Source organism: Pezoporus wallicus, unplaced genomic scaffold, assembly GCF_028554395.1.
Source record: "Pezoporus wallicus isolate ANWC-B61680 ecotype Strahan unplaced genomic scaffold, APGP_CSIRO_Pwel_v1 scaffold_2146, whole genome shotgun sequence".
Taxonomy (NCBI): domain Eukaryota; kingdom Metazoa; phylum Chordata; class Aves; order Psittaciformes; family Psittacidae; genus Pezoporus; species Pezoporus wallicus.
Window position 1 is genome coordinate 4533180 of NW_026639769.1, and position 144179 is coordinate 4677358.

A 144179-nucleotide genomic window follows, 5' to 3' on the forward strand; every position below is an offset into this window, starting at 1 on the left:
GCAAATAATGATTTGGGGAATCTAAGCCCACAGCCAAAAGTCAGGCTAAATGCATTTCCAGGGAATGTGCTGTTAGTACCTCGGCCATGATAAGATTACAGTGAGCATTTTCGACTATTGCTAACTATAAACAGAAATTTGAGCTGTGTGGGTCAATGTGGTGACTCAGCAATCAAAGTTACTTCATCCTGCTGCAGTCAGAGGACTGCAGTTTGGTTTCCAGCACCACGTTTAGGGTTTTCAGGGGGAACAGGAGATGAGTCAGGGAATTAGAGCAACCTTGCATTACTTAACTGGTGCTTGTGCCTTGATCAATGGCCATGGGAAGGCTCTGCTGTAGGGAACCCCTGCAACAGTGTCGCAGTGTCCTCCCTGTTCCAGAGCGCTGTGGAGGCTGCCAGTGCTGTCAGATGGGGGGGGGTGGGGTGGGGTGAGGGGGGGTGTGGAATAGGAGAAAGAAGGAAAAAAATATGAGAATTTACTGCAGCATCACATGGCAGATAATATTTACCTTATTGTGCATGAAGTGATGCATACTGTGTCCTAGCTGTGATGCAGGTAAACACAAAACTTTATACCCCATGGCTCAAAACCACTGCTGTTTTCAGTCACTGGTAAACTAGCATGCACACAAACCCCATGACATTCCTAGAGCTGGAGTGTGTCTTTACCAGTGTGCTGCAACATCAGGCAGGTAATTAACAAATGCCTGGATAAAATGAGCAAGGTCTTGTTTATCAATCAAGGTACCATTAATTAGCTCACATGTCAATTTTAATTGGAGTTATTTGTATTAATAGTGGTAATCGGTGTAAGTTCTATGGCACACCTGCAGGGATCTGTGCTTGCTCCTGGGCTTAACTTTTGGCAAATATACTAACCTAGAAAATATCTTCACAATTTCAAAGTACAATTTTTTCGAGTGATAACTAGCTGTGTAACTGATGGCTATTTCCTAATAGAACCTATACATGGAAAAACATCATCTAACAACTGCACCTGAAATAAAAACAGAGTAACAGTGTTACGTTAGAAACTGTCTAGCTGAAGCTGTCATAAAAAAGCTCCAATGACACATATAAGGGGCTAACATTATTTGCAAATTATAATAATAGCTTTCCACATCTGTTCTCATGAAGAGGGAAAGCTGTGTGGCTGCTGGTATTTTATTTAAGGTTTGAATACATCCATATTGCTTTACATTTTGAAAAAAAAAAAAAAAATCCATGACTCTCTTCATTATACCTTTTCTTGCTTTGTTAAAGGCAATGCTGTAGCTCAGGTTACTCTGGGGTTGCCATCATCCCAGGATCAGCTTGGGTCTCTTCTGGAACTGAATCGTCTCAGGTGTGCCTTCAATTTAAAAATGTCTCTATGAGGACAAATATTAAGGCAACCACAGCTGCTTCTGTGCTACTGAACACGCTTGTTATTTTATAGGATTGCCAGAGCTCCCTGGTGCTGTGCGGTGTCCTGGCACCTCACAAGAGGCAACATCTGCCCCAAGGAACCTATAATCAAAAAACAGAGGAGGGGGTGGGGGAAGGGAATTAATCAATGATTGACTTTCTCTGTGTCAAATAAAGGAGTGCCTGAGGTATGGAGATTCAGCGATTTGGCTAGGTTATTCAGAGTCTATAAAAGAACTCGGAATTGAAAGTAGCCCTCTTCCATCTAAATTCAGCCATGTTGAGTCATCAGTCAATAACAAGACTGATTTCCATGGCAGTAACGTTTGGAGGCTTTAATCAGGTTTCATGTCCTATTATACTGGGTACTGTGTAAATATAGAATAACAGATACTCTCTGCAGGCATGTCCTTAAACAGATCCCCGCTGATTTCAGTGGAACATTACACATCCAGAAGGATATCCTGGGGTAGATCTGATTTTCTAAATAGGGATGAGCTGCAGTAGCAGGGAGTAAAACCTGCAGGATTTATGGCGAACAGATTATAGGTAATGGGATCACAGGGGTGCCAGTGTAAGGCATACGGTATAGCAACTCTGTTGATCATTTGTTTTATTTTGGAAGAGGGTAAGTGAACAAGGAAAAATAAAATTTTTCAGCGGGAGTCTGGTACCTATATGCTTTGTATCTGAGTACTGGTGTTTTACTGAATTGCAAAGTTTTCCTGCCCAAGGATAAATAAAAAACACTTAACTGCAGCAAAGCTCTTCCATTCTTTTCACATGAATAGTCTTTAGCAAAGAGTTATCCTTTTGCTAACTTAAAAGGTGGGACAGTGAAAGGTAATTGGAAAACAAAGATGCTATAATGGGAAGAACCGTGAGCACATTTGGAGGACATCTGCTGAGATGTTATCTGTGGCAAAGAAGCCCTGCCCATTCAGTGACATCATTTTCTACACAACGGCCAGCCTGTCCTGGCAGGCTCAGGGGCTGCAGTGGGACACTGTGTGAGAGCCAGGCTGGATGCGGCAGAAAAATACAGTGAGACTGATTCCCTCCATGCTGGCAACAAGTATCTGGCCGAGGAGCAGCCACTTCTCTTTAGCCAAATGGAGATGATGAGGCTGAGGACAATGGAGACTGCAAGGCAGGTCAACAGGTTGATTTCTTTCACAGTTGCCTTCATTATTTTAATACTTAGCGTGTATCTTAGATAAGCACCAAGAAGCTCCTGCAGAGACTGTGCTTGGCACTGGACACGGACATGCTGATAGGTAGATCCTGTTCCACACAGACCCAAAGGGATGGTTATACCAGCTCTTGGTGAACCCAGCTTAATGCATAAGCCATTCTGTTCAAGGCTGGGATAGCAAGTTCAACAGACAGGAAATGCTTGATGACTCGAGGTCCAAGAAAACCAACATTATGTGCTGAGTACAGTGAGGGACAGGGTAGGGAGGGCAACTAAATAGGTACTTGATATATCAGCACGCATGTAGGGTTTTTTAGCCTGAATTTTGCAGTGTCTGTGGAAATGCCTGATTTGTATTCCTAACATCTTCTTAAACTTCTCCTAATACCTTCTTAACTTCTGGATACCATCAGTTTATGTGGCAGCAATGTTTTCAATACCTGAATCTACATTAGCATGTTTGAATCAGGAGTGTGCTTTTGAAGCAAATCTGATCATACCAATTTACTGTGCTTTGGTTTGTATCATGGGCCAGTCTGGGAGTACATAAACTGGGCTCCCTTCCAGTGAACCTAAAGCAGTGAGATCCTCCAGACAAGTTCACATGAACTCTGGCCACCACTCAGCATGAAGTCATGGGACCCCATTACAAGCTAGCCCAAATCAGCCTCACTTCACTGAAACAACTTTGGTGTGGAGGCAGGGTCTCAAACACCCCAGAAAACCAGTCCTCCGGGGCCACTACTGCTCACGAAGCCTGAGCACGTCTCAGCTTGTTGTCCACAGGAAACTTCAGGCTGGTGGGAGAGAAAGAGGGTTTGGGCTTGGAGAGGAGCCCTGCCCCTCAAAGCAGGATGGACATAACTCACTCAGGCCAGAGAGTGCAGTCACAGTTCTATCTGTAGGCACAGCTAACAAAACCAGCGTAGATGTAGCCAAAGGCTAGAAAAAGCACCTGACAGTTTTGTGCAATAAGAAATCAGGCAGAAAATAAGACCTCAGTGACTTCACTGAGTACAAGTGGTAGCATGAGCTCAAAACTGGTTAGACATTGAAGAATCACAGGAGAGAGATGCTCAAACAGTTACACACCCTACTTCCCCCCACCCCCTGCAATATATATTATATATATAAAAATATTTATATTGTATATAAATTATTACCAGGATTCTTCTTTCATAGGACTGTTTCTTATACTATAAATAAAGCAAAAACTCCTCCCTCTTATTGCTTCATAAGCCATTGCTTTTTGGTTGATGTCTGATTGGCATGACTGCAGAAATGAGGACACAGCAGGGCTGTGAAGTAAAGAGAACACTAAAGATACTAATTTATCTTTCCTCTCTTCTCCTGCTTTTATTCATGGTAGTGTCATCTCTTTTACCTATGAGGTGTGAATACAGATGAAGGCATCACTAAGTGCAATTTTATGGCTGCAATAGCCAGAGGGTCAGACCAGAATGATGCTGAAATGGTCACTTCTGCCCTCAAAAGTTCCCAGACTGTACATTTTTGAGGAGGTGATTCAAAGTTTCCTCCCACAGGTCATTGGAATTTCAGCATTTTCAGGTATCTTTCCAGAACTAAGAACTCATGACATGCTACTTTATAAGCAAGGGGGAAAAGTAGCAGACTTCAGTTCCTTCAGATCAAAGACTGTGCCTTCTGATGTGTCTCTACAGCACCTAACAGCTCCTGGTCCAGATTGGGATTTGTGGTTATTACTGTAACAACAAAAGCAGCTGCGGTGGTGTATGGGACAGAACTGACATATTTGCTATTTTTGTATGTTCTGTGTCTAACTAGCACATTTTCTATGCAAACCAATTTGGTTCCTGTTTATATACCAAATTCCCCATAGCACGTTTGCTGCCTCTTGTCATGGCTATCATTATTCCTGGTGAGGAGCACTGTATTGATCCCACTTCAGTGTTTGTCAACAGCATTCGTGACCAAGCCAGAGAAGCTCTTTGCAGACTGTGAAATGTGCCTTCTTCCTCCAGCTGGAGAAAGCACAAGCATGCTGCCATCCCAGAGCTGTCCAGCTTTAGCACCCTGGAGACCAGGAACAGAAGCTGGAAACCAAACGTAAGCCCCCTGTCTGACCTCTCCCAGGGCTTTTAGCCAGCTAGTGGGAAGAGCTCCCAAAAATGCTTCAGCAAACAGACATCTTTCAGTTTGTGACTCTTCATGTTACCAGATTAGTTAACACCTAGTCTTGTACGAAATTCATTGGAGAAGTACAAACAAAATCATACATTTATATATTCACAAGATGAATTCCTAAAAAGAAAAATGAAAATTTTCAATATGATGCATTTATTGTTTTTTTCCAGATAGCCTGCTACTGTTTTGCTATTGAGAAGTACACCTTCAAACACTGGGGTTGTTTAATTTCAGAAGCATGGCTATGCTTATTATATTTGCTGCTGTGAAACACACTTTTAATTTGTATTTTTATTGAGCTAGATTTTTGACTGAGACCAAACCTGTTTCTTTAAAAGCTGTTAGTGCCTAGACTGAGATACTAGCTCTGTAATTCCAACACAATGTCATACAGACTCTTCCTTTGAGTACAGCCCACCTTTTAAAAACAGAGGAACAAATCCACTGTTGGACCATGAAGGTGTTGTCATTACTTGCAGTCATGGATCAGAACTTAAGTCTACTGGGGGTTACCTCAATAATTCCACTTCATCTTACCATACTAGAGCTTCTTCTTATGCCTGACTGGCTAAAACCTATTTATATCCAAAGTTGCATAATTTCAGTGTTTTAAAGTAACTTTTAAAAGTTACATTGAATTATATGTTACCTATGTAAGTGTTAAAAATGGATAAGAATAGGAGTACCTGCTCTTCTGGCGTGGTATCGATACACTGGCAATCGATTCTTTGCCACTAACCATCACATTCATTATGTTCGGATAACATAATATGAAGTTTAAGTTGATACACCTTATCTTGAAGCACTTAATAAACTAGAGTCGACAGCTGTGAAATTTGAGGAAGCACTCAGGGAAACCTAGGGACTTCCCTAAAAATTACAGTTTAGAGACTATAATCCCATTGATGATAACTGAGTAACAAAACCAACATTGTCTGCATTCATAACAATTCTTGAGTAATTTCATTGTTCTCAAAGGAAAAAAAAAAAAAAAAAAGAAGCTGCTTTTGTTCATTGTTGATACAAAGTCACTTTGTTGTTGCAGACCAGGCACTTCCTACTTCACCTGGGTATTTTTATCCACAGTACTTTGCTGTGTTTGAGAGATAAGTCCTTACTCCAGACTGTGAATCACACTTCCCCCTCAAATTCAGAGAATGTCAGATCCAGATTGGGATCCAAACTTTCTAGTTTGGGCCTGTTTTTCATCATGGTAAATCAGCAGTCAGAAATTTAAACAATCTGTTCATGTTGAATTTTTTTTTTTTTTAATTGCACTTCCTTTCTAGCAAACAACAGAGGTTTATTTTCTTCTCTTCAGGACAGAAAACTGTTTACTCGATGACCTTATTTTTTAAACTGCTGCTTCATTTGTAGGGGGAAGTCCTAACGACCTTGCTCACCATGCAGCCTGGGAGCTTATCAATCAGGACAGGGATTGGCAGGAAAACAAGAAAGCTTTCCTGCAATCAGATCTATTATCAGAGATCCCCCTGCCTGGGCAAAAGTGTCTTAAACCAGCGAACATGCTCTATATTGCTACACGGAACTGCAGTCTGAAGACTCAAAATTAGTTAATAAATGAATTTTCTTCTTGTTTTTGTTAAGTTCCATACACATCCTCTGAACTGCCTACAGGCTGTGCACACTGGTGATTAATTTAAATCGTATCTGTAATGCCTGCCTACATTTTAATTTATACTAAATATTCTGTACATAATGCACGGTAGGTTGAAATGTAATTACAAACCCAGATTTTTCCTTTCCATTACCTTTGTGTCTTACAGGGTTCTCACAGCCAGTTCATTCTGCCCCAATATCAACAGAAATCTTTCCACTGACTGCAGCAGATGAAGATCTGCCCCTAAACTAGGTAACTGGGCCTGTACCACAGGGTCTGCTTATTCCACCAAGTTGCCCAAATGGTACATTTTTAAAACCGTGCTGAAATATGTCCTAATAAACCTTAAAGAGAGATACAAAAAATACCACACTGGTGTGTCCCAGCTCTGCCAGGAGGAACTGGTCTGTTCCTTGGTGGGAAAAGAGGCCTTGCTGTTTATTTCTTTGCCATGAAGAAAAGTGAAGCTGTTCCGCCTCTGAGTCATCACTGACTCCTCTAGCACACTGGCATATCCAGTGATCCATTTGATGCTCAGGAACCCTCTTGACATATATTATTAGACAGATGGAGTTGACCAAAACAGAAAAAGAAAGTGAATTTCACTAAATGTGTACAATCATTCAAATTATGTAGTAGAAAAGCCTCTTATTAGATCAAATAAGTTTGCTACTAGTGCAAAGCAGGGTCATATTCCCTAGCTTTACTGCTATAAATGCATTCTATGTACCTTTGTGCTGTTAACAGTGCGAAGCTGTGGGAAGATGTGCTGTTGTCTAAATTCCAGATAGCTTGTGATTGCAGAAATGCGATCACTAGTGATCATATGTTTCCGAAGAAATCCAATTAATTCTTATAACCCAGTTAGTGTTTATGGCACCGTCAGTTAGAAAATAAAATCCCTTACTGACCAAAGAGGGCAAATTTTGATACTGGAACTGTGGAGATATAATAAATCTGACAACACCGTTTTTCAGAGCTCTTTAAAATCTTACAATATATTGCCATGCTGTAAGCAACAGTTCAAGTAATTTGTGATTTTGAGACATTCCTGCTGCAAGAGCTGGATGGCCTCAATCACAGCAAGGCAGTGGGAAGCGCACCATCCAGACTTGCCACTCGGGCCCCTCTGCCACCAAGTCCTTGGAGAATTGCTTAACCTTTCCACACCACGCAGCCCGCCTGCTGTGGAAAAGGATATTGAAATATCCTCCAAGGTACAGTGATACCCGATTATTTATTCAATTGGTATTTCGTGGGTGCAAGAGAAAGCTCTGAGGACAAGGTAAGCGGACTGGCACCCCATGCTTTCAAGGAAGCTTGCTGGTAGCATCCCGAGATTCACAGGCTCTGGCCCTTCCCAGAGGCTGAAGAGCCAGGGACTGCCCTGGCCTCTCCTCTGCGCAGGGGTCGGTCCCCTACTTTTTGGGGTAAACTGTCCACGTTCTGGGTACCAAGCTCCTAATGCCGGCGGTTCCCGCAAAGCCAGGTTAGGAGGGGCCGTCACACCGCGCGGGGCACGGCGTCCCAAACGCCCAGGTCAAGGGCCGGGCCGGGCCCCAGGGGGTGACCCTGCCGTCGGGCCGCCCGGAGCCAGGACGCGCCAGGGACCCGGAAACACCGCCCTCAGGGCCTGGGCCCGGCCTGGTGGGTGGGCGGATGGGGGCGGCGAGAGGGCCGAGCCGCCGGGCGCTGCCCCGCAGCGCTGAGGGGAGCTCCGAGGGCGGCGAAGAGGGGCTGGTCGACGAGGCCCCGGCGGCGGCGGCGGCGGATACCCCCCTCCCCGGGGAGCGGCGCGGAGCGGGACAGCCCCTCGGCACGGTGGGGCGGGCGGGCAGAGGCGCGGCGGCGGTAGGACCCGGCGGCCGCTCCCCGGAGGATGTGAGCGAACGCTGCGGAGACGCGTGTGGGACGAGCCCGGCCTCGGCTGCGGGAGCTCGGCCCGGTGGTGGTGGGGAGGCGGCAGCAGCGGGGCTGCTGAGCGAGACGAGGGGCGGCCTCCCCCTCCCGGCCGGAGGCAGGGCAGTGGCGGAGGCGAGGCGGAGCGGCGGGGGAGGCAAGCCGGCAGCCGGAGCGGGCGTGTGAGCCCCATGGGCCGAGCGCCTGCGAGAGGGGGAGGAGGAGCCGCCCCGCCGCCCGCCGCCCGGGGATGGTGAGGAGGCGGCTGCTGCCGGGAGCCCATTGAGGCCTTCGCTCCGCACCCGCCGGAGAGCCCGCCTCGCCAGCCTTCCCCTTCCCCCCGCTTGCTCGCTGGCTCGCTCCCCCCTTCCCTCCCATTCCCCTGCCTCCTTCCCCGGCTCCCTTCCCCTGCCGCCGCCACCCTCCCATCACCTCCTCCCAGGCTCCAGCCATGTAAGTGACCCGCTCCTCCGCCTGGGAAGGGCTGGGGAAAGGAAGCGGCGGGCCGGGGCCTGATCCGTTCGGCCGCGCTGTGCCAGCCGCATTGTGCGGGGCCGGGAGGGGAAGGGAAGGGGGCGGCCGTCCTCCGCCTCTCCCGGGCGGTGGTTGCAGACCCGCCTAGGCCGCGACGGCGGGTGAGGAGCTACCCCGCCGCTCCACCTGGGCACCGCGGGGCTGCGGCTCTCCGGGGTGGCCGGCGGGGTGGAGGGGTGAGGGGACCCGGGCTGCGGGCGTCCCCGGCCGGCGTCCTGCCGGAGGCGCCCCGGGCGGGCAGGAAGCTGTTGGCTTCCCAGGATGCGGTGGATGAGAGGGCGGGGGATACCCGCGGCGGCCCTCGGGCCTGTCCCGGTCCCTTCGGAGCCACGGCTCTACCGTGCCGGCCGGGGCTGGGGTCGCCGGGGACCTGCCCGAACATCCCACGGGAAAGAGGGGGTGGTGGTGGGACATTTCGTATATTGTGGGAAATAAAGTAGCCAAGTGTCCCCTCCCTCCCTCCTATTTCTACCCCTTCCCACGCCCCCATTTTTTCCCCTTGTCTTCTGTAGGCGCGTTGTTCAGCCTAGCTCCGCTTTGCGGACCACTAAGTGTTTGCCGACGGGGGTGTGATTATCTCCGTGGGCATTTGGCGTGGGTAGGTGGCTGTGCGGCGTTTGTGGACTTGATACTGGTTTTTTTTGTAGTCGTGTTTTGCAGAACTGTAGGAGCTGTGTGCAGCTTCCCCCCCTGCCCCTCCAGGTGGAATTCTGCATTTGCCTAAATGTTATTTGAGAGTTGTAGGACTTTTGCTTCTGTTCCTCTGTAAAACGCATGATTATAATAAAGTATATGAACGTGCTGGGGCTTACATATTTTACTGACAGTACGCTACTGATGTTAATGTAGCTTGCACCTTATAAATATTCCCACCACTGCCCGTCCCCCGGGGGGGGGGGGGGGGAGTATTTAACTGTTTTTGCTTTGTTTTCCTACCACCTCTAACACATAAGGAGCAAATCTCTGATTTGCTCGTTTGTTTTATTTATGCCACGGAGGGATGTACATTTCAAAATACAGTTATAAAGGGGAGTTCCTAACACTTAATTCAGAAGAATATTTGTTTACAGGTAAATAACATTGACATACTGCATGACTCGTAATTACTTTTATGTAATAGTTAATTTCCTGATGACAGCCACAACATTTGTCTGAGTTAACAGATTTAAAGACACTGAAACTACTTTTGATTTTTTAAATAGGAGGGTTTGTATTGTATGCAAGGTTTATAGAACTGTTTTTTAGTGTGCAGCAGTGGTAAATTTAAGAATTGATGCAGTCTCAGGTAACTTGTAGCTCCAACATTCACTTGTTGTCTTATAAAAACGTTCTGTAAGTGATTAAGAATTAAACAGGTTCAGGACTGGCTTGATTTGTTTGGGGACAGAACAAAACTTCTCTTACAAAAACTTTAAAATGGAATTTGATTAAATGCATCTCATATTGGTACAGGCGTTCTTAGCAGCATGGTTCTTAAATTGCATAAGTGTAAACTATAAAAGGACTTGTTCTTGTTTGGGAACATAAAGAGGATTTTGTCTGGGCTCTGTCTTTGACAGAGAGGATATGAAGAAGTCTCTTACCTGGCATCACTCAGTTTTGAAATAGGCAGTTTAGTTTGTCCTCTTAAACTGTAGCTGTGGTTGTAGCTTTGACAGCTGCATATGGTTAACTCTGGTCCATCACCTGAACAATATTAACCTCCTATGTGACAAGCTGTACTTGCTTCTGTGAAATACCAGTTTAGACGTGGTGTCATTTGTTATAAAATATCTAGTAGCAAATACAGGTGGCCACACCTAACTTGGGGCCCACAGTGCATTTTTGTAAAGCAAACTAAAATGGTGGAACAACCTGGTCCTTCTAAGCTTTCTTGAAAAGCTATCTGCTCAGATTTGGTAACTTTGTCATGGTGCAAAGCTACTGGGGCTTAGAGGGCCTTGAACGTGCTGAAGCCACTGCTGCTCCTGCAAAACACCCTGTGCAGCATGGGAGATATACTTTACTGGTTGAGGCCTGGTAGGGACACCTATCTGTACTCAGCTTGAAATGTTGGCTGGAGCCCAACACTGTTGTGTCTGTGATGTTCAGCTGCAGTTGACTGTCAGCTGTGAGTTTACCCTGGGATCTGGGGTCAGCTGTGGTAGGAGAGCTTGGGTTGCTCATGATATCCCATGTAATGGGCCTGAATACACGCCCCATTCTCCAGTTCTTATGTTTCTCATGACAGTGTCATGTGGCCAAGGTAGGCACACACGGGCAGCTGGATCCTTTTTTGCCTGGTCCTCCTGCTGTGTGTTGTAAGAACATGTAAGGATGCACGTTAGGGCTTGGGGTGTCCTGGGAGCATCAGGATTGTGCCAAACCAGGGTGGTGGGCATTGGTAACTGATAGTGTGATGGGCCAAGTATTAATCCAGGAGCATGCTTTGCTGTAGCCTACTTTCTGATCTGGGCTAACTAGTACAGCCTGGATAGTCTAACATGCCAGGTGAGGCAGGGGCAGGGCTGAGGTTGGTGGGTCTCATCCTCCTTCAGTCTCTTGCTTCCTCTCCTTCATGAAGATGAGGTGATTATCATGGAGGTTCCTGCATCCTGTAAGGTTCGGTTTCTGCTTCAACATTATGGAAGAATTACTTTTCTTCCCACCCTGCTTCAGGATGTGAGTAGAAATTAATATAAATTTCATCTTGGATAGAGGGCAGGGAGGACAGATTCATGTCTTGATTTTTGTAGAGACAAAAGAAGGCGAGCATAATAAACAAGAGAACAAGAGAAGGAACCTTAATGCAACTCTCCCAAATACGGAAAAGATGATTCTGCTCCACCTTCTGTTGGGTGGTTGGTTTGACTGATTCCTTAAAGCAGGTTTTGCTGCTGCAGTGTGTAGGGAAGTGAGTTGTTATTTATGAAAAAGTTAATAACCACTAAGGAATTAATATATGCATAAAACCAGCAGCACTGTGATAGGATGCTGATGTCATGCCATTCATGACTTACTCCACTTCAGCTCTGTGAGGATACTTTGGTGTTGAAATAGGTATTACAGAAACGCATATTGAAAAGCAAGCAAACAGAAGACTAAGAGAAAGAAAGAGTTATTTAGCTTTTGACAGTATTCAGTCCTGTGCAGACACAGGCTGAAGCAGCCAGGTCATACTTACCTCAGATGCCCTCTGTTCACTGGGAACCATTCCTAGATGGCCATACATGAGGACTGTTAATCATTCCTCTCTTTTTTTTTTTTTTTCTTCCCCTCTAAGGATTTTATGGAAAAGGAACTTTCTCTGGTTTACACATCTTCAGTAGTACGTTGACCTGGAGTTAACTTGCTCTTCTATTCGGAGAAATTACTCTTACTTGTTGCCACTGTCTTGAATAGAGTCTTTTACTAAAACAGATATATTAGGCACAGCTTGAATGTGTGTTTTGAAATATACCAGGTACAGCAGGTTTGCTGCTGTTGGAGCTGTGTCTATGAACATCTTGTTAGACAATGAGAAGGGATCCTCTGTTCTTCACAGTGTGAATTAAAAATAGCTTAAGTTCCCCCTTATAAAATAAGTGCTCTGGCATAGCTGATTGAAGGACCCAGGTGGAGCTCATGCTGCAGGTTAGTGCTGGATGACGTTTAATGTTTTCCTGCTTCCTTGTGCTGTGGTACCAAACCTTCTGTGCATGGCTCCTTTATAATACCCCTTTACCACCTCTCTTCCTTTGAAGGAGACAGGCAGATAAAGACACAACCCTGATAGCAGGGCTGCAGTAGCAAGCGGGGAGTGGTTTTTGGGTAGATATTGTAGGGAAAAGGCATTCCAAACTTCCTTGACACAGAGAATAGAAAAAGTAGTTCCTCTGGACTTTGGATTTTTTTGTTGATGTGCTTTTTTTGGGCTTTATCGTCATTCAAATTCAGATTACCAGATGACCGTTTAGCCCATAGAGCAGGAGGCTGCCAAGTGGCAATCTTGGCAAGCATTAACGCAGAAACACCTGGAGTAAGTTAGCTGCAGATTGCAGAATTTTGTGCCTTTGTGCTTTTTTCTGGTTTTAATAATAGGATTGTCCTTTCTACAGACTAGTTTGGCTTGTAGCTTCTTTTTTTACTTGTGGTTATTGGAAAGGATATTGATTTTTTTAGAATTTTTTTTTTTTTAATCCCCCCAATGCACCTAGATTGCTGAATTCAAGATGCAGAGGTAGGTTGCATGGTCCCTGCATTCTGTTACAGCACAAGGTTAGAAGTGTTAACTTTCACACTTAAGTGTTGTGTTTCCAGACATTCAATCTTAGCAGTTTTGTTCAACAGTTTGCAAATTGCTCAGTGCTTAAACCAAGCCTCCAAACAAGGTCTAGTCTCCTTTTGACATTAACAAGTAAGTCTAGCTCACATGACTACTGTGCATGCAGTTTTGAAGGGAGAATGAAAGCCTTGAATGTTCACCAGGTTCTATCCTAATTACTCTGGAACTAAAGGAGTTTGTTCCAAGTAACTCTGGTAGCTGTGGGTTATTGAGCTTTATTCTGCAGGCTATGGTGTTCTCATATTTATTAATGAAATTAAGGAATCCTTACATATCTCTTGTGCCAGCATCAGTTTTCATGCATTTCCCCTCTCTAGGCAAGCATCTATTTCTTGGAGTTGATAATTATAACCGGTGAGATATATCAGCTTTGTAATTAAAAAAACCCAAACACTGAACACCTTGTTTCTGGGGGGAAAAACAGAAAATAAAGTGTTACTGGAAAAGCCTGAGGAATACTGATAAACAATAAAATTTCATGGGCTAAGTATGAGGGGAATGACCTCCCTTCTCCTAGTCCATTTCTGCTGGCAGTGATGGAATTTGTTCAGACTTCACTGCTTTGCTTTGAAGGCTGCCTGTTTCAGAGCACTGATGATGTATGGTACAGAGCCCTCAGTTCGTGCTGTGGTTTCAGTTCTAGGTTGGATTCATTTTGACCACCTGTTTCTTCCATCCAGGGTTGTGGCTTAGTGAGTTACGGGGAATTAGTTGCTTTTTAATCTAGTATCTGATGGATGGCTATCATCTGCAAGCTCAGAGATAATCGATGCATGCGTGCCAGGTGCATACAGAGACTGTATATATTTGTTAGGTGGGAACGTGATGTCTTTCTGGTTGGAGAGAGACTCCGGTAAAAGTCGGGTCTTCGGTGGTGGGTTACAGATGCTTCTGGATATTGTTTTATTAAACTTCTTGGTTATTGCTGGGAACTTGTCACCAATTACAGTTTTTGATCACCCAAGTAATACCAAATTGAATTGCAGTATGGACACTTTGGAGAGCACAGATGTCATTAAAGAAAAACAAACCTAAAATTTGTACTGCAAGAAGAAAAATAATCAGATCCAATTTAGAAAATAATAAAAGCTAATGCATTTGGGAAGAGATTACTTTCAGTGAGGGAGAGGAGCGCGAATAACGTTTCTGTGGTAGTCAGCCATGAGCTAGACATGTTTTCAATAAGATATGGCAATTTTGAGCTATTTAGATAAAAATTGCCTCTCATAAACCAGAGGGCTAAAAATCCTAAATTGTGTTTAGGTGTCTTTCATTGCAAGAAGACAACAGCAAGCTGCAGGCATGTTTGGGGAAACGCAATAGGAGAGGTAGGAATTACAAATGTGAGAGAAGACACTTTTTGAGGAGTTTTGGAGATCTGAGGGGGATTAACAGGATGATGCCAAAGGTAGAAAAATCTGTAGCAGAGTCTTGGGAATATTTACTGTCAGAGTTTATCCCCAAGATGCACTGTGTGCTAGTTGATAGACTGCTACGCATCAGACTGTAGAGCAACCTTCCAGAAGAGGTTCTGGAAATTGTCTTTCTGGGAAATACTTGAAACTGGACTTTCTGAAATCTCGGAACTTTTGTTGTTGTGAAGAGTGAGGTACTGTTAGGAAGGTGGAGGTCTGCTGGGCAAGGTCTTATGTCCACCTCTGATCCAGATAGTGTGTGGTGATGATGAGAGTCTGACCGCGACTAGCCTGCTCAGTGAAGGAGCAGGACTTTAGCAAGTACATATTTTGGTACCTCCGTCTGCCAAGATATAAAAATCTTTGTGAAGAGCTACAGCCCTTATTTAAGATTTGTAATAATAGTAATAATAACGCCCCACACACACCTCCCTAAACCAGCAGCCCAGCAATGAAGGCTACTCCCTGTTGTATCCCTTACTGTACATATGTGACATACTTAAAAATGATGGCACACTCTTCTTTTGATCTTTTTAGAAATAGCTGAGGAGGAGAAAAACAGAAAAGACACTTCCGTCCCTTTTGTGGAGCCTCCTGCGGAAGTTCAGGAATTTCAACAGAGTGATCTTTGGGCATAAACTGGTTTTTCAAGAGACATTCCTGCCATTATGAATGAAGTAGCAATAGTGAAGGAAGGGTGGCTTCACAAACGAGGTAAGTGTCTCTTCGCTTTAGGACAGCAGACTTTCTCTTGTGCAGCCATCTGTCTTTTAGCAGCGTATCTTGAAATAGTCTGTTATTTTCCTCTTCACCCTAATAGGAAATGGCATATAAGGAGCCTGTGTGAGTTGCTCTCGAATTTGAGAAGACGCACATACAAGGGGTTTTCTTTGGGTGTGTTCATGTCTGTGTTAACTGCTTTGAAAATGGTGATAAAGATAACAACTGAAGGAGATGGTACTTAGAGTGTTAAGGGTTAAACTGTAGCAAATTATTTTGGTCTATATGTAGGTCTGTAGCTTTTCTTTCTGTGTTAGAAGGTAGAATTGTCTTGAGGTGAATCTTCATTTGAACAGTGAAAAATACACCTGTGTTTTGTGAGCAGTGCTGTGTTCTTGCAGAGACTTGCTAGGAAATGTGCTATTTTGTTCGTATTTGAACCGCTCTTGGTACCAGTGTCCTAGATCAGAAGAATAGCCATGAAATTATGCATGCTGTACATTTCTGTTGCGCCACTAACGGCATTTGATTTTTATGAAAAGTCTTAGTTTTTAGCTGGGTGGCAAAACTGAAGTAGTGTAGTCACAAGGTACCGTTATGCTTTTTGTATTCTTAAATGTTTTATTCCCCAGACGGTGGGTTTGTTCTTTTTCTGGGGATAGAGGGGTGCTTGTTTCTGAGTACTACAGCATCACTTCTATAAGCTACTTACCCGTTTCTTTGTATTCTGTGATAGTTACTTGGAAAGGAGAGAGCAGTGTTAGGTACTTTCCATAATATCTTATTTTTGGACCAAGAATAGAATCTGTGTGCTCCAGCAGTAGGAAAGCTTGCATGGTTTTGCAGACTCAGGATTTTTCTAGAGGGTTTGCAGCAACTTGCCTGAAGGTGCAAAGGTGTATAATTTTTCTGGAAGAAAAGGGAAATAAGTTATCATAACCTTGATAAAGGCTGATGGTTCTTCTGCAATCGTAAGAAATTTCTAAGAATTTAGAAAATGTTGATAATCTGTGTTTTAAAAGGTGAAAACATTTCTAACAGCTGGATATACAGCTTAGTTTAGCAAACTCAAGTCAGCTGATGCTTGATGTAAAAATGTTTTGATAAAGTTGTTTCTGTTGAGTGTTTGGGGTTTGTTTTGTGTGTGTTTGGGGTTTGCTTTTTTGTTTTGTTTTTGTTCTGGTTTATTTCAGTTAAAAATGCCTTTTCACTCATTATTTAAATAACTCATTTGATAATTCTGTTGTACGAAGTCTACCTTGTTCTGATAACATTTGAGAATTATGCTGTGTTTGAATAAAGCAGGAGAAAGAAATACTGAATTATGCTTCTCATTCTCATTTATGAATCTAGAAACTCTTCAAATGGGAGATGTTTTTATTTATAAATGACGTTTTAGGCTGAGTTTTCTTTAACTGCCCATTGTTACAATTTTTCTGCACTTACCTGTAACTTTAAAAATAACTATTTTGTTATTTTCAGGAGCACTGTACAAACATTTGGGGAAGAAACATCTCTTTTGGAAAGTATGAAAATGGAATTGTATTTTTAGGGTGATTCAGAAGCAGAAGTGTCTGAAACTTTAAAACAGTCATGTTGTATTTCAGACTTGTCTGTATTTACATTTGAGAGTTGAATTTTCTTTCTTTCGAAGTTTGCAATAAAGCTACTTTCAAGTAAGACCTCTGGAAGAGGTCTTAGTAAAAGATGCCCTGGTTTTGAATGGTAGGTTTCCTAATCTTTTTAACCTGCTTCCTAGTGCCTTTTTGCTTTCCTGGTATGTGTGGTGATGCCTATTTCATTCCACTTCATTGACCTTGCAACTATTAATTTGGCATTGTCCATACAAAGAGTGTTTTAGAAAGCGGTGCTATCTCTCCTCCTTGGCTTGCCAGTGTGAGCTCTATTACTCTCTCGGTGAGCTCTGTTACTGTCTTGGCTTTTGTAGCTGTTTTGGGATCAGTGGACAAATTCATTTTTTTTGGCTGGGGGTGGCTGTGGGGGAAACTGATCCACTTTGTGCGTGTGTTTTGTAAAGAATTTTTTTTGTTTTTTTTTAATCACCTACATTTATTGCCAGACCCTATCAGTCTGCTGGCTCTGCAAGATCAAGTGCTTCAACCACAGGATGTTTCCAAAACTGATGTCTGATATTGTGAGCTTCTGAAGTTAAGGCATAAACAGTAATTACTGCAGGGAGGGACTGCTAAAGGAGGCGTTTAGATACAGGAAATGTATATTGCTTGTCTTTTGGATCATTTATAAAACTGAAGGTTGTACTGCATGTGTTCTTTAAAGATCCTAGGGCTTTCCACATGCAAATACAAGTAGTGACTGGCCAAAATCCAGACTGGGCAATGATCTTCTCTTTACCTAACCTTCCCCCATAGCTTTAGTTGGATATGGTGGCTCTCAGTTCATATCATGAGCAGTTGAACAGAATGGCTGTGTGCAGTTAAACAGTTGATACATATCACCCCAGCAGTGGCTTAATTTTGGTGGTTTTAATGATTTGTGTATGTATAAATCAGGCTGCAAAGTGCTCTGGAGCCCTTCTGGATGGCAGGTGTATATAAGCATAAAGCCATCATTAGCAGAAGCAGGTGTTTTGGCCTGGCAGGGAACTAGCAGGGCTTTGTAGAATTGTGGGGTTGTTTTCTTCTGTCAGCATGCTTTAAATTTCTGTTTTTGTTTCCAAGATTAAAAACACGAATGGAGAAATGAAATTAAACATTGGTGCCTGGCCGAGAGCTCTTGGCAGTTCTGTAAGTCAGTCACTTAAAGGAAGCTTGACTTCCAGTAGCGCAGATGTTTGTGCAGGGGCCAGAGTCATCTCTGTGGCATGTCTAACCTCAACCAGGCAGAAATAGAAGAATTAATGAATGAACTTTTTTTTTTTTTTCCTTTTTTTTCTCACTGGCAGTGCTCGGTGCTGTTACTGTAGTCACAGTGAGGTGATAGATTCTTGTGTGAAGACAGAAACATTAGTTAAAATACTATCCACTCTGCATAACTGCATGGCTGAAGAGTTCAACACACATGTAGAAAATGTGAAGAAACTCAGATTTGGTGTATTGTGTGTAGTCTCTGGTTGTGTTACATTGAAGGTTTGTTAAGTGGGAAAGGAGGGGGGAAATGGGTTGATGCAGAGGTGCTATAATTATGATTGAATATGAGGGGAGAAGGAGAAAATGATCTGACCAAATTGCTGCTTGCTGAGTCCTGAGATTATAGCTTTTCTGGATGTATGTTATGAGTATCCTTAAATTTGATTGTGTATGGTGGAACTTTTTGGATAAAAGAGGTATGCCTGAGTGTATTTTGTTTGCTTTACTGATCCATTTTAAAGATCTCATTGTATTTCTTGCATCTTTCTGCTCTGGTCCCTGGTTATAAAGGTCCTTCTATTGTCTTCAGCCTTCATCCTGTTTTTTCTTTTTTTTTTTTCTTCAAAGTCTCTCTGCAAGGCTAACAAAGAGAGGGATTATGCGTTTTGATACTCTGTCATCTCTGTCTTCCCTAGTATGTCCGGTTTTCTTACTAGGGCATAAACTTGTATGGAAAAAGGAGTCTTTTGGAGGCAGGGAAGGAGGGGGAGGGAAAATGTATACTGACATTTAGAAAAGGAAATAGAAATCTCAATTTCTCACTCTGAGAACTCTGAAACAATTATAAGCAGTGGGAGAGACCCGTGTATTCATGCATTAATATTTAGCAGCAAATGTGAAGCTACTTCTTGCTTTTGTTTTTAAATTGTGTATAAATGCCGCACAGTAATTTTAACCCTGCAAACCAGCGTCAGTTTGTGTGGACTTCAGGTCACTATTTGACTGGTTGAGAGTCGGGCTTCCAAGCTGATTGAAATTAGTAGAGGTCCTTAAATAAGAAATTACACAAAAGATACTTATTCCACTTACGAAGATATTACTTTTGTTGTCGAAGAATTATTTCTGTATTGAAATGGAGTGACACAGACATCCTCATAAATAACTGTTATAATAATATGAGGATAAATAATCCTCATAAATAACCGTCCATTGTGATTTGTCTTCTTACGGCTTCATTGCGTAAAATTAATGCAGGATCTGTACATAAAATAGAACCCAGGAATTAAATGCCGATTGTTGCCCTTTTAATTTACTCTAGCAGAATAGCATAGACAGTGAACTTCAGCTTTGCTATTTTGAGGTTCATACTTTAAGTATTCTGTTAGTATGAGTCAAAACAGGATCTTACGAGGTATGACCAGTAGTTAACTCTTTTAAGCCAGTAGGTGTCTTGTGTTGCTGTGTTTCTTCACCTCTCCTTTCTTTTCTGTTATCACCATGTTCCGACCTCTTTTTGTGTGTGTGTTTTATTTTGGGGTGGGTTTTTTTTTCTCCCTTTGGTTTCTGTCTGTCTCTGGGACATAGCAGTGCACTTTCTTGATGACCTTTGTAGGCAGAACCTCCAAGGTTTGGTTTAGTCTGGCTTTCATGATACCACAGGGGAGTAGCTGTGGCACTTGATACAGAGGTTCCTAAGACACTTTGAAGATGCCGGCTATAGAGGGCATGGCTGTTCTAGAGGAAGAACTGGGGAGAAGAGGACAGGGTAAGAAGCAAAATAGGGGCTGAACAAAGAATGGAGTGGGAAAATTTTTAACAGAGGGAAAGAGGCTGATGCTACTTCTAGAGCTGAAGGGTTGGGTTTATAGGGAAATCTGCTGCTACTCTTATTGGAAACAAAAGATAAGCTGTGTCAGTTTGTGGTTTTTCTTGTGTCTTTTTTTCAACACAAGGGGCAATAATTTTGCAATGCTAGCTCGCAGTTGCTTTCATTTTGCTTGCCCTGTTCTGGGAAAAGGAGACTGGGGAGGAACCAGGAAATAGTCGACCAATAAATTTGACCTTGGTGGTAGGCAAGATGCTAGAGACATTAAGAAAGGATGAGATCACAAAACAGCTGGAGAAATACGAGCTGATAATGGCTAGTCAGCTTGACTTTTCGAAGGTAAATCTCATCTGATGCAATTATTTGTGGAGAGATCATGGGGGGGAGGAGGGGCGCGGATCCGCAAGGTGTGATGTCACCGTCAGCCGCGGTGACGTCACGCCGCCCCTGTGATGTCATGGCAGAGTGGAGGCGCAGGGAGGCAATCATGGCCACCACTTGGCTCACACAGGCGCTGGTGGATCACCTCAACGTGGGCGTGGCACAGGCCTATGTGAAGCAGCGGAAGCTGGACCACGAGGTGAAGACACTGCAGGTCCAGGAAGTACAGTTTGCCAAGCAGATGGGGCAATGGATCACCATGGTGGAGAATTTCAACCAGGCCCTCAAGGAGATCGGTGACATGGAGAACTGGGCGCGCAGCATCGAGATGGACATGAGGACCATTGCCACCGCGCTGGAGTACGTGTACAAGGGACAGCTCCAGCCACCCTGCTCCTGACACCCCCGGGTCCCGCCTCCCACCCCCCCCGCAATAAAGGCTGCTTGTGCCATGGCCCCCTCAATTTATTTTTTTTTTCAAATTTTTTTTTTTTTTTTTTTTTTTGGTGGGATTGAGTGTGCCCTGCAGCAAGTTTGCCGATGACACCAAGCTGCGTGGTTTGGTTGATACGCTGGAGGGAAGGAATGCCATCCAGAGGGACCTTGACACACTTCTGAGGTGGGCTGATGCCAACCTCATGAGGTTTAACCATGCCAAGTGCAAGGTCCTACACCTGGGTCAGAGCAATCCCAGGCACAGCTACAGGTTGGGCAGAGAAGAGATTCAGAGCAGCCCTGCGGAGAAGGACTTGGGGGTGTTGGTGGATGAGAAAAGGAACATGAGCCGGCTTCAGTGTGTGCTTGCAGCCCAGAAAGCCAACTGTATCCTGGGCTGCATCAAAAGGAGCGTGACCAGCAGGTCGAAGAAGGTGATCCTGCCCCTCTCCTCTGCTCTTGTGAGACCTCACCTGGAGTATTGTGTGCAGTTCTGGTGTCCTCAACATATAAAGGACATGGAACTTTTGGAACAAGTCCAGAGAAGGGCCACAGGGATGATCAGGGGACTGGAGCACCTCCTGTATGAAGACAGGCTGAGGAAGTTGGGGCTGTTCAGGCTGGAGAAGAGAAGGCTGCGTGGAGACCTGTATCTGAAGGGGGCCTATAGGGCCTATAGGGATGCTGTAGAGGGACTCTTCATTAGGGACTGTAGTGACAGGACAAGGGGTAATGGGTTAAAACTTAAACAGGGGAAGTTTACAGTTGATACAAGAAGGAAATTCTTTCCTGTTAGGGTGGTGAGGCACTGGAATAGGTTGCCCAGGGAGGTTGTGAATGCTCCATCCCTGGCAGTGTTCAAGACCAGGTTGGACGAGGCCTTGGGTGATATGAGTTAGTGTAAGGTGTCCCTGCCCATGGCAGGGGGGTTGGAACTAGATGATCTTAAGGCCCTTTCCAACCCTAATTATTCTATGATTCTATGAAACAGGCTGGCTCTAGTGTACTTTAAAAAGTCTGCTTTGGATGACAGAGAAGTCAGATGCTGAGTATTACCTAGTACACTGTAACTATAGTGTACTACATCTTTGAAAGGGATGGCATAGCCTAAAGATTGCTCATCTTCCTTCCACTGAGCAGGCTACTTAAGTCTTTGACCATCTTTGTTCCTTTCCAGTGTCCTTTTAGAAAAGTCTTTATTCCAGAATACTTTTTTTGTGTAGGAAAACCCATTCTTTAAGCCATTTTTTGAAGGGTGAAATCTAAATATTTGTCTTTTTTTTTTTTTCCATAAAAATGTCTCCCTAAAAATCATTCCAATGATTTCTCCACCTTTTTTTGCAAAATACATTCAGTTCTTTAGAGAAGTTGAGCTGTGTTAGATGTTTTTCGCTGTGTGTGTAAACTGACTGTTTGGAGTGACACCAAGCACACTCTCGCTTTCAGTGGCAAAGAGGAAGAGCTCAGATGTTGTTGCCCACATTATTTATGTCAGTCCTGGAAGTTTACTTTCATATTCTGTTTTGTTGTACATCAGAAGAGAAACAAACAAAGTCTCAATTTTATCTCTAAAAGTGGGGTAGAGTAAAAAATTACTGTTACTTCTTTGTTAAAAGAGATCTGAGATTGAGAGATCTAGGACGTTGCAAGCCCTGTTAAAGTGAGCCTGGGAATGTGTGATGCAGTGGATCATGCAGAAACTGCCTGCATTGTCTTTTCATCATCTTTTTCATAGTTCCTTCATTTTCAAGAAAGCAAAGGTAGGCCTCTGCAAAAAGTTGTCCACATACGGGTTTTCTGTTCTTTCAGTAGGCAAACTGAGAAGCCATAAGGTTTGGATTTAGGAAGAAAGAAGTACTAAATGAGTATGATGGTTTGAGGTAAAGAGAGAGCAAGAGAGTAAGGCTAGCTTGTTGCTCTTGCAGGAGTGGTTTATAGCAAGGTGCTGTGCCATGCATTTTAAATTTGGCGCCTTGAAAATGTCTTCCCCTGTAGCCCCTGTGTGGATGCCAGCAGCTTCCTTCCCTTGCAGCATTCCCTGCTGGTGCACCCCCTGCTTAAGCACCATCATCTGCACCCCTTGCATGTGGCTGCTGCTTCCCCTGCCTGAACTTGGTCTGTGTTAGCACTCTTAGCCCTAGACTTTACCGTCTGAAAAAACTGGTGAGGACTTCGATCCTCTGAGAGCAGTACATGGTGACATGTAGTGTATTTCCTTTTATCCACTTTTTATGTTTATATTACTAATGATTCCCTTAAAAATTACAGTGGTGATTGGTCTCAGTCTTATTCAGGAACAAACCTTACTGTGTATAGGAAAGAGGGATTTGCTTAACATTTGACCATTTAGTTTGAATGTGTTTTAAAAGACACAGCATTGTAAAAAAACAACTGTTAGCCTTGTGTTTTTCCCTGTTTTACCTATTGAAGTAACTGATTTGCTAAGAAAAAAGATTGAGTTAAATCTTCTTTCAAAAGCCATCTCTCATGGGGGGAAGACAGAGGGGGGATTATTATTTTCAGACATATTATGTCGCAGGTACAATGTGCCTTTTATAGGGGGGAACAAAAACCAGGAAACTGTGAGGAAAGAGGAAGAAAAAGAATGGAGAAAGAATAGCACCATATTAGGTGTGAAGTAGTGTGCTGCTGGTAGAAATATTTACTGCAGCTGAAAGAGGGGAATAATGAAGACCAACAGGGAGTGCAGTTAGAACACATGTTATGGAACTCTGGGATTATCCTCTCACCTCTTCAAGTTGAGCCAAAAATGTGAAAAGGATAGCTGGTCAAACAGTATTGTGAAATTTGTCAATTTATTCGAAAGTGCATGGTCATATTTGAGTACAGCAGAGGTAAACAATCATCACAGAGGGTGTCAGTTACTGTTTTCCTGAGTCTCCTGGGTGAGTCAGGAGAGTGTGTTTTGCAGTCCAAAGCCCAGGCCATTGGTGAACTGCGTGTAGAAAACCACTGAAATCGGTGGTTCTGTGCGTGACTACAGTGGTATTTCAAGCCAATATTGAGATGGAGTGCAGCATCTGAATCATTTACGGGGCTGTCAAATCAGTCTCCTCTGCTTATTGTTTATTATTGTGTGCAGTTCTGGTGTCTTCAACATAAAAGGGACATGGAACTGTTGGAACAAGTCCAGAGAAGGGCCGCGACGATGATCAGGGGGCTGGAGCACGTCCCGTATGAAGACTGTCTGAGAAAGTTGGGGCTGTTCAGCCTGGAGAAGAGAAAGCTGCGTGGAGACCTCATAGCAGCCTTCCAGTATCTGAAGGGGGGTTATAAGGATGCTGGGAAGGGACTCTTCATTAGGGACTGTAGTGACAGGACAAGGGGTAACGGGTTAAAACTTAAACAGGGGAACTTTAGATTGGATATAAGGAAGAAGTTCTTTACTGTGAGGGTGGTGAGTCACTGGAATGGGTTGCCCAGGGAAGTTGTGAATGCTCCATCCCTGGCAGTGTTCAAGGCCAGGTTGGACAGAGCCTTAGGTGACATGGTTTAGTGTGAGGCATTGTTGCCTATGGCAGGGAGGTTGGAACTGGATGGTCTTAAGGTCCTTTCCAACCCTAACTGTTCTATGATTCTGTGATTCTATTAACATACTCTTAATGAAGACCACAGAACATGCATGTCAGAGAAATGGGTTTTCTGATGGTTGTGAGCCCCAGCCTTTGTAGGAGATAACTTGTTCTGGGAGGAAGCTCTAGTCTTAGAATAGTTCAAGTTGGAAGGGATCTTTAAAAATCATCTAGTCAGCCCCCTTGCCCTGAGCAGGGATATCTTTCAGTAGACCAAGTTGCTCAAAGCACCGTCCAACCTAGCCTTGAGCCCTTCCAGGGGTGGGGCAGCCACAGCTGCTCTGGGCTACATCTCACGGTGTTTCACCACCCTTATAGTAAAGAATTTTGTCCTTATATATGCGCATTGTAAATTCACTTCTTGCAGTTTAAAACCATTACCCCTTGTTTTGTCACTGTAGGCTCTGTTAAAAGGCCTCTCAGTCTTTCTTATAAGCCCCTGTTATACGTTCAAAGGCTACAATAAAATCTCTCAGCCTGTCTTCCTAGGACAGGTCTTCAAGATACGTGTTACTGAGCTGGTACAAGAGTCAAACTCATGACATTGACACTGGTGTTACTTGGGTGGACTTCAGATGCTGATGGAGGTCAGGGCTGCTTAGGGCAATCACTGCTAATTCTCAAATTTTAAGTGCAGCCTTTATGATGTTTATGATGGCTTTATAAATCAGTTTTCACCTGTAGAAGTCACAAGATTTTTAAAGTTTTGTCCTTTTTTCTTTGTGAAACAGGAGCTTGCTAGTCTTAATGACATAGAGAAAAACTGGAAAGCATCACCCGTGTGCCTTCTTCGCTGTTTAGACTAAGGAAAAGGAAAAGGGCCATTTAATTGCTTCTTATGAAGAATCTCAAAAATTAGAGGATTTAAAATAATTCTCTGAAGTCTTAGCCTTAGCAGTATACCGTGCTATATCTGCAGTTGCATCAAAGGATCTGCCGATCAAGAAGTGTGTCCTGATTACGCTGCAGAAAGCAGTGATAGGAAAGGATAACTTGCATTTTCTGTGAGAAGCTTGATGGGTCTAATGGCTAATAGAAACATACAAACAAAACTATAATTGAACTGCTTCTTTATCCAGCAAACTCGAGTTAAACTAGATCTCAAGATTTAAGAGAAAAAATATTTAATTTTTTTTTTTGCCGTGTGTTTCCACAGGAGACTTTGTACATGCTGTATTAAGGCTGCCATTGTAATGCTGTCTTGTTCAGAATGATGTAATTACACTGGTGTGGGAAATATTTGCACTAAGTAGGGTTTATGCACTGAAATACAGGGGTACACACTATTTTGTATATTCTTGCCATTATGCCTAAGTTGGTGGTTCACAGTTGGGAGTGTCAGTAACAAGTTACACCTTTGAACACACTTGATAAGCAGTTCAAAATCCACTGTCAGTCATCTTCATAGTTGCAAAGTGTGAATACCACCGTTTATTTGCTGTTGCTTTTCAGGGCTTCCAGGCATGGATTGCCTGGACTGGTGTGTTTTAGTGTGTCATACATATCCTTGCCCTTGTCTGTGGTCTGTAAAAACCTTCTATAAATAGCAGTCAGTTAACTAAATGAAAGTGTTTTCTTTGTAATGCAGATTTTTTGGGGGTTTTGTTGTTTGAATTTTTAACTTTTGATCAGGCAGTCTGCTTTCCCTCCTGTCCTCTTTAAGTAGAAATGAAATCTGAGAACACCAAGAGAAAAGGTGGCATTTATTTCTTAATTCAAGACTTGACTTAAATGTGTAGTTGCGTAGGTTTAACTATATTGTATGTTTATTATTCCACTGCAGGTTTATGCATGGAGCAGACTGGAATCCAGTTGTGATAATCTATGGTGGTAATGCTGGTTTTGGGGCTTGGAAGGAGTTTTATAGGTGGAAATTGATTTCTTGACATAGGGTATGAATCTTTTGCCACTATAAATTCAGTAATCAAGTCATTCTGTTGTAAGTATTCTTTGTGCTGGTCTGGCAGCATCTTGAGAAAACGATGCTTTAGACTGAGAGGTTAAAAGCCACTAATCATGGCTTTTTCTTCAGTGATTATTAAAAAAAAAGAAATCACACAGTATCACAGTATGTTAGAGATTGGAAGGGACCTCGAAAGATCCTGCCTTTTTACATGGTTTTAATAGAAAAATGGTTTTGCTGCTTTAATACTGCTTCTGGTGATGTGTTTCAAGCAGTGAAGGACTAGGATAGTGGTTTTTCAACTTAAAATTTTCTTTGCATTGGAGATTATTGTAGTTCTAGGTCTTCTTTTCTAGCCTAGGCAGAAATGTTAGAAGGTATTTAACTGCTGTATCTCCTAGGGTGGAAGTCAAAGTTGACTTGTTACTTGGATTATAGGAAAAGTACTTATTCTAAATAAGAATTAGAGAAGAATTACTTTCATGTGCAGAAAATCCCTATAAACTTGTCAGCAATAGCCTTTAGCTGGCTTGCAGAGATACTGCCTGTTGAACTCTATTGTGGCAGCTTGTTTCTGACATTTTGCTGAAGTTTAGCCTGTAAAGTCAAGATATCTTGATCTGAGAAACGGGGAGATGGTTAAATTACATCATCATGGAAGAATACCAGCATACTTAGCTTTAAAGCCATTCAAGACTACATTGGCACCCCTTTGTTATACAGTGTAGCTGAAAAAGAACTGCAGCAATAATGAACCAATCCATCTAAATCACAGCAGCTGAACAACTGACTGTTCTATCTCAAAATGCAAATGCCTTGTGTAGAATGGATTTAATTGTAAATGTTTGCTTAGTAGGGAATATGAGCCTTTTAGTTTGGAACAATAATTGTGAATACAAAGACCCACAGAATTTTAGGGTTTACATAGCTTGTCCCTGTTCTCATAACAATATTTCAAAGTCAGTTTTTAAAATGTACCATTTGGCTTTTTTCTAGCCAGTGAATAGAACTCTAAATGCCCAATCTCTAGGCGGCATTTCGAAAACTGAAAGATAAATTTAGCTCTATGTATTTAGATCAGGCAGGATTTTCTGTTATATTTCTTTCAAATCTATGCTAGGGCTTTTATATAGCTTCAGATAATAAAAGGAAAAAGTGCTGACTTTCAGAGCTTGGATTTGGTTTTGCAGTGCAGAAATGCTAAGTGTAACTTAGAATATTAGCATTTTCTCTGCGGTTCTAGTAAGGTGCCTCTTAAATGATTAAAAGGCTACTGTTAGGAATTTCTTTTCTAGCCAAACATTCTCCTCCCCTACACCCCCCACACCCTCCCAATATTAAAATCTTCATTCTTTGTTAAATTCTTGAAACGTAGCTGCTGAATGAAAGTCATGAGGATGAATTTCTGTCACTGATTTGGATGAATTAAAATAAAGTAGTTTTTCTGTTTTGGGGGGAAAGGGGAAAGCTAACTGAGCTTCACTAATAGAGAGAGAAAGAAGAACTACCTCAGCCTCCAGGCTGTTCCTAGGTATCTTTCTGTGTAAAGAAAGATAAAACTTTGAAAAAACACACACTCACGGAAAAAGTGTGCATGTTTATGCTTCTGTTGGCATTTTGTGTGTACTGTAATAGCATTCACATGTGGATTAGTCCTGAAGAAAAGGCAGCTAAGCCCCCTGAAGAATAGGCCTTTGTGATGCTGGAGAAGTTTACTGCGCCAAAGTTATGGTAAGAATTTGTAAATTTTGGCTGCTGAACTACTTCCTTCCTCTGCTATGTTTTTAATGTTACAAACTTGTGAGAGTGCAGTAGAGGGTGTTTTTTGGTTTATTTGCTGTTGTGTTTTTTTTGGTTTTTGTGTTTTTTTTTTTTTTTTCCCTAAATGACAGTGCGAACATTCATTTCTCAAACTAAACCACCCGTTCACATGAGGCTGCTGGTTGTATCTAAACACCCTGTTGATCTTGTTCTGCAGAAGTCTTCATTGGGCTTCCTGAGTCATACAGAAATGCTCTAGTGCTCTTATTGGGGCTGTGCTGGGGATTTAGGCTGTATCTGCTCAGATTTAGTTTGCCAAATTGATGTTCCTGAAATAAATGTTTTTACTTGGAAAAAGTAAAAACAGCTCAAAGCTGGGATGTTTTTCTATGTCTCTTTTTCTAGCTGTGTTTAAAGTAGTTCATTCTGCTGTCATGGGAGTGGGGTTTGTTTTGCCTTTATTCGTCAGATAAAGCTGAACCTGTTGGAGAGATGGTTAGTATTTCTTAGTTGCAAAATTGTTTTCCTCTTACGTATGGCGTTCTTTCTTTACACATATCTCATGTTAAAAGTCTTAGTTTGTGGGTAGGCAAATCAGCTTGGGATGAGGCCCTGCAGATCGCAGAGGGCCTAGAGATCCTGGTAGCTACACTGCCAGGTGAACTTTCCCAGCAGCCCAGGACATGGCTTCAAGCTGTACAGCACATTTGACTTCTTGGGGGTTTTCTGGAGTAACCAAGGACAGAATTTGAGTCCAAGGCTAGACTGTCATGGTGACAAAATATTTAGAAAACATTTTCTTGCTTGAAACAAAAGCTTGGATTATGCAACACCAAGTAGCGTCCCAGTGCAATAAATGATGCTGTGTATTTTTAAAGAGTTCTGTGTGTTCCCTGACCATCAGCTCTTGCCAGATTTAGCATGTTCAGGTAAAATGAGGAATTTTTCCTCTGGACTGTTCCCTTCACAACCAAAGAGGGTTAATTCTCCCCCTTTACACACTGGCATTGCAACAATGGAGCAACCAGATCTGGCCTCAGATTTTGAACACAATGAAAAGCCCTGTTGAAGACAAGCAGTGGAGCAGCTTCTTCTCTTCAGCCATGGTGGCTCAGCTGCATTAAGAGCAGTTGCTTAAAACTTACACTTTGTCTTTGGCGTAGGCTGATCTGATCCTGAGTGAGCTCTAGTCCTAGACTTGATGATTGCTTTTATTGGGTTGGAATGTGCTGTTCTTGCTGCAGTAGAAGTCTTCTATATTGTAGGTGTTTAATCCTTCATAATAACTGCTATAACTTTTTTTTTTAATGCTTCATGTTTTGAGATGTCCCAGCATTACTGATATCTACCCTCTGACTTGAAAGGAAGCCAGAGGTCTAAAGTGGTTGTAGCAGATCATTCTTTGGGAATAATATAAAATGATTTCAAGGTGAGTAAACCTTGAAATGGTGGCAGCTGAGTGAAGACTACTTCAGTTCAGTTCAGCATAACTGCACCATTTGGTTAATGCATTTTTTTCTTCCCCAGTCTAGTCTGTGTTTCCTGGGTAATATCAGTTGTAATTTCAGAGAAAAGCATGATTTTGCATGTATACCTCCTTCTCTGCTTGGAGCAGGAGGTGGCCAGATTTCTGTCTGAATAGTGACTTGTCTTGGCTCTACAACAACTATAACCAGATCATCTGTAGAGACTTTTTTTGATCTTCAAGGAAGTTGATGTTTTCAAAGTTGCTGTAGTTGCTGGAGTATACTGTTATTCATGGAAATGGAAAACCAAAGCAAAGTATGGAGGAGGGGGAATATTCTTTTCTAAGGTTTGCATCATCTTGCATCTTTGTATGCTTGGCATGTAACAGTGTCCCATTCAGAGTGCTGCTCTGAACAGGGCAGAGCTCCTTCTTTCCTGCTGCTTTGTTGTTTCTCTAGTTGTATTGAGCTGCAAAACCAGCTGCTTTTGCTTTTCATACCTATTTTTACCATCTCTAATTTGCTATTAAGATGTTAACTTCTGCCTCCAGTTAGCCTAGCATGTTTCTATACTGCAGCTACAACGTGGGGGCAAGCAGACACTTCTCTGCTTTCTCTTGTGCTACCCTTTCACACTTGGGAAATGGTCCCCCATAAACAGCTGCAGTACTGCTTTATTATCCTCTTTAAAAGCTCTCACTCCTTGTGTTCTTTATAAAAGGAACTTGCAATGCATGTGTACTGAGAGCGCTGTTCACTGCAGTGCCCAGTATTGGTCCTCCCTTTTTTGTGTATCTGGCCTTCTGTTATCCTCTTTCTTGTGACAGTAAACTCTGCAGAACAGGGACTGTTTCACTGTTTTATTTGTACAGAAGGTGGCTTAGCTGCAGGTATGTATCTGAAGCTGCAGTGTACTGCAGTAATACAAATCATTATATTATAGAAAGCTGTATTTAGTATAAGGAAAGAAAAAAAAGATCAGATTTACTGTGGTGAGTTTTACACTTTTTTAAGGGTTGTTTTTTGGTGTATTTTCTGTGGTGATTTTTGGTTTTTTTTTGTTTGGTTGGTTTTTTTTTTGTGTTAATCCTCTGACAGGTTACTGGCAGGAATGTGCAAAGATCAGTATATATATATGTATATATATGTGTATATATATATGTGTGTATATATATGTATATATGTGTGTATATATATGTATATATGTGTGTATATATATGTATATATATGTGTATATATATGTGTATATATATGTGTGTATATATATATATATGAAGTTTTCTTGCCGTTTTGAGGAATCCTCCTCCCAATGGCCAGAGGAAAGCTTTCTTAGCAGCTACTCCAGGCTACTAGGAATGGGCTATTTCACGGCAGCTCTTGGTGTCTTGGAGAGGTTTGCTTACTCCTGCAACTAGACTGAGTGTGCTCATGGCAGAACCTTGTGTTTCTGGAGACTTTTCTGTTTTCAAGGCACCATTTTAGAAGTGGAATGACACACAATAGGATGTGTGGTTGTCGATACATGTTCACACTTAAGAGGCTGTGCATAGCTTTTTGACCATGTACAATCCTTTGCTATTTGTCTCATCATTCGTGTGGTGAAATAAAGGATGGAGGAACACAGAATTCATTTTTCCTTTTTATGCCAAGTACACACACAGAATGTTTATTGATATTCATCTTTCTGCTAACTCTCACAATCCTCAAACTAGTTTCTGGAGGCAAGGAGATTAAAATGAGGGCGCATGGCCAAGCAGACTTGAGGTTTTGTTCCTCAAATTTGATTTGAAAATTGCAGTTTGATAAAGTTGCATTCTTTCTGGGTTTTTGCCATGGAATTTTTATAATTCTCTTGAATTACCTACATGTGCTGTTAGTGTCAGGATTTGTATGTAGAGTTTTGAATGGCCCTTCTTTGAGTGGATGATTAGACCACATTGTCTCTAATGGCTCCTTTCAACATAAAGTATTCTCTGATTCTTGACCAGTTTGATATTGGGAGTCTCATGTAAAGCCCAGCCTGATTCTGAAGGAGAATAACCACCCCATTTGTAGAGGTGTTACTGTGGGTGTTTTGTTTTAGTTTTGGTATTCCTTGCAATGGCTGTCAAACAGAAAATAAATACCAGTTCTGTGTTACCAACAGGCCTTTTCACTTTTCAGTGTTCACTGATCTATTCAAATACAGAAGTTGGGTTTTTTCAAGGGAAAGGTTCAAAACATGGAATAATAAATTGCTAATTTATAACTTGTTAGCATTCTGGGTCTGTGCTTTGGAACCAAAAGTTGCTTTTTTGCTTTAATTACTAGAATGTCTGGTTTACTAAGATTGCTATATAGCTGTGATGCTGATGGGAATTTTGCTTTCTTTTGGTTGGTTGATTGGTTGTTATTGCTGTAAAGCTCGCTATCAGAAAGTAGAAATGTTCCTAACGTCATCCCAGCCTTTCACTCTTTTGTAGTCTTGGTGTAAAAGAAGGGGGAGGAATCAGGGTAACAGGATGCATGATGGGGCTAGCTCTGTTCTTTCCCATCGTCTCCAGGCAAGGCTTCAGTTATGTCACTGATGGAAGTTGAATTAGATGCTTTGATAGTCACCTTCAGCAATAGCTGGTTGGCTGCAGTTCTTTGGGACTCTGATCATGGCAGAGGAGGTGGGCTTTAGGTTCACATTGTGTTGCTGGTGGCTAAAGTTTACAGCGTCAGCCTTATAAAGGTAGAGACCTGGGCCATAAGGTCCAGCTATCATCAGTGGTGGATGGCATAGCCTACTGATAGCTGAGGTGACCTGGAAGCTGAGTGTGAGCTGAGCTGATGCCCTCTGCTAGCACCAACTTGCAAATTTCTTCCTTTGTCCCAGTCAGTATAGTGACTGTGTCCTTCATCAAGGCCTGTTTGTTATGGTTTAATAGTGGGCTGTCATCCTTTGGCTGTTGAGCAGCCACTTTCTGGAGTCAGACTCAATAAAGCAGATGATCCGTAAGGTAATGGAGCTCTGCTGTTTGTTGCAGGGTAATAGTCACCTCAAATGGTTGACATTAAATGCTGCTTTATGAATGCTCTTAAGTTGTAGGAGCTTATTTTGCAACTGGTGCTCTGGATGGCTGCAACTGGAGTCCCAAAGGACACAGTAAATTTTGGACCTAATTTGCCATTTCACTTAGAAAAGAGAGCCTTTGAGTGCAGGGTTGAAGTTTGGCTCAGCCAGAAGTGGGAAACTTGAGCAATCTCCAGCCTCTGGAATTTGTTTTATCTGAGACAAGATTGTTGTGTGAAGTCTGAAGCCAAGGTCTCCAAATGAAACTACATCAAACCTGTGTTTGAAATGGGAGAGCTGTAGTTCACAGAATCACAGAAGAGTTGCAGTTGAAAGTGACCCCTGCAGATCATCTAGTCCCCCTGCTACAGCAATTCCAAAGGTTGGGATTTTTTTATTTCTTACTGTTTTATAACCTAGAATCTCTAGAACAGGGAGGTTCTAGAAGGATGCATGTTTAATACCAGCTTCCTATTAAAACTTTCACTCATTATTTTAAAATTGTACTTATGACCTGACATGGATTTTTTTGTTTTTTTTTTTTTTTTTTTTTACTTCAAAAACTTGATCTGTCTTCCTTCTTTTTCCCACAATACCAGGAAAGTGCTAACTATTTTGGATATTGTTTTCTTTGTTCAGATTTGGACTTCTGAATGCAAACAACACTTGAATCTGATATCCTTTCCCATTTTTGCTAAGCTGGAAATGCTGTTAATAAAAGGCATAAGCATTCCCCATTCCTTGTTGCTGAGGGCATCAAACTGAAGGCAGAGCATCTAGGAGCTGAAAAAGTGGCTGGTGTATCAGAGAACCAGCCTGGAACTGAGAATCGAAGCCAGTCCTCCCCTGCTCTGACACAAACTTCCTACTATATGATCACCTCGGATAAGGTTATTTTTATCTCTCTATGCCCCAGTTCCCTATCTGTAAAACAGTGATAACGGCACTTCCCTACTTCACAGGGATGTTGTGAGGACAAATGCAGCTAAGGCTGAGAGGCTTTTGGAAACTTTGGTAACTGGGAGCACAGATGGAAGAAGGGAAATGTTCCGCATAAAAGCTTTCTGTTCTTCAAGCCCAGTGGTAGGTTACAGTGCTTATGTGAGCATGACTTCCACTGAAGTCATGGCTTGACTGGTGCTGTCTTTTCTCTGACTGTTTCCTTGCTCACTACTATGTGCATACCAGCAAAGCACTTAACGTCCTTGCTAAACACTATTGTTTGCATCCTTGGCTGCAGGCTCTGAGAGCCCAAGAGCCTGGGTGAGACTTGCTGCTTGTGTGTTTGCCAGTGTGGGCTGCTCACAGTGACTGAATGGAGTATGTGCTTCTGGCAGCAGCCACCCAGTGCATTTCACAGCTTGCTCAGGCACTGGAAGGAGTTAAAAATATGTATGAATGGATTTTCACTTGCGAAATTCAAACTACTTAGCAGTTACTCTGAGGAAGCTTTGGACTGCAGTCTGACCAGAAGCAAGCAATTGTCCTTGATATAAATGGTTAAATTTCATAGAAACCACATCCTTTGTGATACTCCTGACAGCGTAACATTCCTTAACATTTGATTTCAAGTGGTGCTTTATTATCCAGCTGTACATGCAAACATACTTTCTTTGGAAGAATTTCTGTCCAGAGACACCACAGAAAAGTGCAAACCTCTTTCCTTTTTGATGTGGACTTCATAGTACTTGTTTATATATAGTACAAGCAGGTAAGAGACAGGAAACCCTATCTCCTTAACATTTACATTGTCACATGTCCAAAGGCAGGGATGTGGTGAGTTGAATATTTGTTCAATCAAATCTCGCTCATGCAAATTGAAGTATGTTTTGGGGAAACTTTCAGGCCAGGAGGTAGGAGTGTACTTTGCTTATTGCTTGCTCCTTGAAACATATGGCTCATGTCATCTTCCTTCTTCACCTGCTTTGATAAATTCTATATTTAGTTGACTCAGCCCATCCACTTGAAGAGGACAAAAATAACATCAGTGTAATCCATCCTCTCTGTCCTTTCCTCTCCACCCCTTCCCTCCCCTTTCCTTTCCTGCTGCTGAGTTTAGGGCATTCAGTTGTTTGGGAAGAGATGGATTTTTTTATTTGCTTTGCTTTGTTTCCGCACAAGTGGGGTTGGGGCAGAAGAGAACATTTATACCCTGCAATAAAATTGTTGTGAAGAGTATGCAAACTGTCAGAAACACTTCCTCATCTCTTACAACATTTGCTGAGGGGTAAGAGTGTGCGCAGAGTGCATGGAGGGAGGTGGAGCGGAGGGGTTGGGAAATGACTTGCATGTGGCATACATCTGTCTGACAAAAAGCCAACCGTGCCAGGGGATAAATGGACAAACAAATAGTGTTTCTGTTCTGAACTCGAAGGTTGAACCTGAAGTTTGCACAGGAGCAGCTCTTCAGATAAGTTTCCAATGGACCTTGACTCCTGTTGTGCAAACATGTAGAAGCTATCACAGAGGAGACTGTTCTCTAAATCCCTGCTCTGGAGAGGATCTGCATTATAGGCTCTGCTTTATATGGCTTCTCCTGTGTCCAGCAGTGGACATCTAGCTGTCTGTCTATATCTACCTAATCTGTCTGTCTATCTCAATTACAGAATCATAGAATGGTTTGGTTTGGAAATGACCTTAAAGATCATGTAGTTCCAGTGCCCCTGCCACTGGAAGGGACACCTTCCACTAAGCCAGGCTGCTCAAAGTCCCGACCAACCTGGTCTTGATACACTGTCTCACAAATCAACACTGACCAAAACCCCCAGGAGTATTTAAGTAACCTTGTATTTAAGTATTTAACCCCCTGACTTTAGCATGAATTAAAGACAAAATCAGTTCAGCACTTAATGCTAATCTAGCTGTGGATGCTGACTGTTTTTTATCTGCAAATTGGATAAAGAATGTCCACTGAACATAACCAAAATATTTGCTGCCTGTGTTATCTGAAATATTACTGTCTTCCACTATTGAGTTGATAGGGATTTGAGGGAAATTATTGTTTTGGTGAAACTGCTTTGAAATACAGCTTGGCAAATTCTTGTATCTTGAGCTGAGTGCTGGGTATGTTGTTGTTCCTGACAGACACATTGTCTGGGGATGTAGAGGTAGTAATTGTTCCCGCAAAAAATTGCCACTTTTTGTAACTTCAGCAATTTTTAGGTTGTGTTAAAGGTGGTGATGAAGAGCAGAAAGATTGAGGGGAAAAACCTTCAGTTGGTGCCTAACAGAACTCAAGTTGGTTTTCATGATTTTTTTCATTCAATGTCTACGTTTCAAATGAAAGTAAGATTATTTTTTTTTTTGCTTAGTTTTGAGTTCATGGAATTACTGTAGGACAGGATGAAGAAAGAATTGGTTTAGAAAATTAGTCACTAATTTAAAGACTAAAATTCTCCTTCCTTCCTCTTGCCTGTGTGCCATGAAAGCCTGAGCCCCATGGCAGTATCAGTGGTAGTGCTGCCCCATTTTGACTTGCAGCACCCTAAGTGACACAGGTCTGAAGGACAACTAATTGGATCATGTAGGGACTTTGACATGAAGTGTGTTGGGCAGTACAGTGGAGCCACTAACTAAACCTAGCTTTCAGTTAGGAGCCTAAATCCCAGTTTGAGCCCCCAGGCCATAAATTTGTAACAGGACTCACTACTGGAGCCTGCCTTGCCACCTCACCTCTGTGAGGTGGCATCCGGTTGCCTTGGCTCCTGTGCTCTATCCTGCTGTTAAAGCAAAAGACACTTTAGTTTTTAGGCATGTTAATTCCTTACTTTGCAAGCACAAATACGTGCTCTAGGTTATTGAAAAGGAGCAGGTCCCAAATTGAGAGTGCACTTCTTATGGTTCCAGGCATAGTCTGAGTTGCATGATGGTACTGGGCAGGCCAGCCTGCCTAGCAGGCATCTGCTTCTCTGCCTGTTAAGTCAAGTCAATATTCTCCAAACTGTAATTTGCACTGTAATGATGGATTACACTTGTCACAGTTTACAGCATTTTGTCTTGTGAGTTTAATAAAATAAAACAGATTCTAATGCTTATTATTTCTGAAGTCCAATACATCTGAACTAAAGCTCAGCATATGCAAGACAAACTATGCTTTAATTTTACAATTGTCTGATGGGACTTTGCGATTTATTTGTTGTTACTTCCTTAATGATGTTGCAGTCAGAGGCACTGTTTTGCTAAATGTTGTGTAAAAAGTAAATTGTAGCACAGCAGATGTTGGTATTTGGATGGATGTCGGTGCAGTGGGGGGACAGCAACAGTCATCTCTGTCAGCTGTCTTCAGGCTCGGCAGGCCTGCTGTGTGGTTACTTTGGTGTGTAAAAACAGCTCGTTTTGCAACTGGGAAGTTTGGCATTACATTTGGCACTGAGCCATGTAACTGGGTTAACACAAGTGTTTATCCATGGATTTTCTCAAAATTGGTAACTTGGAGGAAATTTTTATTAAACTTAAGTACAAAGGAAGGGGGAAATATGACTGGATCCCTTTTTTTTAAAAAGCATTAATGTTTGTAATGCTAAACCCCATTTTTTTAATTCTTTTTATTTCCCCCACCCTGTCTGTCTTTTGCTGTTTCATCATCAGCATTTTTGCAGCTTACTGTTTACAGTTTCCTTTTTTAAAGATTAAACCAGGGAAGCATACCTGATGAAATGCAAAGTATATACAGTTCCATAACCATCTTTCTCTCCATCCTGTGTGCTGTCATGAAGTCGGTGCAAAGAACTGAGTACTGCAAATGAAGCTATTTAACTGCCTCCACCCCCTGTTCAGTAGAGATTCTAACTGCAGCATGGAACAGGAGCCCTGATCTGCAGAGCGTTTGATTTTTGTATGATAAATTCCTGTAAATTTTATTTTTGGGTTAAGTACAAGAATCCTTGCAGGCCATTAAGAATTTTTCGTAGATCTCCTGTCAATATTGGACATACATCTTTATGGAAAAAGCCATTTGGACTGCATTTTCAGTAAGGTGGGGCAGGAGAAAGCAGTGGTTTTGCAAATCAACAGCAGCAATTTCAATTGGATTTTGTACCTGAAATTTGGAACCTGTTGATTAAAGGTTCATTGAGAAACTTCATCATAATGGAGAAATTTTGGATTTATTTTTCTAGTCTATTCTAATCTTGTACTGCCACTATGATGTCTTCGTTGCTTGAAAAGGCTCCCATTTCTCTTGGAAAAGGGAAGGTGATTAAACTAAGAAATTTGGATTCTCTGGTGAGGGGAAGAAAAGTATGTAGATGAACATATTCTAAAACCAGTGATAGCGACCTGGTAGCGGACTTGTGCTTAGCTAATTTTGTAGTCAAACTGCAGTTTTATCATGAAGTACAGTATCAGGATGGTAATTTTCATGTGGGTCCTTTTTCTCTCTGCCTCGCTCAGCAGAGGGTATTGCCTGTACCTCCTGATTTCTGTACCCAAATGTGGGTTCATTTAGAAAACAGTAATTTGCAGGAAGGTCTGCCCACAACAAAGATTAATTTAGTTTGTTGTGGATAAATGATACTGCTTTTTGGAAACATTTTTGTCTCTTACCTTGGTACTGAAGCTGATGTTAAAATAGTTTTCACCCACTGTGGAAGGAGAGGAGGAAATAAATGCATGAAAGAGTTAATTTGGGAATAAACTAAAGTTTATAGCTTCCAGTGACCAGAGGATGGCTTGAGTTTTGGAAGATTTCCCTGTGGGCACTGGCTCTGCCTGTGAAAGCAGCAGGGTCAGTGCAGCGATGTGTGCTCATGGCCAGGCTCTGTGCTGGCTCTGTTTAACATACGTACGTGTGTGTGTGTGTATTTACACGATGTAGCTTTGCTATTTAAACTTGCTTTGATTGGCTGTGTTTCAAGAGGTCCTGAATGGGGAGCAATATTCACCGCATGGGCTGGGCACATCCTGCCCTTCCAGCTGCTCATGTTTCTGCTGGGATGGGACCTGGACCAGGACTGGTGATGGCTACAGCTGGTGTGGCCTAGGGTGGGAGTCAGACTTCCACTTCTCCCTGCCCTGCCTGTTCTCTCAGCAGCCCAGTACCTTCCTCCCTGCTCAGCAGAGATCCAGCTCCAGGGGCACCCCTTTGTCAACACCCTCCTTTCTGATGCAGCCAGAGTGCATCATCTCCAGCCAGAATGGGTTCATCTTGGCTCATGTCTGCCACACTGTTTGCCCTGTGCAAGGTGCCTCTATGCTCCCCCTTTCTCCTGCTGCTTCCCTCCTGCCTTGTTGGCAGCAGCAGCAGGGTTTTCAGGGTGGTTTTGCTTGGCTTGACCCATGGGGCAGTAGAGGAGCCCCTAGCAGCTACTGCCTGAGCTGATAGCATCAGATCAGGGACCAGTGGAAGAAAATGCTGTAGCCAGAGTGCGCACTAAGCATAGAACGACAAAGCAGGGTGTCCATGCAGAGTTTTCTGTACATGTGCATCTACCTTCCCTTGCAGAAGTCCCTGAGGCATGACATAGCCCTAGATGACCTTCCTCAGGAACGTTACCCCAGGTGACCTGTAGTTTGGTTTCTCCGTCTCTCTCTCTCTCTTTCTGCCTTTCTCTATCAACAAGGCAAACCAAAAAACCTCATATATGTGAGTTTGAAGCTTTATTTACAGCTTTCTGGTGTTCTTATTCTTAAAGTGTGGGAGCATAACTCTCGTGGACAGCTGCTGAAGTTGTTGGAAGTTCTTCTACAAACCCAAAACATAGCTGTAACCTGGCTAGGCAAATGATGTGTTTTGGTGTTTGTTTTGCTTCTGTTCTTTGGGGACATGCAAGTCAAGATGAGCTACAGAGAGCAGAGTGTGCTCAGTTGTGGGACGGGACTTTTGGGATTCAGGTGGTAGAGGGGATGTGCATGGTGAGGAGCAGTCGTATGGTGTGCTGTGCTTGAAAAATCAGGTGCAGAGGAAAGCTGCGACCCTGACCTCTAAAAATGCAGTGGGGCAAGTGCCAGGTTTGCACATGGGAACTGGTGTGAGTTTAGGGATGGCTGGGGGTGCAGAGCTGTCTTTGGTTTTCCCTTGGGAATGGGAGAAGTTGCAAAAGAGGACATTGGAATTTTTGCCCTGTCTTCCCAAAACAACAGTTCAGGTCACTGCAGGCTGGAAAGCATTATTCAAGCTCGTGTCTTCCTGTGCCCATCTGTTTTTTGCTTCTGTGTGGTATATACTTCTAATTTTTGATGCCTTTAAAAAAAATAGAAAAAGAAAATTGTCTTTAACATACTGAGATGCTGTTGCAACATTAAAATTAATTCATGGTAACAGTGTCAAGGTAGGTCAGTCTTTATTCAGGTGGATCTTTATTTCATTCCTGCTTGTGAAAGGAACAGCTTTCCATGTTACTGTCTAGAATGCATTTCTCCTGGAGCTTTGAGCAGCTTTGAGAGGTACAGCTTACTAGAATAGATGACTTTGGGGCTCAAAAATAATAGTCACAATTATAGGTATGTGTTTTTAGTAGTGCATACATATGTTCCAATATTACAGGGCTAAACTGTGGTACCACTGAAATCCAGCCTGATTATACTGAGACTAAAGATTTTTGCTGGTTCTTGTAAAAATAAATGAATTTTAGTAGTGTTTAAAGTGACAGAGGTGTGTCCAGCTGAGTCTGTGTCCCTGTTGAGGCAGCATTGTGGATTGTGCTTGGCTTTACAGTGATGAGACACCTAAGTCCAAGGCACAAAAATTCTTCGCAAAGTTTCTTACACCTGCGTTGCTTGGCTGAGCTTAGCACCAGAGCTGCAGCGGCTTTGTGCTCTTATGTTACCCAGTGGTGAAGTTGCTGTAATAAATTCTCAGTATGCAATTAAATTATTTTGCAAAATTCCTCTGAACTGAGGCAGGCACTCCTGTTATCTGGAGGCGACTTTCCTTTCTGAGTTTGGGGTAGTGACTCAGTGAAAGTTATCTCTGGAATACTAAATTTGGAGGAGTAACCAGGAGGTTGCCATGATAACAAATATTAGAACTTGCTTTCTGGGAAGTGCTTGTAATTTTTCCATTGATTGCCATTAAATGGCTCAAGATAAATTAAACTTATTAGAACTAACATGGTCTTCATGTACTTCTCCAGGGTTTTGCAGACTTGGTAGTGATAAAATGAAGAAGGGAAGTCCAAAGTAGCCTCAGACATATAAATAGCACACCCTTTTTTATGTTGCTTCTTATTTTTGCCCTTGAAATATTTGTTTAACTTGGCTTTTATGCATGTTTCTATAAAATATTTACCCAGTAACTGTCTGTATAAACATGTTTAAAATTCTGCATTGATTTTTTTTTTTCCTTGGCACTCTTAAAAAAATTTCCTGATGCACAGCATGATCACACAATTACTGCTAGAGCTTTTATTGTAAGTGGCCTAAAACAACTCTGTATTTATGTTGAAAATTAGGACTCAGACCCAGAAGCTGAAGGTTGGCAATACAATGTGCTAATTTCTCACCCTCCATAAATTGTTCTGCAGCTTAGTTTTCACAAATAGAGCTTTTTTTTCTGTTTCAAACTGCTTCTGAAGTTGGTCCATATCGTCTGTTTTGGAAAAGCTTCTGTTCCCATAAATCTCACCTGATGTCCTTTAGCCCTTTTTTCACCATTTCTTTACCATTCCCTGAGTTTTTGATTTGCTTTGTGAATGACCCAATGATCTAGTAATGGGAGCCTAGAACAGCGAGCCAGGGGCTCACTGCGAATGTTTTCTGCGTGGTTGCATCCTGTGTTTTCCCTCCTCTGCTCTTGCTTTCCCATGTGCATCCACCCCCAAGTTACCAGCTCACCTCTCAGCTTCACCAGCTTTGGGATTTTAATGGGGAGCCTCTGCTGTGTAATTTCCAGATTTAATGTTCGCAAAGCAAATAAATGCGTCATGAAAACCACTCTTGCCTGAGTGTTTGGCTCTCCTAATCTTTTTTTTAATGGGGCAGAGTGGGGGAAAGAATTAAAATCAATTTTTAATCAATTAATGATGCTTTTCCTGAATATCCTCTATGTGTTGGCAGCCCTAGGAATACAAGCTAAAACTGTGCTTTCAGACTGACTTTGTTTAATCTCTGGAAGAGCTTTAGTTTGTGTGTGTTTCATTGCTTTGTCCCCTATTACACTATCTGTCAGTCCCTAGACAGTATTTACTGAAGAACAGAACTGGGTATATCATATTCAAATAAGGCATGTGTTCAGATAAACTCAAGAGTCACAACTAAGGATGCTTATGCTAAGAGTTAAAGTAATTATATCAGCTTTTAGATAATGTCTAGAAAAGCCCTTCATTGTTCTAATAAACCAGGGTGTGGTATGTTTGGTGTTTTTGGTTTGGGTTGTTGTTTTTTTTTTTTCTCTGTATTTTTAGTAGAGATCATAAAATCTTTGGAGGATTAAGTCACACCTTTTATATAAATGCATGGAATGTATTTAAGAGCTGGATTTGCAAAAATACTGATTGTATTAACTTCAGTATGAGCTCGAGGAATAGTTGTGGGTGCCTCTCTCCTCTAACGGAAGATATTTAGAAAGTTGGAGAGGCTTACTAGTTTCGGTGCCTTGTTAGCTGCTTGTGCTGTTTACCATCATAGGTAAAAATTACCAGGGGAGAAATAATTGTTCCAAGCATGCTTAATTCAGTTCAGTGAATCTGACACCTCCTCTGTCATTTTTGTGTATTTATAAATATTAGAGAGTTGGGCATCTGTCAAAAGCAGAAGATATGTGATGACACTTTCTGTTACAGGAACTTACTTTGTTAAAATGCTGTAGCTGCTTGCGAGTATACTACAGAAAAGATTTCCCTAATTGTGTTGGATGCCTCATAGCATCATAGAATAGCCAGGGCTGGAAAGGACCTTAAGATCATCAAGTTCCAACCCCCTCTGCCATGGGCAGGGACACTTCACACTAAACCATGCCACCCAAGGCTTTGGCCAACCTGGCCTTGAACACCACCAGGGATGGAGCATTCACAGCCTCCCTGGGCAGCCCATCCCAGTGCCTCACCACCCTAACAGTAAAGAATTTCCTCCTTATGTCCAATGTAAACTTCCCCTGTTTAAGTTTTAACCCGTTACCCCTTGTCCTATCACTACAGTCCCTAATGAAGAGTCCCTTCCCAGCATCCTTATAACCCCCCTTCAGATACTGGAAGGCTGCTATGAGGTCTCCACGCAGCCTTCTCTTCTCCAGGCTGAACAGCCCCAACTTTCTCAGCCTGTCTTCATACGGGAGGTGCTCCAGTCCCCTGAGCATCCTCGTGGCCCTTCTCTGGACTTGTTCCAACAGTTCCATGTCCTTTTTATGTTGAGGACACCAGAACTGCACACAATACTCCAGGTGAGGTCTCACAAGAGCAAAGGGGCAGGAACACCTCCTTCGACCTGCTAGTCACGCTCCTTTTGATGCAGCCCAGGATACGGTTGGCTTTCTGGGCTGCGAGTGCACACTGCTGGCCCATGTTCATTTTCTCATCAACCAGCACCCCCAAGTCCTTCTCCGCAGGGCTGCTCTGAATCTCTTCTCTGCCCAACCTGTAGCTGTGCGTGGGATTGCTCCAACCCAGGTGTAGAACCTTGCGCTTGGCATGGTTAAACCTCATGAGGTTGGCATCAGCCCACCTCACAAGCATGTTGAGGTCCCTCTGGATGGCATTCCTTCCCTCCAGCGTATCAACCGAACCACACAGCTTGGTGTCATCGGCAAACTTGCTGAGGGTGCACTCAATCCCACTGTCCATGTCAGCGACAAAGATGTTAAACAAGACCGGTCCCAACACCGATCCCTGAGGGACACCACTCGTTACTGGTCTCCAGCCGGACATTGAGCCATTGACCACAACTCTTTGTGTGCGGCCATCCAGCCAGTTTTTTATCCACCCAGTGGTCCACCTATCAAATTGATGTCTCTCCAATTTAGAGACAAGGATGTCATGTGGGACAGTGTCAAACGCTTTACACAAGTCCAGGTAGATGACATCAACTGCTCTACCCCTGTCCATCAGTTCCGTAGCCCGATCATAGAAGGCCACCAAATTCGTCAGGCAGGATTTCCCCTTAGTGAAGCCATGCTGGCTGTCACCAAGCACCTTGTTGTTTTTTATGTGCCTTAGCCTGCCTTACAGGAGAATCTGCTCCAAGATTTTGCCAGGCACAGGGGTGAGACTGACTGGTCTGTAATTCCCCGGGTCATCCATTTTCCTCTTCTTGAAAATGGGGGTTATATTTCCCTTTTTCCAGTCATTGGGAACTTCACCTGACTGCCATGATTTCTCAAATATAATGGCCAGTGGCTTAGCAACTTCATTCACCAGCTCCTTCAGGACCCGCAGATGGATTTCATCAGGTCCCATGGTAATTTTAAGTCCTTTTGCTCCCACCGTGAGGTAGTGGAGATGCAATTCACTCTGAAATTGTTTTCAGTGTAGCCAAAGAAGTCACTTCATACTTCCCTGTAATTTATGTAGCTATCCTTAAAACTGCTGTTTTTTTAATGAAACTTCATTTACATCTTCTCCCACTGGAGACAGCTGTAGGTTAGTACTAGCCTGACTAAGCTGTGCCAAAGGTAGGAGTAAGGAGTTTTTTACATGCTGATTAATTCTCTTTTGCTCCTTTGGGAATATCTGGTATTGCTTAAATTGATTGCTGTAAGCAATATGGCAACATTTTTGACCTTCTAAAGCTGAAATTCAGCAAAAAAAAAAGGGGGGGGGGACACGACACAGAAAAAGAGGAAACTCTGAGTTTTACATAACCATACAGTTGAAAAACAGTGATTAAAAAATACAGAGGTGTCATCTTCTGTAATGGTGGTGTTGGCAGTGATCTCAAACCTTTTGACAGAGATGGAACTGAAGAACGCATTAGTTGTCCATCTCCTGCGTGGAGAACATACTGGGTGAGAATTTGTTTTTCTTTCTCCGTAATCTGCCTTTTCATCTCTCCCGTGGCCTAGCTTTGTGAATCAGAGCACCCATTCCTTGCCTTTGTTAGGTGTTCCCCATCTGCACTGTTGTGTAATTAAAGACAGAGGTAGCTTCCAATACAATTATTTTTCTACGCAGTGCACCCATAGAGCTTTGTGGGAAGCAACAAGCCAAGGCTGTTGCTTTCTGAAGTTAATTTAGAGATGTGGGGTGCCAGGTGACCAGGAGTAGTCCTCATGGGGCTCCCTTTGTTGCTTGAAGGCCAGGCCGCTCAGCCATCCCCCTTCGTTCCCCTCTTCCCTCCCCTCCCATATTCCCCCAAGATATGATAATGAAGCAGGTGCCCTGTATGGCAGCTTTCTGTGAGCGTGAGAAACGACAGTAGGTTTAGAAAAGGCAGAGCCGAGCCGGAGGAGGAGGAGGCATTTCTTCTTAACCTGTTGGCAGTCACATCACTCACAGCCATGTGGGCTGCCGGCATACTCCACAACCTTCCAGCTGCCTGAGGGAGAATAAAGTGGGGAGTGGATTTGCTGTGCCCCAGATTATCCCATTGCAGCCACGGGACCCCACATTAGAGGAGCCAGCCTGCGAGCTGCGGAGCCCTGGCCTGGTGCAGGCGGGCAATGGGCTGACCTGCTGCCCTGCCAGGGAGCGTGCCAGCAGCAGCCCTGGCTGCCTCATTGACATTCAGGGCACAAGCGGTGCCTCCGCAGCTGTACGCTGGAGGTGGCGGCTGAGGAGGCATCCAGAGAGGGGCCCAAAAACATCATCAAAGAAACTGCCCCCCTTTGCTGTGCCTCTCAATAGGCAGACAAACCAGAGATCCTCTCACTGAGCGTGTTGGGAAGGACATTAACATAACCTCCTTTCCCCCCCCCCCCTTCTTTCTTTTTCTTTTCCCCAGAACCTGGCACTGTACTTAAATATCTTGTTTCGACAGTTTGTTGAGGAAAGGGAAGAGTGGTGCACCAGCCTGGTGGGTGTCTGTGCAGCTATTTTTAAAAAACAACATATTTGAACTGAGAGTTTTCATTCGGGTCACCCTAGACTTAATTTTTTGGTGTCAAGTCGTTAAGATCCAGAATTAGCTTGCTGTGTTTGGAAAGGGCTTCCTTCCGAGTGCTTTAGAAATGCAAAGGCAAGTTTTCAAGCCCTGCTTTCTGTTTCCAAATCTGTTTTGATTTCAGCAGGTTTTGAAATGAGCGGACGCTTACCCTATTTACTCAAGCAGCACAAACTAACTGTAAATCTGTCCCGCTCTTCAGCACACATGAGATGGCAGGTTCGAAAGCTTCATATCTTTAAGGAAGCTGGCATCTGGTTCACCAAAGCCTTATTAGGCTGACAGGATGCAGACCACTTCTCATAGACATTGAAGGCTCAGAAATGAGTCACTCTGCCATTGACCAGTGGCACGTTAACACTGCGATTGGCGTAACTTTCGTGTTTCCCTCGTGCAGATCAGGGCAGTATAATCAAGGAATGTCATACATCTTTGGAGTGTGTGGGAATGTAGGGAAAGCTTGCATAACTCAAAGCTCTAATATTTTGAGCGTTACACTTAATTGTAATTCATGGTGATAGTTCGGATGCTCAGAGCAGAAAGTTTAATGCATTATTTATCCATGGATTTGTGGTGGTCACTTGAGTGCATGTCGTATAACTGAGTCGTTGTTTTCAGTTGGTTCTCCTGGGCTTATTCGGGTTACTTTGGAGCATAAGAAAGTTAATAGTTGGTCCAATGCTTGTGGAAATATCAAGGGTATCACTGAACGCTGACTTAGTTAACCTAATGACTTTTTATTTTCAAACCATTGGTATGTATAAGTTGATTTAAAAAAAAAAGCAGAGGCTTCTTAAGTATAGTCTGTTCTGAATTAAAGGGTGTGGTGTTGGCTTTGAATGAGCTTGATGCAGCAACAAGCATGCAGCAGTTGGTAAATAAAGATGGATTTTCTTTTGTTCTGCTGGTGCTTGCTGCTCATTATTCTCCACTTACCCTGTGAGCTTCCCAGGGAGTGGCAGCTGTTTCTGATGTTAGACACTCTATCAGTGGTAGACAGCTCCAGATTCGGTGAGGAGAGGAAAATAACCTAACCCTGCATTATTGTAAATCCTCAGTAGAATTAACTTTTCATGAACCAGAAGAGTTTTGTGTTTAACTTTTTCTGAAATATTCAGTCGTAAGCATGCTTTGCTGTATGTGTTACTGTGAAAAAGCTTTTCTGGCATGAGATGGATTTACATTCTAAGTGTGTGTTAAGTGTTATAATGTGCAGTGTGTGGGCGCAGACACAAGGCAATAAAGGGAAATTGGTCTATAACAATCTTCATGTATATTTCCAGATATATACAGTTTGGGAATCTTTGCAGTTTGGAAATTGCTTGGAGTAAACAGAATGGTGCATAAAGATTTTAAATAATAAAGCTAGCAAGCTACAGAGGAGTCTGTTTGGTTCCAGGATTTTATATGTAGGATTTATAACCCATGCTTTTGCTTTCCTGTCTCTGCAGTGTTAGCATTCTGTTACTGAAAACAAAGAAGGCTTTGCCAGGGCATTACACAAGCAATGAATCAGAGAGGAAAAAATGTTTTGCTTTGTAAATTGTTCATTTTTCCATGGTGGATCATTATTATTATTTTTTTCAGTGTTGTCTGATAGCATTTGCTACACATGCTTGCCTTTACTGTATTCGGTACAGTTCTGGTGTGACTGCATAACTATGAGTATTGGTGACTTCAAGTAGCTTCTTGTGATTCTTAAAAACAAAAACGCAACAGGAGCAAAAAAACACAGGACAAAAATTGAAACAGCTCAGTTCACTCTTCAGGCATGACATCTTAGTGTATGTATCAGAGGAAGGAAAAGGTGTTAATGTTTTTCAGTCAGCTTTGTCCAGGTGGTTCCACAGGATTGTTTTTTTCTGTATTGACCAACCCCTTTTCTGCCTAAAATACTCAGACTTGCTGTCATGATTAATGTGGTCCTTCTCACATGTTGCAGGAATTTTGTGGTGTTTTTGGCTAATCGTAAAAATGTAAGTTTGTTTCTCAAGAATACATACTTTGTACATTTTCTTGATGACTGTGTTGTTCAATTCATGTTTCAGAACTTCTGTAGAGGAAGGACAGTTTGCTCTGGCTTTAGTGTAAAATTATGCTTACAGATGATCTGATTGGGAAGTCATGCACCAGGCAATGTCTTACCAGTGTGCTGGAAGATACAGAAGTATAACCTTAGTGTGTTATACAATAAAATTTATACCTCTGATACTTCAATGTGCCTCATGCTGCCCTTGGCAAGGGCAGTAATCACTAGTATGTGTTCTTGCCATATTACAGGTTTCATTAAGCTCCAGATATGTGGAAAAAGAAGTTTAAAATCACGTTACTTTTTTGCAAATTGAAAGGTGGATCAGGTCCCAGAACCAGCTAAAGCAATAGCTAAGGGAAGGTCCAAGTAGAATGGGCTTTGCAAAATGCCTGGCAATAATGAAATCCTTGAATTTTCACAGAGAAAGAGTGAAGGAAGAGTGAATGTGGAGGAGGATGCTATGTATGTATGTATGGAATACACCATTTTAAAGACTGTGTGATTAATTCTGTTAGATGATATGTTTCTAACAGAAAAACAGATTGGTGGAATAAAGCTGTAAGAGAGTATAAGAGCCAAACATAAGCATCTAATCTAAGAGGAAGAGTCTCTTGTGACATTACAGTGTAATTTTGTGCAAAGTTATGCATACTTAGTGAAAATAACCAGATAATAATTTCAGAATCTGCAAAAAAATATATGTCTTTATAAATAGGAGGAAGATGCATAGTGTAGATTAGGAAGTAAGAGAAATGGAAACTGTCTTGCCCCTCTTATTTTTCATCACATCCAATTTGGATTTAGTCCTAAATGCAGGTATGATAAGGGGTATGTGATGGTGCCTAGGTCTTCTGGGTCTGCCTTAAGCAAGAGAGGAGAGTACTGACAAGTCAAGTATGTCAGTGTGTTCCAAAATCATGACAGTCTTGGCAGCTGTCTCCTTACCTGCAAAACCTCTTCTCAAGAGCTATGCTGAGTATGCTGTGCATCTTCTTGTCCCTGTAGTCACATCACTGGTGTAATAGTGAGGTTGGAGTAATCTCACTGACCTGGGCTGAGGTGGACTGATAATTTAAGTGTGAAAGGCTTCATAATCTCCTACTGATCCCAGAAAGTTTTCAGCTTTTAATTAAGGTCAGAATTAAAAAGATGTTGAAAACAAAACCTTTTACGCTTACTGCCTAGCTTATAAATGTTAAACCATGACAGCTATAGGTGAGGAGTTCTGAAATTCATAAAGCAATGATGACATTCTTGTAAACCCCTTATAGGTTAGTATAATGCAGCTGTAACAGATGTCTCAAAGAAAGACTGAGGTTTGTGCTCAGAGATTCCTTTTTCTCTTTTCCTTGCCCTGCACCCTGTTTCATCAGTGCAAATAGATGTTTTCTGCAGACATGGCAGCTGGAAGGGTGGCTCTGTGTGACTCTCCACCAATTCAGTAACTCTGTTTTTTGCTTTAGATGAGAATATTCAAAGCCTAACAAGGGCTGAATAGGTGAAAGCAGCAGCTAGGGGTGCATGTGCCCCTGGCCATGTGGTGTTGGTGTTGGGATTGCTTGTGCTTCTGTATGCAGAAGAAGAAATGGTACAGCTGGTGCCCAAAGCAGGTTGAAACTGCACCACAGAAGGAGAGGAGGTCTGTGAGGAGAGGAAGGAGGCAAAGCAGCTGCAGGGGAGTTGCTGGGGCAGGGTATACATTGCTGGGAGAGAAATTACTGGCGAAAGAGAGCTAAGCAGCAGGGAAACAAGTGTGAGCACAGCCTGGGAGAACAGAAGAGCAGCAGAAGGTTGCTGGAGCCAGTAAATCTGGGGAACCTTTTCTTCTTGCTACTCCTGGTAGTTGTTTGAAGAGCTCACTAGCAGAAGAAATTGTGGGAACTGGGTACCAGCCACTACAAGGGCAGCATCACAGGGTGTGCAAGTCTGCTCCTGCTGCAGCAGACCAGAAGGAAGCTTTTCTCCTAGTGTGCTCCCTCATCCTCTCCCTGGTGTTGAACAGACAAGTGAGAAAAGATATAGAGGGAGGAGGGTATAGGGGCTGACCAGATGTGGGGGCTTTGTAGTGACTGCTTCTTTATTTAGTATTTTAAAATCAGTTATTGTTGGGGTGAGCAGTGTTGGAAATGTGTGGCTGGTATCCTGGTTTGAATAGCACCTCAGGTGGGACTTCTGCGATTCACCTGAGTAGAATCATTACTGCAAGACCTTGTAGGACCTAGAGAGCCAGCTTGACAGCATGTAAAGCTGTTTGAGGTTCTGGAGAGACTGCCGCAGAAAGTGACAACAAGGGCAGTGAGCAAGGGGGAAACTGAGGTATGCTGACAAAGTCCCCCAGAAGAGCCACAGGTGGAACCCCTGTCTTCCTTTCCTAAAGCCCAGCTGAGTAAATCAGTAAATAATTGAGGGTTTGATCAACTGTTGGTTTTACTCTGCTGCTGGACATTTTGAATGTGGCTCTGTCACAGTCATGTGACTGTCACCTGTGCAGGTTACTCAGATGAACAGTAGAATGGTGAGAGCAAGGGATGTTTTTTTCTGTCAGAGAAAGGTGGAATATCTTTCACAATAGATGCTTGTTTTCTTCACTGTGGTAGCTATACATCATCCAGTGTTTTCCCCTTCATATTGTGATATATCATCTCATGTTTCATGCTTGAGATGTCATAAGAGGAGTGAGTGATGTTATGTAACATAAGCAGAGAATTATCTTTTTGTGGTCTAAAAGTGACTGTTGGTTTGGTAAAGCAGTTGACTAATTAGTAAATTACCCATTGTTGTTTAAAATACTTGCGCTGCTAAATGTAAGTGAAAAAAATTTCTCCGCTTGTCAGTATGAAAAATGACAATAGCAAAAATAATACATAGGACATCTGCTCTGATTTTTTTTTAAATTTAAAATGCATTTAAGGCAGATGTTGCAGAATTTGAATGGAAATCGGAGTTGATGGAAGAACAAAACATAGCTGTTTACCTTTTATGATTAACATCTGATAATCATCTGATAACCATTTTATGGTTAACATCTGACTCAGTGCCTGTATTTTTCCGCTGTTTGTATCAGAATGAACTGAGTGTTCTTAAAACTGTTGCTATGTCAGGGTGACATATAGTTTCAATATTAACAAAAACCTAAGTATTGGCAAGCCAGTTTGGGGTGCAGATTATGGGGTGTTTTTCTGATCTTCTCTCCCTTTTCCCATCCTTTCTTTCCAGGAGAATACATAAAAACATGGAGGCCGCGGTACTTTCTTCTAAAGAATGATGGTACATTCATTGGCTACAAGGAACGACCGCAGGATGTTGACCAGCGGGAATCGCCTTTAAATAACTTCTCAGTCGCTCGTAAGTGTTTTTACCTGCTCTCTCATCCAGTCTGGGGGATGATGTCTTCTTTTAGTCATAGCACTGGTAAGCTGGGTCAGAATCTGCCTACTCAATGTGTTTATTTGAAATGATAACCCCTTCATGTGTTTTTCAGAATGACTGTGGTGTGAAGTTTTTTCTACTAATTTACTATTTCTGGGTATAGAATAAAATGGGTTTATTTGTTAATATTTTGTATGTCTGTTATTCAGCAAGTTGCTTTAAGGTGAAAGTTCACCCAGGTGCATGTCTTGATACTTGGCAGGTAGGCACAGCTGAAGTGTTTCAGCCTCTGTTCTGCCACCAGTCTGGATTCTACTGGCATTGACATAGGTCGAAGTTATTTGATTGGTAGCATAAGAGAATGCAGAGCAAGTGCTGTTTTTAATGAAATGCACTCCATTTTTCTGAATTTTGAACACAAACTAGTATTTCTTCTATTAGAGCCAACGAAATGGTTTGGAAATAATGACATCTCCTAACCTCTGCACTCTGTCCCATGCAAACATTTCCGACTTTGCTCAGGTGCTGCAGTACAGGATGTGACAGAAGACTCTGAAGAGAATTTCCTTTTCTTGCTCGTGTTTTTAACCTTTCGCTGTATACTTCCAGCTTTTATTTTTCTCCTGTTCTTAATCTTTCCTGTCTCATGATTTCCCTGTGTCTTGTTCTACCACTTAAAAATAGATCATTGTGTTACCTGTTATTAACAACAGTCTGTTCTGTGTTCCTGGTGACTAGTGGGAGTGAACCTCTGCAGAGAGAAAGGGTAGGGACTTTCCCTCTCCATTACAGGGTAACTTGAAATATGTGGGGTTCATCTTTGTAGTTGAACTTTAAGCAGACAGAATTATTTTGGAGCACCCTGGGTCTGGAAGAGGGCTGGGCAGAACTAGGAATTAATGCAGATATTCATTTTTTTCCACTGGTAGCAATGTATACCAGTTCTGACTGATGATGGGAATAAATAATGGATGTGCTGTTGCCTGGTTCCTCTGTGCAGGATGCCAAGAGTGCTTTGGCGTTTTTGTCTCATTTTATAGAGGGAATTGTTGTAGTGGTTTTGTTTCAGTAATGACACAGTGCTTTCTTCTTTAGACTGGTATCTCCTTATGGATCAAGAATGTAAAGAAAGGCAGCAGAAAGCCATTAATTCATAAATTAATTCAGTACTTGGTCTGTAGCCAGAAGCTTTTAACAAATACACTTTTTGCAGGACACTTCTATACTGTTGCAGCCAACTGCATTACTTAAAATAATTAGTTACTGCAGCTCTGTCCTTAGGAGTAAAAAAGAAAAGATGCATCTTTTGCCTTTGTCCAAGTTGCCTTCAGAATGGGTTAACTTAAGTCGGTTTTTACAACAGGAATATGGTGTGCTTTGTTTTGGCAGATTGAGCCCAAGTTTGTTACCATGGTGTCAGAGCGTTGTCGAAAAAGACTCAACACATGCTTTTAGAATAAGATGTAGCCGCCGTAAGAGGGATGGCGGGGAGGGTGCTGAGTGGAAGGATGTTCCTACCAGTGGGTCTTGCCTGGTGAACCAGTGACAGGTCAGGAAGCTGGGGGGAGCTCCTTGCTAGAAGTCATTATTGCGGTTTTGGGCTCATAGAAGCAGCTGTTGCCCCACCAGGATTTAATTTCTCATGTAGGCACAGGCATGCAATGCTGCCAGCATCTGATGTGCCGTTCCCTTCTGGGTACCCTTCACACTTGAATCATTTGGATGTGTTTTGCACCACGAGTTTTCCCTTTGAACCTTCTTGCCTGGTACTTTCATTTAGGTTAACTTGTCGAGTTAGCATGAGTGAACTCAAGCTACCTCGAGGAAGACTCAGGGCAGAATGCAGCCCTGTGCTGCAGAGGCAGCCTGTAGAAGCCTCCTGCCAGTGAAAGGTGGGGAGAATTCAGATTAAATGTTTTGTAAAAATGAATCTTTTTTTTTTTTCCCAAGAGCTTTTGTTAAAAAAAAACCCTGGCTTTTTTGTTAATTAGTGAACTAGATATTTTTTATTTTTTTCCTCTCTTTTTTTAATGAGATGGCAGGCTGTCTCTGTCAGTCTGTTCTTTGGAAGTGCTCCCATGTTTTTGATTAAAATCTTTACCCTCTTCTGTTATAAACTAATGTAGGCTTTTTCATCTGTGAATGTAGAAGTGTTTTTTTTCATAACTAGGGGACTCTTCTTACTTGTAGTGTAAAACTCATACTAAGTGATTTTTGTCAACCCATGAGAAAGAAATAGTCCGTTCAGGCAAAAGCAGTGCAGAAGAAAACATCTAATTATCATCTGTCTTTTCCTGTAACAGGCATGAAAACACTATTGGTAGTAGGTAGAGTGTGTGTTCCATGTGCTTCCTGGTCTCTTCTTTCTTCTGCATTAGACTTCTCCTTTCAGTCAGTGAAGGTTTTGATGATACATCTTTGAGAACTTGTGTGTAGGCACCCCACGGGTAAAGAAAGGCTTAGGGTTTTTTTTAAGTACCTTTTTCTCCACGTAATTTTCAATTTAAAGTAGCTATATTTCTGTGTTTGTAATGTAATGATACGTTTATTTTCCCCAGAGGTTACCTATTGGTGATTTATTAAAAAAAAACCCAACCAAACAACAAGAAAACAAAGCAAATAAAACAAACAAACAAACCCAAACAAAACCCAGCCAACCCAAACAAAACTCCCACCAAAGCAAAATTTAGGAAAGGTTGTGCCTGAGCATTTAACTGTGATTTCCAAATCATATTTGTGTTCATATTCTGTACTTCACCACTAGTAAGGTAGAAGGAATAAAAAAGCCTGTAACTAAACAGTTTGCTTCAGAGACCCTGTAGATAAACAACCAGTAGAGCCTGTGTTGTAAATCTATGAGATAAATAGCCTTCATACTGATTTTAATCTCAGATTATCATGTATGTCTGCCTGTTAGGTTATAAGCCTTTAAAACCATAGCTGAGAAGAGCAGTATATTGTGAAAAACCACATGGAGGGCGAGGCTATTCCCGTTAGAAAGAAGGGATTATTTCTCCTGACTGTCAAAAAGGATGGTGAACTGTGGTGGTTTTGTTGTACAGCTGAAAACATAATTGCTCAACAATATGAGTGCTCCTTCTGGGACAGGACTGCATGTCTGCAGTCAAGCATTTATCAGGGGGCACGGGGTGGCCAGATCAGCAGACAGATTTTTTTGTCTGCTGTTACGAGGGGCCATTTTAGTCCAGGTCTGTAACTCAGGGCTCCCAGCTCCTTCCTTTTACCAAGTTTGGGAGTGAGTCTGTATGGCAGTGCCAGCAGAACAAGAGCACTTCAACATAATATTCCTGTTTGCCTTTCCAAAGTTTTATTTATTCATCATTCCTCTTGCCTGATTTACCTTCTTCCCCCATCCCCATCACCTTCCATAAGGAAGTCAAAGCAGAAATGGGAAGCATTCTTCCTTGACATTATTGTTTTAAGTGTGATGTCATTATAGAGGAAGCAGAGTTTGACACTTCCATCGAAAGTAATCTGACTCTTAGCTTAAGTGCTGGGGAAGCAAATATTGTGACATTTTAGAAAGTCACTGGGATAATACTAAGTGTCTTTCAAATACAAAATGGTAATTTACATCTGAATGCCTTGGTCTCTATTCCTGTTAGGAACAATTTCTCTGTCCTACTTACTTTAAAAGACCAAATGCCAGGGAAGAATCAAGAGGTTCTTTAGAGCAATTTAAATAATTTTTAACAGGCTGCTGTACTTACTTTGTTTCAAATGTGAAATACTTATGTTGGCCTGTTTGACAGGAAAAACTGTCTTCAGTGTGGATAGTCGACCGTATTTGAAATGTGAATATTTTTATAGGAGAACCCCCAAACATGCCACAAATTAGACGTAACATTATACAGCGTTTGTATCTATGCTGTAGTGGCGCATGCTGAGGTACATGATATAAGGCAAGTTTGGTGCTTCTCTAGCTTGCCAACTACAGTAAAGAGCACAGAGTTGTTTTTAAAAGTAAGAAAAATTTATGGCTTCATTTTTTCATTGGTAAAATCTATGTGATTATCGTACATGGGGAGAGCGAACTGGTAGCTTCAAACTTCGTGAAGCCTATGTTTTGCAGCACTTTGGTAAAGCAATTTAAAAATAAAGCCGTCTGTATTTCTTGATATGTGCTGTTATGATTGAGCAGGGTAATTAGACAGCATATTGTTCACTAAACAAAACGCTTCTATGTGACATTCTTGAATTATAGTGGTTATTAACTGACAAATCTCTATTATTCATCTTGCTGTATGCCTTAAAGATTGCTGGATCAGCAAACTTAACAAATATCAGTGGACAGTGCTGATTTAGGGGAAAAGTGGTGATGTTTAATTGGTCCCCTTCTATGACAGAAAATGCCTTTTGTGGTTTATTGTGCTGAAATTAAATGGTTAAAGTTTAGAGTTTATGGATAGTTTAAATATCTGTACTGCTACCTAATCTGGAGCACTGAGTCTGAATCTAAAGTCTTAAAAAGGTAAGCAAAACCTCTCAGTTTTTTTCTTCTTAATGTTGCATTTGTGGGTAAGTACAAACAACTTTGGATTAGCATGAGGTCAGAAATAGGCTGATTTTCTTCTTCAATTCTTCAGCCAAATTCAGTATCTGTTAGGGCTGCATTATGCAGGGTCATAGGTAACAACCCCAGCCTTAATCTAATCATGTTAAACAGACAAAAACGGGAGACATAACAAAGAAATAACAAAACCAGAAGAGCAGCTAAGCTAAGGTGGGTGATCTGGGAGCATGAATGAGATCTTTTGAGCTGAATTTATTTATCAGTACTGGGCTGCACCACCTCTAATACATTTGTGGTTGGTTTTCATTGCCATTCTGAGAAAGAGGGTGGAGGTGGCTGGAAGGCTAAATAAGGCACTCACTGTGCAGCCACGGCTGTGTCGCTGTGTGGAAGTTCTTTAATCTCGGGGAATAAAGGAATACCGTTCATCACACTAAAACCTTTTCATGACTCATTAATAAACTTTCTCTTATCTAATTGCACTGTTTTAGTAGGATGCAGTATAACCTCAGTGTGCTATTAAAGAAAAATTAGATTTTGTTGTCATGAAAAATGCGAAGTTACTCATTGAAAACCTTATAATTCCAGTAGCACATGAGGCATGAAATATATTGCCAAAAATACGGTGCCCAAAACCACTGTCAGTAAATATTTTATTTTGGTGCAAATTAAGAGCTTGAATTTAAAACTGAGCTTTCTAAATGTCCACAGTAATAAAATTAACGATACCAGTGTAGCCTTAGTAACATGCACTGTTACCCTGGCCAGATTCTGTCCTCAGCTTGCACATTGCTGATGGTGGAAGATGTTCACAGCTCTAGCAGTGCGCAGAAATTTCTTGTGTTCATAGTGCCTTTTTACTTACTTGGAAGTTGATACAGAACATGAATACCAAATAATAGCAAGCTTGTGGTTTCATTAACTGCAAGAAATGCTTAATGTAAGAGGAAAAACAACCCAGTCTCTTCTTTGGCCCCGCTCACTTGGTTTCTTAATTTGACTTCACTTTAACAGGGGCTGTTTAATTAGCATTAGATTTTTCTATTAATATAAAGCTGAAAAATGTGGAGTTTTGGCTTCTGTTATTATTTCATTAATTATTTTTTTTTCTGATACTCTCCTTTAATTTAGCTAGTGGACCCTTAATCAGGTGCATTTTCAGGCCAAAATTTGAAGGATAAACACTCATAACACCCAATGAAGCTTAAAATAGTAGGTGTGATTAAAAACCAAGCAAACAAAAAATGCTCAGCGCTCGAGACAGCATTTTTATGAAGGAAGTGGTGGTTTTGCATGTAACCTTACTCCTGTAGCCTTTTTAGGTTGAGCTTAAATACTGGCAATGATGGAAGCTGTTAGCTGCGTGTCCATACAGCATCGCAGCTGTCCCAACAACAGTGATTTGAACAGGGTCTTTTCAGGGGGTGCCTATGCAGTTTGATGTTCCCTCTAGTGTTTGAGGACTGGAAATGCTAAGGCTTAATTTTCATCAGGTTGCTACAAAATAACTGAACACCCTGCTAGCAACTCTTTGAAAGCCAAGGGCCCGTTTATGCTGGGGAAGTCAAAGGGAGGCAGTGTGCAGGCTTGGCTTTGGTTTCAGTGTATGTAACTCCTGTGTTACAGCATGACTTTGAACATGCGCTCTGCTCTGAATGACCTTCAGCGCGCAGGGTCTGAGTCGGACCAGCTTCTGTGTCATCCCGTAACTTTTGTACTTACTTCTATGAATAGACCGAATGCAGAGCCTTTCTAAGCAGAATTTGATTTCAGTGCTGCTTAGATGACTACCTCCCAAGCTATTTATTGGTTTCATCAACACGGTAAATTGTCTCAAGTCTCCTAAAGAAGTACTTACAGAGATTTTTATGGCTGATTAATTGCAACAGTTTGCTAGATAGGAATAAAGACAAAGGATTATTTAAACCTGTTTATGTACCATGACTTTCTTCCTTGATTGTGGTAGAGTGCCAGCTGATGAAGACAGAACGACCTAAACCAAACACATTTATCATTAGATGCCTCCAGTGGACCACAGTAATTGAAAGAACATTTCATGTGGAGACTCCAGAGGAGCGGTATGTTTCATTCATATTTAATACATAAACTATTTGCAAAAGCAGATGCAAGTGTTCAGCATTAATAGCAAGTCCTTTGCTGAAGCTCTTATTTATCAGATGATGTACGTCTAGACTGAAACTCGACAAATAATTTCTGAGTGTCTCTGTTTTAGTGTGTTCCAGTATAAAAGATACCTCAAAGGGGATTTCATAGAGTGGATTTTGAGTAGTATCTGTAAATGAAGTGCTGCTAGGTTGGGTATCCAAAATGGACGGGTGCAGCTGTGTACCAGCACATAGGTAGTTATTTCTGGAAACCTAAGGCTCAATTCTCACTTTAAATGTTGTGGTATGTGAAATGCAGGGTTTCTTACCTGAAAGTTTCTGGAAGGATGAGCACAAGTGAAATAGAGATTTGGGCAAAGTTGTGTTGTATGAAAATACTGACCTTTTAAAGTCTTTAGCACACTTTTTAAAGGAAAAAAGTTAGTTGTGTCACTGCTGATTTCTAATGTTTCATGCAAATTCGATAATAAAGGTGATAGTTATCTGCTGCAGATGCAAATTTCTGTTTCAGCTGTTAGGAAACAAAGCTGAGAGCATACATCCTGTGCTCTCATCATTGGAGAATTGATCTCTTACCTCCTGAGAGAACAGTTTTCCAGCACAGCTATTCTACAACTACAGAGTACTTAAATATTTACTTGCTCTTCAGGAACTGAACTTAAATTATTCCAGTACTATTGCCCTAGGGAAAGAGGTATTTTAAAACCCTTGTCCTCCCTAGATATGACACTGGCACATGTTTATTTTTAAGATCAGAAAATTCTACCTAATCTTTGCTTTTTTTTTTACTTTTGTAGCCTTTGCATGCACCAATTTAAATAAGGTTCCTGTTTATTGCTGTTGATTCTATTACAATGATCAGAAGAAGGTAAAATCAAATTAAAAACAAAGAAGAAGAGACTGGTCCTTGTTTCTTTTAATAGCTTTGTGGTCAGTGACCCTAAAGGGAGTGAATAAGAGTTTCCACTTGGGGGAAGATTGTATTTCAGTCTTGTTTTGTTCCCTCCTAACCAATTAAGTCAGCTTTGTGACACTTCAGGGCTCGGAGTGTTAGTCACCTCTGTGTGTATGCCTGAGACATAAAAGCTGAGGGTGAAATTCTGGTCTCCCAGAAATCAAAGATAACTTACTTCAAGAAGGCCGAGATCTTAACAAGTCAATAACAGATCTTAAAAGAGATGTGAAGGTAGATATTCCTTTAGCTTTCTCTGTGCCTTGAAAACCATTCTTTGTTTTTTGAGAGAGATGGAGAGATAAAAATACAGCAGAAAAAGGTTTTTGTAATCTGAATATGACAAATGACTAGTAAATAAAGGAATGTGTTTGTGATGGTGAATGAAGTAGTCTGTGGTGGGAGGATAGGGAGAATGTTCAGAATGTTTAGCATTACCTTGCTGCCCCAGATAGGGCTGGATAGTGCATGTTCAGACAAAATCCAAAATAAAAAATGTACAGGGCAGGAAAAACCTAATGTGTATTTGGTATAGTTTTGATTAGAATCTTGTGTTGGGTACTATTTCCCATGGACTTTGCTTTCTCTGGGGAATGATCTCCCTGTTCTGTTCATCAGAAAGTGAAATTCGCATGTTCAGATAAGATTTTTTTAAATTATTTTCTATTTTTTTTTTATTTCCAATAATTTTATGGACTCAGTGAAAAATTTTACATTGATAGAAGGATAGTGTGACTTCATTACACACAGTGCATAGAGTTGCTTAACGTCGGCTACTCCTGTTCCTGCTGTAGTAGGAACATGTTTTACCTAGGGTGTCCCTGGGAGAAGAGTTTAGCCACTGTCCAGAAGATATCAACTAAACCATTATTCTATACAGAAACAAAAGGTAGTAAAATGCAGTAAATTCACACAGTCCACTGAACATGTCTTCAGACCAAGTATGCCTTAAAGCCTGTCCCAAAACCCTGTGAGTCCTTATGAGCTGTATGCTTTATGTTCAATAAATTTGCAGTGAGATGAAGTGAAGGCCAAGAACTTTCACTTCAGTAGTTTCCAAAGGTGTGAGATTTCCCAAAGGACACTGGAGTGGAAGTGGTCTCCATGGGAGTTGAAGGGGTCAGTATCAGAGCACCTATTGCTGAAACAGCTGTGGAAATTTTCTCATAACCAAGACTTGTGCTGAAGATAAAATGTTGCTGCTCTGGCTAACATTCTGCTAAAACAAACACGGGAATTGCTGTACTTCTGTCATCATCTTTACAACACAGGAATAACCTAAGTATCCTGGGCTTTCATGCCGTCTTCTAGAACACTCTTTGCCATTAAAATTCAAGATATGTGTTACAAAGAGAAGGCATAGTGCCCCCAGCAGTTTGATATATGTGTTTCAGTGCACCATAGGAATGGCAAAGCTGTGTTGAATTGTTTTGTGCTGCATGAGAGCCTTTTTCTTTTTGGTTTTGGCAAGTCTGGTTTTGTTATGTAAATCTCTGTATCACCAGGTCATATCTTGAGCTGACTGAATGCCTATTAGAAATTCTGTTGTCTGAAAAGCCTTATATTGTATCCAGACTATGAGGACTTCAGTTGTCTCTTGTTTCTGGTATGATTAATAAAGATGTATGTTAAAAGTGCTTTTAAAAATGCATTTTTACAGTGCTTGAAAATGCACATAATTCATTGTATGTTGCATTGATTCATCAGAAAGCATTAGTTGCTCTGTATTCCTTGGTGGCTTTGCCGTGGCAGACAGTAATCTGAAGTCACGAGTAATGGATGTCTTTGCTTATATTTTGCCAGGGAAGAATGGACAAAAGCCATCCAAACAGTAGCAGACAGCCTCAAGAAACAAGAGGAAGAGATGATGGATTTTAGATCTGGCTCTCCTAGTGATAATTCAGGTGCTGAAGAAATGGAAGTTTCTATGACAAAGCCAAAACACAAAGTGGTAAGTCAGTGTAACTATTTTTTAGGTCTTCTGAAATGTAGGCAAGAAATAGCCGTTGAGACACCCATAAAAATAACACGGTTGTAAATGCAGCTTCTGGAGGAAACAGTTGTCTGAGCTGAGCAGGTACCAGACAAAGCCTGTCTGGGTCCCCCAGTGTTCCGAGTTCAGATGTCCTTGCTGGATGGCTTTCAAGGCCAGCACAGGTCTAAATCTGATTTGCCTGTTTTCCTGTGGTACAGAGCCTGAATTCATAGCTCCTGTTGGACAGTGTGACTGTGAAAACTCTTTGCAGGCTGGTGTAAAGATATTCCAGTGGATTTACAGGACTCAGGGTGATCTAGTGGATTTAATTGCTCTGGGTTAAGGGTTTAGGCTAACTCCCAGACAGCTGCTGCATCATCTCTACATGGTGGTCCTAGAGCTCAGGTCTTTGCATCAGGCTCAGCATTGTCTGAATGCACAGGGCCATCTCAACAATGGCCTCCCATGAAAGAAGTATCTGCCAGAGGAGAGCTTTACCTGTGGGAACCCTTTTAGGTATCTGTCTTCTAGAATTATGGAATGGTTAGGGTTGGAAAGGACCTGAAGATCATCTAGTTCCAACCACCCTGCCATGAGCAGGGATGCCTTACACGAGACCATGTTGTCTGATGCTCTGTCCAGCCTGTCCTTAAACACTGCCAGGAATGGAGCATTTATCATTTCTTTGGGCAACCTGTTCCATTGCCTCACCACTCTCACAGTAAAGAATTTCTTCCTCATATCTGACCCAAAGTTCCCCTGTTCAAATTAAAACACATTACCCCTTGTCCTATTACTACAGTCCCTGATGAAGAGTCCTCTGGCATCCAAGACCAAGGAATGTCTTCAACCTGCCTTCATTTCTTTCTACTTCTCTGTGGTCTCCCATTTGGGTTTCCATTTTCTGAGTGTTCCCACCTGTAAGAGAGAATCCCCAGACATAACAAATGCTGCCTGTGTCATCACTAATTATGTGTGTCACCCTTTTGTCATGTCAGGGGTTTTAGACTTATGTGGGTGGCTACTTACATGTCACTCTGAATTGCAATTGCCATGGGCCTTCCGTGACCTTGAGTGAACAGACACAGCTCTTGCTGAGCAGCTCTTCATAGAAATGCAAGAGCCACCCTGTTGGTCACATGCATGCATTCTTCTGAGACAGTGACTCTCTCTAGGCACGATAGTGAGGATAACCAAAATTATTACTGGGGTCCTGGCATCAACTAGGCAGTGATTAGCAGAAAGTTTCCTAAGCCAGTTCTCGGGAGGGATATGGAAGAAGTTTGCCATGTAGAGCAGCTTAAAATCTTTCCCCAGCTGAGGCTGCAGTAGCCTTTGGCTGTATGTCTTACTGTTGCCATGTTGGCAGTGGTCATCGATATGACAATAGAGAGACTGTTCTTGGCCTGCAACAGATCTTGATTTTCTCCAACATCTTTCCTATGAATAAAAGTAAGTGGCTAATTTGTGAGGTAGTTCTTTTTTCTGTGAGTTTTGGTGCTGCTTAATGAAGCACAAGAAAGCTGGTCACCTAGAGAGGTGGGGAACATGAGAAAAAAAAGGTATGGGTTTAATCCCTGGAATTAGAGTAATATGTGTTTTTTAGTGAATGTCTGCACTGACAAAGTGATCAAAATGCCAATGGAGTAATAATAATATGTTGTGTGGTATTTACACAGTTGAGTGTTGAGTCGTGAAAGTGTTCTGTTAATTGAAAACTTACAGCCGAAACAGCCTGGTAGATTATCTTTACGAGTGCACTAGTATTCATTTGTATGGAAGAAGCATTTCTGCTCCTGAATTCTGCTAAGCAAAAGGATTAAAAAACCCCACATATGCAACATATACAGTGCATTCTCACGTGAATGAGAAATTCTAGTCTGAGAATAATATACTTATTAGCTTCTGTAATTCAGTTTTTGTTTTATCTGTACCATTAACAGACCATGAATGAGTTTGAATACCTTAAACTACTGGGAAAAGGCACTTTTGGAAAAGTCATTTTAGTTAAAGAAAAAGCAACCGGACGGTATTATGCTATGAAAATTCTGAAGAAGGAAGTTATTGTAGCAAAGGTGAGTAGATGGGAAACTTGGGAATGTTGGTACAACCTTTGGGAAATTCATACCAATGATTCTCTGAGTGCATGTAAATAATTGCTCTGTTAGTATTTGAAATGGATCTGTGGTCTCGGGAATCACTTTGCTGATTTCCTTCTGCTTGTGTTTCAGGATGAAGTAGCACACACACTGACAGAAAACCGTGTCTTACAGAACTCGCGGCATCCATTCTTAACAGTAAGCATTTCTCCCTCTGCAGAGTGTAACTTGACATCATGACAGCCAAGACTTCTCTTACTTTTTGTTACTTATGCAATACTTCCAAGATCTGTGTTTTCAGAGTAGCTTTGTATTTTTGTACCCTTCCATTTTTGGGAGGCAGAGATTAAAATGCTTTTTTAGGTCTTCTGATTCTTGCAGAGCAGGTCCTCAGTACCTCTTGAAGACAGTGTTTTGGGGTGTGGTTTGACTTTATGGCTCACCCACTTAATGGCTTGCTATTTCTGAGAGAAGTATCTGCTTCCCTTGTCCTCCAAATGTTTGGTCTTCTCCTTGTAGCAGAGATCAGGGTGACCCTGATCTTGTGACAGACAAGTTCAGGAAGATATACTTGGGGGAAAACCCTTTAATTTTGCCTGCATTTGTTTTTTTTTAAGCTCTCAGAAGCAGCTCACTGTGGAATCAGAGCACTGGTAATGCCAGCTAAATGATAGTGGTGGGAGCATGTGGTGTGGGACAGGAAAGAGCAGGACTATGCTTTATCTGCTTTTCTTTTGGATTGGCTATGCTGTAAAATCAAACCATACTCTCAGTTTAAACCTTTAATGCCAGCAGTCTCTCTGGTTTGGGTTCAGATACATAAGTTCCACCTCAACATTTTGTTTCCAGTATTTATTGCAAGTTGGCTGTGAGTTGTTTCCAACTGCTTAAGCCCTGTAAGAGACTTCTGTGGGATCCTGGTTGTTTCCTTTGTCCAGGTACACAAAGGCCCAGCTGGGATTCAGACCTGTTAAGCGTGGCCTCTGGAAGTAAATATTGGCTGTATTGGGTATAATCAGTAAATGTTTGTTGACATGTCTAAAGCCAGGTCCTCCCTTTCTCTGTGCAAATATGACTGGTTTAAAAATGCCACACTTAGTAATGAAGACAACGACATCATATGTGGTATTTTCTTTTTAATGCTTTCATAAACCCAAATATCCAAATCAAGAGCTGTCTTGAGAAGTCGGCCGCAAGACTGGGTTTATGACCAGAAAACTTAAGACTCTGTGAAACAAGCTGATGTTCCTCTAACCACAGGAATACACGTGACAAGACTCTACAAAGGCACCTTGTGATGCTTCATCACACCCTTCATCTAGTCTGGTTTTGTAAATTGTTCACAAACTGATATTGACAGCATTGCTCAATCCTTTGGCAGGCTGTCAACTGGGAGCAGTTTCAGGCAGCAGGGCAGAGACCAGGGGGCTGATGTGTATAAATACATCTGTGTTTCCTGTCAGAGAGCTTGTAGCCAGTGCAGTAAAACCTTGGGGTTTGGTTATGGCCTCTTATCTGTGAGATGAAACTGTGGGAGCTTATGGCCTGGGAAGGAAACTTCAGAGCCACTATTGGTACTTCTATGTCACTGTTAATGGGCCAAGACTTAGTTTCACAGGATTATAGGTGTTACTGATAGTTTCTGCCAGGGATTGTTTTAATGTTTGATTAAATTTATTTAATTAAATAAGTTAGCAGTGTATCAGTCTTCAGCTACAACAAGGAAATGTAAATATTATATAAGATTCAAGGACAAAAAAAAAAAAATCCACTAGAATAGGAATTTTATGTTTCTGAAAATCTATTTAAAATGCTCTTATAACTGTTAGTGTGATCTAAGTTTTGATTTAAATCTGTTTTAGGCTTTAAAGTATTCCTTCCAGACACATGATCGCTTGTGTTTTGTCATGGAGTATGCTAATGGAGGGGAGGTAAGGGAAATGTAATAATGTTTAATACTTTAGGACTTTCCTGTATTACTACTAATTCTGCTTGATGTTATTTAGCTAAGGTCCATGTTTGCAATTCTAGTTAGCCCAAGCTGTCCCAGTTAAACAGAGCTGTTTGCAGGTTTAACTAATATTAAGACTCTTAATTTTCTTAACTCATTTTCAGAGAATAAAAGTTTTGGGTGTAGCTTCAGAGTTTGCATGATGGCAGCATATTGTAATCTGACACATAGTAATTCAAGAATACAAGGTTGTTTTCTGGTTGCTCTTCAGACAAGTATTAACACTTTTTAATGAATATTGTGAGTATGTGTTACTTTGGAGGGAAAACTAGGAAAAAAACAAGCTACTGTTAGTCAAGAAGAAAAGGCTGGAATATTAACATGTGAGTGAATCATGTATTGAGCTGTAGCTTTAGTATGTAATTGTACCTCAATCAAAATGGGGTTTTACAATTTTCTGTACATGCGAGAGTGTGGAGCACACAAACTGGTTATCAGTGTGCAGCTGTGAATGTGAGATACAATTGTCTAATCATTTAGTTTGATGCTTTTTAACACATTTGGGCACACAGCTGGGTGCTGGGTGAAGATGGGAAGAGGTTTTCTCTTTGGTAATATCACATTCCAAGCAGGGTGGCCTGCAAAATGTGAGACATAATTCAGAAACGTGCAATCTAACAGTAACAGATTACTGTTCTTGTAGTTATTTTTCCATCTGTCAAGAGAGCGTGTCTTTTCTGAAGACCGGGCTCGGTTTTATGGAGCTGAGATTGTTTCAGCACTGGATTACCTGCATTCAGAGAAGAATGTGGTTTATAGAGATTTGAAGGTATGTAGAAAAACAATACTGTAGGCTTTTTGAATTTGGGCTTTTTGTTCATTAGTCCAAAAGCAAATAAGCCTGAACTATAAGAAAGCCTTTCGCTATTGAACTTTAACATAACAGTTATTGCAGCTGTTGGACTTGACTTTACAGGATGCCTAAACACTTCTATATTAGGTTGTATAATGCATTTATGAGGACCCTGGCAATGTTTCAGAGAATATGAAGGGGTAGTGAGCTGCTTGAGTTGCATTTACGCTTGCCTGCTTATGTTCGAAGAGAAACCCTGCTGGCTCTTCTGCATGGTGGAACATAATCCTGGGCTTTTCATGCCAGGTCTTACCAGATAGATGCAAATTTATAGTACGTGTATGTTGCACTTCCTTGCGCTGTGCTGCGCAGCACTACCTTCGTAGTACGTGCTTGCAGTTAGAAAAAATTGGATAAGCCTCAAGTTGCTTATTTGTTTGGTGAGCACAGAAGGAAGAAAAATAAGCAACGCTTCTAAAACCTAACCAAACAAGAAATCTCAGGGCAGGCAAACTTGGGAAACTGAGGAAAATTAAACAATAGCTTGGTTACTAGGTTTTTGTTGGTTTTTTGTTTTCTGAGAAGTGTTTCCAGGTGAGGTTGAGGGGATACTGGTAGTTCATTTAGGAGCAATCTGCAGTGAAGCTTGCTGTGGAATGTTTTCAGGTTATGTCATTTTGGGATTCCTGCTGGGATTTTATCTCCCGTATCACCATGACTCCTTTGAAGGTGTGTTTTACTTCATACACAGTGGAAACTTTATTCTGAAATCTAGATGGCATTTTAAAAAAATTAGTGGTGCAGGCTAGGATAAATACCACAACCACATGCTGGGTAAGTCTGTATTCTCGTGTAAAGGGTCTCCTTGGAGGTTGTTCCTTAGCCTTGCATTTGATTTTTGTTTCATTTGCTGTCCTTTACTGGTACAGTGTATTTCCTAAAATCGCTTAGAGTAAAAGCAGGGATGAAGTTCTGTGAGGCACAATACTTAATGTATGTTTAAAAGAAGCTGTGTTCTGTTGGCGATAATACTATAGAAGCGTTAATATAATGTCTACATTCTGTATTCTCTGTGTATATATAATCAGTTACCAGAGACTGCAAATTGGTGACCTAACGTTTCATAAAGAACTAACGAAAGTGATAGAAATGCATATTTACATCATATGTGCTTTGGCAGCTACTGAGGTTCTGACCCCAGTGAGAAAGAGGTTGAAAACTGATCTGTGGAAATTAATTTCCTTCATGGACTTGCTGAGGAGCAGTGCATGTTCTGTGTAATGATGTCTTTCATTTGGATTGTCTTCCCAGTTGGAAAATCTTATGCTGGACAAAGATGGACACATAAAAATAACAGACTTTGGACTATGTAAAGAAGGCATCAAGGATGGAGCAACAATGAAGACTTTCTGTGGCACTCCAGAGTATCTTGCACCAGAGGTAGGTTTACGTTGGCTGTTGTACTAAATTATTTTCTTAAATGCCATCCATGATAGCAGTAGCGGTACAGAATAATTTCTGTACCATAATGTGTTCATACAGTAACTACTGTTACATAACAACGCATACTGAGAATCTTTTCATTCATCATGTTCTGGGACATATCTTTAGCATAACGATATGTGGCAGTTTTCAGGCACAGTAGTACCTTCCTTCCGCTTTAGAGAGTATTTCCATTTTACTGGAACAGTGCTTGCTCCTTGTGTCAGAAATATAACAACAAAAAAAAGCCCAAATCCTTTTAAATCACTTCTAATTCTACATCTTTGCTTAAGAAGTGAAAGTATTCTCCAGTTCTTTTACTCTTTGAGGACAGCATAAGGCAACATGTTTTAAGAACAGAACAGACCAAGTTTTTTCACAGCATATAGTATGGTACGCAGTAGAAGCATGGACTGTTTTGTGACTGTTAAGAGCCTGAGGTATTTCTCAGTCTTAATTTAAACTTTTTGGTTTCAGAGGAAATATATCCAAGCAGAGGATCTCAGTTCCCAAACCTGATGTTTTGGGGATTTTTTGTACAATTTTTTTTTTGTAAGTGTAAAACACAAACATGTGTTTTCAACTTTCATTCTGGAAATACTCTTCCTGAGAGCTGTGCAACACAGGTGGTGTTATAGCTGTGAGTTAGTTACAAGAAGATCAAAAGGGAAGTTGTGTGATAGAGGATATATGTATATGTGGTATTTTTCAGGCAGACTCTTGTTTTCTCTGCCCACGCTCTGAGCTGTCTGGAAGCAGACTCACTGCATTAGCAGGGCATGGAACCTGAGCTAACCTCATGTGCCTCACAAGAAGGGCTGGTTGCCTCGAAGGGGTGCATTGCTGCCCATGGCGTTAAGACTTCCATCCAGCTTGGAGCACAGGCAGAAGCAAGTCTTGGGGTGCTGGCAGATTATATATTGTTGGCACAGCCAGGATGTAGCCTTTCTTTGAGGCGGGAGACTTGGGCATTGCAAACCTTTCTTCAGTGAACTGTGCAGAAGTACAAAGTATGGAAAGTTAAAGTGGATGAGGAGGAGGAGCATTTCCACTGAAAGCTGGTGCCTTTGCTGATCAGCCTTTGCTGATCTCTGCTTGAAAGCAATGGCAGCATGCTCTTGTTTTTTGTTTGGTTTTGTTTGTTCTTTTTTTCTTAACTGCCAGCTGCTTTCAAGGGCTTCCAGTCTCTGTAATAATGAAGAACGTGGGCACCTGTCAGAGTAGCTTGCATCAAGGAGGTGGAGCCAGTCTCATGATAGCTGCCAGCTCTCCATGGATCACCAGAAGTCTTCAGTGAATCTAAATTGGGGTCCATGCACCACAATTTGAGATTTACTGATGCAGGGAGTAATTAGCAGCATGACAGAGTGTTTATTATTCATAAATAGGGCTTTTCTTTTAGCTTCTTTCTTAAAAGCAGTTGCTGAACTTCAGTTTTTCGTCAAGGATTTTATGAGGAGACTAAAACTATTTATTGTTTTGGTTTTGTTTCTTTCTAACTAAACTCTGGAGGCTTTTGTCATCTGGTTGATAGCATGCAAAAAATCTGGAAATTGTGTGTGAGTGATATTCCATGCATTTAGGGTCACACATCCTTAAAGCAGGGTCTCAATCTTCTTGTCTGCATTTGTAACTTGACTCTGGCATAGCAGCGTGTCTGTACAGTTGTTACATCGTTGGTTTTAGGTTCATACTGGAATCTCGTGCATGGATGACAGTGACTGAACCATGTCAACTTTGATGTGTCAGATGCATCAATGGCTGTGATGTTTACAGCTGTTCTTCCTTCTCTTTCAAATTCCATCTCGCAGCAGTGTAGAGCTGCTCGTTAGGAAATGGTGATCCTATAATGTAAGTGAAATGACCTTGTTACTTTACTGCCCCCCAGCTATTCTGCGTGTGGTAGTAAATCATGAATGAGTGCAATACCTGTTTTGTTACGGTGTATTTTTCATACTAAAACCATTGCTGTGTTTTGTGCAACATGTGTAAAACTCACTAACATGAGTATATGCTGGTTGTGATAAAGAGATTTGAAGAAATACACGTTTTACATCCAGTTTAGGATTAACAGAGGTGAAGGCAAAAGTTGTAGTTAGTAATCTAGATTATAATTCAAAGTATTAATGCGCTTTCTGGAGTGAGTTTCAAAGTATTTGCTGTATTTCAGAAGCAACTGTAGCATTTATTACACACACAGCATAGGCCTTTGTGTTTTCTCTTTCAATCTCTCCTATTGCATCTCTTGCAGCAGTTTAAAAAATAAAAACAAAAATTGGAGGCCTGTGACTGTTTTATTTTCAGAATCCCAAGTGTAGGGTAGTGTGAACAGGAAGTGCTCATTGAACGGGGTAACTCAGAGAGCTGTAACTGCATTGTCACACAATATCTCCTGCGAGCTGCAGGGCTGCGATGCCTCGGGAAGGACAGGGCTGGCTCCTGGAATCCTGTCCGGCTGGCAGCTGTGTCAGCCATATACGTATATGGGGCAGCTGCACAGCCAGCTGTCATTTAGTGTGAATCATACAGCAGGGGATGCTGTAAATAGACCAATGTGGGGTAATCTAATACCTGGCAGCCTTTTGATTTTACTGCAGGCCCTTTCCCTCTTTCAGATAATTAAGGGGAATAATTAGTGAATAGAGAGAAGCAGAGTGCAAACAGTTGTTACATGGAGTGTCTCGATGCCTCTTTTTTGTGTGCAAAACACCTTTAGCAAGGTTTTGAAGAAGTTCTAATCCTGCTTTTATTAAACTTGCCTCAACTTAATTTGGCTCTTTCACCCTTTTAATTTTGAGCGTACAGTATTCTGAATTGTAGCAGTGTAAAGTTTATGCTGACACCATGCAACAAGAAGACCAGATGGTGGTGCAGTCATTATTTGTGCTCTTTACAAAAGTAAGCAGCTCACTGCAAACCCATGAAAAGAGTAAAGATGACAACTAAAACCTGAGGACAGGGGAAAAGAGTAAAGATGACAACTAAAACCTGAGGACAGGGTCTGGAATATGAGACGCTTGGTGTCAGCTACAGACAACTGCACAGGAGACACAAAGTCTACAGAAGTCCTCTAACATCCACTCCATAAGCCACAAAACATTCCCTTCAGCAACCTGCAGTGTGGAAGATCAGAAATGCACTGTGACAGGGCTTCTCCCAAGCAAGCAGGAGAGATGGAGGGCACTGCTGGGGTCTCGAGTCCCTGCACCAGCCGTGGCTTTGTTAGGTTAAAGTATCAAGGGAAAACTGAACTGGGTTGGACTTCTGCTGTGAACCCTGGAGAAGTCCACCCAAGTGACAGATCTTGGGTTTGCAGCTCTCTAAGCAGAGGCAGGAGTGTTAGAGCTAGCAAGTAAGTACCTTTGGAAGGGGGGGGGGTAAAGGGAAGGAGGAGAAACATTTCCAGACAATTTGACTGCTGTTTTATGGCCTTACAGCCGGTCAAATGTAAGGACTGGTGTTCTAGCTCTTAGTGTTTAATGTCGACTAGTCATTTAGTATTTGTGGGTGGTCTTTCAGGATGTGCAGAGCCACCATTTGGGGGGTGTAGGTTGATATGAAGATGATGGGAATGTTTGGCTTGTTGCTTGTGAAGTAACAGGTTGACGGTCTTCTCCCTGCACTGGCTTCATGGTAGGTTGGGGTTTTTCTAGAATACTGGATCCCATTTGGAACAGGTTGTGATGAATAAGTGAGAATTTAACAGCTGGCTCTGTAAGGTGAGAACAGTTCTTAGCCTTTGGGGCTTTTGAAAGTTGTACTTATCACGACCATAATGTGAGGGAGGGTGGGAGGGAGAAGAGAAGGAAGCTGCCATAATGTACCCGCTGCTGCCTTTTTCCCTTCTGCTCACCTAGTGCAGTGAACATGGATGCCAGTTCTTTTCAAATGGATCTTCTGCAAATACTCTGCTGGTAGATTTAGCTGTGACATGAAGAGATGAATTTAGTGGAGTAAATTTTCCCTCTCAAGTTCTGTGTTCATGCCTGATTTGAGAATGTCTTCTAAAGCCTTTTCCTTACATTTCTGCAGGTGCTGGAAGACAATGACTATGGTCGTGCAGTGGACTGGTGGGGTTTAGGAGTTGTGATGTATGAAATGATGTGTGGCCGGCTCCCTTTCTACAATCAGGACCACGAAAAGCTCTTTGAACTCATCCTTATGGAGGAGATTAGATTTCCACGCACTTTGTCACCTGAAGCAAAATCTCTCTTGTCAGGTTTGCTGAAGAAAGATCCTAAGCAAAGGTGAGACTGTCGCAACTTTTAAGCATTCATGGCCTCAGAAATACAAAAAAAAAAAAGGGCAAAAAATTTTCTTTTAAAGGGTTCACAGAGAAGTTAATGATTGTGCTTTGCAGAGGCGTGTCTGTGAAAGGGAACTGTTCAAGACAGGTGACTTAAAAGTGACTGTTTTTGTGCCACCATATGAAGTGCCCATATCATCATCATTGAAAAACAGCTGCAAATGGTACTGCACAAAGGGCTGTTGCATGCACACATGTGCTAGCTTTGGTTTCTTTAAAATTGAAGAAGGTATTTCTACAAAAATTGTAGTTTTGTTTCTAATCCATTCAAAGCGATCATCTACCAAGATGCAGCAAGTGGACCTCTTTGTGGTTTAACTTCTGACATGAGCTGACGACAGAAATAGTGACATGGAGCAGCTTTGATCAGAAGGGTGAACTTCAAAATGTGGTGGCTGCCGTTAGCTCAAACTATAGCCTGGGACTAAGCAAATTAACCTTGCCTCTGGTTATAATGAATCCAATGGCTCTTGTGGATCATAAGCTGCTCTCCACTCTCCCTGTTATTTTTTTTGTTTGTTGTGGAGCGGGTTTCCTGCTATGCTGTATTATTTAAAAAGTAACCTTCGATCTAAAAACATGAAAAAACCCCAACAAAACAACAACCAAGAACTCCAAGCCTGTAATGGCTAAATAAAACAAGATCCAAAAAGGATGTTGACCTTCACACAAAGATAAACATCAGTTTTAAAACCTGCCATCCTGTCAATCCAGACTTTTTTAAAACAAATAATGTGACACTGCCTATGATCCCTTGCCCTGAAACTTCCCACTGTAGATGGGCCCCATATAGGAAATCTTTCATGTGAGGTGTAAGCAGAGTATTCCAGTTTGCTTTCTGATGTTTGTTTAGTCTGTATATGTGCGTGTGTGCACATAGCAGGAAAATGTTTTTTTCCGTATATACTTGTAGCAGGGATTTGTCATCACTGTAGGCTATTTCCATCACTGTTTTTGATGGAAAACCCTGTGGAGATGTCTTGTAATGCAAATCTACAATTTGTACTACCAGAGGGCTCAACTTGGTGATGACATAGGGAACCAGGAACAGCTGTAGTCAGGAACGTGGCCAGCCTTGTACTAGGTGGCAACAGCTGCACACCCCTCCTGAACCCAGTGCCTGCAAGGGGACCTCCAGGAGAAGGTGGTGTAATTGATTAGCAGCCTCCCAGTTTGTTGCTCTGCGAACAAATGTGGCTGCAGCCCCTGCCAAGAGGATTCCAGTCCAGGAAAGCACTGGTTTAAGTACAGTTGTGACCCTTCTGTAGCTTATTCAGGTGGGACCTTTCAATCACTAGAAACACAAGCGGCACCTCTTGTAACTTGTTCTTAAAGGAGCATCTCTGATGACCAAAAATGCAGTTTGTTTACAAAGAATGCCCACTTGTTTCTAGTTACAAGGTTTTCCCAATGCAAATAATTACTCCACAATGTGATCGCTTTATATAGCCACTTCTTCATGTGTATCTTCTGCAGGCTTGGAACCTCCGATGCTCTTGATCTTTTGGACAGATGATTTTTCATGCTGCTGATAGAAATAACTATAGACTACAGACAAGCCTGCACACATGCCTGGAGCTTGCTAGTTACACTGATGCTTCCCAAGCTTTTTGGATCATGGACCATTCTTAAATACTGTTTTTTCACCAAGCACTCTTCACCCAACTGTTTAAAAGAAGCTACAGTTGCACAAATCCCCTACACTTCATGGTGTTTCAGGCAGTACAGAGAACTGAGCTGGGAGCCCAAGGTGTAGAAGTCCTGAGTCCTGGCCTTGTACTTTCATGTTCTTTTTGCGGTGTGATCTGTGTGCTGGGGTGGTGTCCTGGGTTCAGCTGTAAATGTTGTTTTTCTCCTTCTTAGTAGCTGGTGCAGTGCTATGTTTTTGACTTTAGCCTGAGAACAATGTTGATAACACACTGTTGTTTTTAGTTGTTGCTAAGTAATGCTTACACTGATCAAGGACTTTTCAGTCTCTAATGCTCTGCCAGTGAGGAGGGGCACAAGAAGCCGGGAGGAAGCAGAGACAGGACACCTGACCTAAACTAGCCAAATGGGTATTCCATACAGAGCATGTCATGCCCAGTATGTATACTGGGGGGAGTTACCCAGAAGGCCCAGATCACTGCTCAGATCGGGCTGGGTATCGGTCGGCAGGTGGTGAGCAATTACACTGTGCATCACTTGTGTTTGCTTTCTTTCCCTTTTCCCCTTTTAGTTTTATATTCTTTCCCCTTGTTATTTCCCTTGTCATTATTATTATTGGTGGTGGTAGTAGTAGTAGTTTTATATTATACCTTAGTTAGTGGACTGTTCTTATCTCAACCCTTGATTCTCCTCCCCATCCCTCCTGGGGTGGGGGAAGAAGGTGGGGAGTGAGCGAGCGGTTACGTGGTTCTGAGTTACCAGCTGGGCTTAAACCACAACAGGTGGGTGCCTGGCATACTTGGTAGTTGACTCATAGGGAGTTCATGAAGCCATACTGAAAAAACCCCAGCCAGATAGCTACAAAAATCCATTGAGTGAAAAGTTAAATAATGTGCAATAGTCTGGTTGACATTAGCCTGCTGATGATGCTTTGGGGAGCCACTGTGTAATTCAACAGAAATTCTCTCTTCCACAAAGCCCAGTGGTGGACAGAAGTTGGTGTCATCGTAACGCTGTCTGTGTCAGAATTGACAGCATTTAGTAACTGCTGATGAACTTCAGAGTGGGACAGAGGAAACGGTGAGAACCAAGAAAAAAAAATGAAAATGGGAGATGTCCTTTCCTGTAAAATCCTCAAAAAAAAAACCCCACCAACAACAAAAGGTTGATATAATGCAGTTCAGTGATGTGGATATTTTAAGTTAAATGTCAAGGAGCTAGGAAACTGTGACCTGCATCAGTGAATTAATTACCTATTGTAACTGAGCTGGTTATATAGAAGCAGTCTTAGCATCTGCCTTCAGCAATGCCAGTTCAGTCTCAGACTCACAGGCATATGGGGAAAATGTGGAGAACAGTGAATTGCGTTCTGCTTTTAATCATGGTGTTTCCTAAATTTGGTCATATAAAATCCATTTTGTAAGAGAAAAGGAATTTTGAAGTTTCTTTTGGGATTGCTAGAAGTTTGTTAATCTTGTAATGTGAGCCCTAATTTCCCTAAGAAGGAAAAAAAATCTATTCTGTAAATATTTCCTGTTCTTGTGACCTAAAATTCTCCTTTGTTGCTTTGTGCCATGTATCACATGGAAGGAGGCAGTCAATATTTTTTCACACAAAAACCAGCATATCTTTTAACTTTTCTTATTCTTTTGGCTGCAGATGCTCAGCAGTATCAGGGTCAATCAAGCTTTTACCTGTATGAAAACCAAACTCCTTGTCTTTTTAAGTTGTGAAAGGAGGTGATTTGTAGTTACAGCATATGTCTGCTTGTGGTGCTCTGCTATGGGAAGGGTAGATGGCTTGAGCAAACCTCTTGGGTGAGAACAGTACACGTGTGAATTTGTAAACAACAGAAATCTGTCACCTAAAAGTGTGACAGTGTCTTCAGATTTGGCCCCCAGTCAGCGTCTGTATTGTGGCTCCTAATATGGTGAAGCACAACCTTATGAATAGGATTATTTGGCAGGGCAGAGAGAAAGTGGTGCTGCCCACTCTCCTCCACTGGGGCTGCCCTTGCTGTAGAAGCTTTTTAACTGTAAAACTAGGAGCTTGTAGGTTTCTTCTTAAAGAGCTGGGAACGGACTTGGGTGCTGAGCACTGTTTACTTTTATGTGGAGAAGCAGAAAAACAATATTTTTCCTGTGATCCACTAACTGCAATCTTCTGGCCTATGATAGCAATACTTCCACTGCTGAATGTGTGTTTAGATGCTATATTTATATTTTTATATATATATAAAAATACAGTACATAAATTTTTAAAGATATTTGCACATGATCTCTCTGTGGATTCATAGCTGATTGCCCTTAGTTTGTGGAGTCCTGTTTATACTATTTTTGGTTCTCCCTGTAGACTTAAATGCACAGAATTTAACCTGATTTTACAAGAATCTTTTCAAGAACTGTTACTCCTGATGTATTTTTTTTCAGTATGTCCTTAGGAAGGCAGAGCTGCTGCTCGTTCAGCTCTTGGTGCTTAACTGCAATTTTTGCATTAGGTGCTGATTTAATTTTGTTCTCTTTGAGAGGATCCTTTCATAATTCTGAAAGGAAAGAGTGTATGTTGGAATAAGTCCATATCCAAAATATGAGGTTTCTATCATTCCCCTGCTCATTTTGAATGGATTTGTTTAATAGTACAGATTTTTAAAAGGTAAGTAAAACATCTGGAGTTTTTCTTGGCATTTCCCTGAGTATGTGTTTGCCCTTCATGGAACGAGGGCTCACATTAGCTAACATATCCTCCAAAACACTCATACGTGGCTGCAGGCAGCCAGCCTTCCTGGTTGCTTCTGCAAAACACAATTCAGGTTCTTTTTAGCTTGTAGTCACTCCCGAATTTCTGTGCAGAAGGGCAGTGTGTTGGTATCTGTGGATAAAGAGGATCAACTCCTTCCTCTTCTTCACTGGCCTTCCTCTTCTTGCACTGGGGAAGCAACAGGGAGCCTGCTAGAGGTTTGGCAAAGCCTCTAGGTCTGTGTGGAACCACCCGAGAGATGATTACTCACAGAGTTTGTCTCTGTTCCCAGGCTGCCCTGGAGTTTGTTTCTGTTCCAGGCTGCTCTGCAGCTGTATAATGTGCTGCCAGGCAGATGGGAGAGCCATCATCTGGCTTGGTTTGGCCTGTGGGGCTCTAGGGTCAATTTAGGCTTGTGGGGCTCTAGGGTCAATTTAGGCTTGTGGGGCTCTAGGGTCAATTTAGGCTTGGTCTTACAGCTTACCTGAGGAAGGAGAGCATCACCCTACACTTTGCTACTGTAAGACTGGGGTACACGTTCCCTCTACTACTGCGCATTTCATGAAGGAATGTGAAGAAGCAGACCCCTTAAGTTACTGTGCAATCATGGGTTCTGAACTGCCAGGCACCTCTGCTGCTTGGTCTCTCTGGTATAGCTGTGGCCTCTTTCAGCTTGCATTCTCTGAAGATGCTGTTTGGGCACAGCTGAGAGGGTTGAGTGCACCAGGATCCATTCCCAGACAGCAGTTTGGACGAGGTGTCACTGAATTTGACTCCTCTGCACTAAATGATTATCCAACATTTTCTCAGTAGGGTTGTCCCTTCAGTGCAGTCTCAGGCTGTAAAAATACCACTTCAGTGGGCTTTAGCACAGCCATCACGTTATCTTTGATATTTTGAACCAACATCCTCCCCTCTGTTCCCAAATAATTATGTGTTAGGGCAGCAGGGTTACCACATGTGGCCTGGAGGAGAGTCAGAGCCAGCTGTTGTGCAGCACGGATGAGGTCTGACCAGGCAGCTTAGCTTCAGGTTCAAAGAACTGTCCTTGGCCCTCTTTCTGTAGCAGTATAGCTCTTGCCTTGGTCACAGAAAGCCATTGTTCCAAGCTCTTAAAATAGGGATAATATCTCAGTTTGCCAGTGGCACCAAGAAGCAGGGAACAGGCAGATCCTAGAGGTCAGCCTGGATGAACATGGTGGCACCTCTTACACTTAAAATCCTGAGCGTCTGCTTAACCTTGTTACCTGAAGTAAGTCTCCTGCTGATTATTTAGTATGTGTGTTGTTTTATCAGTGCATGCCTTTGCTTGCAGATGTGGTTCAGTCTTCTGGAGAACATTTTAACCTCCACAGCAAAATTTAAGTATCTGTTAGCTCAAGACTGCAACTAAACTGATTGCATCTATAAGCTGTGTGGACAGTTTTATTTTGGAATGAAAGTGCTTTATCCTGATAAACCTTAAGTCAATAAAACACCGTTTGTGCTTTTGTGAAGCCAGGGAGGAGGAAAGATTTGCATACAACACGATACTATCACTGCAGTTGTCAACTGTTTAATGGAAATTTAAATCAGGTTGCATAAATCAGTTTGTCTTAAAAATCCTTGCCTCTCTTACACTTCAAAATCAAATTCAGTTTTACTGCTGGCATCTCTCTGCTCTAGAAAATTGTGAGAGGTTGTCACTTGTTAATTTAGAGAGAAGAGTCTGTGGCTCAGACCTTTTATTTGCAGCATCTGCTGTGCTCCCTAGGACAACATCATTCCTGAAGGGCAGGTCTTTGGAATTGTGATTTTATATTTTTTTCCCTTTGTTTAAGAGAGACCTTTATTCTGTGTGTTAGCATGTTTTCAGATCTTTGAGTGGAACTTTGTCGAAGCCTAAAATAGACTCTCCTGCAGCCCTTGCACACGAATATGAAGCAAAGGCTTCCAAATCTATTATATAAACTCAGAATTTCTTTGCCTACTGTTCAGTAAAAATTGTATGAGGAAAAATAACTGTACTCAAACATCTAATTACTTATTTTGCCCCAAACAGGTTAGGTGGCGGTCCGGATGATGCCAAGGAGATTATGCAGCACAAATTCTTTGCTGGCATTGTTTGGCAAGATGTATATGAGAAAAAGGTACTTTTACAACTGCTCTCCTACAGTGCATTGTAGCTGTGGATACACTGAATGTTTCACATCTTGTTGTCCTCTCTTAAGATACAGAAGCCCTCCATGGAAGAGGTTTACAGTTGTTTTTAGGAAGGCTAAATTGTTTCATGTTTCTTAAAATACTGTAGTTGGGTTGCTTTTGAACCAAAGCTGCTTTTCCACAGTGTAGCTCAATGAGATCCTCATTTCTGTGACTAAAGAATTGCTTCCAATCAAAATTGCTTAGAAACTTAGGCAGTATATAAGCTTTTAAAATGGCTTTTCATGTGAATTCTTCTTGTCATTCCTTGCCATCAACTGATGTATCCCTTGTGAGCCCAGGAGCTAATTGTTGGTTCCTAAGAACCTGAAGGGAAACTTAGAAGCAGTAGTGAGAGATGGGCTGTTTGTTCTCCTTTGCATTTTTCCAGTCGTCAGTGATAAAATCAGACTGCATAAGCAAGTGCAGAGCAATGAGGGCTCTTACGTAAACCCGGGGGTAATTTTTTTCCCAACACCCCAGCCAGGACCAGGGTCACCTCACATTAGACCAGGTCCAGCCTGGCCTTGAACACTTCCAGGACTTGAACAGCCACAGCTTCTCTGGGCAACCTGTTCCAGTGTCTCAGCACCCTCACAATAAAGAACCTCTTCCCAATATGTGATCTGTATCTATCCTCTTTCAGTAAAGCAGTTTCCCCTTGTCCTGTTCCTACATGCCTTCGTAAAAAGCCTCTCTCCAGCTTTCTTGTTGGCCCCCTTAGGTATGGAAAGGCTGTTACAAAGTCTCCCCAAAAGCCTTCTCTTCTTCAGGCTGAACAACCCCAGCTCTCTCAGCCTGTCTCCATAGGAGAGGTGCTCCAGCCCTCTAATCATCTTCATGGCCCTTCTCTGGACTCACTCCAACTATTGTCCTCTCAAATTTGATTCTCAGCAGCCACATTTTCCATAACATTATTCAAAATGGAGTGAAGTATAATGTGGGTCTGGTGATTAAAGTCTCCCATCTACTGGTGCTACATGATCTCACTCAATCCCAGCCTTTCCTGATTTCATTCCTTCCTCCTGCAGCCCCTTGTGATACCAGATCCCATTTGATCTCTAAATACAGTTTGGTTCTCCCTCCAGTCAGTTAAAGCAGGTAAAAAACTTAGCAGAAACAGAATTTTAATTCTTTGGATTACTAATACAGTGATCTATTAGCAATGTTTGTATTCTTAAGAAAATAGAGTGTAACACCGCTGGTTCCTGTACAGTAGTGGGAGACCTGTCCAGCGCCTGTATGCAATTATAAGGAGTGTTCTGTTTCTTTCTCTGCTTTCACTTCCTCACAGGTTTGTGTGACTAAAAGGAACCGAAAAATCATAAAGTAAGTTTTTGTGCCTTGAAAGTGTAGATGGAGTTTAGACCTTCAAAGCACCCCTCGAGAGAGAGCTGCGTGCAGTCATGAGGGCAGGAGGGATTTGCAAGGACTTTATTCAGTGTAACCTAAAAAGTAAATCCAAATTACTTTTCTAAATAGGAAAGTATCTCCATTTTCACCCAGCTCAATACTTGAGGATTTGCTGCTTTTTTGCAGTTTTAGGTAAAAAGTTGATAATGGCTCAAATGTCTTAAGTGAAATTACTTGCTCTTTGATGGTAGTGCTGGTTACCTGAATGGAGGAGAAATCACATAGGCTGGAAGCAATTCATTTAGTCATAGAACTGAGAAAGCCTTCATACATTGTCCTGCAATAGCACCGACTCAGTTTGTTGCGGAAACTACCAGGAAACTCCAAATGTTACGTATTTTTGGAGAAAGCAGTGTGCTGAGACTTATTCTCACCTTGGCATATCCAGGGAGGCCAGATTCTGGGTTTGCTTCTATCCCATTAGTTTGTACATCTGAAATAGGTATGCTGTGCAAATGAAGAGATTCCAAAAAGCCTGTGAGTAATTGCTGCCTATTCTCTGGGTGGTCCAAAGAGGATCTTACAGCATTTACCTGAAGTGCAGTCTCACAGATAAAGGCTGAATTTTGTCAGCTGCCTAGAGGTGTTTGTGTGCTAAGCTTGGTTACCCACTGTTTCCAGATAATGTTGAATACATTTATGAACGTAGGCTTGGGGTAATGGGGAGAATGCTTACTTTGTAATTAAGCTTTTTGGAAACATAACTTTGCTTTGAATTATGAGTTTTGAATAACTGGGGTTGTCCCAGGAATTTAAAATATTCATTAGACTCTCCTGGAAGAGGGTTATTTGTCTCTGGTGCAAAGAAAGGTGCATTTTAATTTACAGTATTTTGCCCACCCACAAGCAAAACTTACACAATGAGATTTTAATCACGTCTCTTTTTCTGGCTTTTTTTGTCTCTTAAACCAACATAAGCCTGCGGGTATCATGCTGCTCTCCAGCAGTGGGAGGCTACAGGTGGTACCTCTCTGCTAGTTGGACTGCAGAGCTATTGCAGTGACAGCTTTTCACTAAAGCAACATCTTTGCTTGGTAGAGCCAGCATTAGAGCTTTCTGCGGCTTCCCCTCTGTTTCTAGCTTAATGTTCTGAATTTAACAGCTAGGGGTAAAAAAAGTTGTCTTGTGGGTGCATCATAATCTGTCTCAAATTGCTTTAACAGATACTGAAATAAAAGGGAAAATGATACAGGCAATGCTAGCCCATTACACGTGTTCTGACTTAGGATTGCTGCTCCGAGCCATTCTGATGTGTGTAGTTCAGGTGTGTGCTGCAGTGCCCAAGTCTAAATCACTCTGTGCTGTGCACAGCAAGCCAGAGCAAGCGGAAGCATTGTGAGTGCCAGAACCACCATTAGCTTAAAAGGACAGACAGAACTTCACACACACATGTACGCACAACTAGTCAAAGGCAAACCGGGGTTGGCTTCAAGGAATAGGCAGAAAACAGCTGTAAGGAGAAAGAAAAGAGAGCTGAAATGTGAAATATGGAATACTCATCCTTAACAGGGTTTTTACATATAATATGTTTGTGTGACTTGATTGAGAATAATGTTATTACCATTATAATGTAAAGCATTCCCTCTCCAATAGCTTCAGGAGGAAGGCTTAGAGTAGCAGGTGATTTTGGGATATCCTCTTTCCTTTTCCATTTTAAAATCAGGGCGTTAAGACAACTTCTGAATACTTGTGTTTTTTTGACAGGAACATTTTCCAGGCTCCTCTAAGACATTTTTGGGCACAGAGGATCATTAGTAATTGAAAAAAAAAAAAAAAAGACAACAACTACATACTATAATTGTGTTTTCTTAATAATAAAATGTTTATATACCTTAATTTTTAAAGATGGATTTTAAACAGCAAACGTTGTTTTGTAGTTGGAAATACTGTTGTATGTGTAGATTACATTTCTTAAAGTTTTTACATGGAAAATGAAGGAGTTTCATTGCATTGTTGTGTGTAAGTCAGCACAACACTCTGTTGGGTGCTCTCGAAACCAATCAGAAAGATCATTCTGGTGACAGGGAGCTTGAAGCTAGTGCTTTTCTTATTTACCAACTTGCCAAGCAAATGATTCTTCAGATCTAAACAGGACGAAAGGTTAGGATGGGAAAGAACTGTTTTGTATGTTCAAGCTTTGTTGGTGTTTTCCAGGTAGTGATTTCTGTCAGGGTTGTTACTGTTTCTGTAGGAGCAGAAGTGCAAGTCTGGGGATCACTGCTTACTTCCAGCTGGAGCAATTTCCCATTTACCTTGATAAACCTTTCCCTGCAGTTCCAGATTGAAAGCTGTATACTTCCTCAATCATACTTCTAGATTGTTGCCTGGCGTGGCTCTGTGATACTAAAAAATGGCCATGCTTAACCCCAGTGGTGGGCGAACTTAAGCCCAGTGCTGAGCTATTTACGTGTCCTCTGTGGGAGGGCAAAGAACAGTGTTTACATTCTGTTTCTAGCCCACCGTGCAGCAGGGAGGTGAGTGAGGTCTGAATCCCCTGCTCCATTGCCCTCCAAAATCGTATGTGTTCCAACTCTGTGCAGCTGTATGCAGCCAGCTCTGCCACCCGCTTTCCAGGTGCGCTCCTCCTCCAGCCCCAGTCAAGCAGCTCCACTCCATCTGGAGTTCTTCTTGCCAGAGCTTGCCTAGGTACACATGGATGATTTCTAGCCTGTCTGCCCAAGTGAGTGTCAAGAATAAAAACCAAACAGTGCCACTTGTGGTGTAACTGGAGGAGGATGTTCTTTGCTAAGTGTGCTTGGTTTTTTGTAAGCACTCCGGTTTTTCTAAGTTCAGAGTGGGTATCAGACTGCTTTTGTGGACCAGGCGTATCAAAGCTTATTGCCGCTCCTGCCTTGTCCTCAGTTCCCCTGGGCTGGTCAGTCGTGCAGCACAGTTGTAGTCAGAGCTGCATGGGCTCAGTAATGTAGCTGAGATTTCTTTTGTGACTGTTACGACCTTTGTGATGACATGCAAGTCTAGCTGATCAGTTTGGTATCACTGAACATCTTTATTACTCTTTTCATCCTTCTTGAGCATAATTCTGACTAGATGCAGTTGATGATAATTTCTGTGTCATTAGGTGGGAAACCAGTATATAATATTAAACATCTGTAAGGATGTTATTTATTAGGATGAAGTAACGTTAGGGTTCTAGGCTTTTCTTCCTGCAACTAAATACTAGAGTCAAAATGCCTCAAATGCCCCATAAGTAGGAAGTGAACACCTTTTTTTTACTCTGTATGGTTCCTTCTTTATGAACTGGTGTTTTTTAAACTTATTTCAGGAACATAGGAAAAGGCACTGTAGCTTGTAACTCTCTTGTCAAATTCTACCTGTTTAAAACTACTGCAAGAACCTGTAAATGTATGGTATATTTTTAATTCTTTTCACAGCTTGTACCTCCATTTAAGCCACAAGTTACATCTGAAACAGATACGAGATACTTTGATGAAGAATTTACAGCACAGATGATAACAATCACTCCTCCTGACCAAGGTAAAGTTTTCCAGAATGTTTCCCACTGTATTCTCTAGACCACCAGAAAGCATATGCTGTAATGTCACCTTGAGGTTACTCTTCAGACCGTGTGAAAAAGCATTAGTTTGAACTTGCTGGTTTTCCATACGTGCATCTGACCATGAAGTTGGTAAATTGATGTGAAACTTTCCATGTGTCTTTTCAGTTGGGAAATGAAAAACCTCTTTTAGAAGACAGTGACATTATTTGTACTGCTGTCTTTTCCAAATCTGCACATTCCCATTGGAAAACAATTCTTTTCACGAGTTTTGCACATGTACATCTCTGCACATGCACTGTCTATGCAAGCAGTCAATTGGATATGGACCAGTGTCCATATTGAATCTAAGTACCCTTTATTATCATGGCAACTGAGCATGTTTCATGCTCTGAAATAGAAATTACTGGAAATTCAGATCACTGAGTATGGATTTAAGTAATGCAGCTCCTAGCAGTTCTGAATGCACATCCGAATAACTGTTTATGTACAACAACCAGGATCTTCTCTGATGCCCCTATTCAGTGGGATGAGATTTAAGACTTCTGTTTCTTTGTCCTTTCAAGTTACGAAAGAAAAAGACAGTGAAATTTTCAGAAATACCTTTACCATGCATTATCTTGCTCTTTGTTTCCTTAAAATAGAGAGCAGGAAGCAAATGTTGTCTCCTCTTCATTTTTCAGATGACAGCATGGATTGTGTAGATAACGAGAGAAGACCTCATTTTCCTCAGTTCTCCTATTCAGCCAGTGGAACCGCTTAATGTTTTGCAATGTTTTCCCATTCAGAAACAAAACAGACTGCATTTTGGGGACCGTACTTCAATGGACACTAGAGAACTTTCTATATTATCTGAATTACAAACTGTGTTTGTATTACGATTTAGATGAATTTGTAGGAAGCCTCACAGATCCTGTATTTAAAACGATTCTTTGATGCATTTTTTGAGAAGGAAAACAAATCCATTCTTAAAGTATTACGTCAAGGCTTTTATGCTGAATGACTATAGGTTTTTAAGAATATACACCAAAACTGTTTACTTTAGAAATAATTAAGGTATTCAACATATCAGCAACTCTGACCAGAAAATCCCCACTTTATTTATTTCATACAGTTCATTATCTAAATATAGAATCTGCACTCTGAACAATTAGATTTATATAGGAAGATATAAGACTTTAGTAGCTAGTGCAATAATATAAGCAACAAAGTGAACAAACTCTGGAGGGTTAAGGTTCAAACTCATTTTGGACAGCAGTGAAAATGTCATCCAACTCCAGAAAACCAACTTTAGGAACAGCATTAATGGCCTCAGTGAGGTAAATCAAAAAGCAAAAGTTATTTTTGTTATAACATCTGCTACAAGACATTACATATCAAACTGAATCCAGTGGAATTGCCATGTAGTACAGCTGAGTATTCCATTTTAGACAGTGCGTTTATTCCATTTGCATAGTGTTTAGGAATACTTTGTAGGATTGGCTTCTCAGATCCTAGAAAACACTTGATTTACCAATATAATATGAAATGCAACAATGCAAAATCACCCACTTTCACAACTGTATAAAAATGCTACCCAGGTCTCAGTGAGAAATCATCTTAACCAGTGAGTCAGGCAGGCAAAAGGACATTTTGGCACTGAAGTAATGACTTGTTGCCACTTTTTTTTTTTTATGAAAAGATATATGAATATATATAAACACTTAATGATTTTTTGCATCATGCCAGATCATTTCTTCTTTCTTGAGTGTGCATTAAAGGTATCAGCCGACAGTTCATGGTGCCTTCTCACTCTTGAAGATTCACTTTAACAGTGTTTCCCATGTATAAGAAAAAAACTAGGTTGAAACTTCATATGTGTTTGAATAATAATGGTGTTCAAAAAGTTACTTTTTTTTGGTTTTGTTTTTCATTTTTAATCTTAGTGGAAAATTCCCCACACCCTATTTTTGTTGTATCATGTTTCTTTGTAATTTTCATAAAAGCAGTCTTACTCTGCCTCTGCTGTGAATGAATTTATTCCATTGTAGGTTGCGTTCTCTTAACTTACCTTTTCTTTTTCATTCTCTTGCGTGTATAAAAATGATGACATGTACTGCAGTTAACTAGCATTTAATTTTTTTACCTGAAAGGGAGTATGTTATGAAACCCTTCGCTTCCCCTTTCTATCAGAAACTGCTATGTTTGCACAGAGAGCCCATTACCTTGACTCCTTTTTTTTTAGTAACATTCAACTCTAGTATTTTTACTCATGATTCCCTCCAAATACTTAAATAAAAATTGCTTTAACAAGTTAGGTTCTTATTTCTTGTGGTAGGAGCCTTCTGAATCTGTAGAAATGCAAGAACTGCTCCAGTTTCTTGAGTTTGATGTGCCTGTCACCGAGGGATTTTTTGGAGGGATTCAGGCTTTTCTGCCCCTCCTCCGTTGTTTCATCTCTGTGCTGATCATTATGCAAAGATAACTTTGGAAATTGTTTGTTAAAAGAAGTACAGCCTGTACCAGAAGTAGTTTTGTCTTGAGGTGAATGAGGACAGGCCTCATTTTGCTGCCCCCTGATGCCAGTGAGATTGTGTTACTCAGGCCCTATCTTCAAAGTATTTCTATTCCAGTCTTTTGGGCCAGTGTACAATATATAATACTGTGCTTCCTTTCTAGGGACTAGTATGAATTGATTCTAGGAGGTAGTTATACAAGGCTGGAATGTCTTTTTTCGAACAAGGATACAGAGAAGGATAAAAAAGCACCCAAGAACAACTGCAGTGTGCTTCAAACTAAGCACAGATGTTGCAACATTATTAAGCCATTAAACATCCAAAACATTTTTTTGGTTCAGGGAATATGCTGTAATTCCAAGTACAATTTACTGCACATTTATGCCAGGAAGGTGAAAGAAGGGATCTGTGTCTCTGTATGATGCTGAACAGCCTGTCCCATTCTGCAGGTCTGACCTCCTAACTGCACTGCTTCATTTGCTTCCAAGCCTTCATCTGACTTTCCAGCCAGCCCAGGGATGAAGTCCAAAGAGCTCTTCTTCAGATCTACATGCCCTGACAAGTTCTGAACTAAGACACTTCATGCATCCAAATATAGGCAACATGAGTGAGCAAAGGTTACCATTAATCTGCTCCAGGAAAATCTGGTCTTTCAAACGCGGGAAGAGACATAGATCGGATTGTTCTGTTCAGACTGATTATGTCTCAGAACAGTGTTTTTCTGCCAGTTGTTGCTAATGGATTTTTAATTCCCACATATAAAATGGAACTTCACAAAAAAAATGCAGCTGTCAAGAAGTCTGGGAATCGTAGTATTGACAGCAAGAGAGCTGTAAGGGCACACCTGAATGCAGGGTCTTCAGGTCTTCTGGATATTTTCCCCCATTTTGCCTGTAACTGTTCAAAAGGCTCTGCCTGTTGTCTATAATTGAATGATTACTGGTGTTACAGCTCCTACCTGCAGGCATAAAACTTGTTCTTTAGATTTGGCACAGAAACGTTAATCCAAAAGTCAGTGACCTGAGTGGTGTTCACTTCAGATTGTTTTTTGTACCATATATGCTGCTTAAATCTTTCAGCTTCTTCAGCTCCTTTATTTGAAAACCCAAAACCTTTCTAACTATCTGTAGAGCCAAAACCTCCTCATTCTTTCTTTTGGCACTGAAAAATGTCACCTTGCTCTGGCATTTGAACATTGCAGCAAAGATGGTGTTCACTGTGAGGTGTCCCTGCCCATGGCAGGGGGGTTGGAACTAGATGATCTTAAGGTCCTTTCCAACCCTAACTATTCTATGATTCTATTCTATGATTCTGTGGTGCGGCCCAAGTGTAGAACACTGGTAGTACACATATGGTGCAGCCCAGGAACTTGGTTGTAAGCTTGGACTGAGAGAAAAATAGGAAAAAAAAGAAAAAGCCACCTTTGCAAGAGCAAATAAATACAAAGAGTTCTCCATGTGCCTCTGACTTCAGTCAGAAGATGAGGTCAGCTAAGCACTGGCTGAAACAGGCATACGCTGCTGCTTGTGCTGTATGGCGTTAAGAGACATTGGCAGAAGGCAGGTAATTCTGCAAATTCCATTTTACATTCTGTCTGTTACTGAAACATCTAGTACAATCCCATTAGGATATGGCAGGCTGTTCTCCCTACCATGGATTATAGCATTCCTAACTGCACAAACTTGACCTCTCACCTCCCACAATAAACTGTTCTTTCTTCGTTTTACCCTCTGTGGCATCACCCCTCAGGCAGGTGACCTCCATGTGCTCTCCAGCTGCTATACTGCTCTCATGCAGGCCTTGAAAATCTCAGCTGCTGTTTGTATTCTTTCCCAGTTTTCCTCTGAGAAACAAATGACAGTAGTTTCTGGAGGTTTGAGGGCAACATCTTCCTGTGATTGTTTGATTTAGATGATCTTTGCTTCAAGTGGGGTCAATTTTTGTCTGCTACTTTGATTGCTTATGTGCATTTAAATGCTCAGTATGAGAGCACTGTATTCTTCATACTCCTACTTGTTTGTGTTTTTTTTAAATCTTTGTCAGAGAAGATACCCTTTGCTTTTTAGAGCACCTATGCTAATTCAGATTTTTATTTCCAGGAACAGGATTTAGGATAGTGGTCCCAACTGGAGGTCACAGCCGGTATTGGGAATGCAAACTCCAAGGAGATGGAGTTGCGGAAAAGAAGCCCACACACGTAAAGCACCTGTGGGAGTTGCGTGGGTTTCTGCCTGAGAACTTTGGGAAATGATAATTCAGGAGGAAGGTTTGATTTATTTCGCTGTATCTAAAAGCTTCAGAGGTGAAAGCGCATTCAAAGAAATGGGTGAATGTAAAAGGACCTTGTTTCTTTGGTGTTGCAAATTTGTGTGTTTGTCCTCCACATTGGCTCGTTTTTTTAATAACAGGGAGGTTAATTGCTACTAGAAGTAAAATGAGAAGAACACACAGTGCCTATAGCAAACGGGAGCTTATTATCCCCGATGCAGCTGAGTGTACAGACGTTTGGTAGCTGTCTAATGGAACATATGTTGCATTCTAATCGGGTGATGACTAGTTGCTCTCTGTCTGAAATAATTTTAAACAAAACCACTGTGTTACACTAGTCCCTGTGTGCTACTTCTTTCCCTTTTTTCAATAATTTTAACTTTTGTAACTGCTGGTTGCCATCCTGGGTTGTGAGCATGGTGGGTTCGTTCTTGAGGACCAGATCAAGGACTCTGCATGTGAAAACACTACATTCTTCTGTGGTTTTTCAGCAACCTTGTTGGCTGGTTCTCAGCTTCTCCTTCACTGAAGCACGGCTTCATGCGTTTGTCTGCCTGTTACTGCTCACTACCTGTGTCTCTAGAGATGGACTTTCTGAACTTCTTCCCAGGTTTAATGTAACCCCCGTCTATGCTAAGATTCCATTTTTATGATTTTTCCCACACTGTTTCTTCATGTCCTCAGTCATATACCATAACTACTTGTATTTTGCATCTTTGTCAGGTTTTTGAGTTTATTTCAAGATGACAACACAGATGGTAGCTGCTGTGTCTCTGAATTCTGGGGGGTCTCTCAAGTTCTGTATGTTTGAAAATAATGCATAATCTTTCACCCAACAGAAGATGTTATAATTGTTTTGAGTACAAGAATGAAAGTTCTTCACAGAAACAGGAGCCACAATTCCTACCCCAAATGTTGTGATCTTTAGTTATTCATAAACTCTACCATATCTATTTCCTTGCCCTATTGTGTTCTTACAGTACTGATGCTGTTAGCCAGAGAACTGTTGTGTAATACTGAGAAAACTTCTGTTGGAACAAAAAATAGTGATTGTGATCTTCAGCAGTGCCTGGGAAATCATTGAAATCAGATTAAAATGATCATAAAATACATGCTGTAAACATTATGTTGTTTGGGGAAAAAGCAAGCCCACCAATACTGGTCTTCCTTCATTTTACTGAATTAGAGTGATTGGAACATCCTGGACTCCTCTGGGGAAGTCTTGCTGACCATGCTTGGAGCAGGGGTGCTGGGCTAAACAGTCTCCAGAAACCCAGCAAACCTCAACTCATCTTTGAGTCTACTTAATGATTTATTTAGGTCCTGGACTTCAGAGCAGGAGCTTTAGTGAAGGACATTCTTTGTGGGGGTTTTCTCAGTCATCTCTGGTATGTATTTGTACTTCCAGACTGACACAGCCTGTCTACTACTTTCATACAATCTATGTGACTCAGCACCAGCCTTGCTTTGAGATGCTTCCAGTAGTACAAATCCTGAGGGTTTTTCTCATTCTCTTTTGTCAGTGCCCCTGGTCATCCCAAGTTTACTGCACTTACTGTTGTAAGCAAAGTGTTTATCTTTGTTGGACCTGTACATATTTTATTGCATAGTATTTTTGTAAGTAATTTTCTCCAGGGTATGACGAGTATGTGGTAATATCTGGTGTACTGTCACTTACTGGACTGGAGGTTGTCGGTGCATTCCTCTAAAGCAGGAACACCAACACTTGACCTTGAGACATGGGTCCTGGCAGGACCTTAGGTTTCCTCCTGGTGTGATTAGGAGAGAAAACCCTGAGTGATACTTATTCTTTCAGGACCCAGGATGCAGGTGAAGGATGATGTCTACTTTGCATTAGAATTTGCCCTCTAAAAGGATCCTTTGGCTGTTCCGGAAAGGCTGCAGTAACAGTATCACTCACTGTCAGGCACTTTCATCTCTGCTTGGTTTTGGTGGTTGAAGCTTTTGCTTTCCACAGCGTCATTCCCAAAATAGATTCCTTTAATGTTCTTTTCACCTGTCTGACACAAGTCACTCAGAAGTTGTTTCTCATGCAGACTGGAGCTGCCAGCTCCCTTAAGGTGGCTTGCACCTGGAGCTGCACATCTGTACCCTGAGGATTTGCATATGTTTCCAGTTTGCCAACTCTTAACGCCGGGTTGACTTGGGTGTCCTGACAGAACTGAATCCAGCAGCTTGCCACACGTCAGCTGTGCCTGAGCGAGAGCCTCAGCATGGCTGTGGGCACAGTCTGTGCTGTGGAGGCTCCTTACCATGAAACTGGCTTTTTAATTCAGTGAAGTGCAGCTCTGACTTTCGAGAACTGCAACACCTTTTCCAACAAACACACACAGGCCTGGAGATGATACAGCATTTCAGTGACTTTAGCTAATGATCTTTTCTAATATATTTGATAAATTCCTCCAATGGTTTTTAAAGACTTTATGGATGTGCAGAAAGATAAAAACATAAGCCCTTTAATGACCCTTAATAATGAAAAATGGAGTGATACTATTTTTAGGCTCCTTACCATGGTTGCAGCATATAGTAAGCTTTCCATAAAATATGTTCAGCTGCAATTGTTCCTTATTCCAATATTATTAGGGGAAGTGAAACAAAACAGGACAAGAATACCTGTTGACTGTCCAGTCATGAGTATAAAATGAAACTGCAAAAACAAAGTGAACAAGGTCACTTGGTGTAACTGCAGACTGGAAAGTTGCAGAGGAAGGGAACTATAAGCAAGCAAGCAGAACAAAATGTACTTATTTACACAGGTGATGTTGTCATAAATTTGATGTGTAACTAAGATAAAGGGATTAAACTTAGTACCCCTTTACTTGATTGTAAAACTTGAAATTGTGTTACCTTTCCAAAGTTTTACTTTCTGTGCTCATTTGCTCAGCTGTTAAGGAAGTGGAGATCAAAGGTGGCTGCTTGTTGTTTAAAATGGATTGACTGTTTCTAATTCTAGTAAGCAGCTGAGTTGTGATGAGGGTGATGCTTCCTGGGCAGCCCAGTGGTTTTCCAGGTAACACTGAAAAACACCTGTGCTATGTCAGAGCAGGGAGAGGTATCCTGACATAGGATATCACCAATGAAGTTAATGTGTGTGATGCAGTGTTGCCTGGGGTTCTCCTCTACAAAGGAGTCACTTCAACGTGCTTTTCAGATCACTGCTGGCAACTCTGTTTTTATTATCTATCTCTGAGTAACGAAAAAAATGCAGGTGCATGTTACAAGAAAGGAAAAGTCAACAAGGATACTTTTGGAATATAAAGAAAGCCCTAGATGTAAATACGCGTATTTTCCTAACGGGTTCAGCTGAATTTTCACAGCACGGAGATGCCTGTGTGCACAGGTCTGAGGAGCATATGATATGGGTGCGCAGGCTGGTGGAGGCCACGGACACCCGAGGGCTGCTGGAGAGGAAGGCTGTAGCAACACAAAGAAGCTTCCAACTCCCCATCTGGAAAAATCCCCCACAGGAGCACAGGCAATAGCAATGCCATCTGTCCGTCTTCTGCAGAGCAGATCTCTCCTGGGAGCAGAAAAAAAGCTGGCACATGAAGGTGGGCTTTCACTTCCCTTCTGCATGGAGGTTAGATGCAGATTGATGGGTGTTACCTGTAGAGACCAGGCTGCTCTATTCTGTCCCCTCTCCCTTTTTTTTGAATCAGTTTTGTCTGAATTCCAGCTCTTTATTTTGCCTTACGACACTCCTTTCCCTGTCTCTTCCCAGCAGCCAAGGAACAATGGATACTTTCATCTGCTTCTCCCCTGCCTTCTCTGATTCTTTTTTATGCCACCTTAGCCTGTTTCTGGTCTTCTGCAGTCCCTTCTAAAGGGTGTGTTATAAACTGACATAATATCCCTTACAAATAATTATTTTCTCTTGGGTAGTGTCCTGATGCTGAATGCTCATTGGAGACTTCAGAGAACCAATATACATCGAAGCTCCATTTTAAATAGTGCAGGGAAGCTGCAAGACCCTCTTTCCTGGGTGTCTCAGACAAATGCAAATATAATGAGCAACAGGAGGTAGGGAAGTCTCCCATCAGCATGCAAATGTCCTGGCTATAGCCTCCAGTAGGGGCCAGAATTGTGCCTGCTGCTGGCCTGGGTGTGGTGGCAGTCCTAGAAGAAATGAAACACTAAAACCAATTGAGTATGTGACTTCAGGGATGGATGGATTATCTGTACTCAATGAGATGTTAGTTCAGATACTAAAGCTCCTTAATGTAGTAAAGCTAGGTGAGTTTAATTTTTTCACCTGATCCAAACCTATAGGATGACTTCACACTGTCTGTATACATTCTCAAGTTTTCTGTATTTTTGCATGAAATGCTGGTCTAACCAAGGGAAAGAGCATGAGATTTGAAGTTATTTCCTATTCCTATTTTTAGTATCAATCTGCTGCAGAAGCACAACTAGAAATCACTAGGGTAAGAAGGAGATAACTGCCTAGCACCTTTCATCACACACTCTTATGTCTTTGGCAGAACTTGAGGGGAGCCAGTTGCTTAAAAAAGTCTTGCCAGATGTCTGGCATTTATTTCCATTCCAGGGTATCCCTGAATTTGCATGGTTTTACCAGCTGATAAACATAAGAAACCTGGGGAAAGCAAAACAGACCATTTCTCTGTCCTTTCTCTAACTTATCTTTTCATCATGGATTATTAACCTAGCCAGAGTTCTCTATAAAACTACAGTTAAATCCCTGATAAGACTAAAAATTGCTGATGGAAGATGTTTACAAAGTCTTTTCAAAACTCTTAGACAACTCTTTAAAATATGGGGAACTAACACCAACCTTCAGCATCCTCAAGTTCACTACCTCAGCCTGTACATCCCAAGACCTATTTAATCCACTTTTCTAGTGGTGCAGAACACCTGCAGTCCAACTCAACAAAATTGGCTAAACTCCTGGAACACAAGACTTAACCATATCCTTTCCCATCCTACTCCTGCTGAACCACTGAGGCTTTCTACCCCTGGCGCTCATCCCTCGTTATCCCCTGGGTACCCACTCATCTGATTTTCAAAGAGGAACTGGGGGGGAAGTCCTGCCAGGCAGCTCTATGGAAGTTGCCCAAGAAGTTTCAACACCCTACTCCTGGATGATACCGTCCTATCCTACAGTTACCCTGCTTGGCTCCAGCTAGTCTGCAGATGCAGCTTCCAAATACAATGGAGACAATATAACCTCCATATTGCTCCCTTCCCCTTATTTAGGCAGCTAAGTGAAACACAAACATGGACTCCAGAAATTCTTTTGTAATGGCCTTGTGTTGAACACTCAACCAAAGCAATGGTTATCATTAAATAAGTAATGACAACACCAAAGCATAACATATATTCATATGCAGGACAAGTTCCTCAACTGTGTAGCTCAGTTTGCCCACTGACACTAGGCTGATTTACACCAGTGTAGGGCTTGGTGTTGGTGCAATCAATCAGCTAACTGCTAAAAATCCAACAATGAAGCGACACAGTCGTCTATTCAGTGCTACTGCAGCTTGCTAAAACTCTGAATGAAACGTTCTGTAGAGTGTGCAGAAGAACAGTACATGAACATTGGAACAGGCTGCCCAGAGAAGTGGTGGAGTCCCTGTCCCTGGAGGTATTGAAAATATATGTAGATGTGGCCCTAAGGGATATGGTTCAGTGGTGGACTTGGCAGTGCTGGGTTTACTGTTGGACTCAATGATCTTAAAGATCTTTCCCAACCTAAATGACTCTATGATAGCAAATCTTTCAATAAACGTATTCCGTTGTCAAGAGTATATCCGCAGCTAAACAAACCAGACTTAACCAGCTGAAATGAAATACTGCTAGAGATGGGTTTAAATATAGACTGGGTCAAAAGCACTTGAAGGGCAGTTCTACTGCTGTGGCAAACTGACTCTCAGTAATATGAAATGCCATAGGGAATGTGTCAGGATAGTTTGCTACAACAAACACGCACACAGCCCAGCCTACTGAATTTTTCTGGTAATTAATGGTAAAAACTTATGTGCAATCTAGATATTCCAAAAGCTTTCTGCACAGTAATGAAACTTTAGAGCACATGACATTAAAATAAGTATCAAAATAATTATCTTAAATTTATGTCACACCTTCCAAGGAGCTCAGTTCATAGCACTTTTGCTTGTGTGGCATCTGACCAGATTGTCAAAAACCATTCTTAGAGGGTACTGCAGGGTACTATAGCTTAAGTGATTCATGCATGCAGCTGTTGGAACTGCTTGTTGGGTTGTGAAAAAGCTCAGGGTGCCAAATGCTGATCTAAGAGAACTCAGATCTCCATCAGCCGTCTTGGCTTCGAGTCGTTACTGAACAACAGATGGCAGCATGAGTTAAGCAAACTAAGAAAATATTCTAAGTTAAAAGCCTCACAAGAACTGAAATTCTCAAGAAAATACAGAGAACAAGTGCTGAAGTTTGAACTAGTTTTCCTGTCTAAGGGATGTAGGCCACTAGACTTTAAAGGGTTGTCTCATTTCTAAGTGTTTCTGAAGCATTCATAGTTATGAAAGCTTTCATTTAACTTGGGCAGAAGAGACTACGTGTGAAATTAGTATCACAGACATCTCAGATACAGCTCAAAGCCACAACGTTTGTGTATTAAGCTATACTTGCACTGTAAAACACAACCGAAGACAATACCTGGCACTAAGGAAAACATGAAAGAATGCCAAAACACAGCATTTTGCAGTAAATTACAAGCACCAGCAGTGATGAAGGGACAGCATCATGAGTTTCTACCACCTCTTCAGCAGAGCAAGGCCAGCACTACTACAAAGGCAAAACTTTTGGTTTGGTAAGGTGAACAGAACTGCACAACCTCTTGCTGTATACCCATTACAGGTAGCATCAGAAGGGACAAAGTCAGTACAAGATGTAAGAAGAAAGGTTACAGCAATGATCCTTAAAACAAATACATGGATACATGAAAGTGCATGGAGTAAACAAAGAGTGGAATACTTGTACCAGTGAAGAGGGAAAGTCCCTCTAACTTGGTTTACAGTAACTTCTAGATCTTGGTCTCACTTAAGACAGTGCACTCCAATATAGGATAGGTGAGGAACAGATGTTTTCAGGACTTGGAGATGCTTGTGTTCAACAGTGCTGATATGACCTCATATTAATGAGGCAGTTTTCAATAGGATAAGAAAGCCCTTGCATTCATGTGAAAATCTGACCTTCTTAAATACACAGGCATCTCCAACTGGCTCTGTTAGTAGCAATACATGCTACTACATGCAACTGAGACCAAGTTCTCTCATTTTCAGAGAGGTGAGTCCCAAGTTTCTAAGCTTGTTTTTTCTGGGTTTAAAAATATTTCAAAATCTAGTTTCGGCAGTAAATAATCTCGCTATTATAGAAAGTGAAATCAGAACAATCAGATTACTCATTTAGTGAGTTATTACTCAGCGCCAGAAAGTGGAGCATCAAGCTCCTAAAACAAAACTTGCTGGGACTGAGATACAAAATTGATGCACTTTTATGTAACCCACTTGTTTGAAAATACTTTTTTCTTTAGGCTGAGAAATCTATATTCTGCAAAGTGCTGCACTCTACAGCTCAGCCCACCAAAACACTTAAGGATATGAGTAAGTTCCATCATATCAGTAGTTCTAGCAGAATAAACAGGATGTAAGAGTGGACATACTCAGACCACATATCCTTTTGCCAGTTCCTCATTTCATGAGAAAAATCAATGCTTAGGAGAACAGAAGATTGCAGCAGGTGTAAGTGCTGAAGAGTTTCAACAGTACTATAAATTCCTAAGTGTGTTCAAAAGCACCAGCCTTGCAACCCCAAGAAACATCATAAAATACTTTTGCTTTTGATAAACTCTGAAGGCCACAAACATGTCCCATGTGTGAACTGAAAGTCACCAGACTTTCAACCCAGCATCATCCAGGGATTGGCTAAGGGTCTGCTCTGTCCCATTGTTAAGGTAATCAGCAGAGACATCCAATAACATCAAATTCCAGTCACAGTCCCTGAGCAATGCTACTGGTAATCAGGAGCTGGCTGAGTTAGCCCTCTGTATCTGACAGTCCAGCAAAGCTTCTACTCACCTTACAGTTCACTTGTCCAAATCACACTTCACCAGTAGAGCTTCTACAACAGCACTTTTGGGTCTGTGTTTAAAGCCTTGCTAATGTCAAGGTGAATGAGATCCATTTTTCTCATTTCACCCAGTGCTGCTCACAACAGTTAGCTTGGTCAGACATAATTTGCCTTGATAAATCTTTGTTGACTGTTTTTAATTATGGTCTTGCCCTTCATGTGCCTGGATGTACTGCTGGACACAGCGCTTGTGAGAATTCACACTGTGATCTTCCTGCAGCCTGTAGTTCCTCAAATTGTTCTCATCAAAGAACAGCATAACCCTCATCTTCTCTCAGTCACCATGACCATCCCCCAGTTGCTATGGCCATTCAAAGGTGACGGACAGGAGCCTTCTACTGACCTCAGCCTGCTCCCGCAGCACCCTCCAGCACATTTTAAAGTCCAGCTTTACAGTCCTGCTATTGGCATAGCAATCACTAGACTCTTCCATATCCTTACAAAAAGGAAGTTGTGCATGATGTATTAATTCAATACAACAAAATGTGGATGTGGAATGTGGGTGTTTTGGTTTTGGGAGCTTGGGGTGGGGGGGAAACAGTTGTTAGAGATATTTTTTTTCCTTCTTCAAGTGTGATACAAGTTACACATTGCCTGGCATATAAATACCATTGTTTACAATACTGATACCTTAAAATTCAAAGACAAAATTATGTGATCAATTTGTGTTTATACATATGCTTTACATTTTGCTTTTGTCTCCATAGACAGCAAAACGTTCCATTTTGAATTTTAGGCTTTATTTTATGAATGGTACACAGTATTTTAGATAAAAAAAAAATTCTGGTTTGGAAACATCTGGTTTGGACCCACAGACTTATGAACAAGGGGGATAGTTAAAAGACCCCCACCCACCAGCTGTAAGAGTACCAATCAAGCTGTGAGGTCTGGAAAAAAATAGGAACTTGCTAGGAACTTGCGTAGCAATCTACACAAAACTAACCTAGCGATGCCACCCTGTGGCTATAAAGTGAAAATTCTACTGAAAAGCAGGATGAATGGTTAAGTTTTATATTAAGTCTTCTGCACAAGGAGCTGCTGGCAGGTTTTGGAACTTCAGTGCAAGTTTAAGAGTATATGTATGTAGGATAGATCAAAAAGCAGTAGCTGGTGGTACTATGTGTTTTTTTGACGTTGCTGTGCAGGTTATCAAGCGGACATCTGCCCCTACTACTTACAACTGTGTGCATGAGGGAAAGAAGAAACAGAAAAATACCCATATTTTAAAGTAACTAACAACTGAAAGAAAAGGGATCATGATTTCAACTATTACATTTGAGTAAAACAATGTAAGAGAATACAATTAAAAAATCCTAGTTTAAAGTAACTCCTACAATCGCAAAATGCTTAGAGAGAAGCAGTAACATCTGTCACTAGGTTTTAAGAGAAATCATAACCATGAGAGCTAAAAACTTATAAAAGTGTAAACTATAATAATTTGATTCCAGCTGAGACTTTTCCTAAAGGAAAATACCAAAACAAAAGCCCAGAATACACAACACTAGCAAACACCATGCAAACTTGTATTACAATGGTAGCAGTTCAAAATGTAATCAACTATAAAAAATACAGTATTTTAATATTTTTCAAAATAAAGTATCTATACAAGAGTTATGTATGTAAGTTGAGACAGTCATTAAAATATAGTGTCTCATCACTTTCCCTCTACTGCAATTTTATTAATGTAAAATAGAAAGTATGATTTAGAATTATTTTCTTTCAATTTTCTATTCCCAAGCAGCACTGGCCTTTGAATTCCAGAGCTCCTATTTATTTTTCTAAAGAAGCATTAACATTTTCTGAAGCCTTTTGGCTACTTTTTATTGATTAGCCAATTTGCTTCAGTACGAACAACACAACGTTCAAAGCTTTTATCTTGTCCTGAAAGATTCAGTAATGAAAAATCCTAAAGAGAGTGGGAGAAACAGCACAAGGACACTCAACAACAGGGTACACATGGTCTTTCTCAGCCTCATCTGCTCTCATGAAAAAGCTTTCTGGAAGAAAGATGCTGTCTTGAAAGAGCCTCCCACCAACCCCCTCATTTCACATTTGCAAACCTACAATACCCAATGTTATGCTACCCAGTCATGCTATACAGTCTTTGTGCAACTGTAGCAGTTTTGTTCAGCCCATCTGTAGAGTGTTTCCCTTCGGTGGTTTGAGGCTTTCCTTCCTCTGCTTGGACAGCCCCACATATTTTTACAACAGCTTGGGAGTTAAGCTTAGTCTGACAATCAGTGGCATCTCTGTAACCATACATTTCTAGTGTTTACTTCCATATTAGGCTTAAAAGAAATTGTTTTATAATGACCAGATCAGTGGACTTCCTTTCAGGCATAAAACTGTGCTCTTTCAGTCTTATTTCACCAGTAATGAATGATAAACAGGCCTCAGAAGTTTCTTATCCATCTGTAAAACCATTACTATAGAATGTTTTTACCCCTCAATATGCTGGCTCCTCAGATGACCTCATTCCCTCTGAACAGCAGGCAAACTTTGACTTTTGACACTCTGAACTGAAAATAGGAAGGGAAAAAACATATGATGATAACAACAAAGCACAGTATAAAAAAACAATTTCCTTCTCAATTAATAAGCCAGACAACTTCTCTGGCTCCCCTATGCAGTCCTAGGAGTACCCAATGTACAGCTCTATGACCCGCAGCAAGACAAGACCTTGCAAGTAAAAGTTAACTAGACAAAGAGACCTCTTCCCTTTCATCAGTTTCTATTTCTGCAGGCCATATAAAGATTTAAAATCGTTGCCAGTCTTACATTCCATTGTTTATCTAAGAACTGCAGGACTTGCACAGGAACTTTCCTCAATAATATTTGAGTCTTTTGGGAGACACAAGCACATAAGAAGCAGTTTTTCACACCTTCTGAAGCCAGAGAAACAAGTGAGCTGGTAACCAGTAAAAAACATTTCTTACAGTACGATGCACCACCCCTATGCAAGAGTTGACAGCTGTTCTGTGCTCCTCCTGCTCTGCTCCTCCCAGCCTCTAACCTTTCTCTTCCAGCCCCCCTGCACCAGGCATCCTAATGAACAACCATCTTTCAAGGGGCAGGCTAGAGGATAACAAATAAGAACTTTAAGCCATGGAATCCATGTAATTGAGGACAGCTTTCTATGAAATACAGCAGTGACTAAATGAGCCAAACATCTATCAACTTCTTTGAAACACAAATTATTTGTAAACAACATGTCTCATCTCCTTGGAAGCCTAGAAGCAAGAGTATTTTCAGTCTCTCACCCTCGGGAGAGAATGAGAAAAAGCAGACACATACTTAAAGGCTTCGGTTTGAAATATATGCTTCACTGAAAAACATTTCTGTTCATTGCTTAAAGCTTCAAATGAATCAAAGCCAATTTTAAAAATTTTTCTCTAAAATTAACATTTAGATTCAGTAACTCACAGATTCTTCCCATTCATAAAATTCAGCTTCGTATTTTAAGATGATCACCACTGGAATAATGTTTTTATATGCCCTATGATAGCTGACAGCTGGGAACTGCACCAGAGATCTGCCACCATCCAGACTTGATCTATTAGCTTTGAAAAGACAGACAATACTGTGGAATTACTGCACACTCTGAGTAATACTTTAGGCTCACTTGACTGACTTTGACTTTCTGTTTGCCAGTTTTAAAGGTGGGGATAAGATACGTTTTATAGTTACTCAAAATCAAGACTTGAGTAAAAACTAGTAAACTCTCCCATTTCAAAAGGCTAGAAAGCATGCAGAACCAGGAAACAAGCCAGATCCATCAGCCAGAGCAGGCTAGCACACAAATGGCGGACCCAGCAGCGATGCAACCCCTCTTCCCTCAGGAAATCCTGAAGTGCAAAAATGCTTTTAAACTGTTGCTGTATAGTTATACAAAGTATTAAACTGGGGCTAGAAAGAATGTCAACTTACACCTCCATTGTGGCAAATACATTCAAAGCCATCAAATATGCAGCTATGAAGAGGTACCAATATTCAGCAATAGCTATCATCGTACTCTGCTAATGCATTTACCGTTCCATCTTGTTATAGCTGCAGTATTCTGAAACGTAAAAAATACCCGCTGTGCTTCCAACAGCATGCCAAGTAAAGATGTTGCCACAAGAGAGGTCAGTCTCTCAACTTGCACTGCAAGGACCTTTACCACTTCTTCAAACAGAAATGGCTACAGTAGGGGGAAAGAGGTAAAAGGAAAGAAGTTACTCCACATAAAACGTACTCACAGTTGAGAAGACTGGGAAGCATACATGACAAGACTTGACTTTGGGAATTCAGGCAAATAATTTTGGAAAACAGCATTAGCCACACGTACCATAAGAATTTCTATTCCCCCTCTCTCCCCAATCTGTTCTTTTCCTACAGTGTGAAATCAGCCATTTAAGACATTTTCCCGAGGTAAAGATGACTGCAGTTGTCTTACACATGGTTGGCTTGCAAGATGAAGAGTCCAGTGCTTTTATTTTTAAAAGCATAGGAAAAATAATAAAAGAAAATTATTTTGAGAGGCTTTCCAGTAGTACTTAATGGTTGTTACTCCTACAGCACAAATAATACTAAGCAAACCTGTCTCTGCAGTGATACAAAAGGAAAATAAGGAATGATCTAGTTTATGCAGATGTACACTGAGTGCTGACCATCTTTCAGACCAGTCCAGGAGCTACCTCTGAGTGGGTTTTCAAGAAAAGATGAAGTTTACAATGTACATAATGAACTTATCAAACAAGCTACTTTCCAAGAAAGTCCTTGCATAAAGTGTATGGTAAAATTAGTCTTTAACATTCAATTATTGAGAAAAGATATTTTGTTGCTCCAAGCCTGGTGTACAAAGTTACCATGGAAAGAACAAGCAAAACTATCCAAACTTGCAATAATCCTAAGTTGTTTGTGACAGTTAAAAAAATTCTAACCCGAAACCAGCAAATTTTCTATTTGAAAAAGCCTGGCTGATTTTTCAAGCTCACAAAGAAAGTGGTGTGTGTCCAGAACAGATTTACCTGCAAGCACAGAAGGAACAACGGATTTCTATTCTGATCCCACAAAAGTGGGTCCTAACATGACCAACAAATGGAGAGACACTGGACAAATATTCTGAATTCTGTATCACATAAGGTGTATCACCAGGCATGAGCACAGAGTGGCCCCTTCCAGATAAGCACATCAAATTAGGAAAAAGGAGAAAGTTGACTCAAAATAATTTGGAAAGCCTCAAAATATAAAACTTTATTTAGCCACAATATAAAGAAGTATAGTATAAAGATATAAAACATAGAAATTTCATAATTAATTCACATGCTAAAAGGATTAATAGGCCAGCGGCAAGGAGGAGACTTCATAAAATGTACAAACATCTCAGCCATAAAGGCCATTTCATCAAGATTCAGACTTGAAATATTGAACAACCACTGCAGAGAACTTGCTCTCCCACATCACCATAACTAGGAAGGAAAAAGAAAAAAAAAGGGAAGTAAAAAGAAGCAAAGTCAGTGTCTCTACTGTTTCTGGAACATCAAGAATGCCATCCTATTCCATTAACACTGTAACAACAGGACTCCCACACATCACACTCTGTATTTCTTGATATTACAAAACTTAACAATGATGGCAAAAATTAAGATTACTACTTGGGAGTGCACTCATTCATCACTGGCCAGCATACCATATTGCTGGTGGGAAAGCAGATTCTCAAACATTTAAAGGAGAAGTTAAACTTGACTTGCACCAAGGCTGATCAGACCATTTCACAAAGACATTTTATTTCCCAGAGTTTCAGAGTTTTACTGCTTCATGAGAAGAGCTCAAATCCTTTGAGTGGATGAGCCAGGTATCTGCCAGGTCCTCATATGCTACAGACAATTTTCAGAGCATATATAATTAAAATTAGCTTAAAGATTCAAAAGGCACTTACTCAAGAGTAGAGCACAAAGAGCAGATAACTGTGTTACAGCAGCTGCAGAGGCTGCTGCAGTTCTGGCAGACAAGCTGGTCACATTGCGTACACGTTTCCTTGGCATCAGTTCTCACACAGGATGAGCAGGCTTTGGAAGCTCTCACGGGTGCTTGGGAAAGATACAATTAAGACAAGATGTACTTCACAGCAAAACACAGAAAGCACCTGGAAGTTCTAAGGACTGCAGAGCGTGGCGTTTCCAATCAGCGTTACAGCTACAGGCGGCAGCACTCTGCAGAACACACCTGGAGGCACCAGCACAGCGCTCACTACTTACAACTTTGTGGGTTCCTTTCCTGCTCAACGGCAAGACTGCTGAAAAATTCTCAAGCGCTCATTCTCAAGCAGTCAATGCAACAGCCTCCAAAACAGTTAGTGAAGCTCAAATTTAACAATTTCTTTTTAATAAAGGACCATAAAGAAAAATAACGGAGAGACACCCTCCCCCCAACTCCACGACAGCCCAGCTCACTCAACATCACAGCGCAGCGCAGCGCCGGACGCCTGTCCGCAGTGGGGCCACTCACCTTTCCCGGCAGCTACAGAGCGCCTCAGCAATTTCCCGTCATGGCCGATGAGCAGCTGCCCGCTCCAGCGGCGCCCCGCACTATCGTGCTGGGCCTCTCCGCCCGGCTCCACCGGGCGGGTCACTGCAGCGGGGCTGGCGGGCCAGGCGCCTTCCATGTACGCCTGGGCGCCCCTGAAGAGCAGCCGCCGGGTCCTCTCTGTGGGGGGAGAGGAAAGGAAAGTTAGGAGCGGCTTCTCCCCATCACCACCCGCCATCAGGCCCGAGGGGAGGCGGCTGGAGGCCTGCGGGTACAGGCCGGGCCCCGGGGCCGACAGCTCCGGCGCTCTCCCTCAGTGCCGCCTCCTCACCAAAGATCTCCCGCCGATACTCTTCGCCCCGCACGCCGCGGCTCAGCTCGCGCAGCCCCACGCGGGTTTTCAGCTGGAGCGGGGCCGCCTCCCCGAAGGGGCAGGAGCGCTTCGGCATGGCGGGCCCGGCCCGGCCCAGCACGGCAGGGCACCACCTCCCACGGACCGCCCCTCTCCGTCGCGTCACGGCCAATGGCGGCGCGGCAGCGGGCGGGGCGAGAGGGCGGGCGAGGGGCGGTGGAGCCGCCTCAGGAAGCCAAGGCCAGCACTGCGCTGCCTGAGATATTCAAGGGTCGGCGCCGCTCGGATCTGTTCCCCCGGAATTTTCTGTTCGCTTTTCTGTGCGCCCTGTCCGTGGTGTAGAGAATCCGGCTGGACAAAGCAAAACATGGTTTTGAAACTCGGTTTTGTCAATAAACTTTCTCCCCCCATAGGTGTTTCTGAACTCGTCTTCCTTTCTGCAGATCCTGAGGGTTACGCCTGTGTTCAGGCTCACCTAGCTCTTCCTAAACCACCGGTCAAAGTTAGAGCTGCCCAAATGCCACAGAACCAGCGAAAATGCGCACAAGTGGAAGAATTCATTCACTTTCTCTAAAGCCAGCGAGGAGGCTGGAGAAACTCCAGCTGGTCAGGTCTCCTCAGTACCTGCCAGCAGCGGGAGCGGGTCCACCACTCAGTGCGCAGTGAGGTTTCAGGGACTGATGCCCGCATTCCACTACACCACGGGGCTAAACCCCGAGACTTTCTGCGGTCACTGTGCGACAGGGAATTACTGCAGTTTATTGGAACTGTCTCCGCAGTGAACTGGTGGATTCCCCAATGTCAAGCCACTTAAGACTTGGCTGGACAGGGTGCTGGGACATGCTTTGCCTAGAAAGGTTGGGCCAGATAATCCTTGAGGTCCTTTCCAAGCTGGTATTCTATGATTCTGTGATACAATTAAATGGCTATTTATAAGTAAGCTTTCTATAGCAGTCTAGGCATTGTTTCATGGATTAAAAGCCTCACGTTCAATTCCAAGTCACAGTCAGCCTGGTTACTGTGCATATTTTGAAAATACACTGTTTTTCTCTGGGCAAACAACCTTTAAAACTGGTGTTGATGTCCCTAGTGCGATATTTTGTGTGATTTGAAGAACACAGTAAGTCACAACATCTGTATTTCTTCCAGAGAGGTTTCTGAATTCAAACCTTCACCTGAATTCAAACCTTCACATGTATGCATGTAAAAGTCACAAGCAAATACAGGAGTGATTTTTCCATCAAGGAACACCAAAACCACATTTCATCAGCACTAACTTCTGAACTGCTACTAGTTTGCAGGTAAAATCACACCGATTTCATACAGGTTAATGTTATTTTATGTATTTTCTTTTTTTTTCTGTAGCGCCTCTCAGCCTAGCCTTGTGGTCTGTGGAGTAGAGTGGAAGCTCATGCACAGCATTGACAATCCTTTCTGAGCTCCAAGTCTTACTCCTTCCACACTTCCTTTAGCTGTGAAGATTTCTACTTCAACTTTTTCTGCATGTACTTGCAAATGCATGCTTAAAGATGTTCAGCAGACAGCTTCCCACTGAACATTGAAAACTCACAGTCGTTTCGTCCTCTCTAAGGAAATGTCTTTGTGAATATTCATTAGACATAAACTCTGCTCTCCCTGAAGCTCTCTCGGGAATATGCATGAATATGAAGGGAATCTCAGTAAAGACAGAGGGCAGCAGATCATGTGTTTCATTAACAATGTCTAAGATAAATGTGGATGGAACTCGCCTGTCTGAGAGCTGTATGAAACACAAAGAAAAAAGTTGAAAGTGCTGTTCTGCTTGTGAAGAAGGAGTGTTCTAAAACACTCATCTCAGAATATGAAGTAGATTTGAAAATGAGAAGCACATGCTGCAGCAGTGCTGCTGGTGCTGTCACCAAAGGGTAAATTTAAGGTAAATTCCCTGAGGGATGACTACATTTACATGTGCCACCACCACCCCACTGCAGGGCAGGTGCAGAAATCTGTTGTAGCTGACTCAGCCTCAGGTGGTGACATCTCTCAATCTTAACATCTGTTACTGATCAGCTATTTCCTATTTGTAAGATATGAGGGCAAAATAATTCTGTCTAGTCTGTACCAATGTACCTCAGCATTCTACAGGGGGGAAATGGCTCATCTGCCAGTCTGTTGACTTCTTACCCAATAGAATGATTCTGAGTATTTTATTACTTTCATAGCAGTAAGCCTTGAGGAAGATCCACTGGTGATTTGGAAGCAGAAGAAAGGCTGAGATGTGATTTGGCAAAGCTTGCTGGCATGGAGAATTCACGAAAATTAATGCTGACGATTTCCCAGGTTAGTTAATGAGATTGCATGTTACATTGCACAGCTTCTGAATGGGAAAAAGTAACCCCCAAAACCCCAAACCAGTAATAGTAATTGTGAAATACGATGATTTTGGTTTATCCTTGAAAATGCCTTTGTGAAAAAAAGCAGAGAATAAAAATTACAGTCTTTCTCTTGCCACTTTGCTTCTCTTGTGCCTGTGTGAATGTTACAGACAAATTACCTGGTTGATAGCTTTGTCAGTCACAGAACAAAGAAAAATTAAATTTCATTTTTTTCAATAGTTTCTACTTCCAGTAAACAAATTTAAAGAGCAAAATGGACTGTGCTCTCTAAGTCTGTCTTTCCTAATTTATTTCTATCAGCGCCTCAAGAAAGTCAGGGTAGACATAGAAGAACTCTGGCCATAGTTCAGCTTCATCACTTTTAGCAGTTTAGAGCTCAGAAGTTCTCCAAGCCAAAATTTCTGTCTAGATCTTAATATTTAATAGTTGCCAGTATGCTTGTTCTTCACAAATTTGTCCAGTCCCCTTCACAAAACTGGTAACGTTTCATTTCTTTTACTAGCAAGGTCTGTTACTGTGTAATGTTATTATTAAAAAATGCTTCATCAGGTTTTCTTCCAGTTTGACACCTGTTAATTTCCTTGGGGGCCTCCTATATCTAGTTTTATAAAAAGTAGCAGGTAGCAATTCCCTATTGACTCTCTGCATAACATCCATGACTATAAAGATCCCTCCTGTAACATCCTCCCTCATATTTTATTCAAGCCAAAACATTTTATTATGTTGAAGCACTCGTTTGCACTCTGTCCCACCTCAGATCCCCTGTGCTACATCCCAGTGCATGGCACAGGAAGCCTAAGGCATGCACTGGTGCTCTGGAGAGCGACTGGGGTGCATGGGAAGGGATAGAGGGTGCCCTGAGAGCTCTGGGCAGAAGGGGACTGGATGTCTGAGAACTCCCTGCAAACGTAGGCTGCAGGGTATAGATAGCCTCACTCCTTTTACATACCTCCCATGGTCTCTTAACATCCTTCCTGAGGCTAGGTGGCCAGTGCACTGGCTGTGGGCATGCTGTGCTGGTGGACCACACAAATCCAAAGGTGTTTTCTTCTTGGTCCCTCCCGTAGTAATTCCTAAAATTTTGTCATTTTGATTACTACTGAAGTACCAAACCGGTGTGTTCAGGGGACTATTCATACATGGTTCACAGCATCACTCCCCTGATCACTTAGTTCAGAACTCATCACTGCATGTATATAACTGGGGTTATTTTCCCCCCATGCATACTGCTTACTTACACTGCCAATTTATTGCCTGCTTGGTATTGTAAGAGCCTTGAAAACACACAGCTGTAGTTCATCCCAGTTGGCTTTCAGATTTGACTTTTAACAATAATGCAGCAAATACTGATACCTCACTGCTCATCTCCCTTCCTCAGAGTACTTTATGCTGAGTTGCCAGCAGCTTTCCAAGTTTACCAATAGTCAGGAGTACACCAATCCCTTCATAAGAACTGACATCACATTCCTTTTGCACTGAGACCAAGTTAATTAAATATATCACATTCAGACCTGAACTACAATAGAATTTGCCTACAAAATTTAGAGATTTACATTTTAAGTACTCCACTAAGTGATTACAGATGTTAAGATTTTTTGTTTCTGAACCATCTGTAAGACAATTATAATAAATGTTTGCCTGTCAGCCAATGCTTCCAACTACTCCAAAATATAATCAGAAGTAAACAAGCAGACTGGAGTAAAAATCACAGACAGTGTAAATCACAGGCATGGCAAACCAAGACTGGATGCTTTCTTAAAAGGAAAAGAACTTGCAAGCTTGTAAAAGAGCAAATTGAGGAAAATTATGCCTTCTGGTTTAGACAGGGTCAGACAAAATATCCACAATGGCAGATTTGTGAATCTAAATATTCATCAGTCTTACTTCTTCCCCTCTATGCCTGGCTCAGCAACAATCTTTCTCTGCTTACTATAACAAGTGTTCCATTTTAGGAACAGGTGGCAGATAAATAGCAACCCAGGAGATTATACCAGGTTTTAAACTGCTCAAAATGCCTAATAGTAGGTTCTCATAAGCATCAGAGGGGCCTTAAAAATCATTTACCTTTCTCTCCACCTTCACTTATACCAAAGCTCTCCCCTCCCTGTGCTTGTAGTAAAAATTCCCCATATATTCTATTTTTTCATTATTAGGCTATTTAGAAAAAAATCAAAACACCATGCCTAGATATGGGACTGTTTCTCACACCACTTCAAGTAAGGCATTTCCTTAACAGAATCATAGATTCATAGAATAGAATCACAGAATAGTTAGGATTGGAAAGGACCTTAAGATAATCTAGTTCCAACCCCCCTGCCATGGGCAGGGACACCTCACACTAAACCATCTCACCCAAGGCTCTGTCCAACCTGGCCTTGAACACTGCCAGGAATGGAGCATACACAACTTCCTGGGCAACCCATTCCAGTGTCTCACCACCCTCAACAGTAAATAACTTCTTCCTTACATCCAATCTAAACTTCCCCTGTTTAAGTTTGAATCTGTTACCCCTTGTCCTATCACTACAGTATCTAATGAAGAGTCCCTCCCCAGAATCCCTATAGGCTTCCTTGACTGGGGAGGGACTCTTCATTAGGGACTGAAGTGATAGAACAAGGGGTAACAGATTCAAACTTAAACAGGGGAAGTTTAGATTGGATATAAGAAGGAAATTCTTTCCTGTTAGGGTGGTGAGCCATTGGAATGGGTTGCCCAGGGAGGTTATGAATGCTCCATCCCTGGCAGTGTTCAAGACCAGGCTGGACGAGGCCTTGGGTGATATGATTTAGTGTAAGGTGTCCCTGCCCACGGCAGGGGGGCTGGAACTTTATGATCTTAAGGTCCTTTCCAACCCTAACTATTCTATGATTCTATGATCTTTATAGTCCCCCTTCAGATATTGGAAGGCTGCTATGAGGTCTCCACGCAGCCTTCTCTTCTCCAGGCTAAACAGCCCCAACTTTCTCAGACTGTCTTCATATGGGAGGTGCTCCAGTCCCCTGATCATCCTTGTGGCCCTCCTCTCAATTTATCTCAATTTATAATGATTCCTCTCAATTTGTATTGATATAAAAAGAGTGGATTTTGGCCAACTCACTGGTTATTTTCTACTATTTTAATGCTAAAACAGTTAAAGGAATGTTCTAGAAATTCTTTAAAGCAGAATATATTATATTTGCTGATGAATTGGGCTGTGGAGCTACATGCAGGCTGTGCTAAATCAGACAGAATACCAGGACACACACACATGCTCTGTCACAACTAGAGTAAAGCACTGCACCCCATGTTCTCAGTCCCACTGTACTCTTTTTTTTGTATGCTCCGCAATACGGATTCCAAGATTAAAAAAAAACCAACTCCTTGAATAAACCTGTTTTTCCTAGAATGGCTCAGGGCTGTTTTGTTTCTTCTGTACCCTTTTCCTATAGTGCTGTAGCTTGTCAGCCTTAAGAGACAACATGTTTATAACTCAGATCAAAAGACTGCACCCAATTTCAGATGTTATCTGTTTGCAACTGCATGTCATTTCACCCTGAATCATTAGCAACAGAGTTTGTGCCCTCATCTTGATGAGTTGGTTCACACATCAAAAAATATTTGGTAAGCCAGTGATGTGCAGGTTTAAGGGCTGGCTTTTGAACTATGCTGCTAAGCCAAGGTTCTGCCATCCTGGCATGGCAACCCAGTGCTCGCTCTTAAATTAGCACGATGTGGTTGGATTTCATAGCATGTTTCTACTCTGTGAGCTATGAGATAGACCAGTTCTGCTCACTGGATCAAAACTCTCGACGGTCCTGCTCACACTAGAGGGCACTCTCAAGACTATAAATTGTTTTTCGCTGTTGCAAGATTTTACTGTTTTGACAGCAATGTGCAGGGTTTACCAACACGCCACTTTCTCCAGGCTTTTCTTTTATGGTTGTTGTTCCTGGCCTGTCCAGTTGTTTGCCTTCATTTCTGCTGCACACAGGTTTCTCTTATTTTGCCTCTTTCCAGATTATTTTAATCTATCACACACACATCCCACACCCCCCAAAAGGAAATAGAGCTGACAGTGTTAACTGCCATTCCTGACCTAATGTGGTGCCTCAGTGCTCTGGTTTCTTTCTCTGCAGGGTACAATGTTTTCCATTTAATACTAGGCAGTTGTCCTAAGAATTCTTATAATCTGTGTCCGAATGGTACTATTCCATTATTCAATGTAGATTTACCAGGGAGAGGCTGTAGGTACCTCTGCCCTTTCACTAGCCCCACACAGTACAAAACATCCTCTCCCTCACATGGCATGGAAGGGGCTGGGTAAAACCTTCCTCCCTTCACACCGCAGCTGCCTCCAGCCCTGGTCTTGTTATTTTGCTGTTGAAATGAATCATTGCTTCTAGACAGCTTTGCATGTTGTGCCTCGCATGCTTACCTTAATCCATCCCCTAAAGAATCTGTTTAGGTGGAATTAACTCAGGATACATCCATTCAGCTCAAGGGGACTGTGTAAGTGTATGCTGGCAGAGGACTTGGCTCTCTACACTCACCATGTCTAACAAACGATTCCCCAGCAGAAGCCTACAAAGTGTGTTTATTTTAAGTATGTGTGGCTGTATTGTCAGTCCTGGATAAGGAAGGTATCTGTCCAGAAAACAGAAACTGCACAGAGTCAAAGCACGTTCCCAAACACTGCAGGAGAACATACCACAGCTACAGGGACCATCACTAGGGCTATGTGGGAATTTTCTTAGAACAGCCTTTTTGGTTGAAATCTATTTACACTGAAAGTCTTGAAGGCACTCATTTTCTTTGCTGAGCAGTTCACATGAGTGGTGTGGTATAAGCTATAAAAGTAATGTTCAGTCAAGGCCTAACTTCCAGGGTGTCAATTAATACAGTGAGGCTTTTTTATGCTGCAGGCATGTATCCCCAAATGGAAATCATCAATACATTTTCCGTAGGGCTCAGACTTCCATCAGCACCAGCTTTGGTATTTTAATTTTGTAGTCTGCTGCAAATCAATCTCTAATATACAAAATGTCTTATGCCACTTGTAATGCCTTAACTAGCTAACATCTTTTATTTCTCTCACTTAAAAGTCTTTTTCATGCATATTAAAATGCATTTCAAGGAAAGACTCACTAAAAATATGGAGGTAAATGCAAAATTGGGTAATTTTGCATTTTACCCAATTTTGCATTTATGCAAAATGGATGTAAAAACAGATTGCTCCTGAGTAGCTTGGATAATATCTGATTTTATGGACAAAGGAAATGCAGTGGTTATAATCTATTTAGGATTCATTAAGCATTTTATATAGAAACATACAGGAAATAATTACTTATTAGTTAGGTATTAGTATAAATTAAACAACTGGATAAAGGGAGATGGAATAGCTGATGCCGATGCAAGCAGTGCAGCACTACAGAAAGAAATACAGAAAGCAGTTGGTGATCAGGACCCAATATCCACACCACTGATGGAGGGCTGTTTCTGACCAGCTCTTGTCTGGTCCTGTGGACTCAACTCATATTACCATCTGGAGCATAACAGGGCACTGCTGGAGAATGTCTCTTGCTCAGTTTCATCCAAAAGGAACCCAGTTTCCACTAGGTGCACTACTTCATAGTGCGAACAAAGCATGGAACAGTGACAGCAGTCATTGCAGAGCAGGATGAAGCCACCACAAGGGCATAGCCTCAATGACTGAACAACTGGAGGAGAAGAAAATTGGAGTACAAAATGCAAAGTTCAAAATTTGAATTGCATCGCCTATTTTTGATGCTATAGGGTGCTAATTAATCAGTAAAACTGTAACCGTAGTACTGACATACATGTGTCTGTGCACTGGGACAGTAGCTGGTTTTATCTGTAGCAAGGAAGATTCTTGAAACAAGATTGTCACACCATCTTCCCAGTTCTCATTTTCTTCTTCACCCATTCACTAAGGACACAATCACAATGGATGCTAGTGGACATTTAACATGAATCAGTGGTACTACTCACCAATATGAGTAGTGGAAAATACCTTCCCCTCCATTTCCTGGCCATATCCTTCTGGTATAGGCCTGCTTTATTCAAGATGTAAATGTATCGCTGCCTTATATTCACCCTGGCATCTGCTATAAACCCAGGTCCTTTTGAGCAGAGCTGCTTATAAGCCAGGTGCTTCTGTCTGTACTGGGACATGGGGAACCCTGTGCTTTTTCCTGAGTTTCGTGAGCTTTCCACTGCCCAGCCCTCAAGCTTATCAGTGTCTTTGCCATTTCTTGTCAGCCACTCTGGAATTCAGAACTCAAAGGACAGGTTTCCATTCATGGCAAAGCACTGCACTATTTTAGGAATCTCAACGGAAACATAACTTTAAATACAATACATTTGTAACAAGGAGTTTCCTCATCAGAAACAAAGAATATCATGAAACAGCTTTTCATGACAGTGACTGGTAATACACAGTATCTCCAAGTTTATCATTTTGTCAGACTTCCCAAAGATTGACACCAGGAGCCCTTAAATAGGACCATCTCCATTTACAGGCCAGATGGCCTTCCACAAACCTCAGCGGCAAGCACCATTTCTATACATTTAAAGAATTAGGCCCAGTTAGGATTAGAAGTTTTGCTCATATAGGGGAGAATGAAGGTAGATACCACCACTGTAAGGGCACATATAGCTGATGTATTCTGCAGTCCTTAAGAAAACATGACTCCAGTGCTCCTGCCGAGGGTATTTTAAGGATTTCAGCAGCCACCTCAACTGTATGAAGTGCTCTGCCACTTATCAAGCACTATAAAGGTGCCTCCTGAAAGCTAACACTGTTGTCTGAGGCACTGTTTACAGGCCTGTAATGTAAACTCTGGTGCATGTATTCCACTTCTAAAAGGTGATGCTATGTCAAAGGAAGGGTGCATTAGCTCAAGGCTGCAAAAATATTCAAATAGAAGAGTGTTATTCTTTTTTTCATGACAAAGACATTTCCTCACCACAGACATTTTTACAGACAGTGTTAAAACTGGTACTGTTTCCATCCACTAAAAGATGCAGCTGCTGGCCAAGATCTCCTATGTTAAAGGAAGCCATAAAGTATAGACAAGATCTTTTTCCCTGTCTGTTTGGGGGGTTCTGGTATTGGTTTGTGGCTTGGTTTGTTTGGTTTTTGTTTTTTTTTTCTTTTTTCTTGCAGTCACATAGAGCTGATGGGCAGTCTCTACTCCAGAAATGAACAGGTATTAATAACACCTGAAGGCATTTTAAAACAACTGATTTCCTGTTAGTATACAAGAGATTAAAATGCAAAAATCTTGAAATCCTTATATACACTTTAATGCCTCACTCTATGGCTGACATCTACATGAATAAATTTTTATGTTAAATCTGAGCAGTACATAAGGGTTCAGCCAGCCTGATTCAAGAGTAAAAAGCACTCCTTACCAAAGCTTGTGATGGACCTGTGATTTGGGAAGGAAAGGACCATCTCCTACCTCCCTGAAGCAGGCTGTACACCACCACTTCTCCCACACCATGAATCTCGTGTAGCACTGTGGCAGTCAAGCAGGCTCCATGCCTCTGGCACCCTTTTTTTCACTGGCAACACAGATCTAATAAAGAGACAAAACCACAACTAACAAACTCACTTGAATTAGTAGCCAACAAATCTACTCCCCTGACAGAGTGTCTATACAACAAACAGGACTTTTGTAAAGGTAAGATAGCTGGATGGATACAAAGGAAAATAAGAAATACTAGTTAATTAGCAGAACAGTTCTCCTACAGCTCTCAGACAATGCCCCGAGTTGTGTATTAACCTGCCATCATTTACTGGGCAGTGTGTTCCAGGCTCCTTCTAAAATGGATGAGAAAACCAGTGATTCCTATAATGGCTTCTGGAACCCAGACAGTATTTGTCCGAAGTCCAGGTTTTGGAGGTGGCAATTATTTATCTGAGCCAGTATCTACCTTTTCTTTCTAGCCCAGTGCTAGTTGATAGAGTTATATGGAATTCACATCAGCTGTTCTGAGCCAGCTGATGTGGCAAGAACATTTTTGCATCAATTAGAAAATGTGGTTTTTTTTTTAATCAGAAAACCACTGTTCACTCAGGTGAGATAATGACAGATGACTAACCATGAATTTCCAGTGGTAGAGTTGCATTCCTGCTCCATTTGTAAATGGGAAAGTGTGACAGAGTTTATAGAACATGTTAAAAAAATGCCAAACACTAAGAATCTGTAGACAGAAAGAAAATACCCATTCATTCAGTAATGCTGCTAGGTCTTTTTTTTAAATCTATGAAATACTGAATCAGCTTTTTGTATTTAAAAAAAAAGAAAAAAAAAGAGAGAGAAATAGAGAGCAAGCAGTTACTTTAAATTGGGTTTAATATCTCTTTCAGGACAAAATAAACAGGTGTGGATCCAAAATTCATCTGAAAAAATCTGCGTAAGGTGTAATTATAGTTTGCACATTACTATGGAAATGCTTAGTTTTCTTTCCGTTTATAAAGTGCATTATGCCAGAACTGTAAGACCATATACAGCAAATTAAAAATTACAAAAGCTTCAAAATCCTATACTGCATGTATTAGAAAGCATACACTTTACTATGAAGGCCATACTGCAAGGGTAAGTGTGAGAAAATATGTCAAACACATTAATGTGCACGAGTGAATCAGTAAATGCTAGTTTTAAAAAACTATAATCTTTACCACAAATTATGCCACTTTGGTAGAAGTTTACCCTTATTCTTCCATCCTGATATTTAACAGGATGATGCATCAACTGGTTTTAGTTGTTATTATTATTGCATTTGGCTGTGGAGAAAGAAGAAATCAAGTTTATCACAGTGATTGTTATTAAGATAAAATTCCAAACAATACAAAATAATACACACGGGAAATCGCAAAAATGAAAGCAAATTTACATAAGAATATTCTTATTAAGCACTGTGTCACTCAGTAGATTAAAGAGGTTTTTGATAAAAGCCTAAACTTACCCCCATTTAACTCAATGACAACACATAGGAAATTCAATAGGAATAGAGCTTTCATTAAAAAAATCTATGCTATGAAATGAAATGCATAATATTATTTTTACAATAACAGAGTAAGATAATTGCCTATTACATCATGGCCACTGACAATGTTACTGGGTTTTTGATGAATCCTTGAATGCAAAGCAGGCAACATGGACTTAATGGAAAAATTACTTAATAGAAAATAAAAAGATTAGGTGAAAAAGAACAAATAATCCTGTGAAAATTAAGCTATAAAACCTAATATTTTCAATATGCCAAATACTTCATTTAGAGTTGTTCATTTATTCCACTTACTCAGCACACTGAGTGGCTTGTTAGTCATTGCGGACTTTGCCTATAAATCAGCCAGAGCTTAAATATAGTGGCTGCCTCCTAGCACAAATGCATAGATGAAGATGGGGCCAAGAAAAGGAACATGTCTAGATCATCCTGTAAACAAGTGTCACAAGGTTAAGCCATGTGAAAACAAAACTTAATTACTGTACCTCCAAGCATCTTTATGCTTAAATAACCTCAGCAAATGAAGCACATTTCACAGTGCTTGTAGCAATTACCAGGCACCTTTCAGAAGTGCTTTGCAAACATTAAGAAAGGTCAGAAATCTCATTGCTCTTTCATTTGAACACCCATAAATTCGAAGCAGACAGCTTCCTCCATGTCAGAGCAAGGACTGCAGGGCTTGACCTGCAGGCCTCCAAAAAGCAGTGCAGAAGAGGTGAGGGGGTATTCCTAATTGCTATTTTACAGATTGAAAAAACAGTAGCAGAAAGATTAAACCACTTGTCAAAGCTGAACAACAATGGAGTTGTAGCTGAATTTAGATTCTTAGCTTTGGGCTGGGGTCTTTTTGTGTCTTTTTTTAAGAGATAAAGGTATCTCCTTGTGGCATAAAGCCACAGCCTGTGCTGAACTGGGGTATAAAGAGACTGCTCTGCAGCTGGAGAGTGTAAGAATTCTGTGTTACAAGCAGCAATACATCAGTTAAATGTAGTGCTTGTACCCTTACTTTTGTAATTACTCCTTGGCACAAATGGGTTTGAATATTAACTGTTATTTAATACTGAGTGAGAAAAGACAAAGGGGATGAGTATGACAGAAGATATTCCAGGTAGGTTTTTCTTTTTCCCCCATCTTGGATGCAAAGAATGTCACCACTTTGTACCCCTGGAGTTATCATCCAAGAAAAAGGGTATTTTCACATACTACATAATGGCATTACTGCAGTTGTGATGCCATTTCCACAGCCCCTGGGAATGATACAAAAATATTGTTCTAGCTCTCTGAGACACATACAGGAAAAGAACATTTACTGTGAAAATTCCGCAGTTAAGGAATAACTCTATTTCTAGTGTACTCTTTTCCTTTTACAAGAGATAGGCCTCTTTTGAGAGCTCTTGGTGTATGACTAATATAAATTAGAAGATCCACAAAGAAATCCAAATGTATTCTTGACAGGTTGGGCAGAGAACAAATTCAGAGCAGCCCTGCGGAGAAGGACTTGGGGGTGTTGGTTGATGAGAAAATGAACATGAGCCAGCTTCAGTGTGCGCTTGCAGCCCAGAAAGCCAACCGTATCCTGGGCTGCATCAAAAGGAGCATGACCAGCAGGTCGAAGGAGGTGATCCTGCCCCTCTAACTCTGCTCTCATGAGACCTCACTTGGAGTATTGTGTGCAGTTCTGGTGTCCTCAACATAAAAAGGACATGGAACTGTTGGAACAAGTCCAGAGGAGGGCCACGAGGGTGATCAGGGGACTGGAGCACCTCCTGTATGAAGACAGGCTGGGACAGTTGGGGCTGTTCAGCCTGGAGAAGAGAAGGCTGTGTGGAGACCTCACAGCAGCCTTTCAGTATCTGAAGGGGGCCTATAAGGGTGCTGGGGAGGGACTATTCATTAGGGACTGAAGTGACAGAACAAGGGGTAACATGTTAAAACTTACACAGGGGAAGTTTAGATTGGATATAAAGAAGAAGTTATTTACTTTAAGGGTAGTGAGGGACTGGAATGGGTTGCCCAAGGAAGTTGTGAATGCTCCACCCCTGGTGGTGTTCGAGGCCAGGCTGGACAGAGCCTTGGGTGATATGGTTTAGTGTGAGGTGTCCCTGCCCATGGCAGGGGGGTTGGAACTAGATGATCTTAAGGTCCCTTCCAACCCTAACTATTCTACGAGCCTATGATTCTGGGACCTCTCCATGGCTTCTACGTGTCCCAGCCCTGGCTGCCACATGTCATCCCCTTCTATAAATAGGCATTGCGTTTTCCTGAGAAAGGTCAAAATGTGTGAGGGGTGTAAATACTGCAGCAGTCATCATTAAGCCATGCATTGATTTATTCTTGGAAACCTAGATGCTGTGGAAACAAGTGTGCCTTAGAGCCACAAGTCCTGTGCCCCTCAACAGAGAACTACAGTAAAACTTCGGAAATTACAGTCACTCCACTTGCAGGAAGGAAAGCCTCAGGTTGGCTGAGGAAACACAGAGTACTGCCTCAGCTCCACCCTCCCATGTGTTTTGTACCCAGAGGAACTCTTCCTTCCACCTTCACTCAGTCCTTCCCTACTGCATAAAGACTGCACATCTGGCAGTCTCCATAGGGACTGTCTGTCAGTGCACAGCATATTTGAAAGAATTATTAGACAGGTCAACTTTCCCCAGTTTGGCCCCTCTACAGATGTTATTTCAGATATGGGGATAGGCTCTGTGATAAAAATACTTCAGCTGCACTCCATTCATTTTAGGGCTGTTAAAAAATCATGATATAAAGATTACACATAACTCTGCTTTGCTTTGTGCAGTCAAAAATTAGAACACCCATAAAGCTCTCTAACAAACTTCACTGTATTTTAGGTACTGAAAATCTGTAAAATTCAACAGTATCTGTCTCATTACTGCCAACCTAGATACAGAGACATTTTAACATCTGAAGTTGAAGAACAAATCCAAGCTTCACAATCCTAAATTTACCCAAGTAAGTACTGGAAAAAGGCTTAATACTGGTTTCAGCAAGAAGAAATAACTCTATATGGATGTAATATACTTTCAAACAGCAACATGACTCAAATTTTTTAAAAATATTTTTCCTTATTTTGTTAATAATATTTATCCATTTTGTTTTAGGTGATGGCCTCCAAGGAGATTTTACACCAAATTTACTGAGAACTTAAGTAAAATGCTACAATACAGAATATGCGTTTTGTTTCTATTTAATTCCTAGAAGAACATGTTGGTTTTAAATAGCATCTCCATTTAAAGAGGAACCAGTAAGGAACAGATGAACTCCAAATTGTTCTTCTCATCGCAGAAGTTCCTTCTTTGTTTAAAATAGCTGGATCATTGACTCTCTTGATTTTCCAACTCCGACCCATTTAACTAGGGAGCAAAACACATTTATTAGAACAATTACTGAGAGAAAATATTATAATCAATGAATTGAAACAATTTTCACCTTTCATCACGCTTCACTACAAACTGTCCAGTTTTGTGCTGAAACAAAACACTAGGAAGTTTTACTGTCAAAAAACACTTTACTCCTGCTGCAGTACCTGACTAGAAGTGCAATACTGAAGTTTGAAAGCATGAAACAATTGTATCATAAACACAAAGCATTGCAGATGGAAGACCTAACAGAAGGTCAAGCATGTATTTTGCAGGTTTCACTGTCACTGCTTTGAGTGATAGGATGTCTATCTAAATCCCTGAAGAGAAGAAATCGAGAGCTCTGCCAGGATGTGAAGTTTTCTTGATATGGAGAAGGAGATAGTGATGCACATGTAGTATAACATTGTTAAATGTAAGGCTGCAATTAAAAACATTATCCAGCCTGAGCAGCCACCTCAAATATCATACTATAACTGTTTCACTACAGTTCGTGTAAGTGGAACATACTTTAGTTTCTATAATATAGAAATTACATTATAGAATACTATAGTTTCTCTAATCAATTGCCCATTGATACTATAGAATTGACTGTAGGCAGGTCTCTTTTAGCCATCAAACCCACCAAGGTACCCTGCCTTCACACAGAAAACCAGAGAAATAAAATAAGGGGAGCTTTATTTTCATATCCCATTGCCCACATCTGTGTCTATGATCACACACGGACTATTCACCAAGTTTCAGGCTTCCTAACCCATGAACAAGACTGGAATTGCCAGAGTTGTCAGTATCCTGTACTCCCTAAATGCTACCTTTGAGTGCTTTATGGAAAGCAAAAGCACACATGCCATCTTTCTAAATTTGCTGCTGTGGAAATTCCTACTATTCATGCCATACCTCCTCGCACCTCTAGAACTCCAGCAATTAGGTTTGAAGAAAACTGGGTGGCTTAACCTTTGGAGTTTGATTATGTTAAGATTCTCACTTTTCCAAAGTGGCAGAAGTGGGCTAAACAATCTTACACCCATTAAGCAATAATCTCCTTATATGGGTAAGTATGGAAAAGAGTTGGGAAAAAAAAAAGAAAAAGGGAAGTCTGATTCTATGTTCAACAGGGATGCAAGTGCAGGAAGTGAAATTAAGAGATTAAGACATTGAACTAACTGCACTGAAGCATGGTAGGCAGATCCCTAAGTTTTCACTCACACAAGGCAGCAGTTTGCCAAGAACAATACATGTTTATCTTTCCTCTGGTTAAATCCTTGTCAGACCATCTTGGAGCTCTCTGCAACACTGCAGACCTGCCTGCAAAACACCCAGCTTTGCTACTTTTTGGCAAGCTGTCGTTTACCATCATCAGCCCATCCATAGGCAGCTACATTGCCCCCCTCCCAAACCAAGCCACTCCCCAACTAAGGACTTGAGCACTTTTATACAGCTGTTCCCAACTGCTGTGGCATCCTCATATATACATCTACAGAAAGATCTACCTGGCACTCCAACATGATTTTCCACACAGCGGATGTAATTCTGGGCCTTGGGTGGGAGGTCCTCCCACTTTCGTGCACCAGTCGTATCCGTCTTCCAACCAGGCATTGTTTCATACTCTACTTCCACCTTCTGTAGTATTTCCTGATTAGCTGTGGGAGAACATTTTTGTCACAGCTGATTTTAGCTACTTCACCTTAAAAGAACATACCTAAGGTACTTGACCAACAAAGTCTTTTGACAACATTTAAAATCTCATATATGAATAAACACTATTTCTACTGGTCAGTTCATTCATTCATAATTTAAGATTAATTTTTGTTACTTAGGAAGGTAACTGTGACTCAGGAGGATCCAGGAATACAGTTTTCTTTTCTAAAAACTGTAGGATGCACTCTATGTTGTCAGAAGATTAGAGTCTCATTTTTGAAGAAACAAATTATTTGAAGTTTACAGGAGTTCCACTTTTTGGTTCAGGTTTGCACATAATAAAATATAAGTCCTCCTGTAGACAAGGCACTACTGTCTCAAATGCTTTTATCTTTTTGGAACAGTAGTAAATCAAGGTTGCTAAAAATTTAAGTATCTGCAAGCTTTTCCATACAGGAATTGCCCACAGCCAGGAACCACCATGAGTGGTGGGAAAGCCAGCTGCTGCCAGCCCTCCCCATGCCCCTAGAGTCCACATCCTAGCAGAACACACCCTTTATCTTGGCACAGTCTGTTACAGGTATCTTGAAAACATCATTAATGTAAGAAAATTACATATTGCCACATCTTAAAAGTTGTGGTAATCATGTTGATAGGCAATATATATTTTCATTTACTACACTGTTGTTGCTGTTAATTACAGTTATATGATGGTATACCATAAACAGCTTTATTCTGCTTGTATCTGTCTCATTTTTGCACAGCTTAGTCACTGCTTTTGATTTTGCTTTGCTTCATTCAAAGCTTATTGCCAATAATACACAGTCACTGATTCAGTCTTGCTGACTTTCAGATCCCTGGTGTTGCAAATAAAAAAATCTAATAGGACAAGGCACAGAGCCCCTAACAAAAGATTTCATTTGCTCTGAACTTCTTGTCAGCATATGTACAGATGGAAGGTGAATGGAAAATACTAATGTACTGATACAGCACCCTTTATACTCATACTACAGTTCCACAGATTTCTACAGGAGGTCTAACATAAAAGAAATCAAGACTGATTTTAAAAAGCAAACAGGTCTTACCCATCAGGTGTGACTTAACAGGCAGGAGAGAGAAAAATGATCATAGATACCTAACAACATACCTGGAAAATAAGGAATTCTTTTTCCACCCAGTTTGTAAGCAACACCGATTTTAATTTCATCAAGGACATCAAGAATATCCAGTTTTGTTAATGCCAAACTGTACAGAAAACATAAGTTAGTTACACCCATGATGGAACGCCTCTTTAATCCTTTACACCTGTCTTTTTCATATACATACCCCCCCCCCCCCCTTCTAGTTTTGTACTCACAAGTCCAACCAAGGCAACCCAGCAAGCAGAAACACACAACTAAATTAAATTATGAATGCTGCTAATTGAATTAACACCTCTGGAACGAATACATATCTGAGTTACTAAGAATTCCAAATGCTTCGCTGGTCATACAGGTGCGGTGTTCAATTCAGTGCATGAAAATGCAAGCCTATTATGTAAAGTGGCACTTAACTGCACTTGGTCTGGGTGTGTATGACAGCATGTCACTTTACATCACTACTAGTGATTATTTCTGTTACTCCTACTGATTCAGGACAACTTTAAGACAGACTTATTTACTAAACTGCACTTTCAAAACAGACTTCACAAGCATAAGCTGGCTACTAAATCACATACATAGTTCAATAGGAAGGACCCCAGCCTGACTTTCAGTGCCTGGGCTGTGCTACCAAGGTTGTCAGTTTAATGAACCTTTTCTCATCTTGTGAATGAACACAATGGAACACAACAATGGAACCTCAAGAAGACAGTGCAGTATTCACTGATCAGAATAAAGCTGCATTTTAAAACTGGTCAAGACTAGTGCCTGATAAAAATATGAGTAGCTAAGGATTTTGACAGGTAAGTGCATAACAGCCCATGCCATATGTGCTCAATAAGTATATGATGAATGCAGTGATTAAATGAAAAGACCTTTTGGGAAAGAAGCAGTCTCTCCATGGTTTTTAACTGTCACAGTTACCAGAGATGACATAGTTTTGTTGACAGAAGTGCAGTAATAGAACTGAAATGGGAGGAAACATAATGCCTTCCTAACACTATTTCCACATAAACTAGAGCTGTGAAAGTTAAAAGTAAATATAAACCCAAGTAAAAAAAAATATTTCCTTTCTTCTGACAAACTAATGAACAAAGACCTCTATTATTTTGCAACATGAGTAGCATAAACAACTATTAAGTCTCAGTTTATAAGATATTTAAATGCCTAGGCTCATGTGTTTGCATAAATAAACAAGTTTGCCTGAATGCATGAGTAAGTCTACACTTCATGTGAACAAAACTGCAATTAAAGGTTTGCAACTTTCTCTGAAAATATAGATTGGTAATTAGTTATAAATAAATAGCTTGTGTCAATTATTAGCATTAGACAAAAGCTAGCTTGCTAGCATTACGGTCTTGAACAGTTCCTTTTAAAGAACCACTTTTCCTTTAAAATGTCAATTTAATATATAATTTTAATTACAATAATTTATCAACCAAGTAAGTCACTCAGTCCCAAAGAATATAAATCTCAGCCCATTAAATGCATAATTTATAATATATTATATTATAACTTTGCAAATAAATAAACCTGTCAGGACCAGAACGAAAGCTGTGCCACCTGCTGTACACTTTGTGTCATCCTGCTCACGTAACTTAAAGAGGTAGTGGTTCCAAAGGATGCAGAATTGTTCTAACAAGTATGCTACATTTCAGGCAACCAAAGCTCAAAACCAGTAGGTTTTAAATCACGACATAGGTCAGTATGAATGCACTGTATCAAGAACACTGACAGAAAACTGATACATTGACCCAATCTACATCAGCCATCTGATATAAGCAAAGTGAAAACACATTGAAAAAGAACTGCTGCTATGATGTTGTAAAATCACTTCATTTGAAAAAAGTCAAAGGAATTAAATCACTATTAGCATTAAAATAATTTGCAGTTGCCCACTGTGAATTATTTTATTGCTTAAAATGCAACACTTTACTGGACTTATATTAATGTTACCTACATATTTATTCTGTGAAGCACAAAATTATCGCTTCCAAATGTAGCGCAAAATCAGTGATGCTTACGCAGTGAATCCGTTGATCATATGAACATATTTCAAACTGACAAGATCTAACCAGCCACAGCGTCTCTTTCTGCCTGTAGTTACTCCCCATTCATGGCCACGGGACTGTAAAAGATCTCCAATTTCCTAAAATAAGACAAAAAGAATACTGATGGCATTTCATTGAAAAATAGCAGAAAATGAATATAAACAATTACGGATGAATAGCAAGAAAAATATAATTGTTTAATTCCAAGGCCTTTTTGTAGGAAAAATAGAAAAAAAATGAAGTTTTATTAAGAGGGGACTAAGGTGAAGAATAAAGCCCTTCATCCACAGGATTTATGTATTTCAGTCACTAGCATTTCCAAAATACTTATTTAATATGACTATTTCATGTTCCAAGGAGACATGTTTCTTCCTTCTTCCTCTGATTGGAAGATTTCCTTGATGGTACAGCCCTGGTTTTAATTTTGTTTCCATGTCCCTTCTTCATCTGTTTGGCAACTACTGTTTTTTTGTGAGCAAGACTGTAAATGCTTGGGACAAGACCAATGCTTGTACAATGTCCAGGTCAACAGACTCCTTGACCACACCTATGGCTCTCAGGTTCTACCACAGCATGCAACTGCCAACTGCTCCCTTCGGATTGTCAGTGTTTATAATGTGTTAAAAATGAAGAAGAAACTTTACATTCATGATTCATAAAACTAAAAGGTATCACCAATTCACTTGAGCCACTAGAGAAAGGATTTTCATAACTAAATCCTTAAATTAGATTCAGATCACTGACCTAGCGACTGTTGTGTGCATAGCTCATAATCAATACCCTGAGCTTTCTAGTTTCTTGAAAATATTGGACAATCTAAAAGAACCAAAATCTCTTCCCTTCTTTGTATTGACCAATTTGTGATTGACTGGCTGAAGCACACATCACGCTTATTCTACAAATCACACAGAACACAGGCTATCAAGCACAGAAGTTGTATATTGTAATTTAAGATTTCCTGTGATGCACTGACAGTTCCACTCTACAACAAACTCTTACCACTGAAACACACCTAACAATATTACATAAAATGATGAAATCTGGTTTCACATCATTCATTACAACAGAAGTGTGGTCACTGTAATATAACATCATCACACTCACGTTTCTCTCCTCTGAAGAAAAATACCTTAATGTAATTCTCTTCTTGAGTGACTACTCGGCATTATTATTATGGTACTTGTTTATCACTGGTTTACCTTTACCCTATTCCACTGTCCTTATTTTTTGGCTACTGTATATATCACATTTTATAACATTAAACCTACATTAATCTGCTCAGTGGGAAATGCTCCAATTCCCACCCGAGTAGTATATGCCTTCACCACACCGTAAACATCACCAACATGCTGGGGAGGAACACCAAGTCCAGTGCATACACCACCTACAGTGCAGTTCGATGAAGTCACAAAAGGATATGTGCCTGTCAGAAAAACACAAGAGCACAACCCTGTTTCAGCAATGACAAGAAATAAAGATTGCTTTTTCCTTTGTGAATTGAAAGGAGATTTTCACCTGCATGTTTGGCTTTAAAGCTAAACTGAAACAGCAGCCAGAGAGTAAAACGAGATCTCCTTAATACATGTACCCATTTTGCTTTTAAGAGAACATATAAAGCTGTTCTTCCCCAAATTGCTTCCTCTTGTTGTGAATAATACATACTTAGTTTTCTAAAGCTCCACAGAAACCCTTCAAAATGAAGGAGTTTTTCCATTCAAATAGCTGAGTCATCCTGGCAATATGTATAAGCATATTATTAGTGAGCAAGAAATTCACACAGACAAATAAAACACACTACTTTCCTACAGTTTCTTACAATGAGTTTTCAAGTATGCGCTATCTATTCCAATGCGAAAGCTTTTCTGCTTTCATCCTTTGCTACTCTCACTGAGGACTGCCCAGAAGGGAGAAATTTAAAAGCATCTGAATACTACTTAGGCACTGGATCTATTATAGAACACTGCTGCTGTGTAAAGCTTTTTTCACTGTCCTGTGTATCACAGAAAGTATTTCTGCTACATCCACAGAGAGCCTGGTCACAGGCTGACATTCCCAGCGCCCTACACAAGCAGCTCTGAATATCTACAGCAAATTTTCTAAGTCTTAAAAGGCTATTCACATTCTCTACACTGTGACTCTGGGTTGGAGAACCTCTCCAGGTCTTAATTTCATTTTCATGGAGACCTAAGTGGTTTAATTAGACTCTGGGTAAGAAAGCAGAGATCAGCTGAAGAAGCTAGGCTTACAGGTTATCTGCACCAGTTTAATCCTCCCTCCACTGCAGAGTAATTATCTCAGCAGCACTGCAATGGGTGACTGGAATGTATGGCAATGTGAACACACATTTAGAAGTAACAAAGAACATCTGGAATGCAATTTCAACTCCACCAGAATAAACTTCAGTAAAAAACAATATCTAAGCACTTAATCCTGTTAATGATACAATCTGTGGCTTACTGTGCTTTACTTCTGGGTAGATCTGTTCCTATTAAAGACTATTTTGTTGCTGTATTTTCCTGCTCTTTGCAAAGCTGATATAAACACAAATCAAAACCAATCTCCTACAAGTTAAATTAAGTTTAGAATTTAACATACCAAAGTCAATATCAAGTAATGCTGCATTGGCTCCTTCAACAAGAATCTTTTTTGGGGAGCCATGAAGAGCTTCGTACATAAAATAAATGCCATCTCGAACCATGGGTCTTATTTTTTCAGCATATCCCTGCAAATTTAAGTAGAAATGTTAGTTTCCCCAGACAACGGCTGGATGCAGAGAACACTGCTCACTTTTGAAATGCAAAACATACAAATAACCCTAACACACCAGCCTCAATTAACTATGTTTTACCTGAAAAATACAACCATTAGCTTGTATTTCACTTAAAAACCAATAAATGTATTGAACAACTCACATAAGAAAACATGACTTGTAATGGCATTAGAATCCTGTAATTTCTGTACAATTTCTATTCACAGAGATGTTGTAAACCTACCTCTTTTTGTTAATAAGACTCCATGTGTTTACAGTCTAGACACAATGAGAGTGGACTTAGAAATAGTTCAAGATCCAGAAGAAAAAAAAAGTCAAAACCGCTACTCACAAATACTAAAAAGTATCTTTAAATGTAGTACCCTACAACAAGCACCAGCAAAACTTGGGAAAGGTAAGACTTTTTTTAGCATCCTCCTTTACTACATATTCATGAAAGATGTTTTACGAGTGGCTCTTCAGAATTCATTTATAAAAACACATTTTTGAAACACAGCTTCCACAAACAATTCTTCAGTAAGCATGGAAGTCTCTCAGACAGACTACATCAGTCATGGCTGGAGACTGTTAACCAAGAGTGCCACCCTGTGCTCTCTTGGCTACTTTAATACAACAGTTGTTTCATGTCAAAAAAGCAAAGTATTACAGGGGAATTAAATAATAAAAAAAAAAATCATTTAAATGCACACATTAAGAGAACATTCTATTACAATGCACAGGTACTGCTTATTAAAAGGCTTTGTTATAGTGAAGATACACATTTTTCATTTAAATTGATTAATTAGTTTAATAAATAGGAGTTCTGGTTTTCATAATTTTTACTTTTAAAATTAAGTATTACTGTTTTCTTCTATATTTTCCCTGAAACTGAACAAATATTACAAGCGTTAAATCCTTACCTTTAGCTTTTTCAATTGTCCTTCTATATCTATTTCCAGTGTGGGAAACATTGACTTGTACTGTTGTGCCAGATTTTTAAATCTGTAAAATATTGAAATCATATCTATGAAGAATATAGTTACTGTTCATAGCACCTTTGGCAAGAACTCAGTTTATGTTATATAAGGATATACTCGGAGCTATACAGAGAAAACACCCAGAACTTTGATACCTCAACCACAGCATTACCTAAAGTACAGAATTACATTTTAAACTGTAAGAAATATTGTGAAGTACAGGAAATAAACATACACATTCTTTCCATTTTTTTTTTGCTCCTTTTAGACAATTTTTATACAAAATTCAGACACATATTTAAAAAAATCTTGTTAAAAGCAAGTTTGTCAGCCAAAATGTATCACTCTTTGACATAATATTTAGAAAGTAAAACAGTTGTACCTTGAAGAAAATTCATCAAAGTCAGAAAGAAGGTCACAAATTCGAAGGCCTGTGCGTGCAGCTTTGGAAGAATAAGTTGGTCCAATTCCCTTCTTTGTTGTGCCAATACTAATTAAAGATAAACCCCAAACATGTAATAAATATATGCAAAAATACGCTTTATGTTAGGTAATACTATTAAAGCTCTTCAATATACCATACACTGGGAAAGAGGTCTAAGAGAGAAAAAAAACAACTAAAGTTCTAAATAGTAAAAGATACAGCCATTTTCATGCTTCAGTAGATTTGCATAAATATTGCTAATGTTCATTGTATAGAGTAAAGCTTTAAGCCTTGGGTCTGGCTAACACAAGCTTAATTGAAGCTGTTTGTATATCCACATATTATAAGGTCATAATGGTTATTACACTATCCTGTGGTATTGTACATCCCTTAACACAAACAATAGGAAACAGCGGTCATTTTCGTATTTCCACAGTTGCAGCACTGCCTATAGTTGTAAACAACAACCAGTTGAAACAACAAATCAGTTGCAACAATTAAACTGTTTCCCTGTCCCGTGCCTATCTGAGAAATGCATTTTAGAAATACAGTAATATTGAGATCTTTATTTGTATGCTAAGTTTGACTGAAATTGTTCAATGGATCAAAAACTAATAGGTTAACAGAGAGAAAAAACACAGTACGTTCAGGTAAACCTTCACTCTTTCAGAAACCAGAATAATGAAATACGAGGTTACACACTGCGCTAAAGTGTAAGATTAAAATTAAAATAGGAACCAGTATCTCCATGAAGCACAAGTGAATATATGATAAAAGATTACAAGCACGGAACCTAATCATGCCACTTCAGAGCTGATTCAAAAGAGCATCACTAGTCTGATATCAAACTGGATTGAAAACATCATTTTAATGGAAATGAGTTTTGAGAATTTGGCAGGAATTTCAAAATGTCTCTATATGTTGCAGAGAACTAAAATATGGAAATATGGAGAAATTCATACTCCACCTTTTCAGTAATACCTCAGAGTTTGTTCACTAACGTAAGCAGGAGCAGAAAAAGTCACAGAAATAGTAACATTAGAAAGGCTCTTTTGCGATACATTGCCTTCCTGCTTTCCAAAATTACACTGATTTTTCACATTTGCTTAATTATTAATGAAATGAAAGTGCTGAAAATACTTACTTTTTTCCTTCTTGTGCTTGACGTTGCACTTCCTGGAGCCCGTCTACAGCCTGGTGGAAGTCAAACACTGCAATGGAAATATAATGGACAGAGTGGAAGATCAAAGGAGAAAACTGTTCTTTAAATCACAGACATTCATAATTTCAAGACAAAGTGCCTTTGTTATCATTGACAGTCCACAGGCCTCCTTGTGTGGAAACAGAATGAGTATTACTTAAACATTGTGAAAACATGTAAAACATCACTCTTTAGTGGATACAAATTCCATTATTATGCTTCAGATAGATGACACATAAAGAAGACATATTAGATCAAATACATGACTATTTTGTGGAGTAATAATGTAATTTAGCACCATGAGCTAAGCAAACATTTATGAGATTTTCCCCCTTCAATCGTGACTTACCTATATGTGCTCTATCTGATATAATCAGTCTTTTCTCCCAATCTTTCAAACCTGTCAGAAGATAAAAAGTAGGATTTCAGATGCACTGATTGATCAAAATTTGTTTTTCAATTTTTCTTCTACTTTATATAGCTTCCTATTAAGAAGACTGCTGACAAAATGGATAAACCATAAGTGAATATCAAATATCAGCAAAGTTTTCATTAACATTATTTTATACTTTTTCAGCTTTCTCATTTTTGGTATGGACAAAGATACTCACTACTTCTTAATGCCAGAACACTGTGGCTTACACATGATTTCTTTTCTGGAAAGATTCTTGTCTAACTTGCTATACAATAAATCAGTTAAACTCCATTTGTGCCTCCGAAAATAGAGAATTTATATATATAAAATCATAAAACAATATAAGATGTGAGGAAACTCTGAAGGTCATCTGGTCCAAAGGTTTGCTCAAAGCAGAAGCAACTGAGTTCATACTCTGGCACAGAAATGGAGACACAGAAACTCTGGGTTAAATCATCTCATTTTGAGGTCAAAGGAAGCTTTGCCACACTCTTTAGGACTTACATTGTATCTAATATGGTATCAAATGCCACAGAACTCCCTAAAACCCCATGAGAAGATAGCTTTTGAAAATCTGTGTGAATACTACAACACGATTCCATGTTTTAAATAAAGTTTTCCTCAGTATTTAAAATCCAGAATGTTATTGCACTTCATATTTATGGTCAGACACAAAGGTTTAAGAAAACCCTCAACCTGGCTGCCAATTTAAAGAAAGATTAAGAATTACAAACCTTTCTTTTCATTCTTTTCAGCTTCTTCAAACAGGCCTGGTAAATGTATAACCACTCCATTACCTTTGGGAACACAAATGGTTTATTTTAAAGCAAGAAATAAAATATTCATTCGTAGGATGTAAGGCATGTAAACACCTGCTGTCCGAAATTGCATTTAAAAGGTGAGGCTAAGTTTCTCACATTTTTCACAAAGGATAAATCCTCATTTTGGTGAGGCACCTACAAACCTAAAAAATCAGAAAAAACAGAGCTTGCTTGTTTCAGATGTGAATGCCGGGCGTGCTCCAAAGCCAGCTGAGGTAAGCGGATTCTTGCCTTTGTTTGTGGTGGACTTTGCACCACAACTTCAGCCTCAATTGTTCACTGGTAAAAGCTCAAAGAAGTCCATGGCCTTACACCACTGACAACCCTATGTGACAATATTTAAACTTTCTACAGTATTTGCGTATTTGTTTTAAACTCAGCTCAAACTAGTGCAATCTTCTCCTTTTGTAGCTTTTGAGCTACAATACAGAATTCAGAAGCAATATGGAGCATTACTGACGAGACATGGAGGATTAGTGCTGTAGTGGGCTGAAAACTGCTGCTGTTGGGAGCATCAAAAATATATTCAAGAGCCTATCTCAGCCTAAGTTTAGGATGGCTTAAGTTATAGTTTTTACTACCTGACAAGGGAAAGTAAGACCATGCTCAGCAGAGAGAAAAAAGTTTAATACATTTCTATCATCCATTCGGAAATTAACAAACAGAACAAAACTGAAAGTCCATGACTCACTGACACTCTAAGTCGTTTCTTGCACATTCTGCATATGTTTTTTTCTCTCAGAAACAAACATAATTTTGGGCAATAAGAGGCTTAAATTTGCCTACGACTTAACTATGAGTTTAAAGTCCAGTAAGCAATGTGAACTTTTTTATGATGCCATCTGCGTCCAATATCTTTACAGCAAAATACAACATCACCATAAACAGTTGGTCATGTGAACAAACAGGAGACTGTATTATAACCTTCCAAGCACACCCCTGTATCTTGTGGCCTATTTCCAGAAAACTGGTAAAGAAATACCAGAGATAAATTATGTTATTCATTTAGCCTAAGTGCTGGGGTTTGCATCCTCAAAAAACAGCATATGTACTTCTGAAAGTATAAAAGGATTGTACAAGTAGAGGGTGGGATCCAAACCTGTACCATAAAGGGTGAGAAAGAGTAACATGGTAGAAAGAGGGGGTTCTTAGTTCCAATTTTCTAGTAGCAGAAACTAAACTGACACTGAAAGTAGCGTAACTCTTCATGTTAAAGCAGATGCAAAAGAAAAGTCAAACAGCTGAAGCTAAACCAAATCTGTCAGCCAAGTATATGTTTTTCTTTGCTGCTATAAAATATGGTTGCATCTACCCACCGTGTAATGTTATTTTATTTAGTAAGTTCCAATATTGACTTACCAATAAAAGAAATTGCCTTTGGATTAATGATGCCACTAGGAAATAGGTGAAAATCATATTCTTTCCCATCAACAACCACAGTATGGCCTGCGTTATTCCCACCCTGCAACAGAAACAAATACCTTAAGATTAATGGTCTTATACCACCACTCTGAAATCTCAGCAGATGATTTGACAAAATCATCTTCTTTTATTTATACATTCATATCTTAGGTCACTGCTTTCTCCATCTTACAGTTTCCTGAGATGCTGTAGTATCGTAAAAAGGGCTCAGAAAGGACAATTAGAGGGCTGAAAGATTTCAGCAGGACTGTGTAGTATCATGAAGCAGGACAATACCATGGAGTCAAGGAAGAACTGGGGCAGAGCAAGAATAAATGCAGGAGTGGCAGAAGAACCTAGAAGAGAACTAAAGCTTCTGGGAACATAACTGCACTGAACTACTACCCATGGAGTCCTGTCTTCGATGTGCCAATGCAAGCCCATGCCTTTTCAGGCATCTTCTGTACATGGTCATTTCTCTGAGTTTAAGCCTTCAACACCAAGTAGTTCCTTCTGAGTGGAAGCTCTTCCTGCTTGCCTACCCACAAACAGCTACTGCTTTTCTACGTATTCCAGATGGAAGTTCTATATAAAGTTGGGAGCATGTGTAGTCTTTGCAGATTTGTGGAATCTCCCCATCAAGGGATGATCTACTTTTTGGAGTCTCCTACAATTCACATGTTACACAAGTACCTACGAGACCTGAAAATACGAGCTGGTATTTTCCTCAAGAAACTGATTTTTTGTGAATGGCTTTAAAAGAGCATAATGAGACAACACACAAACTTGGGAAGAGGTGAGTAAATCAAGGTCATGAGGTGATTTGAACAGAAACAGTAAAGTTTAAAAGTTTAAAAATTCAAGGTCCAGTTTTCTCAGCATGCTTAACTTCTGCTGCTTTCTGTTACCATGTAACTTTTTCTCCTGATAGGGTTGGGAAACCTGACTACTTGTCTGCTCTGGTGCTACAGACCTTCATTTTCCAAACAATTACAAATCTTTGTGGATTTGATATGAGGTCTGAATGATGTAGAAGTGTCTGGAATGAGGGTATCTACTGAAAGGAGAATTGAGACTGTCACTGGTAATTTGCAAATAATGAAGAATGTTGGCTGAATACAGGCAATTATATGAAAACACTAGGAAAGGTCAGTAATTGATAAAAATTAATAATATAATACATGTTCTTCCAGAGGTTCATTTACTCATTTGCTCATTTCTTTGCATGTGATATACAGGAAAATGGCAACCAACATTCCTTTCAAAATGTAGATATATGCTGAAACACAACATTAAGAAAATAATAACTATGGGTTATAAAAATAAAAATCAAGCATTTTTTAAGGAGGGGGATGGAGCAAAACACTAGAAACATGCCTTTAAATATGACCAAAGTAATTCCCATGCGCTGGAAGACGTGAGCTCAACAATGACATTTAAACAGACAACCTGCTAAGAACAAGCTGAGTACAAGTTGTAACAGAAAAACTGGTGCATGCACAAATCTCACTTGATTTAGCAAACTGATGGGTATCTCATCCTTGGGTTGGGAAGGACTCTTGTATGTTCTGCTAATGCAGGGTTATAAGTTGTCTGGAGAATCCAGAAGCAAGCAGAACCATCCTATGTACTTAGCTTGCCTCCCAGACACAAGAAGCCAGTTGCAGAAACCTAGATCTAGTTGAAGATACTGAACTAGCTAGCAGGCTAATAAATCAGCAGGAAAGTACTTCACGTGATATTTAAGAGGTCTGGAACTGGACAGACTGCACTGGTTGAAACACTAATTTATTTTATTATAGAGGTATCAAGTTTGAGAAAGAGGCTTGTGATGTCTTCTGAGACAAGCTGGTATGTTGTCACTTACACTACAGTTAAATTATGCTTTTCTAAATCAACATGAGTAGAAACAAATGAAATCAGGCTTGAGGACTCAATTTGAAATAACAGCACTCCTAAATTATACTCAGAGGTCCCCCTGCACTGCTACAGGGTGAGAAGGTAGAGAATTTGAGAGTAAAGTTGAGTGCAGGAAGAAGGGAGGAAGGGAGAGATAGATGTTTTTAAAACTCTAGGCTTATTTCTCATTATCCTACTCCGTTTTGATTGGTAATAAATTAAACTGATTTCCCCAAGTCAAGTCTGTTTTGCCCATGACAGTAATTGTCAAGTGAAGTCTCCCTGTCTTGATTTTTACTCACAAGCCTTTCATTATATTCTCTCCCTGTCCAACTGAGTAGAGGAGTGACAGAGTAGCTTTAGTGGGCACTTGGTGACCAGGGTTAACCCACCACAATAGCCTGCAGTGGAAAATTAGTATTCAGCCTTCTGAAAGTACCTACATTGCTTAATAAGTCCATTTTTTATTAACTTCGAAAGTGCTAGAAGTTGAAGCCCTATTAACAGCATTAATATGTATAACTCCAATATATTTTGCCTCAGGAACACTTTACTACCTTGTGGTGCTGAAAGCTATGCCTTCTTTTTATTAAAACCCAGCAGACCACCAGCAATGTGGTTTAAATTCAACAACCTAAAATGCCTGTCATTTCAGGTTCAAAACAGACTTCAAGTTAATAGAAATAACTGCAATATGTTGTTTTCAAAGAGTTAAACAACAGGAAACATAGTAGACATTATTTTCAGAGCACAGTATCCAATATGGTGAGGTTCAGGTTTTTGTCTTTAATTATTTTTAAAGAATATTTAAGTTGGACTCAGATAAAAACTGGATTTTTCTGGAATATTTTAATCTACATTTTCAGACTTATAATAATAATAGTGTAAAGTTATATATTGTCCCAGTACCAGAAGGAGCTAGAGGAACTTAACACCCTGATGGTTTTTTTTGTTCAGTACATTAATTTTAAAAGAAAATGCATTTCCAAGCTTTTTACATGCTGATCTACTCATGACATTGATTCTTCTACTGAAGTAATGTACTTTGGTTACTATTCCATAGTATGTGAAACAAGAACTATGTCAAGACACTGAACTGAGAAGCTATTGCATCTTACCGGTGTTAACAACTGTCTGCTGATATAAACACTATCTTTCAGAGGATTAACAACGATTATGAACAGGTTGGCAGAGGACAACACATAGTCTTCATCTCTTTAGTAGAACTTACAAAGCAGAAAGAGAAACAAACATACTTTCCAAAGAGCTCTGCCATTTAAAGGCTGGTCTTTCGTTCTGTATTACTTTTTAAAAAAAATCATTCTCTGCAGTAGAAACAACCCAAGGTAGAAATAGAATTTGTATTCAGAGCAGCAGTGAGGCTGTTCAGCACCTGCAGCAAGCACTCTCTTCCCCAGCTGGCCTCAAGATACCTGTTTGAATATGAATGAAATGTGCCCGGATGCTCAGATGTGTTTCTGCTTGCTCCTGCCAGCCAGGTAGCGTGCAGGAGACTACAGTCTGCATGTGTCAAGAGGATTGTTTCCAGGTGCTCCACTGGTTTCCACTGGTTAGCACATCCTTCATTTGCTTAATGCTCCCCACAAAGCCCAAACATAACTGAATTAACTAGACTGATACAAAAAATCATCAGAGCACGTGCCTTAAAACCTGATGACAGTTTCAAATTATAACTAGAGGATGAACACAAAGCAGGTGTGTTTCTGATGAGTCCCACAGTGGTCAATTCACACCCTCTTCCAGCTAGTAATGTTAATCAATGAAATTGAGAGAAAACAGAAATTCATTCTTGAAGATACGAAGCCAGCACAGCAATCATTTGAGCACTGTACCAGAAGTACACAGCAGTCTGAGCTCCTTAGCCAGTTGGCCTATGCAGTGAATGTAAACATGTCAACCAGGTTTAGAATAAATTAATTAGAAACAAAAAGATGGGCTGAAATCTGGATTGGAGATATCTAGGCTAGGAAGCACATAGAGGCGTCTGAACACAGTTGCAGTGCTTGCCAATATGCCTAAGGCAAACCTCGCATGTATAAATGGGAATATCAAGTAGGAGTAGAGAGATTGTATTACCTCTCCTTTTGGCAGTGGTGCAACTGCTACTAGAATACTGTGTCCTTGGTACTCGGACAAGATTACAAAATGATCCCCCTCTGGCATTATAATCCATGAATTTATAATCTATGAATTGGAATACCAGATACAAACCAGAAGTTTGAGAAGTCTGCATGTGAAAACCAATAGTATGATTCAAACAAATGCTTTATTCCTGGCAGTGTTCAAGGCCAGGTTGGACAGAGCTTTGGGCAACATGGTCTAGATGAGGCATCCCTGCCCACGGGAGTTTGAACTAGATGAATTTAAGATCCTTTCCAACCCTAACCATTCTATGATTTCTGTCTATTTCTCTTCATTGTAAGTATTTCACCTCTACTAATTCCACCCATCAATTAAGCAAAACATTTCCTGAAATTCAGCTACATCTGCAGACCAAATACCTCTCATCACAGAATCATAGAATAGTTAGGGTTGGAAAGGACCTTAAGATGATCTAGTTCCAACCCCCCTGCCATGGGCAGGGACACCTCCCACTAAACCATGCCACCCAAGGCTTTGTCCAACCTGGCCTTATAGAATCATAGAATAGTTAGGGTTGGAAATCATACTGTCAAAGAGACTATAAAATGAGTTTTCTTATCTAGATTGAGTAACTTTCTTCCATTTACAGCATTTTATATGTGATTCTGAATAAACAAGAAGGAGCACTGTTACATAAACTGCTTGTTCTTTCTCTTTACAATTTAATTAACAGTGGCTATTTCTTTCTAACTTACATTAGCAACTGACTGGAACTAACTTGAGTAAAAGTAGATATTCAGTGTTACCAGCATAACTGGCTTTGACATGACCTTTATAATAATACAAATCCATTGTCTTTCTTGGTGTTTCTCTTGATCTACACCATTGCAAATGATCTTAGAACATCACTGGTTTAAAAAAAATAAATAAAATCCAACACACAGATGAATGCAATGCACCAAGTGCTCTGACCACCAAGGCCCTCAGACACCATGTCACAAAACCACCTGCGTATTAAAGGTTCTCAGATGACTGAAAGTGCTGTACATTACAGCTGTGAGGTTGCTGCCATAGGTTCTAGTTATAGCTTCCTTTACTGCAAGCTTTTCCTTGCCATTTTCTCCAGTTAACTCTCATCTGATAGGCATCAACTCAGTCCCAAGAAGTGGATCACAACTTTTTTTTTTTTTTTAAGTTAGCCATTGGAAGGAGCTGGGTTACAGAATAATCACAAGTGTACTCAGACCAGAAGACCTGAAGGAGCAGTGATTTTTAAAGTGACAGTGGTGACAAAGACGTGGAATGAGTTGCAAGTATTTAACTCCTGACAACAACTGTCATCGGTCAAATCTAGTTTTACCTTCCCAAAGAATATGCTTGCAATAAACTTCAAGAAACACTCTGCATAGAACTGCTATATCCAATTCCTGCATCTGGTCAAGTATGTTCCTTCAGTATTCCTTGTCACGTCTCACAGAATAAGCAAAATCCAAAGGATCCCACCTTCCTATTTAAAACAGTGATCTCTTCAAAAACTCCTGAATTCCCATGGAAAGAGACCTTCTAAAGCCTATTGAGACAATTAGTATGATTATAAATACAAACACTCCTGAGAAGAGCTGAGCAAAACTTTTGACCTTTTAAAAAAAATATGTAAAAACATTTCTTGCACAAGTATCAAAAACTGAAGCTTAGATCATATTTTCACTAATAATGTAGTATTTTTCCTTCATGACAAATGAAGAGTGGCCCTAACTTATATGGATATATTGGTCTTCCTAAGTGTCTGGAAAATGCAACTGAAAAAGCCAGGTCTAATTCAACTCAGGTTTCAAACAGCAGTCAGTGTAGGCAAACTAGACACTGAAACTCAAGTTATTTTCTCTCAAACAGAATTCAAAGTTTTGTCAAGCCACATAAAAGCAATCTACTACAACAGACCACAGCAACAAAACACACACTTAACTCCAGCAGAAGATGTAAAGAAAGTAAGAAAATCAAGTTATATTGATAGAAAATTCTATAGTGAAAAAAAATTGACTCATAATCCTAAAATAAAGAAAAACAAACATGAAAAACCTAGACATGTCTGCTCATCTTTAGTCCCCTCTTCTGAAGAGGCATAGTCATGCCCCTGTGGGAAGTAATATGATCCAAGGATATGAACATTACTTTTCTTATATCTGTAAACAAGTTAACAACAGCTAGTGAGTTACAACAGGAACGAAATAGAACAGATGTCATTTCAGCTTAATTTTCAGCTGCTTTCTTCTGATGCTTGTAGAGGATAATAAATTCATCAGGCTTTATAAAGGGGATTGAAAATTAAGCTTGCTTTCTTATGGAGATTTGGAAACTTTAAACCTGACCTTCTCATACAGTATTTATAATCCTGGTGGTCCTGAGATGATCTCGCTGATGTCCAAAGGAGAGGCTAGTTTAAAATAGCAATGTCACTATGTTGCTTTAAAGCCTAAAATGATACAGCATAGGATGTAAGTACAAGCAAAATGAAAACTAAAATTTGGACAAAATACCTTACAAGCAACAGATTGCTGCAATAAGGTTTCATTTTTTTTTTAAAGGGTGGAATTCTGTATTGTAGGTAAGGAAACTACTCACACTTCATGAACCCTCCCCTGTGTGGAATAGGAAAATAAATCTCCTTGCTTTTTTGCAGCAATCTTGCAAAAGAATTACTTAAAGAAATGTGCCCATATGAATGTACACATTCTGTAAGTGGGATTATCAACCTTCCCAAACATCGGAGAAATCAAACAGTCCTGCAGTACTGCATACTCATGACTCCAAGGCCACCAATCTCTTCACTGAAGACTGTCAAGCACTAAATCACTAGGAGATTAAAGTATTTACATACTATTTTATTCTGTAGGGAGAAATTATACTAAATATGAGGGTTAAACCTCACTGAATGGAGAGCAACACGTTACATACATACATACAGAGAAAAACAGTATCCAACAAGCACCTCTAACGCATAATCATCACAGAACACTGCCCTAATTTAACACCTGCTGCACACAGTTCCAGCAGCCCATGATCAATAAGGACAGTCACAACAATGTGTGGCTGCTTTGCCCTGCCATGTCAGCCATACAGTAGAGGAACAAAGCACCCTGTCTTGTACCTAAACCACTAAGAAAAACCTCTCATCTGGCATTTCCCCCACATCTCATGTTTATTATTTGATCACTTGCCCATGGTATGTTCCTTTGCATTCTTCAAAGTTCCACTTCCAATATACATGGTATTTACTTTGCACTAGAGCAAGGAAATAAGGAAACTAGCAATGATACCAATAGTTATTTTTATCTTAAGCTTTGGGCACGTCCCTTCACTCTTTGATAGATTGTCTCTAATGTTGCAATGGTATCTCAAGCCGAAAAACACCGTTATGCTTTTCTTACTGGTTAGCCCCTCTCAACCTCGTTAACATCCACTACATCAAGAAAACAAGCCACTCAACACCCTTGGTGTATGACTTAATTAAACCTCTCAGGTTCAAATGACTGTGAACCACTTAATGACAAAAGACCTTAACAGCAAGATTTTCTGGTACCTTTTTCAACCTCCTCAGCTTTTTTTCCAGTATTAACATCAACTATAATTTTTGTCCATCTGTCTCAAAAGATCAGACAATCCCTTTTTAAAGCCAAAAGCAATTCTTAACTTGAAAGCATACTGACTTAGGTAGAGGAAATATTTTAATAAAAAGTGACTGCATACTTAGTGAAAAATGACAGCACATTAATATGAGCAACTTAAGAAATCTAACAGCTCTTCTTACCGCAATCACATTCCTACAATTTGGTGGTGTTTCTTCAATGCCAGTTCTTAAGGGAATGCTCATAACATCAGACAGATTGTTTCCAGACTTCCAGAAGGCAGAAGTGTCACAGGTCTGGCACATGAAGCATTGTCATGGGCAACACTGGAACAGCAGTGCCAAACAAAGGCTTGAAAAATCTGAGAACCTGTCTTGGACGAGTAACTGCTGCTGAATCGTTGCCACTGGTTTGGGTATGAAGTGCAGGAAAGACATGCATTTGTGCCACAACTGTTAGAGCAATCTATTTGGTAACTGAGATCAAACGCACTGCAGCAATGGTTATTATCACAGGGGCTCTACTAATTTACCAGCAGTATTTTCTGTATCTTTCACATTGAGCTTTTGGAATATCTTTTTCTCTTTCCTCTCCTTCAATTTGTTTTATCAAATTGTTTATGAAGCATTTTTTTATAGTGCTTTTGGATGTTCTGTTGAAAAACAATTTATTGCACAAGAAAACTTCATCAAGAAAGACAGAACTGCTTACTCTCCATTACAACAGGAACTCATAGACATTTTTGGCACGCGCCTGAGTTATAAAACAGAAAGTGCCTCATGAGTAATTTACTATTACTGGCAAAGATGCATAGTACTTGTCCTGCCATATATGACAATGGACACTATTTCCTTTTCCATTCACACCGATACAGAACTGTGAGGTAAATGTTCAGTGAAAAGTTGCTACTACAAGTGTACCTTACGTAGTCACAGCTTAAGGAAACAGCTAGATCTGTATGAGCACTAGCAGGTCTCAGTGAACTGTGAGCTTACTACAGCAGTTCTATATACACCATTTTGGGAACAGATTAGTTTAAGTGGTGCCTCTGGAGGCACATCACCTCAGCAGTTGTGACAGTTGCCCATTTGTCTGATCATACTCCAAGACACGTCGGAGAAATTATCTAATTAAAACCCAGGCAGGTAAAACCAGCCACAAGCTCTAGCTTTGACGGTAACCACACAACAACATATAAGGTGACATGAGAAGCATACAGCTGGAATGAGAGCTGCCACTGAAGAAACCACCATCTGAAACCATGCTTTGAACAATGCCAAACCTCTCTTCATTAGTATGGTATATGCAACCAAATTACTAAAACTTACATTAGGACTTTTGCTTTATGACAACATGCTAAGAAGCTTGGTAAAAAACAAACTTCCTTCTTCAATATTCTAACTGTTAAAAGCTTTAAACAAATGCACAAAACCTGTCTTTGAAGGAAACGATAAAATGAAACATCTGCAATTCAACTCTTTGATTATACTCTTTCCTGAAAAACATACCAGGAATTAAAAAGTACTGCAAAGCATAATGTGACAGTTCTATGCCCCAGGAGGCCACAATAAGAAACAAATATTACCCTCTGTCATTTGCTCCTGAATGCTTTTGCTTGCCGAAAAGGCAATCTAGAGAAAAATGTTCCTGATGTTCTTCATTAATAACCTGAACTTTCACAAACCTACTAGATCCTTAACAGCCCTAAACTGCCTGTTGTTAATATTTAGAAATACCTTTTCTTCTTGTTCATATGGGTATGCGTGCCCTTATATCTGGTATTTTAACGAAAGCAGCCTCTGAAAAGTTTTGTTCAGCATCATTACAAGAATATCCATAAATATTTTAACTTTATTAAAACATTATTTTTCACAAAAAATGCTTCAGGTATACAGGTAAATGAAATTAAACTACTTCAGGTGAGTAAAATTTCATATTCAAATTGTGTCACACATTTCACTTGCTACTAAAAAATAGGTGAATTATAGTGTGCACCCAACTCGTTTGGGCTTAGACTGTGTATAATCAAAGTACTGTGAAAGACTGAAGCAACGCAATCAACCAATTGAGACTCTTCAATTAATGCGAAATTTAATTCTGCAATCTCAGGAAAATTAAAGTGGCTGGGGATTTAATGCAGAATTTTCTTTATTTAACAGATTTTGAAGCTTCCCTTGTGTCTGTGAAGGACTTCCTATTCCCATTTGCCTGCTTGCCTTTCCAGTACCGGGAGAAAATACCATTTCATTTCCCTGTAGCAATATAAATGGCACAGATTTTTCTCACAAAATTAACACACTAAAAATACATGAGAAATATTTAATAAAAAATATTTCCTTTCATAGAAAGATATAAAGAAGAAGTTCTTTACTGTGAGGGTGGTGAGGCACTGCAACAGGTTGCCCAAGGAAGTTGTAAATGCTCCATCCCTGGCCGTGTTCAAGGCTGAACTCAGGACACTGCCCATCACAGGGGGGCTGGAACTAGATGACCTTAAGATACTTTCCAACCCTAACTATTCTATGGTTCTATGAATCAGGAACGACTATTTTGAGAAAGCTCTTCAAACTCAAATTTGGCCCTGAATTTAAATTTCTCTTCAGGAGGAAATACAAAACAAAAACAAAATAAACAAAAAAAAAAAAACAACCCAAAATCAAAAATAAAACCAATCTCTTTAAAATGATAGCTCAAGGAGTATCTTACAGCGATGAAGAATTAATCTAGACAAGGCATTGTTTTAGAAGACACAAACATGCCCCTTTCAGACATTCATTTTCTAGCTTTACCTGCTTTCGTATTGCTGAGGACTAAAACAAGCTATCAAGCAGTGTTTCCATTAACGTCTTGGAAAACAGAGTATACGGGACATCAGGAAATAACCCTGTTAATCACCATATTCTAAACAACAAAAAAATTCCTGATAGAACCTTTTCTGACTTTTTCCTCTACAGTTCCTGATAAACAAGATATTCAGTTTTTCTAGTTTAAGCAATGTCTTCTAATACACAAGTGCTATTGCACTCTGAAAGTTTTTCTTAGTTTCTAGGAGGAACATGAACCAAGCAAGGTTCTGGTCCAAACATTAAGGTTTTTCATGGCAATACACAGCATTACTGAAGTCCCTCTCAAACTGATTAAGCTTACAAGTGAATGACCTACAACTCATCAGTACTGTTCACATGCTTTAAACAGATGTGTGTCTTCTCTAAACCTTAATGGCCCCATCTGATTTCTCACAGAAGCAAAAATCATACACCATCATCTACTTGCATGATTGGCTTTGAAAGCATGAAATACTGTACTATTAAAATGGCATCTTTTAAAACAGCATCCTCAAAATTGCCAAATGCACAAACCCCTCATTAAGTATTAAAAAAGCCCCACTTCTGAAGTCGTATCACTGTTGCTACTCAGAAATAACTTGCTACTTGTATTTTGTCTTTCAAATGTTTTATATTCTTTCTTAAACTCTAATCCTGAAGACACTTCCATTAAATCAGTGTATCTGTAATCCTGCTGTAGTCTCATACAGTGTGTGTGTGCACATGTATTGGTTAACACAGTTCTGAGAGTAGGGAGCAATTCTAGATCCACCTGCCTTCCATCCATACCACTTTCATCATCAGGCTACAGAAAGATGATCTAGATGTGCCCAGCAGCCTATTAAACCATGAGCCACTAGCCTGCTGTTAACAGACACCCTTCCAGCATGCTCATGCATGCATACACATGCGAGTCCTGCATCCTTCAAAGAGGCTGCACCTGGGGGCCATGTTTACAAATTAGTTCTCTGGATGCAGAGCAAATCCGGCTTGAAAGCAGCCTTAGGGCATCTCTCAAAAGTGGGTCTAAAAATGAACAATATGACTTCTTGCAGAACTAGCAGTAATCCCATGAGAAAGCACCATTCCAATGGGGCCTATATGAAATAGTCCTCAGCTAAAACATTTAGTTTTCATTGTCTCACCAAAGCAATTATGAGACCTGTCTTTAAATTCCTAGCCACACATTACTGAGGGAGAAGTGGGAAATAAAGATGGAAAAGTAGCTGTAGTCCTCATAATACATATTCATTAACTTCATAAACTTCTCCCCAAGGTGACTGAAGAACTTGGGAGTTTAATGTCCTAACTGAAAATACTTCCTCCACCTTCTAAATATTTAACTTGCATGACAACATTTATTTACATAACATACTTGATTACACCAATGTCCTTGGGTTTATCAGTTAGATTCAAGGATATCTGCATCTTTTTAATAGCTATCACATCTTTAAAGCACAATAAATTTCATGATACATACCAACTGAGCTGACTACTCATTAATGTGATCACGTAACTCCCAGGGACAACTGAGCAGATTACTAGGTGTACTGGTCTAATATGTTCATAATTAATGTTTGAAAACAGTTCTTTAAAAAGGTGAGTCTAATTTGATTTATAGTAGACAAATAAGTTTTAAGAATCTCTGCATTACAGTCAAAAAATACATATAAGCAAAGCATGTAAAATCATAGAATCGTAAATGTTCCCTGTTTTCATCTAACTGTTTAAATCTTGTACTTTTACATAAGTTGCTTTTTCCATTTTAATCACGCTCCACTTTGAAATATTCTTAGGATAAACTTCCAGGCGTCTTGCGGGGAACACTACCTGCCCATCCCAACAAGCCCCTGTTGTAAAACTCTGGAAAATTCATGAGGTTTATCAGCAGCTGGTCCTCAAGCCGGCTCATAAGTGTGTTTTCCCGGAGGACCAAGCGACCCAACAGCCTCACAAGCAGCGTCACATCCTTGCAAGCCGCTGACCCCAACCCATGCCCTGGGGCTTTGCTTCCCGAGGCAACCCAGCGCCGGCGAGCACCCGCAGCGCGGGCCATCTGGCCCCGGCCGCGGCAGGCCCCGGCCCCCGGCAGCACCGCCCCTCGTGCCCACGCCTGCCGGCACCTCGGGATCCCGTGTCGCTTATCGTTAAGGGTCAGCTATTTATATTTATAGTGCAGGGCTCTTTCTTTCCGAGTGGCATTTCGAGGCGCAGCCTCGAAAGGGTTGGGAGAGTGCGGGGGCACACAGCTGCCCACCGGGTCGCATTTGTGTCCCGCCGTTCGCTGCGGGAGAGGGGCAGAGGGAACAGAGAGGAGTAAGGTGCGGGGAAGGGACTAAATACCCACAGGAGCGAGGAGCGACACAAGATAGAAGCTGGCGGAAGGAAACAGAGCTGGAGGGGAGAAATAGGGGGAGAGAGAGAAAGGAGCACCGGAGAGAGGGGACCCGGAAGGAGAGGAGGGCGCTGGGCCGAGGAGAGCGCGGGTAAAGCGGTGGCCGAGAACAGCGTGAAACGCAGGGCAGAGAAGCACCGAGGGGTAGCGGCAGGCGAAGCCGGCCTGACACCCACCTGGCACCGACACACAATGTCCGACTCAGTGGCCAGCAGGTCGACCACCTTGCCCTTGCCTTCGTCCCCCCATTGCGCCCCCAGCACCACCGTCACTTTGTTGCCGCCCGGCTCGCTGCGCGCCCGCTTGAGCCCGCCGCCGGAGTGGCTGCTGCGGTCGTTGGACGCCCGGGTGCCTGACATGATGGGTGGGAGAGTGGCTGGAACGGCCGCCGCCGCCTCGCTCCCCCGCCGGCGCCAAACCCTGCCCCTGCGCGTTTCCCGCGCCGCGCCGCCGCCGTCGGCCTTTAACGGCGCCGCCGCCACCCGCCCCACGCGGCGCGCTGACGTGAGGAGCCGGCTGCCCCGCCGGGCTCGGCCGGCCGCCACCGCGTTCACACGCCGCGGTCCGCACGCACACACGATCGGCACAGCACAGACACACGGACGGTCCGCACACACACACGCGCGGTCTCTCCACACACACACCGAGCTCCAAGGCACAGAGGCTGTGAGGCACGTGCAGTCCTGAGGCACGCGTGTGACACAGCCACCTCAGAGGGACATGGGCCTGTGTCACCCTCAGACCGACATGCTTGTCTGGGGCATGGGCCTCCGGCACAGATGGACAGACAGACCGACAGACAGACGTCGGGGTGGGTCAGCCGGGGCTGCGTCACTGCTAGGAACGCTCACACAAGGGTCTGAGGCTTGTGGCTGTGTCACTGTCAGGGGTTGGAGGCACATGGCTGTCATGGAGGGACACAGCACACATGTCGGAGGCATGTGGCTGTCACTGCAGTCTGAGGCCCACGGGGCTGTGTCAGAGGGACTTGCAGACACATGTTGTCCTGAGGTCTGTGACTGTCACTGTGAGACACATGAGCAGTGCTGACAGTGACAAGACAAATCTTTGCACTGGTCTTGGGCACAGGGGGTGTGTCACTGTGAGACACACTCAAAGTCCTGAGGTGCATGAGCCTGTGTCACTGACAGACAGAGACAGACAGACACCCGCCTGAGGAGCACAGGCTGCTGCCACTGCAAGACAGATGTTGGTGTGAGGCATTTGAGACTTGCTGTCAGACACACAGAGTATCCTGGCACATAAGCAGGTGCACTTGGGCTGTGTATGTAACAGTGGAGAAGGGCAAGCACGCAAGCAGCTCCGGCACACACGGATCATGAGACACAAACATCCA

General features: G+C 41.1%; 4 protein-coding genes across 6 annotated transcripts; 2 read left to right on the plus strand and 2 right to left on the minus strand.

The window, feature by feature from the left end:
* Positions 1-8241: 8241 nt before the first annotated feature.
* Positions 8242-84628, plus strand: AKT1 (AKT serine/threonine kinase 1). 3 transcript variants are annotated; one of them, XM_057416158.1, is made up of 14 exons: positions 8242-8743; positions 15080-15256; positions 50709-50837; positions 57362-57473; positions 60277-60424; positions 62392-62523; positions 62680-62745; positions 64410-64478; positions 65202-65327; positions 66663-66791; positions 70866-71080; positions 77564-77651; positions 82509-82611; positions 83314-84628. In XM_057416158.1, the coding sequence occupies exons 2-14, from the start codon at positions 15211-15213 to the stop codon at positions 83391-83393; spliced, it is 1443 nt and encodes a 480-aa protein (XP_057272141.1). In that variant the 5' UTR covers positions 8242-8743; positions 15080-15210; the 3' UTR covers positions 83394-84628. The 3 variants fall into 3 exon arrangements, with proteins under 3 accessions (XP_057272141.1, XP_057272143.1, XP_057272142.1); XM_057416160.1 differs by having other exon boundaries at positions 8255-8272; XM_057416159.1 differs by lacking the exon at positions 8242-8743 and adding an exon at positions 9861-9894.
* LOC130602891 (biogenesis of lysosome-related organelles complex 1 subunit 1-like) lies at positions 20292-20720 on the plus strand. Its single transcript, XM_057416164.1, has one exon. It carries the CDS (start codon positions 20292-20294, stop codon positions 20694-20696), a length of 405 nt encoding a protein of 134 aa, XP_057272147.1. The 3' UTR covers positions 20697-20720.
* Positions 84629-100741: 16113 nt separating the features above from the next.
* SIVA1 (SIVA1 apoptosis inducing factor) lies at positions 100742-102517 on the minus strand. Its single transcript, XM_057416163.1, has 4 exons — positions 102374-102517; positions 102025-102222; positions 101456-101606; positions 100742-100985 (listed from the first exon to the last, which is right to left on the minus strand). The coding sequence occupies exons 1-4, from the start codon at positions 102489-102491 to the stop codon at positions 100928-100930; spliced, it is 525 nt and encodes a 174-aa protein (XP_057272146.1). The 5' UTR covers positions 102492-102517; the 3' UTR covers positions 100742-100927.
* A 14456-nt stretch (positions 102518-116973) lies between these two features.
* On the minus strand, positions 116974-143303 carry ADSS1 (adenylosuccinate synthase 1). The gene is made up of 13 exons (XM_057416161.1): positions 142999-143303; positions 129933-130035; positions 128487-128549; positions 127687-127737; positions 127281-127347; positions 126095-126202; positions 125656-125737; positions 124582-124708; positions 123255-123409; positions 121960-122084; positions 119944-120041; positions 118649-118798; positions 116974-117152 (listed from the first exon to the last, which is right to left on the minus strand). The coding sequence occupies exons 1-13, from the start codon at positions 143179-143181 to the stop codon at positions 117100-117102; spliced, it is 1365 nt and encodes a 454-aa protein (XP_057272144.1). The 5' UTR covers positions 143182-143303; the 3' UTR covers positions 116974-117099.
* Positions 143304-144179: the final 876 nt, after the last annotated feature.

Bases quoted from the DNA above. Each gene is read 5' to 3' on its own strand.
- AKT1 (XM_057416158.1), top strand. From the start codon at position 15,211: ATGAATGAAGTAGCAATAGTGAAGGAAGGGTGGCTTCACAAACGAG. The intron at 57,474-60,276 runs GTATGTTTCATT...ATATTTTGCCAG, and splicing joins GTGGAGACTCCAGAGGAGCG to GGAAGAATGGACAAAAGCCA. The intron at 62,524-62,679 runs GTGAGTAGATGG...CTTGTGTTTCAG, and splicing joins AGGAAGTTATTGTAGCAAAG to GATGAAGTAGCACACACACT.
- LOC130602891 (XM_057416164.1), top strand. From the start codon at position 20,292: ATGGGGGGGAGGAGGGGCGCGGATCCGCAAGGTGTGATGTCACCGTCA.
- SIVA1 (XM_057416163.1), bottom strand. From the start codon at position 102,491: ATGCCGAAGCGCTCCTGCCCCTTCGGGGAGGCGGCCCCGCTCCAGCTG. The intron at 102,223-102,373 runs GTGAGGAGGCGG...CTCCCCCCACAG, and splicing joins GTATCGGCGGGAGATCTTTG to AGAGGACCCGGCGGCTGCTC. The intron at 101,607-102,024 runs GTGAGTGGCCCC...ATCTTTCCCAAG, and splicing joins CTCTGTAGCTGCCGGGAAAG to CACCCGTGAGAGCTTCCAAA.
- ADSS1 (XM_057416161.1), bottom strand. From the start codon at position 143,181: ATGTCAGGCACCCGGGCGTCCAACGACCGCAGCAGCCACTCCGGCGGC. The intron at 126,203-127,280 runs GTAAGTATTTTC...ATCTTTAATTAG, and splicing joins CAAGCACAAGAAGGAAAAAA to TATTGGCACAACAAAGAAGG. The intron at 117,153-118,648 runs GTAGATCTTTCT...TTTGCTCCCTAG, and splicing joins AAATCATGTTGGAGTGCCAG to TTAAATGGGTCGGAGTTGGA.